Below are 111,557 nucleotides of genomic sequence, written 5' to 3' on the forward strand. Positions count from 1 at the left end.
ACAGAGTGAGACCCTCGTCTCTACAAAAAAATTGAGAATTAGTCGGGCATGGTAGGGCACACCTGTAATCTGGCTACTCAGGAGGCTGAAGCAGGAATATTTCTTGAGTCTAGGAGGTTGAGGCTGCAGTGAGCCATGATCACACCACTGCACTCCAGCCTGGGCAACAGAGCGAGACCCTGTTTCTATAAAACAAAACCAGAAAACTTCCCTGAAATAGCCCAGGGACAGGTGGCCAACTTAATTCTATCTTGGATCAACCACAGGATCGTCCCAGATTACTTCAAATGAGCAGAGGGGTTGTCATGGTTTGGGTCCCCCAATACAGACCCCAAGATGAGGATTGAAGGGCACTTACGTTACCAGTGACCCCAGGAACTTGCCATGGAGCAGTAGGGAAGTGAGACAAGAAGGGAAAGAGCAGTCCCACCCCAGGGAGAGGGCGTTGGGCATTGCAGCATGCCCAGTCGCATTTGGATTTTCTGGGTCAAATGCTTACAGATCCTCAGGATTATTACACCTTTAGGGTGTGCAAGAATATACCCGAGACTTTTATAAACTAACACAGGGGCCAGGCGTGGTGGCTCACACCTGTAATTCCAGCACTTTGGGAGGCCAAGGCTGGCAGACCATGAGGTCAGGAGTTCGAGACCAGCCTGGCCAATATGGTGAAACCCCATCTCTACTAAAAATATAGAAAAATTTGGCCGGGCGCGGTGGCTCACACCTGTAATCCCAGCACTTTGGGAGGCTGAGGCGGGTGGATCACGAGGTCAGGAGATCGAGACCATCTTGGCTAACATAGTGAAACCCCGTTTCTACTAAAAATACCAAAAATTAGCTGGGCGTGGTGGCGGGCGCCTGTAGTCCCAGCTACTCGGGAGGCTGAGGCAGGAGAATGGCGTGAACCCGGGAGGCGGAGGTTGCAGTGAGCCGAGATTGCGCCACTGCACTCCAGCCTGGGCGACGGAGCGAGACTACGTCTCAAAAATAAATAAATAAATAAAAATATAGAAAAATTAGCTGGGCATGGTGGTGAGCGCCTGTAGTCCCAGCTACTTGGAGGCTGAGGCAGAAGAATCACTTGAACCTGGGAGGCGGAGATTGTAGTGAGCCGAGATCGTGCCACTGCACTCCAGCCTGGGCGACAGAGCAGCACTCTGTCTCAATAAACAAAAAACAAACAAACAATAACAACAACAAAACTAACACTGATGGTGTTCAATCAGTGTGGAAAAAATCAGAACTTGCAGCTAAGCAAATTGACAAAGCAAAAATTAAATCACACCTTTTCAGACACAACTAACATTTTGAAAAACTTTCCAGCCTTATTTGCATGGTGTAAATATATATGCATTTTTTTAAAAAGGACTATGTTACATAAGCTACTGCAACCTGCCTTTTTATTTTTCATGGAACGCACTTTTATTTTCTAAGCATGGGATCAAACTGTACCTATTTTTTAAAAAACAACTTTTATTTTTAAATTTAACAACTATTGTGGACATCCTTTCCAAAATAGGGTTAACATCTACGAGCTCTTTTTGGATCGTTATGGAAAATATTCCCTGCTGTTTCCTGCAGTGAATAGCATTATACAATACATCTTTCCTACTGGATTTTTTTGTTTTTTTTGTGTTTTTTCGTTTGTTTGTTTTGTTTCGTTTTTTGAGATGGAGTCACACTCTGTCTGTCACCCAGGCTGGAGAACAGTGGTGCGATCTTGACTCACTGCAACCTCTGCCTCCCCAGTTCAAGCGATTCTCCTGCCTCAGCCTCCTGAGTAACGGATTACAGGCACATGCCACCACACCTGGTGAATTTTTGTATTTTTAGTAGAGACGGGGTTTCACCGTGTTGGCCAGGCTGGTCTTGAACTCCTGACTACAAGTGATCCACCCGCCTTGGCTCCCAAAGTGCTGGGATTACAGGCGTGAGCCACTGCACCTGGCTTCCTACTGGATTTTAAAATTTCAGTTGGGTAAATTGAGACAGGTGGGATTGCTGGATTAACCGGGATGTGCACTTCAAGTTTCAGTAGAGGCCACTATATTTCTTTTTCTTTTTGAATCCTAACTATTCATCATCTATTGGCCAGAGTGAATTATCCATGTTTAGTAAACAGTCCCTTCCGTGAAATATTTTTTTTTCTTTGAGGCAGAGTCTCACTCTGTCGCCCAGGCTGGAGTGTAGTGGCATGATCTCGGCTCACTGCAACCTCCGCGCCCACCCTGGGTTCAAACAATTCTCCTGTCTCAGCCTCCCCAGTAGCTGGGATTACAGACGCCTGCCACAATGCCCAGCTAGTTTTTGTACTTTTAGTAGAAACAGGGTTTCACCATGTTGGCCAGGCTGGTCTCAAACTCCCGACCTCAGGTGGTTCTCCTGCTTCGGCCTCCCAAAATGCTGGGATTATAGGCATGAGCCACCGCACCCGGCCCCTTCTATGAAACATTTTTTTTCTCATGTTTTGCAGGGAAGTTTCTAAATCTTATTTAACCCAGTGAGTCTCAACCAGGAGTAATTTTGTTCTTCAGGGGACATTTGGCAATGCCCCCTTAACATCCTACAATGCTAACACCATCCTACATTGTACATCCTATGCGGTGGGAGGATGCAGCTAAATATCCTACAATGGACAGGACGCCTCACCATACAGAATGTTCCCGTCCAGAATGTTCATAGTGCTGAGACTAAGAATTCCTATACCCGGTCAGGTATGGTGGCTCGTGTTTGTAATCCCAGCACTTTGGGAGGTTGGGGCAGGCAGATCACTTGACCCCAGGAGTTTGAGACCAGCCTGGGCAAAACCCTGTCTCTACAAAAAAATAGAAACACTTAGCCATGTGTGTTGTCACATGTCTGTGCCCCCAGCCTCAGGAGGCTGAAATGGGAGGATTGCTGGAGCCTAGGAGGTTGAGGCTACAGTGAGCAGTGATTGTACCACTGCACTCCAGCCTGGGCTACAGAGGGAGACCCTGTCTCGAAAAAATAAAAATAAAAATAAAAAAAGAATCCCTGTACCCAATTCCTTTCAGCCTCTTGGGGACATGAGTCCTTAGAAAGGTCTTCTCTGTGGCACAAAGTGAAGCTTCCTTTACTATGAAATTTATCTGAATAAAGCATAGATTCACAGGCTCTGCTCACAGACTAAAGGATTAGAACTTGGAGGTAGCTGGGTGCAGTGGCTCACACCTGTAATCCCAGCAATTTGGGAGGCCGAGGCGGGAGGATCACCTGAGGTCTGGAGTTCGAGACCAGCCTGACCAACATGGCAAAACCCTGTCTCTACTAAAAATACAAAAAAATTAGCTGGGCGTGGTGGCGCGTGCCTGTAATCCCAGCTACTTAGGAGGCCGGGACAGGAGAATCGCTTGAACTGGGGAGGCAGAGGTTGCAGTGAGCCGAGATCGCACCATTGCACTCCAGCCTGGGCAACAAAGAGCAAAACTCCATCTTAAAAAAAAAAAAAAAAACAACTTGGAGGTGGTGCCTGGGAATTGAATTTGATTTTGAAGGCCCCCATACAGTTAGGTAACTCTGGTGTTGCGTTTGACCTCTGCACCTTCAGGAGAACCTCATCCTTCCTTCTGGAACTTTCTAAATACGCACACACACAATGTATACTTTTCTTGTCTTTGTAAAAATTTTATTATTACTATTTTCTGAGATAGAGTTTCGTTCTGTTGCCTAGGCTGGAGTCCAATGGTGTAATCACGGTTCACTGCAGCCTCAACCTCCCAGGCTCAAGTGATCTTCCCTCAGCCTCCTAAGTAGCCAGGACTACAGACATGAGCCACTATGCCCAGCTAATTTTTTATTTTTTGTAGAGATGACGGTCTTGCTATGTTGCCCATCCTGGTCTCAAGCTCCTGGGCTCCAGCAATCCTCCCCGCTCAGCTTATCAAAATGCTGGAATTACAGGCATGAGCCACTGCACCTGGCACCTTTATTTTATGAATGCTGTTTTTAATTATAAAGTGATTCTTATTCATGGGGACACCCTTCAGTTGGTCTATTAGCTATTAGTTCCCTATTGCTACTCTAACACATTTCCACAAACTTAGTCGCTTAAAACAACATCAGTGTATTCTTGTATGGTTTTGAAGGCCAGAATTCTGAAATCGGTTTCACTGGGCTAATGTCAAATCAAGCTGAGACTGGGTGCGGTTGCTCACACCTGTAATCCCAGCACTTTGGAAGGCCGAGGTGGGTGGATCACTTGAGGTCAGCAGTTCGAGACCAGCCTGGCCATCTCTACTAAAAATATAAAAATTAGCTGGGCATGGTGGCAAACACCTGTGATCTCAGCTACTTGGGAGGATGAGGCAGGAGAATCGAGGAGAACCTGGGAGGCGGAGGTTGCAGTGAGCTGAGATCGGGGCCATTGTACTCCAGCCTGGGCAACAGAGCAAGACTCTGTCTCAAAAAAAAAAAAAAAAAAATCAAGCTGGGTGCAATGGCACACACCTGTAATCCCAGCTACTCTGTAATCCCAGCTACTTGGGAGGCCGAGGCAGGAGAATCGTTTGAGCCTAGGAGTTCAAGATCAGCCTGGGTAACATAGTGAGACTCCCATCTCTAAAAATAAATAAGTAAAAATAAATTCAAGTCAGCAGGGTTGGTTTCTTCTGGAGGATCTAGGGGGGAATCCTTCTCTTTGTCTTTTCTGGCTTCTGAAACCCACTGGCATCTTTTTTTTTATTTTTTTGAGACTGAGTCCAGCTCTGTCACCCAGGCTGGAGTGCAGTGGCACGATCTCAGCTGACTGCAACCTCTGCTTCCCAGGTTAAAGTGATTGTCATGCCTCAGCCTCCTGAGTAGCTGGGATTACAGGCGCCCACCACCATGCCTGGCTAATTTTTGTATTTTTAGTAGGGAGGGGGTTTCACCATTTTGGCCAGGCCGGTCTTGAACTCCTGACCTCAGGTGATCTTCCCGCCTTGGCCTCCCAAAGTGCTGGGATTACAGCATGAACCACCATGCCCCATCCCCACTGGCATCTTTTTTTTTTATGCTTTAAACAATTTTTTTTTTAGAATTCAAAAGCAAACTCTGGATCCTGAGCTTAACTGTAATGGAATAGATTACGTTTCATTTATTTTTGTAAATTATTTTATTTTTTCATTGATGATTTAGAGGGACTATCTTCAAACCAGTAAAGATATTTCATAGATAATACCTGGCCAATTTTTAACCAATTGAGTAATTTGTTGTGTAATAAGCTACCTCAAGTCTTTCAGCAAGAAATACATTAAATTTGAATAGTGAAGACATTACACAATGAATTAGGACACAATTAAAATTTGCTTTAAATGTTTCTTTGGTGGAGAGAACACCACACTTCTACTCAATGAAGAGAAACATTTTCTTTTTTTTTTTTTTCTTTTTTTTTTTTTTTTTTGAGACGGAGTCTTGCTCTATCACCCAGGCTGGAGTGCAGTGGCCCGATCTCGGCTCACTGCAAGCTCTGCCTCCCGGGTTCACGCCATTCTCCTGCCTCAGCCTCTCTGAGTAGCTGGGACTACAGGCGTCCGCCACCACGCCCGGCTAATTTTTTTGTATTTTTAGTAGAGACGGGGTTTCACTGTGGTCTCGATCTCCTGACCTCGTGATCCGCCCGCCTCGGCCTCCCAAAGTGCTGGGATTACAAGCGTGAGCCACCGCGCCTGGCCTAATGAAGAGAAACATTTTCATAGTCCAGAGGCATTTTATTTTTTTGAGACGGGAGTCTCGCTGTGTTGTCTAGGCTGGAGTGCAGTGGCGCGATCTCGGCTCACTGCAACCTCTGCCTCCCGGGTTCAAGCAATGCTTCTGCCTCAGCCTACCGAGTAGCTGAGACTACAGGCACCTGCCACCATGCCGGGCTCATTTCTGTACTTTCAGTAGAGACAGGGTGTCACCATATTGGTCAGGCTGGTCTCAAACTCCTGACCTTGTGATCTGCCTGCCTCGGCCTCCCAAAGTGCTGAGATTACAGACGTGAGCCACTCCCCCTGGCCTTTTAATTTTTTGTTAACACCTATTATGTCATGAATTCATAGAGAAGAGTTTCCAGCAGCTCAGGCTCCTTCCTATTGGTTCTCACACAGTGTGCTTCTCTGGGTGGAGCAGGCTGGCGCTTCAGTTGAACCCAGGCACCTTTCTCTTTGGCTTCTTTCTTTTTCTGATCATTTTCCTTCATGCATTTCAGGAAGCTATCTCGGTTCTTAGAGTGCTTAATATGCTCAATACACACATTAATTCTCTTGGCAAGAATCTTGCCCTTAACTTGTTTGCTTATAACAATGCCAACAGTATGCAGGGGAACACTGTAGACCCTTCCAGTTTTGTCATGGTAACACTTGTGGGGCATTTCTTTTTGAACAGTACCTTTTCTCTTGATGTCTACAATATCACCTTTCTTATAGATTCACACCTACGTGGCCAAAGGAACAACTTCATGTTTTCTAAAAAGCCTAGAGAACATATATTGGGTGCCTCTCCTCTTTCCCTTTGTGTTTGTCATCTTGGCAAATTACTGGAAGATGGCGGTTCTGGCCAAAAAGCCCCACTGGTATCCTTTGCTTGTGGTCCCTTCTCGTGTCACTCCAAGTCACTCCAATCCCTTCAATGCTATGTATTCACCTAACCTTCTTGCCTCCGTCTTCTAAGGACACTTATGATTACATTTAGAGCCCATTCAGATGATCCAGGATAATCTCGCCATAATCTCAAAATCCTTGACTTAATCATATCTGCAGGGCTGGGCATGGTGGCACGTGCCTGTAGTCCCAGCTATGAGAGAGGCTGTGGTGGGCAGTAGGATTGCTTGAGCCGAGGAGTTTGAGGCCGCAGTGAGCTATGATTGCACCACTGCACTCCAGCCTGGGCAGCAGGGCAAGATCCTGCCAAAAAAAAAGAGAAAAATACATCTGCATCTACAAAGTTCCTTTTGCCATTTAAAGTAACATCCATAGGGCCAGGCACAGTGGCTCACGCCTGTAATCCCAGCACTTTGGGAGGCTGAGGTGGGTGGAACACCTGAGGTCAGGAGTTCAAGACCAGCCTGGCCAACATGGTAAAACCCCATCTCTACTAAAAATATAAAAACTAGCTGGGCATGGTGGCAGGCGCCTATAATCCCAGCTACTTAGGAGGCCGAGGCAGGAGAATCGCTTGCACCCAGGAGGCGGAGGTTGCAGTAAGCTGAGATCGCGCCATTGCACTCCAGCCTGGGCAACAAGAGTGAAACTCCGCCTCAAATAAATAAATAAATAAAGTAACATCCATAGGTTCTGAACAACAGATGTGGATATCTCTGGGGGGACATTATTTATCCTACTGCTACAGTATCCTTTGGAGGGGCTGACATTGTGTCTTGCTCTATGGATGCGTCAGTCATATGATACATAGTTATGTATCATAGTACAGTGTATCAGTTATGGATCAAGGTGGGAAAACAGAAATCACTTGAGGTCTTTTAACAGAAAGGGGTTTCATACAGGAAATTGACAATGACTCAATGCTGCCATTGCAGCCTGAAAAACAACCACAGGCAACACATAAATGAATGAGCTTGGCTGTGTGCCAGTAAAACTTTATTTGCAAAAACGAGTGTGGAGTCAGATTTGGTCCAGGGGCTGAGGTTTGCCATCTCTGGGTACAAAGGATAAGGACTGAGTCTGGTCCTACAGAGATGACCTTGAAGAAGTGGCTTTCCAAAGCTCCCCAAGGTTGTCACTGAACAAGGGAATGCTAAAACCTCAACTGTTTCCACATCTGGCTGCTGGCAGAGTGAAGGGGAAGGAAAACCAAGACGACTCCAGTCCCTTTTGTTTTCCAGACTCCCAGAGGTGCCTCTGGCAGGTGAACTTGGGCAGACACCCTGAGTGTGCCCAGCCACAGGGAGATCTGCTTGTGTAGCTGGGGCTTTGGAATGGGGTGGGACAGGCGCGGATGCTGATGTCAACCTGCCATGGATGGTTTATTAGCATATGTTACAATGATGATAGGGACGACAGTGTAACTGTAGGATGCGTAATCATAGTCACCATTACATGTAATTGCAGCATTTGGAGCAGAGTAATTATCATGCAATGTAATCAATTATATAATGAAATGTAATCTCAGACAGATCATCAACGACATAATTGTGTTACGTCCTCCAGGAAATGGAATATGCCTCTTTTTGAAGTTCCCGGGTGGTTCTGCCAGGTTGGCTGGTGGTGGGAGAAGAAGGCAAGAGCAGAATGGGGTTAGGATGAGAGAGACAGTGATTGGGGTGGGGTGTTTCAGGTGATAGTGGGAGGATAGTGATGGGCGTGAGAATAGTGTGAGAGTTTAGTCTGAGGTTGAGAGAAGTGAGGATATGCAGGCGAATAAGTTGAAGAACAATGAGGTCAGGTCAGGGATTAGTAAACTGTGGATAAGGGCCAAATCTGACATCTGACTTTTTTTTTTTTTTTTTTTTTTGAGACGGAGTTTCACTCTTGTTGCCCAGGCTGGAGTGCAATGGCGCGATCTTGGCTCACTGCAAACTCTGCCTCCCGCATTCAAGCAATTCTTCTGCCTAGCCTCTGGAGTAGCTGGGATTACAGGCGTGTGCCACCATGTCCGGCTGATTTTTGTATTTTTAGTAAAGATGGGGTTTCACCATGTTGGCCAGGCTGGTCTCAAACTCCTGACCTCAGGTAATCCACCTGCCTCGGCCACCCCAAAGTAGTGGGATTACAGGCGTAAGCCACATCGCCCAGACTTTTTTTTTTTTTTTTTGAGATGGAGTCTTTCTCTGTCACCCAAGCTGGAGGGCAGTGGTGCAATCTCAACTCACCACAACCTCTGCCTCCCGGGTTCAAGCCATTCTTGCACTTCAGCCTCCCAAGTAGCTGGGATTACAGGCATGCTGCCATCATGCCCGGCTATATTTTTTGTATTTTTAGCAGAGATGGGGTTTCATCATGTTGGCCAGGCTGGTCTTGATCTCCTGACCTCAGGTGATCCACCCGACTCAGCCTCTCAAAGTGCTGGGATTACGGGCGTGAGCCACCACTCCTGGCCTCAAATCTGACTTGTTTTAAAAAAAAATGTGGTGGGGCTGGACACGGTGGCTCATGCCTCTAATCCCAGCACTTTGGGAATCACTTGAGGTCAGGAGTTCGAGACCAGCCTGACCAACATGGTGAAACCCTGCCTCTAATAAAAATACAAAAATTAGTCGGGCGTGGTGGCACACATCTGTAATTGCAGGTACTCAAGAGGGTGAGGCAGGAGAATCACTTGAACCCAGGAGGTGGAGGTTGTGGTGAGCAGAGATCATGCCACTGTGCTCCAGCCTGGGCGATAGAGCGAGTCTCCCTCTCAAAACAAGCAAACAAATAAAACAAACAAAACCCCAAAAATTATTTGGCTGAACACAGAATCTGGAAAAAAAATTTTTTTAATTGAGGTGAGAATCAGACAACATAAAATTAATCATATTAAAATGTCCAATTTGGTGGAATTCAGCACATTCGCAATGTTGCATGACCATCACCTTTATCAAGTTCCAGAACATTTTCATCCCCCTAAAAGGAGATCTCATTTCTATCAGCAGTCACTCTCCACTTCCTCTCCCCTAGCCCCTGGCACCACCAATCTGCTTCCTGTCTCTATGTGTTCCCAGAAAGGGGTCCCAATCAAGACCCCAAGAGAAGGGTTCTTGGATCTCGTGCAAGAAAGAAGTCAGGGAGGCCGGGCGCGGTGGCTCATGCCTGTAATTCCAGCACTTTGGGAGGCCGAGGCGGGTGGATCACAAGGTCAGGAGACTGAGACCTTCCTGGCTAACACGGTGAAACCCTGTCTCTACTAAAAATACAAAAAATTAGCCAGGCGTGGTGGCGAGCGCCTGTATTCCCAGCTACTCGGGAGGCTGAGGCAGGAGAATGGCGTGAACCAGGTGTCAGGCCTCTGAGCCCAAGCTAAGACATCATATCCCCTGTGACCTGCACGTACACATCCAGATGGCCAGTTCCTGCCTTCGCTGATGACATTCCACCACAAAAGAAGTGAAAATGGCCTGTTCCTGCCTTAACTGATGACATTGTCTTGTGAAATTCCTTCTCCTGGCTCATCCTGGCTCAAAAGCTTCCCTACTGAGCACCTTGTGACCCCCACTCTGCCTGCCAGGGAACAACCCCCCTTTGACTGTAATTTTCCTTTATCTACCCAAAAGGAAACGGCCTCACCCTTATCTCCCTTCGCTGACTCTCTTTTTGGACTCAGCCCACCTGCACCCAGGTGATTAAAAGATTTATTGCTCACATAAAGCCTGTTTGGTGGTCTCTTCACATGGACGCACATGAAATTTGGTGCCGTGACTCAGATCGGGGGACCTCCCTTGGGAGATCAATCCCCTGTCCTCCCGTTCTTTGTTCCATGAGAAAGATCCACCTACAACCTCAGGTCCTCAGACCAACCAGCCCAAGAAACATCTCACCAATTTCAAATCCGGTAAGCGGCCTCTTTTTACTCTCTTCTCCAGCCTCCCTCACTATCCCTCAACCTCTTTCTCCTTTCAATCTTGGCGCCACACTTCAGTCTCTCCCTTCTCTTAATTTCAATTCCTTTCATTTTCTGGTAGAGACAAAGGAGACACGTTTTATCCGTGGACCCAAAACTCCGGCACCAGTTATGGACTAGGAAGGCAGCCTTCTCTTAGTGTTTAATCATTGCAAGGACGCCTCTCTGATTACTCACCCACGTTTCAGAGGTGTCAGACCACGCAGGGACGCCTGCCTTGGTCCTTCACCCTTAGTGGCAAGTCCTGCTTTTCTGGGGGAGGGGCAAGTACCCCAACCTTTCTCCATGTGTCTACCCCTTCTCTGCTTTTCTGGGGGAGGGGCAAAAACCCCTCAACCCCTTCTTCACCGTTAGCGGCAAGTCCCACTTTTCTAAGGGGTAAGAATCCCCAATCCCTTATTTCCGTGCCCCAACCTCTTATCTCTGTGCCCCAATACCTTATTTCTGTGCCCTAACCTCTTATCTCTGTGCCCCAACCCCTTATTTCCGTGCCCTGACCTCTTATCTCTGTGCCCCAATACCTTATTTCTGTGCCCTAACCTCTTATCTCTGTGCCCCAACCCCTTATTTCCATGCCCCGACCCCTTTCCTGCTTTTCTGGAGGGTAAGAACCCCCGAACCCCTTCCCTCCATGTCTCTACTCTCTCTTTTTTCTGGGCTTGCCTCCTTCACTATGGGCAACCTTCCACCCTCCATTCCTCCTTCTCCCTTAGCCTGTGTTCTCAAGAACTTAAAACCTCTTCAACTCACACCTGACCTAAAACCTAAATGCCTTATTTTCTTCTGCAACACCGCTTGGCCCCAGTACAAACTCAACAGTGGTTCCAAATAGCCAGAAAACGGCACTTTCAATTTTTCCGTCCTGCAAGATCTAAATAATTCTTGTCGTAAAATAGGCAAACGGTCTGAGGTGCCTGACGTCCGGGCATTCTTTCACACATCGGTCCCTCCCTAGTCTCTGTGCCCAGTGCAACTCGTCCCAAATCTTCCTTCTTTCCCTCTCTCCTGTCCCCTCAGTCCCAACCCCAAGCATCACTGAGTCTTTCTAATCTTCCTTTTCTACGGACCCATCTGACCTCTCCCCTCCTCCCCAGGCCTCTCCTCACCAGGCCAAGCTAGGTCCCAATTCTTCCTCAGCCTCCGCTCCTCCACCCTATAATCCTTTTATCACCTCTCCTCCTCACACCTGGTCTGGTTTAGAGTTTCATTCCGTGACTAGCCCTCCCCCACCTGCCCAGCAATTTCCTCTTAAAAAGGTGGCTGAAGCTAAAGGCATAGTCAAAGTTAATGCTCCTTTTTCTTTATCTGACCTCTCCTAAATCAGTTAGCATTTAGACTCTTTCATCAAATATGAAAAACCCAGCCCAGTTCATGGCTTGTTCTGCAGCAACTCTGAGACGCTTTACAGCCCTAGACCCTAAAAGGTCAAAAGGCCGTCTTATTCTCAATATACATTTTTATTACCCAATCCGCTCCTGACATTAAATAAAACTCCAAAAATTAAATTCCGGCCCTCAAACCCCACAACAGGACTTAATTAACCTCACCTTCAAGGTGTACAATAATAACGTAGAGGCAGCCAAGTAGCAATGTATTTCTGAGTTGCAATTCCTTGCCTCCACTGTGAGACAAACCCCAGCCACATCTCCAGCACGCAAGAACTTCCAAATGCCTGACCCACAGCTGCCAGGGTTTCCTCCAGAACCTCCTCCCCCAGGAGCTTGCTACAAGTGCTGGAAATCTGGCCACTGGGCCAAGGAATGCCCACAGCCCAGGATTCCTCCTAAGCCGTATTCCATCTGTGCGGGACCCCACTGAAAATCGGAGTGTTCAACTCACCTGGCAGCCACTCCCAGAGCCCCTGGAACTCTGGCCCAAGGCTCTCTGACTCCTTCCCAGATCTTCTCAGCTTAGTGGCTGAAGACTGACACTGCCCGACCGCCTCGGAAGTCCCCTAGACCATCACAGACGCCGAGCTTTAAGTAACTCTCACAGTGGAAAGTAAGTCCGTCCCCTTCTTAATCAATACGGAGGCCATCCATTCCACGTTACCTTCTTTTCAAGGGCCTGTTTCCCTTGCCTCCATAACTGTTGTAGGTATTGACGGCCAGGCTCCTAAACCTCTTAAAACTCCCCAATTCTGGTGCCAACTTAAGACAATACTCTTGCCAGGCGCGGTGGCTTACGCTTGTAATCCCAGCACTTTGGGAGGCTGAGGCGGGCAGATCACGAGGTCAGGAGATGGAGACCATGGTGAAACCCCATCTCTACTAAAAATACAAAAAAAAAAAAAAATTAGCCGGGCGTGGTGGCGGGCGCCTGTAGTCCCAGCTACTCGGAGAGGCTGAGGCAGGAGAATGGCGTGAACCCGGGAGGTGGAGCTCGCAGTGAGCCGAGATTGCGCCACTGTACTCCAGCCTGGGAGACAGAGCGAGACTCCATCTCAAAAAAAAAAAAAAAAAAAAAAAAAGACAATACTCTTTTAAGCACTCCGTTTTAGTTATCCCCACCTGCCCAGTTCCCTTATTAGGCTGAGACACTTTAACTAAATTATCTGCTTCCCTGACTATTCCTAGGCTACAGCCACACCTCATTGCCACCTTTTCCCCCAGTTTGAAGCTTGCTTCATATCCTCCCCTTGTATCTCCCCACCTTAACCCACAAGTATAAGACACCTCTACTCCCTCCTTAGCGACCGACCATGCACCCCTTACCGTCTCATTAAAACCTAATCACTCTTACCCCTCTCAATGCCAATATCCCATCCCACAGCATGCTTTGAAAGGATTAAAGCCTGTTATCACTCGCCTGTTACAGCATGGCCTTTTATATCCTATAAACTTTCCTTACCATTCCCCCATTTTACCTGTCCTAAAACCAGACAAGGCTTATAGGTTAGTTCAGGATCTGCGCCTTATCAACCAAATTGTTTTGCCTATCCACCCCGTGGTGCCAATCCCATATACTCTCCTATCCTCAATACCTCCCTCTACAACCCATTATTCTGTTCTGGATCTCAAACATGCTTTCTTTACTATTCCTTTGCACCCTTAATCCCAGCCTGTCTTCGCTTTCACTTAGACTGACCCTGACACCCATTAGGCTTAGCAAATTACCTAGGCTGTACTGCCACAAGCCTTCACAGACAACCCCCATTACTTCAGTCAAGCCCAAATTTCATCCTCATGTGTTACCTATCTCAGCATCATTCTCATAAAAACACACGTGCTCTCCCTGCTGATCGTGTCCGATTAATCTCCCAAACCTCAATCCCTTACAAAACAACAACTCCTTTCCTTCCTAGGCATGGTTAGTGCGGTCAGAATTCTTACACAAGAGCCAGGACTGCACCCTGTAGCCTTTCTGTCCAAACAACTTGACCTCACTGTTTTAGCCTAGCCCTCATGTCTGCATGCAGCGGCTGCCCCTGCTTTAATACTTTTAGAGGCCCTAAAAATCACAAACTATGCTCAACTCACTCTCCACATTTCTCATAACTTCCAAAATCTATTTGCTTCCTCATACCTGACGCATATACTTTCTGCTCCCCGGCTCCTTCAGCTGTACTCACTCTTTGTTAAGTCCCACAATTACCATTGTTCCTGGCCCGGCCTTCAATCTGGCCTCCCACATTATTCCTGATACTGCACCTGACCTCCATGACTGTATCTCTCTGATCCACCTGACATTCGCCCCATTTCCCCATATTTCCTTCTTTCCTGTTCCTCACCCTGATCATGCTTGATTTATTGATGGCAGTTCCACCAGGCCTAATCGCCACACACCAGCAAAGGCAGGCTATGCTATAGTACAAGCCACTAGCCCGCCTCTTAGAACCTCTCATTTCCTTTCCATCCTGGAAATCTATCCTCAAGGAAATAACTTCTCAGTGTTCCATCTGCTATTCTACTACTCCTCAGGCATATTCAGGCCCCCTCCCTTCCCTACACATCAAGCTTGAGGATTTGCCCCAACCCAGGACTGGCAAATCAGCTTTACTCAACATGCCCCGAGTCAGACAACTAAAATACCTCTTAGTCTAGGTAGACACTTTCACTGGATAGGTAGAGGCCTTTCCTACAGGGTCTGAGAAGGCCACTGCAGTCATTTCTTCCCTTCTGTCAGACATAATTCCTCAGTTTAGCCTTCCCACCTCTATACAGTCTGATAACAGACCAGCCTTTATTAGTCAAATCAGCCAAGCAGTTTTTCAGGCTCTTAGTATTCAGTGAATCCTTTATATCCTTTAGGGTCCTCCGTCTTCAGGAAAAGTAGAACGGACTAAAGGTCTTTTAAAAACACAGCTCACCAAGCTCAGCCACCAACTTAAAAAGGACTGGACAATACTTTTACCACTTCCCCTTCTCAGAAGTCAGACCTGTCCTCAGAATGCTACAGGGTACAGCCCATTTGAGCTCCTGTATAGATGCTTCTTTTTCTTCACACGGACGCGCATGAAACCCGGGAGGCGGAGCTTGCAGTGAGCCGAGATCGCGCCACTGCACTCCAGCCTGGGTGACAGAGTGAGACTCCATCTCAAAAAAAAAAAAAAAAAGAATGGCTACTCCATAGACAGAGCAGCCCCGAGGGCTGCCAGTTGCCCATTGTTATGGTTATTTCTTGATGATATGCTAAACGAAGTGTAGATTATTCATGCCTCCCCTTTTTAGACCAAACAGGGTAACTTCCTGACGTTGCCATGGTATTTGTAAACTGTCATGGTGATGGGGGAGTGTAGCAGTGAGGATGACCAGCGGTCACTCTTGTCACCATCTTGGTTTTGGTGGGTTTGGGCCAGCTTCTTTTTTGTTGTTGTTGAGACGGAGTCTCGCTCTGTCACCCAGGCTGGAGTGCAGTGGCGCGATCTCAGCTCACTGCAAGCTCTGCCTCCCAGGTTCATGCCATTCTCCTGCCTCAGCCTCCCAAGTAGCTGGGACTACAGGCGCCCACCACCATGCCTGGCTAATTTTTTGTATTTTTAGTAGAGACGGGGTCTCCTTCCTTTTTTTTTTTTGTTTTTGAGACAGAGTTTCGCTCTTGTCACCCAGGCTGGAGTGCAATGGCAGGATCTCGGCTCACTGTAACCTCTGCCTCCCAGGTTCAAATGATTCTCCAGCCTCAGCCTCCCGAGTAGCTGGGATTACAGGCACCCGCCAGCATGCCCGGCTAATTTTGTATTTTTAGTACAGACAGGGTTTCACCATGTTGGCCAGGCTGGTGTCGAACTCCTGACCTCAGGTGATCCGCTCACCTTGGCCTCCCAAAGCGTTAGGATTACAGGCATGAGCCACGGCACCCGGCCGCTTCCTTCCTTTTTATGGCTGAATCATATTCATTGTGTGAATACACCACACGTTGTGTTTATCCATTCATTTGTTGGTGGACACTTAAGTTGTTTCCACCTTTTGGCTATTGTGAATAGCACTATTCTGAACACGTCCAAGGGTTTGTTTGAATATATCCGCTTGATTTTCTAAATAAAGTTTTATTGGCATGCAGTCACGCCCATCATTTGCACGTTGTCACGGCTACAATGGCCGAGTTGGTTGCAAGAGAGACAGCATGGCACACACAGCAAATCTATTTACTAGCTCGCCCTTTACAGAAAATTTTGTCGACCCCTGTATTGATCATGACCAAAATGAGTCTGGGAATTGGGTTGGGTTGCAGACACTTTACATTAGGCCTGGATGACCATTCTCCTCTCCTTCTAGCTATCCAGAACAAAGGGGTTACATTTCCCAGCAAGCAGTCCTGAGCCTCAGTCCCTAAACCCCATGGGTAACATGATGGGTCCCACACACTGAAGGACAAGATCAAAGACTTGAGACCCTTTTGTAGCGAGGGGCAAATAGATCCACATCAGTCACAGTGCATAGCCTATGCACTTGGGTACAGAAACAGCTAATGAGCAGGGGCACTCAAGGACCTGCAGGCTGCCTCTGCAGACATCATGCAGACAGCTGCGGTTTGTCCCCTTTTCCCAGCTATATGCTATTCTTTGAGAAGATACCACACCCCCACGTGCAAGTTTCTCAAAGGAGAAAAGTCCCCCAGGAGCGGGATTGCTGCGTGCTGGATAATTCCTGGTGTAAGCCACTTTTCTGGCCCCACTTTTAGTCCTGTTGGTTGTTACTTGCAACCAAAAGCAGTCACTGAACCCACTCCTGGTGGTGGATCCCGCAGCCCCCGTCCTGTCCGCTAAAATGTAGAAATAACCCCAGATATAAGGAGGGGAATTTCGGAATTTACCGAGGAAACTGGGCTGAATGAGATTCCATTTCTGCTTCCTCGTGGGATGGAGACGCAAAACAGAAATTAAATTCAGCTGTTGGAAAACGCAGTTTCATTCCTCGCACATCTGAGTTTATGAAATGAGATTCGCAGCTGCTACTTTTTTTTTTTTTTTTTTTTTTTTTTTTTTTTGAGATGGAGTCTCACTCCGTCGCCCAGGCTGGAGTGCAGTGGCGCGATCTTGGCTCATTGCAAGCTCCACCTCCCCGGTTCACACCATTCTCCTGCCTCAGCCTCCCGAGTAGCTGGGACTACAGGTGCACGCCACTGCGCCCGGCTAATTTTTGGTATTTTTAGTAGAGACGGGGTTTCACCGTGTTAGCCAGGATGGTCTCAATCTCCTGACCTCGTGATCCGCCCGCCTCGGCCTCCCAAAGTGCTGGGCTTACAGGCGTGAGCCACTGTGCCTGGCCCCAGCTGCTACATTTAAAACAGACATGGCCAGGCGCGGTGGCTCACGCCTGTAATCCCAGCACTTTGGAGGGCTGAGGCGAGAGGATCGCCTAAAGTGAGGCGTTCGAGACCAGTCTGGGCAACATGGCGACATCCTGTCTCTACAAAAAATACAAAAATTAGCCAGGTGTGGTGGTGCACACTACTCAGGAGGCTGAGGTGGGAGGGTCGCTTGAGCCTGGGAGGTTGAGGATGCAGCGAGTTGAGATTGTGACACTGAACTCCATCCTGGGTGACAGAGCAAGACCCGGTCTCAAAAACAAACAGACAAACAAGAAGATCCCAAAAACCCCAACAAAACCAAACAAGCATGGGGGTGTGGGTTGAATTAAGGGCATGTATTCCTAGTATTTGTATCTTAACTTCCTTGAGTTAAGGGCAACAGATAGCCGGGTGCGGTGGCTCACGCCTGTAATCCCAGCACTTTGGGAGGCCGAGGGAGTGGATCACCTGAAGTCAGGGGTTTGAGATCAGCCTGGCCAACATGGTGAAATCCTGTCTCTACTAAAAATACAAAAATTAGCCAGGCAAGGTGGCGGGCGCCTGTGATCCCAGCTACTCAAAAGGCTGAGGCAGGAGAATCGCTTGAATCTGGGAGGCAGAGATTGCAGTGAGCTGAGATCGCACCACTGCACTCCAGCCTGGGCAACAGAGACTTCATCTCAAAAAAAAAAAAAAAAAAAAGAGCAATGGTTGCAAATGTCCTGGGTTCAAATCCCAGCTCCGTCTCTTCCTGGCAATGTGATCCGAGCAAGATCTTGTCTCTCTGTACTTCAGTTTCCTTCTCTGTAAAATGGGGATGACTCCAGTTGTGGATGAGCCGCGTTCATGGGCAAGCAGTGTGTTCTACCACTGAGTCTGCACCTACCTAGCAGGTGCTAATCCTACATGAGGTTTTTTTCTTTTTTTTGCTGCTAAAGGAATGTAAAGAGGAGGCAACCACGTGTCCGATGCTGTGTGTGGTTTTTCTTTTTTTAATGTCTGCTGTTAATAAAATATTTTTACAGAGACCAAAAAGTCAGAATAGTGCAAAACATCTCAACACCATGCATTCATGACCACTTCTCGTTTGTGTTAAACATTTGTTCCAAGTCACATATTTACAGAGAAATGAAGGCGTCTGTGCAGACACCGGACCGACGGGGTGGAGTCAAAACAAAACAAAAAACAAACAACGTTTTGATTTCACATCTGCAATCACATGCTAAGAGAAGTTGTGTGGAGGGGAAGCCTCCCCGGACTGCTTGGCCGGTTTGCGGGGGTCTGAGGGAGCACGAGACAGGGGTGGACAGGGGTCAAGTCCCCCTGGCTGTGTGGTTGGGAATGATCAGGGGACCCTCCGCCTGTGACCTGTGTCTCCAGAGAGCCACTATGGCTGGACGGGGGTAAGGGGTGGGGTGTTACTTGACACAGTCAACTTGATTTTTCTCTAAAACAATAAAAGGCAAAGAGAAAAGCAACGTGTCAGCAAAGACAACTTTGGTCCTCAACGATTCTTAGGAAAGGATTCTGGGGAGCAGATGGGGTTGTGATCCGGGACCAAGGCCCTCCCCCAACTTCCCCAGGGTGGCAGAGTACCGGGAGGCCCCAGGTTGTCCCCATCTGCAAAATCGACAGCACATGGGGTAGGGGTGGGGGATAGAAAGGCTCTGAGATCCCAGCCGAGAGAGGTCCCAAGGATTTCTAGTTGGGTGTTTAGTTTTTTGCATCTCTGATGGGGGCATGGTGAGGTCTCAGGCTCGGGCCTGAGAGAGGAATTGGGGGCGTGGACAGGCACCTCCTCATTTTATGCAAATCACTCGAGGACAGACTGGTGACAGTGAACAGATCCTTCTTTCTTCAGGACACCCTCTTTACTTCCCCCGACACCCCCTGCCCTGGTCTCTGCATTTATCTTTCTCTGTATATTTCCACCTCTATGTATGTCTCTCTCCATCTCCGTCTCTCTCCGTCCTCATGGAGGCGTGATCTCACCCTCTGTCTCTGTGTTTTCTACTCTTTCTCTATTCCTCTTGGTCAGGGGACTTTGACTCTGAGGCATCCCTCAATGTCACCACTTTAACCCCTGCCCTGCCACAGGCCAACCCTCTTGTGCTGTTTCCCTGATTCATGGAAATCTGGGGCCAGCTCCTTGCATAAAGCGAGGTCCAGGGTTCAGAACCCTGGAGGTGTCATCCAAGGCTGGGCTCTGCGTCCACTTGCTGGGTGGCGTTGGGGAAAGCCCTGCTCCTCTCTGGGCTTTGTTCCGCCAATACAGGAACTTCCTGATTTCAAAAGGCTTTCAGCCCCCTGGACTCCTTGTCTTTTCTCTGTCCGTGTCTCAGCCATGTCCACTCTCTGTCCCATGTGTCAGGCTCAGACACCTCCTATGTGCCCGGGTCCATGTGGAAGGGGAAGGTTGGTACAGACAGACATGGACAGACATGCATGCGGATGTGTATTCTCGCACTGACCCTGCCCCAACACATAATTCCACTAGGTGTAGACTCCCTGCCACCCACTTGTGCCCAGCCTGTGCTAGGTTAAGTTGGGGGTCCTGAGAGGCCTCAGACCCCAGTCTGGGAGAAACAGAGCTGGACAGAGAAACCCCCAGTCCCATGGCATCAGGCTGGACTGGAGGAGAGACGGTGGCTGGGAAAGTCCTGAGGGGAAGGAAGGAGGGTTTTCTCCAAGAGGGGTTTTCGTGATGGGTTTTGAAGGATGAATAGGAGTTCTCTAGGGGGAAAGAAAAGAGGGTGGAAATTGCAAAAACAGTTCTAGCCTGGGAGTCAGGAAAACTCATTCAACAAATATTCCCTGAAGCTTGTTTCCTTCACATGCCTGGGCCATTGCTGGGGAACCCTAAACACACACACACACACACACACACACACACACGGTGGTCTTGACCAGAAAGACTCCTAAGGAATCTTTTGGGAAATATCTTGGCTCTCTCAGGCAGCTCAACTTCCCCATTTCTTTCCAGCCATCCAAAAATCTTCTAGATCACCCTCACCCCAGGTCACAGATCACTTTCCCTTTGGGCTCTAAGGGTTACAACCCTGAATCATCCATCCACCCGACCCCCACCCTCAGCCATGTCATGGTCCGAAATTCACATTTGCTCCTCAGTCCATATAACAGTCACATAAGCTTATCCCTGGCTACAACTTCCCAATCCTGTATGAGAATTTGCATTTTAACCTTTGGTTCAGAACCTCCAGCTACCTGCACCTGTCTGAATTTAAGGGACACGCAACACCTTCAAGCAAATTAGAAAGTGGCGCCACTCCTTCCAGACACTTGGGCCATTCACATGTCGGGAAACCAACGTCATAAACATACAACACTCAATATCTAGAATTTGCACATGGCCTTCTTAGCGATGCCAAACCCTTGGGCAGTGTGCAACTAGGACAACTGTACTCAGCAGCCCTGGAGCTCATCTAAGGGCAAGATTTTTTTTTGGGGGGCGGGGGTAGAGGGGAGGGAATGAAGTATTGTTCTGTTGCCCAGGCTGGAGTGCAGTGTGTGATCTCGAGTCACTGCAACCTCTGCCTCCAGGGTTCAAGCAATTCTCCTGCCTCAGTCTCCTGAGTAGCTGGGACTACAGGCACGCTCCACCGCACCTGGCTCATTTTTGTATTTTTAGCAGAGATGGGGTTTCGCCATATTGGCCAGGCTGGTCTCAAACTCCTGACCTTAAGTGATCTGCCAGCCTCGGCCTCCCAAAATGCTGGGATTATAGCCGTGTCCACAGCTATAGGTGTCTTTTCAATACAGCCTTCAGAATCTTTCCAAGAATCCATTTCAGTGTCCCCAAAGCACCTCCACCTCTCCTCACTGGTTTTGGTCTTCACAAAACAGATTTTGCAGGCTGGAATCCAGTCTCTCCCCAGCTTAAACAGCTCGTGGAGCTCCCCAACTGTCTTAGAATAAAAGTGAAACTCCTCAAGACTGCGTACGAGGCCCTGCCTGGTCTGATGCTTCTGCAGATCTCCCCAGCCCCAAGGCTCCTCACGATCCCCCTTGCTGGCTCAGCTCCAGCCGTGCCACCTTTCTCGTTGTTTCAACAGTTCTCCTCTCCTGGCCTTCGCACGTGCTGTTCCCCAGGCCTGGAACTCTTTTCTCTCTAGTAAGTGGTTCCCTCTCATTCTTCACCTCGGAAAGCCTCCCCATCTGATGTTCTATCCTCCAGGAACCCAGCTACTCATCTCACCCCGTTTTCATTTCTCCCTAGCACAGCAAAATCTTGTCCTTCCCAATCCAGCAGAAAAAGGCGTGCCATACACACATGTGGAAAAGCAGATCCCAGAGCAAACACAGTCCACGCTGAACATTCCCCTAAGGTCCTATGTGCACGAGGTAACTCCAGCCAGGTCACTGTAACTTTGCTCATTGGAGAAAGAGCTTCCAGCAGGCAAGAGGGCCATCTGAGGTATCCTGTGGCTTGGGTGTTTGAATCAATGAATAGGATATCGGAGACTAAGCTCTCACTGTGTCACTGTGTTTGTGTTTCTCTGTCTCTTCTCTCTCCTCTCTCTCTCTCTCATTCTCTTTCTCCCCCCTAGAGTTCCTGGTCTTTTTCTGTTCTTTCCTATTTGGAAAATTCTGGAAAAGGAAGAAGGGGTGGAGAAACCTGGGACCAGGGGATCCCAAATTGTCTCTTTTGTTGTGGGAGGCCCTCATGGCATCCCCCATGGAGTCCCAGGAGAAAGGGCTGAGGGCAGAGGTCTTGCTTGGCAGCTGGAGAAGGAAAGGCGAAGTAGGGGTCTTGGCCTGGAACTCCCACCCCTTGGAGGAGGCCCCCGAGGGGTAATTAGCAGCAATAGGGAGCTGTGTCAGGTCATCCCGATCTCAGCCCACCCTTCCACGGGGCACACAGGCCTAAGGGAGGGGAATAAAGGGTACGGCACTTGGAACCTCGGCCAAGTCTCAAGCAGCTCTTTAAGCCTCAGTTTTGCCATCTGTCAAATGGGTGTGTTGAACTCTATGATATGAGGACTGGGTTTGTTGGGGGAGAGGGAGAGGCAAACTCCCAAAGGGAAGTAGGGGCAGCGTGGGTTCCCCAGAGCCGTCCCCTCGGCCCCCAGGGTTTGGGCGCCCAAGGGCGCATGTGCTTTTGAAATCCCATCCTCCCCCCCCCCCATTTATTTTTTGCACAAACATCTAAAGGGACTCCGGTATTCCGGGTCCCTCCAACCAGCATCCTGGTCCCTCCAGTCCCCAGGCCACCTAGAGGGGCGCTCCAGAGAGCCCTACTCCTTGCCCAGGGCCCCCCCACGAGGGAGCTGAGATTTCCATACTTGGCAATTGGTCTGGGGTCCCAGGGGTCTGGGTCCCGTCTTATGGCTTTTCCAGGGGACAGGAGGTGGTGCCTCCCGGTACCAGAGCCCCGGGATGTGGCCTCCTCCATAGGGACGAGGTTTCCCCCATCCCAGCTCAAAATGCCCCCTAGATGCTGGGGGCGTGGCCTCAAGTTGGGGATGTGGCTTCTTCCTTCGTCGCGCCCTTGGGCGTGGCCTCCAGAGAGGGCGGGGCATCCTCCATTCCTAATTCCCCAAAAGGGAAAGCTGAGTCAAGGGCGTAGGCGCAGCCCACCCTCGGCAGGGAGCCCCCCGAGCCCAGCTCCCGGGGAGGTCCCACCAAAGCGCAAGCCCCGTCCCTCCCAGCCCAGCGCCCTCCGCGCAGGCGCAGTGCCGCTCGGCCGACCGCCCCGCGCTAAGGCGCAGGCGCGGCACCGCCCTCCTCTGCGGAGCGCGTGTCCGACTTGAGCTTGACGAACTCCTTGGCCACCTCGTCGTTGCTGCGCTGCGAGAGGATTCGCAGCACCGTGAGACCGGTGTCGTCCATGTGGATGCGGCGGCCGAGCGGCAGCCAGCAGGCGGCGCTCCCGCGCTGGGCCAGCTCGCGCAGCTGCAGCACGGCCAGCCCCACCGTGCGGTCCTCGCGCGCGAAGCAATAGTCCTTGACGCACACCTGCAGCTCGTAGCACTCGGGGCCCGCGTCGGCGCTCAGCGTGCTGCGGGGGGCGGGGCGGAACGTGAGACAGGCCACACCCACTGTGATGTCCCGCCCACTGCCCCGCCCCACCGCGTTTGCGGGCCACGCCCACACCGGGGTACCCACACCTGTCACCTCCCCCACTACGCTAGCCCCGCCCCTGCCCCGTTACTTGACCTACAACCCTGTGCTTGGCCGCGCCCACAGCAGCTGACCCCGAGCTGGGCCTCGCCTACGCCTGTTTGTCCCATTTTTCCACCCACCGAAAAATGACCGCATCGTTTTACATCCAGCTCCCCCCCCTCTAAATAACCCTTTCCTCAGACACCGCCCCACAAGGCCATGCTCCCACCCTGAGATACCCGCGCCTGTGCCCTCTGCCGGTTGAACTGCTGCCCGCACGGCCCTGCCCCTAATGTTCCACCCAGAAGCTCTTTAACCAAGCTCTCCTCTAGACCCACGACGTGGCCCTTTCCCCAGCCCCCCACACCCCCAGCCCACCCCTCTTACTTCCAAGATCAGACATGAGACTGCCCTGGTGCCTCACCATGGGTGACACCGCCTCCCGCATGCCCCTCACCTGTGCTCCTGCCCCTAAGCAGTCCCAGTGACCTGCCCTGACGCCAGCTGCATAAGAGCCCCTCCTACAGGGCCACGCCCAGCTGCTCCCGCTTGTCCTTCTCCCGGGTTGCACCTCTATCCCTGAAGTACTCCGGCCCACCCTGGCTGACATCTGACCTCCCACTAGACCATGCTTCTCCTCCTGAGTATCCCCTAAAGGGGCCAATCGCCCCAAAACCTTCTGACCAAGAGCCCTGTGCTGACGCGACATGGAACTGGCTTCAATCTTGTCCCATAAGAGCTCACAGCCCCCCTAGATGATACCAGCTAAACAGCTCTGATTTACCCTTACCCCTGTACATTTTCATTTATTTTTATTTATTTTTATTTTTTGAGTGGGCATCTCCCTCTGTCACCCAGGCTGGAGTGCAGTGGCACAATCTTGGCTCACTGCAACCTCTGCCTCCCGGGTTCAAACAATTCTTCTGCCGCAGCCTCCCTAGTAGCTGGGATTACAGGCATGCACCACCACACCGGGCTGATTTTTTGTATTTTTAGTAGAGATGGGGGGGGGGGGTCTCACCATGTTGGACAGGCTGGTCTCGAACTCCTAACCTCAGGTGATCCACTGCCTTGGCCTCCCAAAGTGTTGGGATTACAAGCGTCAGCCACCGCGCCTGGCCCATAGTTTTTTGTTTTTTTGAAGACAGGGTCTCGCTATGTCGGTCACCCAGGCTGGAGTGCAGTGGCACAATCATAGCTCACTGCAGCCTTAAACTCCTGAGCTCAAGCGATCTTCCTGCCCCAGCCTCCCAGGTAGCTAGGACTACTTTCTTCTGCACTTCTGTCCCCTAAGAACATCCAACAACATTGCCCTGCCCCAGTGCTCTGTGAGGCTGACACTCGACCCAAGATCTACCCTGGATGACCCCAACTCTACCCCTGCTAACCACCACCATCCATCATCTACCCCCGTGAACAGACTTTTTTTTTTTTTTTTTGAGACAGAGTCTTGCTCTGTCGCCCAGGCTGGAGTGCCGTGGTACAGTCATGGCTCACTGCAACCTGTGCCTCCTGGGTTCAAGCGATTCTCGTATCCCTCACCCTCTGGAGTAGCTGGGATTACAAGCGCCTGCCACCACACCCAGCTAATTTCTGTATTTTTTATTTTTTTGAGTCTCGCTCTGCAGCCCAGGCTGGAGTGCAGTAGCGCCATCTTGGGTCATTGCAGCCTCCGCCTCCTGGATTCAAGCGATTCTCCTGTCTCAGCCTTCCGAGTAGCTGGAATTACAGGCGCCCGCCACAACACCCAGCTATTATTTTTTATATATATTATATTATATATTATATGATATATTATGTACTATATATTATATAATATATAATATATACATTTATATATAATATATAATATGTATAATTTTATTTATAATATATAATATATAATACAAATATATTTATATTTATAATATAAATATATTTATATATTTATAATATAATATATAACATAATACAAATATATTTATATTATTATATATTTATATATAATATAAATAAATATATATTTATATATAATACAACATAAATAAATATATATTTATATGATATATTTATATATTTATATATAAAATATATAATAAAATCTAAATATATATTTTACATATAATATATAATATATATTTCTTTTAGATGGAGTCTTGCTCTGTCTCCCAGGCTGGAGTGCAGTGGCGCGATCTCGGCTCACTGCAAGCTCTGCCTCCCGGGTTCACGCCATTCTCCCGCCTCAGCCTCCCAAGTAGCTGGGACTACAGGCGCCCGCCACAACCCCTGGCTAGGTTTTGTATTTTTAGTAGAGACGGGGTTTCACCGTGTTAGCCAGGATGGTCTTGATCTCCTGACCTCGTGATCTGCCCACCTCGGCCTCCCAAAGTGCTGGGATTACAGGTGTGAGCCACTGCACCCGGCCATATTTTATATTTTTAATAGAGATGGAGTTTCACCATGTTGGCCAGGCTGGTCTCGAACTCGTGGTCTCAAGTGATCTGCCCACCTTGGCCTCCCAAAGTGTTGAGCTTACAGGCATGAGCCACCATGCTTGGCCAGAGCAGACTTTTTTTTTTTTTTTTTTTGAGATGGAGTTTCGCTTTTGTCGCCCAGGCTGGAGTGCAATGGCTCGATCTTGGCTCACTGCACCCTCCGCCTCCTGGATTCAAGCGATTCTTCTGCCTTGGCATCCCAAGTAGCTGGGATCACAGGCGTGCGCCACCACACCTGACTAATTTTTTTTTTTTTTTGTATTTTTAGTAGAGATGGGGTTTCACCGTGTTGTCCAGGCTGGTCTTGAACTCCTGACCTCAGGTGATCTGTCTGCCTCGGCCTCCCAGAGTGCTGGGATGACAGGTGTGAGCCACCACACCCGGCCAGAGCAGACATTTTTATGCTGTCCACATCACCAGCATTCTCTAGACCCTATCCCGATACCTGCAGCCTAGGCCCACTCCCAACTCCAAGAACCTCCATCCAATGTGACCCCACCTCCACCCCACGTGACACCCACCCCCATGCCTGGGATCCATCCACATTCTACTCCTGTCCCCAGAGCCGACTCCTCCAGATGGGCTGCCCCAATGGTCCTGACAAGGCTCAGTGTCGACTCCAGTAGTCCCCACCCCCATGCGACCTCAGTCCTGTCCCCAGGTCCCTCAGCCCCCCACTCATAAGCCTCATCACTGCCACCCTCATTCCTTCACCAGAGTCTCCAGCCCCAGCAATGGCCCTGCCCACCATGCACTTCCTGCCCAGACTTTCCCTCCACTCCGCAAGTCTTCATCATGAAGTTACCCCACTCTACTCATTGCCTCTCCTGGGATCTGCCGGCCCCCAAAGGTGACCTCCATCCTCGTGTCCCCTCCCTGATGTCATTCCTGCACTACTAAGGGGTCTCCCTTTCCAGCACCCCCACCTAGAATGTGGCCCCTCCCATTCCTGGGCCCAGATTCCAGATCCCTCCTGCCTAGCTGGCTTTGGGGTTCACCTGGCGGATGCCCCCTCCCTTGCCCCCATGCTCTTCAAAAGCATCCCAAACTCACAACTGGAAGCTCTCATTGTACTTGGGAGCCCAGCTATTGTTCTTGGATTTGGTCGCAAACTTGCGTTTCTTGTCGCTGAGCTGGGGCCCAATGATGTTGACCTCGATGAACGGCCGGAAGATGCCAGAAGTCTGCCACTTGAGGTCATTGGCAGCCACCACTGTTGGGGGAAGTAGAGGGTAAGACAGGTCAGGTTCTCCCAGTTGGAAAAAGTAGATGTTTGTGGCTCTCAAAACCTGCCCAAGGCTGGGCACAGTGGCTCACGCTTGTAATCCCAGCACTTCGGGAGGCCAAGGCGGGTGGATCACCTGAGTCCAGGAGTGGATCACCTGAGTCCAGGAGTTTGAGACCAGCCTGGGCAACATGGTGAAACCCTGTCTCTACGAAAAATACAAAAATTAGCTGGGCGTTGTGGCACGCGCCTGTGGTCCCACATACTTGTGGGGCTAAAGCAGGAGGATTGCTTGAGCCTGGGAGGCGGCAGTTGCAGTGAGCTGAGATTGTGCCACTGCACTCCAGCCTGTGTGACAAAGCAAGATCCTGTCTAAAAAAAAATAAAAAATAACTCCCCCCCCCGCCTGCTGCCAAAAACCCTGTCTGAAATAAAGACTACATTTCCCAGCATTCTCATGAAGCGAAGTGTGGTCATATGACTATATTTTGGCCAATGAGATGAGAGAAAAAATCACGTGTACTACTTCTCCACTGTGGCTTAAAAGGCAGGGAGTGAACCCTAAACTTTCTCCTTCCTCTAGCCGCAGTCTGCAATGCTTGTGGGGGCTGAGCTCTTTGTGACCCTATAGTGGAGAAAAAACATTTGGGTCCAGGTGTGGTGGCTCACGTCTGCAATCCCAGCACTTTTGGAGGCCCAGGTGGGAGGATTGCTTGAGGCCAGGAGTTTTGAGACCAGCCTGGATACCATAGTGAGACCCCATCTCTGCAAAAATATAATTTAAAAAGTAGCCAGGTGTGATGCTGCATGCCTGCAATCCCAGCGACTCTGGAAGCTGAGGCAGGAGGCTTGCTAGAGCCCAGGAGTTTGAGGCTGCAGTGTGCTATGATTGCACCACAGCGCTCCAACCTGGGCAACAGAGTGAGACTCTGGCCTCTAAAACAAACAAACAACAACAACACATTAGGGATGAAAATGCAACAAAAGATGGCAGCAGCACAGATCACCAACACTGCGAAGCCTCCATATCAGCTCGAGGCTGGTTGCTACTTAAACTGTTACCCCAGAGAAAAACCAATTCTATCATTTTTGTTTGTTTACATGGAGTCTCACTGTGTCCCCCAGGCTGGAGTGCAGTGGTGCAATCTCAGCTCACTGCAAACTCCACCTCCCAGGTTCAAGCGATCCTCGCACCTCAGCCTCCTGAGTAGCTGGGATTACAAGCGCACACCACCACACCCAGCTAATTTTTGAATTTTTAGTAGAAACAGGATTTCACCATTTTGGCCAGGCTGGTCTCGAACTCCTGGCCTGATGTGATCCGCCAGCTTCGGCCTCCCAAAGTGCTGGGATTACAGGCGTGAGCCACCGCACCTGGCCTAATTCTGTCTTATTTAAGCCATGTCAAAAACAGCCCAATCTGTGTTCTAGTCAAAAAAAGCCAAGAAAAGGAAAGCAGGGCTGAGAGATGGAGAAAGTGGGATTCAGTCTTATAAAACTGTTTACTCTGCTGGATCCAGCCATGCCTGAAGGTGGTGACCTCTGGACATTTCCGTTTCATGGACCATTAAACAACAACAACAACAAAAGGGTGTTGCTTAAGCCAGTTTGAGTTTGGTTTCTGTTTTAGAACCTAGCAAATCTCTCCCACCTCAGACCACTCACCTTTCACTGTGACCTTGTGTTCCCCAGTTCCTGGATGAGTGAACAGCTCAACATGGACAGAGACTTCACCCACAGGGTCTTCTACACCCAAGCCTGGGCAGGGCAGGGGAGGATGGTCAGCGTGAGCTCTGTTCTTTCCCACCCACCAGGAGGGACCTTGACGGCCTCCCACCCACCCGTGCTGGCGGCACCAGGTCATCAGCCCTGATCGGGAGGCACTGATGGGGGGCCAGGAGGGGAGGTGCTCTTGGGAAGCCAAGAATCCTGGGTTCTGGCCTTTTATTGCCTTGCTGTGTGATTTTGGGTAGATTGCTTAACCTCTCTGAGCCTAATGCAATTCTTCTCTGTTTTTTCTTATTCCATTGACTGCCATGTTGTCAAAATTCAGTCTTCATGTTACATTACATCTTGGCAGCGTCTGTCATGCTGGCCTCCTGTGGCCGTTTGTCCTCTTGGCTGCAACAATGTCACCAACTCCAGATTCTCATCCTGCATAGTTGTCACTCCTTCCAACCCCCTTTTGTCATTTTCTCCTCTGTGGGTCCTCAAACTGACCCTGCACCTCAATCTTTGACTCTCTTCTTTGTCTTCACTTCCTCCCTAGGTGCCCATAAACTGGAAAATCCTGCCAGCTCTACCTTCAAAATACATCCAGAAGCAGAGCCATGTCTTTTACCTGTATCCTACACCTGCCCCCAGCATCCCATGCCTGGACTATTGCAGTAGCCTCCTTACTGGTTTCCCTCCTTCCACTCTTTCATCTACTCTCAATATACTAGCCAGAAAAATCCTATTAAGTCAGATCATGTCGGCAGGGTGCGGTGGCTCACAGCTGTAATCCCAGCATTTTGGGAGGGTGAGGCAAACTCACTTGAGCCCAGGAGTTTGAGACTAGCCTGGGCAACATGGCAAAACCCCATCTCTACAATAAATACAAAAATTAGTGGCCATGGTGGTGCGTGCTTGTAGCCCCAGCTACTCTGGTGGCTGAGGTGGGAGGAACACTTGAGCTCAGAAGGGTCCAGGCTGCAGTGAGACGAGATCGCATCACTGCACTTCAACCTAGGTGACAGAGCAAGACCCTGTCTCAGAAAATTAAAAAATAAATAAATAAAATTTAAAAGTCAGATCATGTCCCTCCTCTGCTCAAAACTCTTCCATGGGTCGGGCAGTGGTGGCTCATGCCTGTAACCCCAGTACTTTGGGAGGCTCAGGCTTGTAATCCCAGCATTTTGGGAGGCTGAGGTGGGCAGATAACTTGAGGTCGAGAGTTCGAGCCCAGCCTGGCCAACATGGCGAAACCGTGTCTCTACTAAAAATACAAAAATTAGCCGGGCGTGGTAGTGCACGCCTGTAATCCCAGCTACTTGGGAAGCTGAGACAGGAGAATCACTTGAACCTGGGAGGCAGAGGTTGCAGTGAGCCGAGATTGCACCACTGCACTCCAGCCTGGGGGACAGAGAGAGAACCAGTCTCAAAAAAAAAAAAAAAAAAAAAAGAAAGAAAGAAAAGAAAATTAGCCAGGCGTGGTGATGCCTGCACCTGTAGTCCCAGCTATCTGGGAGGCTGAGGCAGGAGGATCGCTTAATCCCAGCTGGTTGAGGCTGCAGTGAGCTATGATCCTGCCACTGCACTTCAGCCTGGGTGACAGAGCAAGACTCTCAAAAAACAAAACAAAACAAAGCAAAACCAAACTCTTCCATGGCTCCCACCTCACTCTGAAATAATCAAAGTGGTTTTTGTGACCTGCAACACCCCTTCCAATAGTGGCCCTTTCCAATAGGTTACTATTACCTCTCCCCACTCACCCCATTCTTGCCTTGTTAACTCTGACCCAGCCCCACAGGTCACCTCATTGCATCACCTGGCCCAGAATCCTCATCCTTCCTGATGTGACAGCTCACAGGGGCATCTTTTATTTTCCTTACCCCTATTTCCCTTCTAGTGCAGAATCTTAAGTTTCTTTTCTTTTTTTTCTTTTTTTTGAGATGGAGTCCTGCTCTGTCGCCCAGGCTGGAGTGCAATGGCGCAATCTCGGCTCACTGTAACCTCCGCCTCCCAGATTCAAGCGATTCTCCTGCCTCAGGCTCCTGAGTAGCGGGGACTACAGGCGCACGCCACCACGCCCGGCTAATTTTTGTAGTTTTAATAGAGGCGGGGTTTCACCGTGTTGGCCAAGATGGTCTCGATCTCTTGACCTGGTGATCTGCCTGCCTCGGCCTCCCAAAGTGCTGGGATTACAGGCGTGAGCCACCACACCCGGCCTTCTTTTTTGTTTTTGAGATGGAGTCTTGCTCTGTCGCCAGGCTGGAGTGTAGTGGCACAATCTCGGCTCACTGCAACCTCCGCCTTCCAGGTTAAAGCGATTCTCCTGCCTCAGCCTCCTGAGTAGCTGGGATTACAGGCATCCACCAACACGCCTGGCTAATTTTTGTGTTTTTAGTAGAGATGGGGTTTCACCATGTTGGCCAGGCTGGTCTCAAACTCCTGACTTCAAGTGATCCGCCCAACTTGGCCTCCCAAAGTGCTGGGATTACAGGCATGAGCCACCGCGCCAGGCCTCAACCCCTAATTTTTCCATTCTGGAGTCAAAAAGTTCCCTTGTCTGCTTGATTCATGGTGTGGTGTGCTTCTGTTTGGGGCCACCACACGTGTCCTCCATGGTGCCAATGGGGATCATTGATGGGGCAGCTTAAAAGAATCTCTCCCAGTCCCGCCTTCTGTGACTCGAAAGGGCATCCTGTGGGCCTGTGGGGCCTGTGGACCTGTGACCGCCAGCACCTCCACCAGCCCCTCCCCACCTCCGACCAGGCAGCTCCCCACTCCTGGACCACCCCATGCACGGGGAGAAGAAGGGGAAAGTCAGAGGTGAGGGTGGGAGGTTGGGTCAGTCAAAGGCTGATTGGGTTACCTCACGCTGGACAGGAAGTGACTGAGGGTTGGGGAGCACAGGGGCCTGGAGACTCCCATCACCCCAGTACTGGGGTATGTGGCCCCGGTCTTTGCTGCCCACCCCAGGCCACCTTCCTTGTTGCCTCAGGCTCCCATTCCACCCCCGCCCCCCACCACCAGTCACATGCTCAGCCGCCCCGCCCTCCCCCAGGCCGATGCTTCATAGCAAGCTCAATCCGGGCCAGACTGGGGTGCCGGGGGTGCCAGGGGGAATTGGACAGTAGTGGGTCAGGTGAGGGGTCAGACCAAGGCCAAAGCTAGTAAGAAGAGGGGAGGGAGGCAGTGCTGGGTGCCCCCATCCCGTGCTTTGCTGGCTCCGCGGGGAAGGGTCTTTCCTGGGCCTCTCGGTGCTTCTTCCAACCCCACTCCCCACTCCCCAAGTCCTCGGACCCCTGCAGGGGAAGGTTCCTCGGACAAGTGGTTGAATCTCCTTTGGCTCTCAGCATCTCATCTGTGGAATGATGTACCCCTCGTGGGGCAGTTAAAGAAATCTGTTTCAGATTCCCCAAGAAGGCTAGGCATGGAGGCTCATGCCTGTAATCCCAGCACTTTGGGAGGCTGAGGTGGGAGGATCATTTGAGGCCAGGAGTTTGAGACCAGCCTGGGCAACATAGCCCAGGAGGTGGAGGCTGCAGTGAGTTGAGATTTCGCCACTGCACTCCAGCCTGGGTGACAGCACCTGCCTCAAATTAAAAACAAAATGGCCAGGTGCTAGGATTACACCTGTCATCCTAGCACTTTGGAAGGCTGAGGCCAAGGTGGGTGGACCACTTGAGACCAGGAGTTCAAGACCAGCCTGGCCAACATGGCAAAACCCCATCTCTACTAAAAACACGAAAATTAGCCAGGCGTGGTGGTGTGGGCCTGTAATCCCAGCTACTCAGGAGGCTGAGGCACAAGAATCACTTGAAACCAGGAGGCGGACAGAGGTTGCAGTGAGGGGAGATTTCGCCACTGCATTCCAGCCTGGGCGACAGAGTGAGACTCTGCCTCAAACAACAACAACAACAAAACCAAACACAGATTCTTCAAGAAATGCCTGGCACGAGGTCCTGCTCAGCCTTAGAGCCTGATAAGTGTTCACTGAGATCAGCCCGGGCAACAAAGTGAGGCCCCCTCTCTACAAAAAAAATTAAAAATTAGCTAGCCATGGTGACGTGTGCCTGTAGTCCCAGCTCCTCGGGAGGCTGGGGCAGGAGGATCACTTGAGCACAGGAGGGAGGCTGCAGTGAGCAGTGATCGCACCACTGCATTCCAGCCTAGGTGACAGAAGGACACCTTGTCTCTAAATCATAATAATATCAATAACAATAATCCTATGAAGTAGGGTCCTTGACTGTCCCCATCTTACAGATGAGAAAACTGAGGCTCAGGGAGACAGATTCTTGCCCAAGGTGCCTACTCGTGGAGTGGCTGGGCTGGAATCAGAGCCCAGCTCTTAATCTGACAGGTGCCTGTCCCGGGGTCCCAGGATCTGGCTTAAAAAATGTGTCATCTCAGGAGAAATGGATTCTGGGATTCCCACTGGAATCGCTTCTTCCCCATATAGAACCAGCAAATCGTCCTTCCCCCTCACCGGCCTGGGCCCTCCAAGCCGCTCAGGCCTGGGCGGCGGCCCTGCAGGCCCTTGAGGCAGAAGGATGATCCTTTTACTAGCCGGGGCCAGGAGGGGCGCAGGCACCGGGCACCAGGCGCGGGCGGCGGGCGGGCGGCGGAGGCACGTACCCTTCTCAGGATAAATGTCTTCACTAAGGGTAAACCTAGTACCTTTTCCACCATGGACTAATTGGGGGGGTGGAAGGGGGAGAGAGGTGGGAAGCATGGGGAGCGGGGAGAGACGAGCCAGTGAGAGGTGAGGATGGAGGAGTGTGTGTGGAGGGGCAGGGGAGGCGCGGAGAGGGGACAGCGAGTGAGAGGGAGGAAAAACAAGAGAGAGAGAAACGTCAGCTGCAGACAGACGGAGAGACAGACAGACAGCCTCCTGCTCCAGGGACACCAGGGACACTAAAAGCAGCCAGGACTAGAAGGGAAGCTGAGCTCAGAGACCCAGCGCCCACGGAGGGCCCTGGGCTGGCTGGATCGGCGGAGAAGGGGGCCGTTGGAGGCCACAAGGCTTTGCTCCCCTCGCCCCAGGCTGGGTGTCAATGGCGATTCTCCCTCCCCCTCCTGAGGTCAAGCCGCCAAACTTCTTCCCCTTGTCGGGACCAATTTTGAAAAGGGGGGTCCCCAGGGAATCCTGCCCTCCATCCAGCCCCAGCTGCTGTGTGTGTGCGCTCAGAGAGGGGCAGGAGACCGAAGCAAAAGACAGAGAGAAAGAGAGAGTTTGAGAAATGGGAACTCCCTCTCCGTCCACCCTCCCCCACCAAGTCGAGGTTCCTCCCGCCCTCGGAGCTGTCAATCATTCCTTAGCCCCATGACATCACATAGGTCCCTCCTCAGGGGAGTTCAACCACTCTCTGGGACCATGACGTCAAAGGTCCCACCCATGGACCTGCCAATCATTCCTTGACCCCTTGACATCAGAGGTCCTGCCCGTCCTGAGCTGTCAATCACTTCGGAAGTCTCCCAGAGCTGTCAACCATTCCCTGGACCCATGATTGTCCAGGTCCCTCAGGAGCTGACAATCATTCATTGGCCCTGGGACACCATAGATTTTCCCAGGAGATGACAATCACCTTGTGACCCTACGACGTCACAGGTTCCACACCTAAGAGTCATCAGTCCTGCCCTGGTCCTTGATGTAAAAGACATTCCATCCCAGAGCTGTTAATCATTGTCTGGCCCCAGGACATCACAGATTTTCCCAGGAGTTGACGATCACCTCCCGGCCTGTGACGTCAGAGGCCCCGCCCCCATGAACCTTTGATCACTCATTGGTCCCTGGACTTGGTGCAGAGATGTCAATTCCGCCCCATCCATGACGTCACAGGGGAGTGTGCCAATGGCAGCCGCTCAGGCTTGGGGAGGGGCTGTCTCCGCGGAGCGGGAAAGGGTGACGGGGTCTGGGCACCCTTACCCTGGGCCGATTGCGTCTGTACAAAGGTCTTGATTAGCAGGTCAGTGGCCTGCGTGTAGAGCGACAGGGCATAGCGCAAGGATTGCAGGTCCGGGCTCTTCTCCAGGAAGGTCTTCTTGAGGCCCACGCCACCCGCGTGGAAATATTGCTGGGGAGGACAGGGTGGGGAGAGGTGAGGATGGTGGGACCCTCTACCCACTCATAGGGCTGGGTAGCCCTGCTGTCACCACTCCCAATTCTTCCTGCTACTACTTTCTCACCTCTTCCTTTGCTTTGCCTAGTGAACTCCTATGCATTCCTCAGAACCCACCTCTCACATGCCCTTTTCCAGGAAGCCTTAGCTTCTCCCACCTTGGGCTTGCCCAGCCTCTATCCTTCCCTCTACCCTTCTACACCTCAAGAAATGCCTGGCACAAGGTCCTTTACATTCTTCCCTCTACACCTTCTCACTCTTTGGGCTCCCCCAGCCCACATCCTTCCCTCTACCCCAAGCCTAATTCTACAAGGCTGAGAATGTCTGTATCCAGCAGACTTCCCCGACCTGGGGCTCCTTAAGGCTCCCGCATTAGCCAGTCCAGCTCTGGCACAGACAGGGGAACGGGAGTGTTCATAAATTGAATGAATTAATGTGGGTCTGAGGTGAACCTAGGTCCATGACCACAGCAGCCACACCCTCTACATCCCCCACCTGGGATGGGGAGGGGTAGGGCCTCTCACCTTGATGGTGTCCAGGGCCAACTCAACAACCGCGCACTGCTTTGGGGTCAAGCTCTTTGCTTCTTCTCGTACCATGTGGTCCTGGATGGATGGGGAGAGGGACCACGTGGGTGGAGTGGGCTCCGCCTTCGGAATCTGTGTCTATGGGTCTCATCCCTGTTAAACTTGGAGGAGCTGGGCTGAGGGTCTATGTTTTCATCATCCCAGTACCCAATATGTGACTGGTACACAGCAGGTGCTCAAAAAATATTGGTTGAATAAATGACTTGCCCTCTTGATCAAGCTGTACCTGAAGCTGAACCATTCACATCTTTCCGACACACTAGGGAGCAAATATCTTGTGCTTCAGTGAGTAGAGTTTCTGTCCTTTGAGCCTGTAATGCATGTCATCATCCTGGGACCCCTCCCTCAGGATGGTGGCAACCTGGAAGCCACATGAGTTTGGGGGGCAGTCCCTCACCCCATAATCTATCCCCACTCCTCACCTTGAGTTTGGACAGCTGACCCAGCTCCTTGGCTGCATTGAAGATCATCTGGGTTCCCTGCGGGTAACAACAGACAGCTGGGTGAGGGCAGGGGCGCTACAGCTGACACTCCAGCCCCAGAGACCATCTTGGTTCTTGCCCAAAGGCTCTGGGCAGGGCAATAATTGTGTCCCAGGGACAGAGGTCTGGAATTCCCCAGGAAGAACTGATGAGGATGTGGTGACCTTGTCCCTGAAAATCCCAGTCCCGTGAGGATAGTACCCACCCTCTGAGGCCCACCCAGGCTTGTGTAACAGGAGAAACAGACAGGGACCAGACTGTGAGGGGCAGTGGGTTGGGGGAGCCTCAGACGGTGGTGTTTGTGGGTGTGGGCAGGGCTTTCCAGGGAAAGGGAGCTTTGGGAACACAATAGGCCAGGCTGGGGTTTCAGAAAATGGCTCCGGTGAAACACCTCCTCCTCCTCAAGGGAGCAGCCCCTCTGCAGGGAAATTTCACCTGTAATCTGGGAGGACTTTCAGTCTGATTTTTTTTTTTTTTTTGAGACAGAGTCTCCCTCTGTTGCCCAGGCTGGAGTGCAGTGGCGTGATCATAGCTCATTGCAGCCTCAAACTCCTGGGCTCAAGCAATCCTCCTGCCTCCCCAGTAGCTGGGACTACACGTGTGAGCCACCACATCCAGCTAATTTTTGAAATTTTTTTCATAGAGATGGGGTCTTGCTGTGTTGTCCAGGCTGGTCTTGAATTCCTGGGCTCAACTGATCCTCCTACCTCAGCCTCCCAAAGTGCTGGGATTACAGGTGTGAGCCACGTTGCCAGCCAGTCTGACCTTTTAAAGGAAAAATCCTCCCTCTATACAAACACTTCCATATCCATCCTCCACCCCACCCCCAAACAGACACTAGCAAGATGGTGATGTGGTGATGGCTCTGACAAGCCAGATGGGCCTGGGTTCAAATTGCAGTCCTGCTGTGTGGCCCTGAGCAAGTCACTTAACCTCTCTGAGCCTCAGTTTTCCCATCTAGATGAGGAAAATTATATCCACTTTGTGGCTTAGTCTGGACCAACCATGTCTTTGCTCAGTGTTCACTAATTATCACTTGGTCTCAAAGTCATGGGCAATGCTAAGGGAGACGGGGTCCCAGCCTGGAAGGCATGTGTCTAGCCTCCTCTGTCACTGCTGGATGGCCCCAGGCTTGTCCCTGAACCCTCTGAGCCTCAATTCCCACCCTGGCTAACAGGGATACCCATGGTAACTTGGGGGACAGGGTGGGGCTGAGTATTGAGGTAACAAGTCTTGTATTACTGGGTCCTGGGGTGGTCTGGGGGTCCTGGGTGAGGCTAGGTGGGGAGGGGGCCCATTTACAGTGGAGATATTTGGAATTATGTTCATAGTCTACCAGCTGGCCACCTGGTCATTCCTACTGGTACTATTATTATCATCTTGGCTGTTACTATTCTTATTTCTTGTCTGTGATCCTGAGGTTCTTACAAGGCACAGTTACTCAGGGGTCCAGCGAACTGGGCCTCAGTTTCCCCTGCTGCACCCACCTGTAGTCTGGCAGGGCTCAGGGGCCTTCCTGGGTACCCTCTGCCCTACCCACCAACCCCCCACCCACCACCCCCCACGAGCAAGCCAGACAGACAAAGGAAGAAGAGACCAACAGACAGGTTCACAGTACGCCCTCGGACGGCACGAACCACAGAGGTGGAAGGGGGCACAGGGGTGGGGTGGGGGGGAGTGGGGTGGGAGCCAGACAGACAGTGAGAGGCCGGTCTTACGTCTGAGTGGCTTGGCAATTTCACCCTGCCCTGTGGAGAGAATCAGGTGGAGGTCAGAGTTCTGGTGACTGCTGGGAGGATACTCAGTGGGACTTCCCTGCCCCCTCAAAGCACAGTCTCACTTCCCAGCCCAGGAGCTCCTCCCCAGGTCCTGGGTCTAATGGTGGGCCCCCTCCCCAGCTAGCACCTCCTCTTGTCCCCTAGCAGGGGTTTAGGGGTCAGACTCCTTGACTGCCAGCACACTCTCGGGGTGCCCAGGAGGCTGGAAGCAGCCTCATCCCCCAGTCAGCCTACCTCAGGATGGGGCACCTGGGGAGGTGGGGAGATGAGACAGGGCTAGGAATCTCTCTCCTCCTCCATTCCCTAAGGGGCTGCCCCTATATCCCAGCACCCGAGTCTACAAAAAACATACTAACATATACTGTAAGTTCACTCAATGCTGAAGAACCCATACACTAAACTACATACGTGCACTCCTAAACACTTGCAGGCATGTGCACAATTATATCACACACAAAAACCCACACACCCTTGACCCCACATGGATTCACATCCACATATAGGGTGCCTAGGACACTGAATGTGCCCCGCAAAGGGCTGGCAGAGAGAGTACGGAACCCCTGTGACCCACATTCACAAAGCTGACTCCATTTATATGCACAAAGGTACAACGATATCTTCTGCACAAGTGCACAGCAAGACAGCTGCTTGCGTGTTGCTGTAGCTCCCATCTCCTTCACAACAAACACCCATTAGCACAGCAACACAAAAAAAATCTACATAAAAAACAACACCTCTCAATCCAGGGTGGTGATCTAGCGCGTAGGCTCCTCAAGAAGCCACAGAATTTCAGCTGAGCCCAGGGCTGGGATGAGCCCTGTGGATATTGCTGTGGGAGGATGGGAGCTGTTTGTGCACACACATTAGTTCACATGTGCACACACACTGCTCGTTCTGTCCCTGGAGAATCACTTCATCTCTGACTTCTGGTTTTGCGGGACTTGGTTAGAACAGCTATCTCCTACCCACGACCCCCAGCTGCCCTTCCTGCCCAGGTGCACAGACGCACACACATGCACACGCATGCCCAGACACCGGAGCTCAGGGCCTCAGTGAGACGAGGCCCTCATTACCTTTTCTAATCCCTTGCCATGTTTTCTCAAGAGGTTCCCCTGCAGAGACAATGTCACAGGGTGATCAACCTGGCAAGTCGTGCAGGGTGGGAACCTGGGATGCTCACAGGAATATTCATGGGAATGGGGGAATCCACACTGCACAGGGTACTGGTGACTGGGTTGCATGGGGATAGTGTGTTTGTGTGTGTGTCTGTGTGTGTGTGCACACGTGTGCACGCTTTAATGACTCACTCTTAAATGGTGTGAGAGTCAGAGACAGGAAAGAGAGAGAGAGAAAGATACAGATACAGAGCTAGAGAAAGTCAGAAAGAAGGGAAAAAAAGTCACTGCCAAAATATAATCCATTTACATTTACTGTACACATGAGACTCTTGGTTCTTGGGTTAACAGGAAAGCAAATGGGCTGCATATTCAGACAGATCTGAATTTGAATCCTGATTCTGGCATATATTTACTATATGACCTTGAACAAGTGACTCCTCTCTGAGCCTCAGCTTTCCTCATCTGCAAAATGGGGATAATAATATCCACCTCACTCAAAGGGTTATCATGAAGCTGAGCTGAAACAGGAGCTATGAGAAAGTCTGGCATATGGGGAGTCATTAAATGTGAATTCCTTTATTCTCCCTGCCTACAAATGCATTGCCTGTGGTTGGGTATGCTGCCACCAAGTGGTTATAGCCAAAGACCCAGGCTGCAGCTGCCAGGAAGTAAGAAGAGCACTTGTAAACTTTTGACAAAGTGAAATCTTGTAACAGCCTTGTCTTGCCCACAAAGGGAAAATCTGAAGTTGTTTTGTCTTTGCTCTTATACATGTCTGCATATCACCACCACCACCACCGCCACCACCATTAGCTCTGCCTCTGGGCCAGTCACTGAGAGTGCAGTGGCGCGATCTTGGCTCACTGCAACCTCTGCTTCCTGGGTTCAGGCAATACTGAGATGAGTATTTTAATGCATCATGCCATTTGGTTCTTAGAACTACCCTCAGGGAGGTGATGCAATGAGCCCCATTTTCCAGACAAGGAAACAGAGGCTGGGAGGTCAAGTGACTTCCCAAGGTCACAGAGAGAGACAGTGGCTGGGCTAGGATTTGACCCCAAGTCTACCTGACATCAAAGCCATGACAAAAGTCTCCCACTTGGGCACCTGGCTGTATGTCGGGGATTGGTGTGTGTCGGTGTGGATGGTGGGAGTTGGGTAGACAGGTTGGTGGGGTACCGAGGAATGGTCTGGAGCATGGAATCAGAAGTAGAGACCCTCATGGTGAGGATCTGCATTCTGGGAAGCTGCTGACAGTTCAGAGCCCAAAGAGGGGGTCAGAGGAATCCTGGGGTTGATCCTCTTTCTAGCTTCAGGGCGTCTGGTGACATCTGGGCACGGGAGCAAGGTTGGATTCTACCCTTAGATGGCAGGTCCGCTGCGAAGGAGGAGCTGGGCTTGGGGTTTGGGAGTGGGTAGCGGGGCTCCTCTGGACTTCAATGGGACAGGGAGGGTGGGCGTGGTCTCCCTCCCTCCCAGCCCCGCCCCCTCCTCATGCCCCGCCCCAGACAGACACAGGCACATCTAGGCGGGAGGGAGGATGGTGGGTGAGGAGGGGGCGCTGGGTGGGTGGGGAGAGGGGTGCAGCGACGCAGTGGGCCAAGTCCAGACACAGAGCGGACGGACAGACAGACGGACAGACGGGCCTCTACTTACGATCATCTGTCATCCGTGATTGGGGCAGGGCGGTGGGGGAGGGGGGAATAAGGTACCGTGAGTCTCCCGGGAAGGCCAGGGAGGGGGCAGAGATGGCAGCACGGAGGGGCAAGACCCCTGCCCCAGCCCAGCCCAGAGGAGGTGGAAGGATGGGAAGTCCGAGCCTCCCCCACCATCGTCGCCCATCTATGGCCCCCGCGCACCCTCCCCAAGCCTCCGTGGTCCACCTGGGAAAGACCTCCCCACTCCTTGATGTGCCCACAGCCCACATGCCATTGCTGTCCTCAGGTTCTTGACGCCTCCTGGAGGGACCCACGCCCAGCTACATCCCTCTACAGATGTTTGGGTCCCCTTGGTCCCTGGAGATTATGGCCACTGGTCTATAGGTCCTGGTCTCTGGATGGCCAATGACCTCTGCTTGACCTCTCTGACCTTGGATGCCCTCCATGACCTCTGGCTGACTTCCAGAGCCCCCTGGTCTATTGATCTCTGATCTTTGAAGTCCACCGTGTCTCCCCTCTTTGGCTTTTGAATGAGCTCCAAAGCCCTTAGAAAAACCCATTGATGTCTATGCCTTCTTTTTTTTTTTTTTTTTGAGACAGGGTCTCATTCTGTTGCCCAGGCTGGAGTGCAGTGGCACCATCTCAGCTCACTGCAGCCTCTACCTCCTAGGTTCAAACAATTTTCGTGCCTCAGTTTCCCAAGAAGCCAGGATCACAGGCATGTGCCACCACACCCAGCTAATTTTTGTATTTTTAGTAGAGACGAGATTTCACCGTGTTTCCCAGGCTGGTCTCGAACTCCTGACCTCAAGCAATCTGCCCGCCTTGAGCCTCCCAAAGTGCTGGGATTGCAGGCGTGAGCCACGGTGCCTGGCCAATGTCTATGCTTTCCATGGCTCAAGGATAACCTCGATCTCGAAGCTGCCTGTTTTCTATGAAAACCTTTGAATGCTATTTTGACCTACATGTGACCTCTATGACTTTAGTGGTCTCTTGATTCTACCTGATCTCTTTGACCCTGGAGAAAATACAGTGGACTCTGAAGGATCTCTTTAACTCTTCGATGATCTTTAACCCCTGTGTGACCTCTCTGACCTCTGAATGGCCCCCCCACTGACCTCTGGTGGCTTCCATGACCCTTGGATGGCCCTTGAGCCTGGATGACCTCTCTGAGACTGGATGCCTTTGTTCTCACACCCCAGCCTCTAGGCACCAAGTTTTCTGGGCTCTCGCTAAGGAGGTGGCCTAAATGTCCCCTTGGGCCCCCTGCAGGTCTCACCGTCTGGTCGGTGAGGGGCGGCAGGACGATGGTTTTCTCCATAGTGTTCATAACCAGCTTCCACAGCTCCTTCAGCACGCGCTTCAGCACAGTCTTCTCACAGATTTTGGCAAAGAGGGTCAGGCTGGGGACGAGGGGTAGGTCTGAGAGAGGGCCCAGCTGGCCCCAACCCACAGATCACCTTCCCTTAACAGGAGGGCAAGGCATTCCACAGATAGGAAAGAGGGCCCACAGCCTGTACAGGCACCCCTGGGAGGTTTGATGGAGCTATGATATCTGATGCATGAAGAGAAGAGTGAGTGGTGGTTGGACTAGTCAGCAGGGACCAGACAGGAAGGGGCCCCAATGTCTGGGAGGAAGGCTTGGGCCTTACCAGGATGGGGGTAGCGGGGAGCCATGGAGTGTTCAAGAGGGAGACACAGCCAGACTTTCATGTTTGAAAGAACAGTGTGGGGGATGAACCGAAACAGGAAGGATGGAGATCAGGGACTATGAGGGAGAATGCCAAGCCCAAGAGGAACAGGAGGGGAATGGTCAGAGGAGGGCAGACTTGAAAGGGAAAACAGCAAAGAAATTGTGGTTGGATGGATAGGGGTTGAAGGAGACAGGCAGTCCACCAAGATCCATCCACCAACTGATCCAGTCACCCACCAATCCATCCCTCCTCCAGTGGTCCTTAATTCTCTATTTCTTTTTCTATCCATCCATCCGTCCATCTGTTCATCCATCCATCCTTCCATGCATCCTTCTACCCATCCATCCACTTATCCATTTATTTATCCATCCACCCGTCCATTAATCCATCTATGCATCAAAACATTTATTCATCCATCCAAATATTTCTCACCTATTAATCCATCCATCCATCGACCCACTCATCCACCCACCCACCCATCTGTCCATCCATTTATGCATCAAAACATGTATTTATCCGTCCAAATATTTATCCACCTATATCTATCCACCATCCTTCCATCTACCCACCCACCCATCCAACCATCCATTTACTCATCCATCCACCCATCTGTCCATCCATTTATGCATCAAAACATTTATTCAATGATCTAAATATCTATTGACCTATCCATCCATCCATCCAGCCAGCCAGCCATCTATGCATCAATCCATCTATACATCAAAACATTTATGCATTCATCCAAATATTTATCCACCTATCTATCCATCCATCCATCCATCTACCCACCCATCCATTTATTCATCCATCCATCCATCTGTCCATCCATTTATGCATCAAAACATTTATTCATCCATCCAAATATTTATCCACCTATCCAACCATTTATCCATCCATCCATCCATCCATCCATCCATCCATCCATCCATCCATCCAACCATCCATCAAGCCAGCCTGCCAGACATCCATCCATCTAAGCATCAATCCATCTGTGCATCAAAACATTTATTAATCCATCCAAATATTTACCGAACTATCCACCCATCCATCTTTTTAAAACATCTATCCTCCATCAAGCCTTCTAAACATTTATCTTTTAATCCATGTGTCCACCCACCTACCCATCCCTCAGGTCACCTATTCATCCACCATCATTCATCCACACAAATATTTACTCACCAATCCTTCCAATTATTTACCCACCCAACTTTCCATCCCCTTTATGCCACCATCTACTCAGCCATCCAACTATCCAGTGACCACCCAGCAAACATTCCCTGCACATCCTCTCCAGCCAGTCCCTGGGTCTCTATGGCCCTTCCCCAGCCCTTCCCTGGCCAGCCCAGTCCACCTGGCCCGGCTCACTTGCTGTCCAGCAGGTCCATGATGGGCTGCAACACATTGTCAGCGTCCTGGGCCACGCTGCTGCAGGCACTGGCTGGCACATTGCCTGTGCCCTTAACCTGGCTAAGGATGTCACCCATTTGTTTGACACACTCTTCAATGTGCGGCTGGAAGCTGGGGACACAGAAGGGAAGGGCTCAGATCACAGGAAGAGCTGGATGAGGACACAGATGCTGATCTGTGGTCCTTGAGGTCATATCATTAGCATCGCAGCACATAACCGAGCAAGAATGGAGAACAGACCAGATGAGGTGGCTCACGCCTTTAATCCAAGCACTTTGGGAGGCCAAGGCGGGCGGATCACGAGGTCAAGAGATCGAGACCAGCCTGGCCAACATGGTGAAACCCTGTCTCTACTAAAAATACAAAAATTAGCTGGGTGTGGTGGCATGCACCTGTACTCCCAGCTACTTGAACCCAGGAAGCAGAGGGTGCAGTGAGCCAAGATCGCACCACTGCACTCCAGCCTGGCGACAGAACGAGACTTCGTTTCAAAAAAAAAAAAAAAAAAAAGAGTGGAAAATAGTAACAGCAGAACCAGGCAAAGGGATAAGACATTTGCCTGCATTGTTCATTTCATTCTCAAAATCCTACCCAGGTACTATTATTGTCATCACCCCAACTTTACAGAGGAATAAAAAAAATATAAGGCTCAGAGAGGTTAAGTGACTCACCCAAGGCCACACAGCTAGTAAGCAGTAAAGCCAAGATTTGAACTCAGCCTTGTCTAACTCTGAGCCTGCAATCTTCACCTCTATATCTGCTGAGCCTCCAGACGCCCCAGGCTCAGAGGGCTGAAGGCTGTTCCCTCCCCACTGCCCCCAGCCCTGGAGATGCTCCCACCTGGTAGCAAACACCCGGCTGAGCTCATCCAAGACGTTATTGAGTTTCACCTGAAGCTCCTTCAAGATGTCACTGGCTTCGGCATCCAGCTAAGGAGGGAGAAGGGACACCAGGCCAGGTTCAGTAAGTATCCACATGTACTGGGCATTTTCTCATCTGACCCAGGGAAAGGGATCCCAAGGGGCGGGAGGGGAAACTGAGGCACAGACAGTTATGCTGCAAGCCTGGGTTTAAGAGCATGGCTGAGCTGGAATTCATCCCCAGGCCTGGTGGCATATGAGCTTGGGGGCCTGCAGGGACACAGTGGTGGGGGTGTCCCCATCCCTTCTCCAGCCCTGCCACGGCCCTGCCTCACCTCCTTTCCTCCCATGGCTTCGAACATCTTCTCCAGCTGAACTCGCAGCTGTTGAGTGTTATTCATGAGGATGCAGGGCTGCGGGTGGGAACAGAGAGGGGAGTCAAGCCTCAGGACCTCTCCCCAGAGCCTCCCCTACCCACCGCCAGGGACCTCGGGATGGTTTCAGGGTCTGGGTTTGGAGGAAGTTGGGGTCCCACGGGGTCACCTGCAAATGGAAGGGAGCGTTTGGGTTCAGGTTCCTGGGCGTGTTTTTGCGGGGCGGGGGGGCATCTTTGGGGATTGGTGGGGGCAAGAAGGACTCAAGTAATCCCACAACCCCGGGCCTGGTGGGTCCATGAGAGGGGCTGGGAACTCTGGGGGTAGCAGAGATTCCTGCAAGAGCCCAAAGCTTTGCAGCTCACACCCTGAAGGCTTCATTTGCAACAGCCAGACAGTGACACACTGAAGGCGTGTGCCCTCACCCCAAGATATACACACGAGACTCCCCCACAGATACACACACTCAGACATGCACAGCCAGACACAGCCATAGACACACACTCACACCATGCACATTCAACACTGCCATACCAAACCTGGTGAGACACACCCACCCAGACATGCACACACACACACACACACACACACACTCACACTATATGCAGTTAACTCAGCCAGACAAAACATGGTCACACACACCCAGACATGCACAGCTGGAGACACACACAAGCATACACACACTCACACTATAACCAGTTAAAACAGCTAGATAAAATATGAGACACACACCTAGATGTGTTGTACAGTTGAACACACATATTCACACATACATACACTCACACTATACCCAGTTAGCACAAATGAAACATGGCTAGACACCCACATTCAGATATGTACAGACGCATACAGACAGACACACACACTCACGTTATACCCAGTTAACACAGCCAGACGAAACACAATCACACATGCACACTCAGATGTGCACAGTCGGACTCACGCACACATTCATGCCATACCCAGTTAACAAAGCCAGACAAAACATGATCAGATACGCACACTCAGATGTGCACAGACTCACACACACACACACACACACACACACGAGTATACCAGTCAACATAGACAATACACAATCAGACACATGCACTTAGTTTCCATATACTCAGACACACACAACTATATACACTCTGATCACACACATTCAAACAAGCATCTCTAAACACACAGACAATCCAGTCAGATCACACACAGGTGGACATACATAGCCCCAGGTGTCAGGGCCCTGGGGAGAAGGGAGTCCTGGGGATGCTGAATGGGGCTGAGGAGGGGGATAGGTCAGGGGCCCCCTCAGGTCACCACTTTCTCCTTCTCCTTGGAGCAGTAGGAGGCAAAGTCCTTGGAGATGATGTCTGCATACTGGAGGAGCACATTACTGATGGTCTGGGGAAGACACAGAGTGTGGGTGAGAGGAGAGGCTGGGACCAAGGCAGGCCCCAGTCGTCCCATCAAGCCCACTAGTGAGATCAGTGATGAACCCAAACCCTATTAGCACCTAAGATGGGCCCTTGGGCTAGGCAAATTCTCCACCCAAGATGACCATCAAGACCTAGAGGAGATACTGCTCGATGAAGACGATCATTTTATGTAGACCCAGTTCTTTCTCAGAGCAACCAAGCAGCATATTAACCCAGCTTCAACCACAAGATGACCTGATCTCAAATCAAAAGCCAATTCCTACTTGTAATTCCCAAGGTCAACACAGCCTAATGCCAATCAATCAAACCTCAACCCCAATGATCCCAACCCTCAAACTCATCCCAAGACTCACTCGAATTCTGCATCAATCTCAGCACTCACTCCAACCTCAATTCCAAATCAAGACCCAACCCAGCCTCAAACTCCAACCAAACAGCATTGCCAACTCGCACTAATGACCTCAATTCCAACCCTGATCTCAACCCACACCTCAGCTCCAACCTTACCCTACACCTTAACTCCAACCCCAATCTCAACTCCAATCTCAATTTAAACCCTAATCTCAACTCCAACCTCCATCCAAACCTCAACTCCAACCTCATCTCAACCTCAACCTCAACCCAAACCTCAACTACAACCTCAACCCAAACTCCAACTTCAATCCCAACCTCAATGACATCACCAACCCCAACCTCAACCTCAACTTTAGCCCATCTCCAACTCGGGCTTCAATTCCCTAACCCTGACCCCATCTCCTAGCCCCAACCCTACCCACTCTCCCACACCTTGGCAAAGCGCCTCATGTAGTGCCCCACAATCTGAGGGTCAGGACACTCGAGTTTCTTGATGATTTCAAAGCTCTGGTTGAGTTGGGAGAAGACGTCCACCACGGAGCAGGAGAATAGGGCATGCTCTGAGGTCTGCTGGAACTGCAGGGGGAAGGAGGCCAAGAGGAAGGAGGAGATCAGCACCAGAGAAGCCCCAGAGCCCAACTCTCCCACTCTCCATGGGGAGAGCCAGAGACCAATTTCCCCGGGGTGAGATGGACAGAGGGCGAGGTTGACTTAGAGTCAACTCTAGAGGTGGACGCAGAAGCCATGGGGTGCCTGGAGGTGTCTGGCTTGATGGAACTCACATTTCATCGTTGATGAATGAACAAAAGATTTTAAAAATCATGAGCAAGGCAAAGATGGCGGACACCTACCAGAGACTGGCCTCATCCCAAGGGCAAATTTCCCCGAAATTGAACCCCAATGGGAAGACTAGGAACTTGGTTGTAGGTTGGCCTTCTTACCCCATCCTTCTTGTCTCGCTCCAGGGCACCATGCAGGAAATCCCGGGACACCTCCTCATTCTCATCCAGCCACTGGATGACGAAGGGTTCAAACCATCTGGAATGAAGAGCCGGGATCGGGCTCTGCCACCTCTTGTTCTCCTCAACCTCTGCACTGCCTGGTTCTGACCCACTAATGAGTGGAGCTATGGCTGCTCCTACTCTGCCTGGGGCTCTCCCTGCAGCCTTGAGTGGCTGCTCCTCTGCTCGCCTCCTGCACTGAACCTTAGTTACTTTGCTCATGAAATAGATTGAGTGGCCCCTTTTACAGCAGGGCCCAGGCCTGTGGGAATCCTAGTTCAGATAAGCTGCCCATGGAAAGTGGGTTTATTCTCTGAGTCCTCTCTGAGCCCTCCGTCCATCCTTCCCTCCCTCCCTCCCTCCCTCCCTTCCTTCCTTCCTTCTTCAGATAAACTGCCCATGGCAAGTGGGTTTATTCTCTGAGCTCTTGTTTCCTCCCTCCCTCCCTCCCTCCCTCCCTCCCTCCCTCCCTCCCTCCCTCCCTCCCTCCCTCCCTTCCTTCCTGCCTTCCTGCCTGCCTTCCTTCCTTCCTTCCTTCCTTCCTTCCTTCCTTCCTTCCTGGGTCTTGCTCTGTTACCCAGGCTAAAGTGCAGTGGTGCGATCATAGCTCACTGCAGCCTTGACTTCCTGGGTTCAAGCAATCCTCCCACCTCAGCTTCCCAAGTAGCTGGCACTACAGGCACGTGCCACCATGCCCAGCTAATGTTTTTTTTGTCTTCTTTGTAGAGATAGGATTTCCCTATGTTGCCCAGGCAGGTCTTGAACTCCTGGCCTCAAGTGATCCTCCCACCTCGGCCTCCCAAAATGTTGGGATTACAGGCATGAGCCACCATACCCAGCCAGAGCGTTCATTTCTTGTACAACAGAAGACTATCCTCCTGTGCTGCTGGGAGCAGTGAACGACACAGCACAATTCTCAGGAACTGGCGGCACCGTACTATCCTCCAACATACAGCCCAGGAGTCAGATGTCTCGAGTTTAAATCTCGGGTCTGTCATGTACTGGGAGTCACCGTGGGCAAGGAATGTGGCATTTATTCACTCATTCATTTTATTTTTATATTTATTTATTTTTTGAGATGGAGTCTCACTCTGTCGCCCAGGCTGGAGTGCAGTGACATGATTTCCGCTTACTGCAACCTCTGCCTCCTGAGTTCAAACGATCCTCCTGCTTCAGCCTCCCGAGTAGCTGGGACTACAGGCGTGTGCCATCACACCCGGATAATTTTTTTTTTTTTTTTTTGAGACGGAGTCTCACTTTGTTGCCCCAGCTGGAGTCCAGTGGCGCAATCTTGGCTCACTGCAACCTCCGCCTCCTGGGTTCAAGCAATTCTCATGCCTCAGCCTCCCAAGTCGCTGGGATTACGGGCACCTGCCACCACACCCGGCTAATTTTTGTATTTTTAGTAGAGACAGGGTCTCACCATGTTGGCCAGGCTGGTCTCAAACGCCTGACCTCTGGTGATCCACCCACCTTGGCCTCCCAAAGTGCTGAGATTACAGGCGTGAGCCACTGCGCCCAGCCAATTTTTGTATTTTTGTAGAGCTGGGGTTTCACCCTATTGGCTAGGCTGGTCTCGAACTCCTGACCTCAGGTGATCTGCCCGCCTCGGCCTCCCAAAGTCCTGACATTACAGGCACAAGTCACTGTGCCTGACCTATTCATTCATTTTATAGATGGGATCTGACTGTCTTGTCCAGGCTGGTCTCGAACTCCTGGGCTCAAGCAAGTCCTGCCTCAGCCTCCCAAATTGCCGGGACTACAGGCATGTGCCACTGTGCCTGGCCATTTGGCATCTTTAACTCTCCAATTTCTCCTCCGCAAAATAGGAATAAAAATAATCCCACCTTAACTCATAGAATTGTCAAAAGGATAAAATGAGAAAGTCACATGGTTCCTGTTGCTGTTATGACTATGAATTTTCTGGGCTATAAGAGTCAATTGCTCAATGGCTGGGAGTGGGGAACACTGGATTCAAGCCCCACCCGTGACCCTGATGCCCAGGTAACCCTGAGTAGGTCAGTCCTCCCCTCTGGCTTTCCTTCTAGCTGTCAGTGCTACAGTTCTGGCTTGGGTTGGGCCTGGGGCAGGGGACTTACGCAGGGTACTCAGGCACACGGTCCTTGAAGGCCGGAAGTTCTGTCACATACTCATTGTAGAGCCATTTCACCTTGAAGTGGAGGTTCATGTAGTCGGCACTCTTGCATAGACGATGCTTGTCGTGCTCTGGCCAGGGACAAAGAGGATGGCACAGCTGGAAGGGTCTGCCACCCTCTGTCTCGGCAGAGAGGCTGCCTACTCTGGCCATCACTGATGTCCAACTCAGGCATGAGGGTATAGGGTGCTCACAGCCTTGGAAGGGACACAGTAGAGCCACCTGGTGTGGCCAGGTTGGGGAACACTGGGGTGGGAAACTCACCCTCCATGGCATACTTCATGTCTTGGGCAAACAGATTCCACATCACTTCAGCGCTGATTTTACCCACATTCAGCTCCTGGGGAAACCTGGCAAAGTTGTGGAAGTATAAAACTTTGGCAGGCAGAAGGCAGATGGATGGGCTGCTTTGCCCTTCCCTGCCCCACGGGGGAGTGTAGGGTAGGGTAGAGGGATTTGGGTTCAGGTTCCCTCACAGCCACTGCTGACTGATTCTGCACTAAGGCTTTGCTTCTCTTTGAGCCTCCACCCACTCATCGATTTGTCCCTCCATTCATTCATTCATTCATTCATTCATTCATTCATTCATCCATTCATGCAACTATCCACCCATACACTCAACAACTCATTTATCTATTCTTCCATCCATCCATTCATCCATCCTTCCATCCATTCATTCACCCACTCATGCAACTATCCATCCATCCATGTACCCATCTATCTATTCATCCATCCACCCATTATCCACCCATCCAACCATCCCTTCATCAGTTCATTCACCCACTCATGCAACTATCTATCCATCCACCTACCCATCTATCTATTCATCCATCCACCCATCCACCCATCCATCCCTCTTTCCATTCATTCACCTAATTATGCAACTATCCATCCATCTGTTCACCTATCCTTCTATCTATTCATCCATCCATCCATCCATCCATCCATCCATCCATCCATCCATCCCTCCATCCATTCATTCGCTCATTCATCCAACTATTCATCCATCCACTCAACCACCCATCTATCTGTTCATCCATCTATCCCTCCACCCATTCATCCAACGATCCATCCATCCACCTACCCATCTATCTGTTCATCCATCCATCCATCCATCCTTCCATCATGCACCTATTTATCCATCCCTCTATCCATTTACCCACTCATACAACTATCCACCCATCCATTAAATGACCTATCTATCTATTCATCAATCCACCTATCCGTCCATCCCTCTATCCATTTATTTACTCACTTATCCAGCTATCCACCCATCCATTTACCCATCCATCTGTCCATCCATCCATCCATTCCTTTTTTTTTTTAGAGATAGAGTCTCACTCTGTTACTCAGGCTGGAGTGCAGTGGTGCGATTTTAGCTCACTGCAACCTCCACCTCCTAGGTTCAAATGATTCCCGTGTCTCAGCCTCTCAAGTAGCTGGGACTACAGGCGCGAGCCACCATGCCCAGCTAATTTTTTGTATTTTTAGTAGAGACGGGGTTTTGCCATGTTGGCTAGGCTGGTCTCAAACTCCTGACCTTAAGTGATCCTCCTGCCTCGGCCTCCCAAAGTGCTAGGATTAAAAGCATGAGCCGCCACACTCGGCCCATCCATTCCTTTATCCACACAGTCATTCTTCTACCAATCTGTCTGTCCATCTGTTATTTATTTATTTATTTATTTATTTATTTAGAGATGGAGTCTCACTCTGTCACCCCAGGCTGGAGTGCAGTGGTGCAACCTCGACTCACTGCAACCTCCACCTCCAGGGTTCAAGCAATTCTCCTGCCCCAGCCTCCCAGTAGCTGGGATTACAGGCATGTACCACCACGCCTAGTTAATTTTTGTATTTTTAGTAAAGACAGGGTTTCGCCATGTTGGCCAGGCTGGTCTCGAACTCCTGATCTCAAATGATCCACCCGCCTTGGCTTCCCAAAGCACTGAGATAACAGGCGTGAGCCACCATGCCCAACCCCATCTGTTTATTAATCCATCCATTCATCCACCCACCATTTAATCCATCCAAATCCCTGATCTTAATTCCCTAACCAGGATATGTTAACGCCCCAAAGCTAGAGTCCTTTCTAGCACTCATCTGGCAGAGAAATAGAACACAGTAGCTCATTCAGCTAACACAGATGAGAATTCTACAGACATATAAATCCACAAATGAAAACTGTGCACATATTCACACACAATACACAATATTGTATATTGTACAATATTGTATGTTGAAGTGCATTCAACAATTTTACACATAATATAAATTAAACCCAAAACCCATTGATCACAACAATATACAAAATTACTTACATCCATACATGTAAGATATAATGCAATTTAAATGTACGATATGTATTAAGGTAGGACATAGTAATACTTGAGCAACATTACTATTAATTAACCTACACACACATACAAAATTATACACATATATACACACTGTTATTCACGCAAACGAATACATACAAAATACATGTCTGATTATACCAGTGATTGTGAACATACACACGATTTTATGTTTATGTTTGCAAATTATACCCATATTTGAATTTCGCACAGGCACAATCAGACCCACAATTACTCCCAGGTGCACATTTGTGTGATTAGACAAAATCATCTTGACACACAAGACACAATGTTGTATACGTACACGCGATGACACCCAGATAATTAACTGCACAGATACAAAACTCACTGGTTGAGGCAGGGAGTGTAGGAATTCTTGTCTTCCTCAATGATGGACACTATGAGGGTAATCAGCTTGGACCAGAAGTCAAGGTTCTTGATGCTGGGCCCCTGTTCCTCTGGGGGAACCTCCCCCTTCTTGGCCTGAAATGGACAGTGGAGACCTCGGTTATAGGGGGTCCAGAGGTTGGTGCCTCGGTCAGTTTATTATTGAAGAACAAGAGGTTTTTGAGGAATGCGTCCCATTATCATGTATATGGTTCAGGTAAGAAGTCTATAAAGAGAGGAATTGAACTCATAAACTGGCCCAAACAGAGCTCATGTCAATGCAGCTTGATAAAGCTTAAGATTTTTAGACTCCACTCTAAAACTGAATGGAAATAAATGAAACCAAATTTAGCTGAACAAACCCAGCTCCACTAAACCAAATGGAAATGAAATGAATGCAAATTAAGCCCACTTAGCTTAACGGAAGTAAGTTTTTCCTCAGAGTTAAATCAATGGAATTGAACTTGGGCCAATTACACTGAATGGAGTGCAATTCAACCTAACTGGATTGAATTAAACTCAAATGAACTCCATTGGATTGAACCTAATCAACTCGTCCAAGATCAACATCAACCCAAATCAAAATAATGGAAATAAATCGACTAGAACTCAACTCCACCCAAGTCAACCCAATCCAAGTCTACCTATCTAAAGCCAACCTAACATACTCAGGGCAATTCAACCCAACTTTTGTTAATCAATGGAAATGAGTGTAATCAGCTGAAATTAGCCCAGTTCAACCCAATTCAACTGAAATCAATTGCATCTAATCCAACAACCCAGTTCATCCTAACTCAAGACAATTTAACCCAGTTGAGAACAACTTGACTTGAATGTAAATGAACTAAATGGAAATGAAGGAATTTGTACTCAATAAAACTCAATGCAATCAACCAACTTGTTCTGCTCACAATTTTTTTTTTTCTTTCCAGAGACAGGGTCTCATTCTGTGACCCAGGCTGGAGGGCAGTGGTGCAATCATGGCTTACCATAGACTCGAACTCCTGGGCTCAAGTGATCCTCCCACCTCAACCTCCAAAGTAGCCAGGACTACAGGTGTGCCACCACACCTGGCTAATTTTTGTACATTTTGCAAAGATAGGGTCTCACTATGTTGCCCAAACTGGTCTAGAGCTCCTGGCCTCAAGGGATCCTCCTGCCTCAGCCTCCTAAAGTGCTGACATTACAGGTGTGAGCCACTGAACACAGCCTGGCTCATTAATTTGTCAAGAACAATTTTTTTTTTTTTTTTTTTTTTTTTGAGACGGAGTCTCGCTCTGTCGCCCAGGCTGGAGTGCAGTGATGCGATCTCGGCTCACTGCAAGCTCTGCCTCCCAGGTTCACACCATTCTCCTGCCTCAGCCTCCCGAGTAGCTGGGACTACAGGCGCCCGTCACCACGCCCGGCTAATTTTTTTGTATTTTTAGTAGAGACGGGGTTTCACTGTGTTAGCCAGGATGGTCTCGATCTCCTGACCTCGTGATCCGCCCACCTCGGCCTCTCAAAGTGCTGGGATTACAGGCGTGAGCCACTGCACCCAGCCGTCCAGAACAATTTTAACTTAAGTCAATCAAACAGAAATAAATATAACTAAACTGATTATGGTTGAACTAAACAATCTAATTTAATCCAGTTCACCTCAACTCAATTCAAATGAGAGCGAGACTGACTCCAACTCTAGTCAACTGAATGTAAAGGAACAGAATGAAATCAAATTGAACTGAACACAGCTTATGTGTTATATCCTATCAGAACCTGGGTAGGGGCTGCCTCTAGCTCCCACAGCCTCCTGAGATACCACTATCTCAATACTAACCATCCCTGTTTGTAAATTTCCAGTTTGTACATCTTTCCCTCATAATAGGCTATAAGTTACAGGTGGCTCATGCCTGTAATCCCAGCACTTTGGGACGCTGAGGCAGGAGGATCACTTGAGCCCAGGAGATCAGCCTGGGCAACATAGTGAGATGCCATCTCTACAAAAATACAAAAACTAGCCTGCCATGGTGGTGCGTGCCTATAGTCCCAGCTACTTGGGAGGCTGAGGTGGGAGGATCACTTGAGCCTGGGAGGTCGAGGCTGCAGTGAGCCATGATTGCATCACTGCACTCCAGCCTGGGCAACAGAGTGAGACCCCATCTCAAAATAAATAAATAAATAAATACAATTTAACTCAACATTTACTGAACAGTGACTGTATGCCAGACATAAATTTTTATGCCAGGCTGGGCGTGGTGGCTCACGCCTATAATCTTAGTACTTTGGGAGGCCGAGGCAGGTGTATCACCTGAGGTCAAGGAGTTCGAGATCAGCCTGGCCAACATGGTGAAACCCCGTTTTTACTAAAAATACAAAAAATTAGGCGTGGTGGTGGGCACCTGTAATCCCAGCTACTCGGGAGTCTGAGGCAAGAGAATTGTTTAAACCTGGGAGGCGGAGGTTGCAGTGAGCTGAGATCATATCACTGCACTCCAGCCTGGGTAGCAAGAGTGAAACTTCATCTCAAAAAAAAAAAAAAATTTTTTTTATGCCAAACTCAACTACACAACCAAGTGTACTGAGTGCTGACTATATTTTACCTAAACTTAGAGCTCATGAACTCTTCTCCCTAATCCTGAGATGTGGATTAATGACCCCATTTTATAGAAGAAGATACTGAGGTTCAGAAGAGTTAAATCCCTCGGGAAGGGGCAGTGCTGGCACTTAAGCCTGTGTCTAGTTGGTATCACCGTTCCCTTCTGACCCATCTGGAGTCTCACCGGGTCTGTCTGGTACTCCCGGCTGTAGAGTTCATGGCAGTTGTTGAAGATATATTCATAGGTAGAATTAAGGCAGGCTTTCACACAGTCCTTTACCACCTGGCTGGCTCGGGGCGGGCTCTGGAGTTCTTGTACCTGAAGGGAGGGAGAGAGGCATAGGCGGCCACAGCTGCGACAGGAGGTCCCCAGGAAGTGACTGCGAGTCATTTTAGGTTTAAGGAAATGAAGTGGTATGAAGGGAGAAGGTTACTGAGAAAGGCTGCCACTCTCCAGGAGAATGTCACTTGTCCTGGGAGCTGGGAATCCTAGAAAACCCTCCTTGGAGAGCAAAGGCAACTGGATCCTTTCCTACCTTCATCCGAAAGAAGGTGATGCTGGTGAGAAGGTCCACAGTGGATTTAAGGTCCTGGAGTCTCTCCGGGCTGCTGGCTGGGAAGTTATTCTGTTGGGAGCAGGAAGAGAAGTAGGGTTATGGAAGGCTTGGGGAGGATGGGAGGCTGCTTTTCAGGGGGACACAAAGGCTCCCCGGTTTCAGGCTGGGGGTCGATTAGAGCACCTCGAAGCAACTGGGTATCTGCTTGGATGCACCAAACACATTATGGCAGGTAGTGCCCGTGCAGGTGCACATACGCCAGAGGAACACATCGTACATGCGAAGATGGGTCCTCCCATGCACACACCTGCTGGTAGCTTTCCCCTCCAGGCACACACACATGCACGGGGTGAGCAAATCCTCATGCGCGCACTTCCTACCCGGTACATGGAAAGGTCGATCCGCAGAGAGTTATGCAGCTGGTCCAGGAGTTTCACGAAGCGCTCTTTCTGAGGAGGAAGGGGAGGAGGGAGGATGGATGGAGGCAGGGCATGGCCACCATACTAGCTGAGCGCCTACTGTACAGTAAGTATACCTCATCCACAACCCTTATAATGTCCATTTCCATTCTATAGCTTTTTTTTTTTTTTGAGACAGAGTCTTGCTCTGTTGCCTAGGCTGGAGTGTAATGGCGCTGTCTCAGCTCACTGCAACCTCCGACTCCCAGGCTCAAACAATTCTCCTGCCTCAGCCTCCCACGTAGCTGGGACTACAGGCACAGGCCACCACACCCGGCTAATTTTCTTTTGGATTTTTAGTAGAGAAGGGTTTTCACCATGTTGGCCAGGCTGGTCTCGAACTCCTGGCCTCAAGTGATTCTCCAGGCCTTGGCCTCCCAAAGTGCTGGGATTACAGGCATGAGCCACTGCACCTGGCCTCCATTCTACAGCATTCTACAGAGGAATAAATGGAGGCTCAGAGACGGGAAGTGACTGGTGGAAAGTCACGCAGCAGTCTGGTCTAGATTGGGGACCCAGGAGTCACATCAGATCTGACCGGCATAAAGTTGGGCTCTCCCTCATTCTCCAGCCCCGGTCCCCAGGACTGACCCCAAAGTTGGAGGCGGCGAAGCGGTCGGAGGCAGACACGTTGGTGGAGGCGGTGGTGTGCGCGTAGTAGGCATTGATGTTGGCGAGCAGGGTGCTCATGACGGCGGGCACCCCCGGGCACATATACTTGGAGGAGAGGCAGGCAAAGTGGCTGGAGAGAGGGAGCAGGAGGCACTGGGCCAGGGGTCCAGCCGGGATGAACCAAGATCCCCCCAGAACGCCTCCATCTGTGAGTGGGTCTCCGTCACCTCCCAAACCATCCCCTGCCTGATTCTGTCCTTTGGGTCTCTGCATCTCCTCCCCCCTCCATCTTTATATCCATTTGAGTTGCTCTAACTCTGCTTCTTGTTTTTTTTTTTTTGAGATGGAGTCTCACTCTGTCACCCAGGCTGGAGTTCAGTGGTGCAATCTTGGCTCACTGCAACCTCTGCTCCCCGGGTTCAAGCGATTCTCCCACCCTAACCTCCCAAGTAGCTGGGATTACAGGCGCACACCACCACACCTGGATAACTTTTGTATTTTTAGTAGAGACGGAGTTTCACTATGTTGGCCAAGCTGGTCTTGAACTCCTGGATCTGGAGTGATCCGCCCACCTCGGCCTCCTAAAGTGCTGGGATTACAGGCTTGAGCCACTGTGCCCAGCCTCTGTCTCTGCTTCTAAGTCTTCCCTCTCTTCCATCTCACTCCAGGTGTCAATCACAGTGCTCTCCTGATCTCCAGGGGAATTACGGAACCCCCCACCACCACGTCCACTTCCTCTCTGGGTCGTCCCCCTGAGAATCCCTCCCACCCCAGACCTGCCAGTGCCCACTTGGTGACCTCCCTCTTGTTTCCTGCACCCCAGCCTGCAGCCTCACGTCATGGCTTGGTAGATGGACTCGACGCCGTAGCGCATGGCAAACTCGTCCACAATCTCCTGGGCTGTCTCATCGTAGTAAACCTTCCAGGCATCATCACCCTTGGCATCCGGGATCTTCACGACCCCATTGTTCTGCACGTCGGTCACAAAGTGGAACAGGTTCTGCCACCATGGGAGAGAAAGTGTCATGCAGAGTGCAAGGGGTCGCCGGGGGTCAGAGGTCCCAGGGTCTGGGGCAGCTTACATCATCCATCTGCCTGTTTATTCATTAATTCATTCATCTACTCTTTTATCCATCCACACACCCACCCATCTAACTACCCCAAATTTCACCCATTCACTCTTCCAAATTTTCAGTAATTCAACCACGCATCCATCCATCCATCCATCCATCCATCCATCCATCCATCCATCCATCCCATACATTGATCTACAACTTAATCCACCTATCCAATCATTCATTCTTTCATACAACCAACCATCCATCCACCCATCAATTTATCCGACCATCCATCTATTTTTCATCTGTCCACCAACTACTCACAACCATCCATCTAAATATTCAGAAATTATGAATCCACTTATCAATACTTGCAATAGTTCAACTACACATCCTTCCATTCATCCACCCACCCATTCATCCATTTGTCCATCTGCCTATACATCCATCCATCCATCCATCCATCTACCTATCTACCCATCTGACTATCAACAAATTCACCTATCTACTCAATCTTCCTTCTAATAACTCAACCACACTTCCATCCATCCCATCCAATACAACTTAATCTGCTCATCCAACATCTCATCTATCCACCCAGTCAATCATCTATCCAGCAATCCATCTATCCACTCATCAAGTTATCCATCCATCATCCATCTATACTCATCCATCATCTAACAATTACCCCCTGGCTGGGTGCGGTGGCTCACGCTTGTAATCCCAGCACTTTGGGAGGCCGAGGCGGGCGGATCACAAGGTCAGGAGATCGAGACCACGGTGAAACCCTGTCTCTACTAAAAATACAAAAAATTAGCCGGGCGTGGTGGCGGGCGCCTGTAGTCCCAGCTACTCGGAGAGGCTGAGGCAGGAGAATGGCGTGAACCCGGGAGGCGGAGCTTGCAGTGAGCCGAGATTGCGCCACTGCACTCCAGGCTGGGTGACAGAGCGAGACTCTGTCTCAAAAAAAAAAAAAAAAAAAAAAAAAAAACAATTACCCCCAAACTCACCCACCCATATATCTATACTTTCAATAGTTCAATCATGTATCCATCCATCTGTCCATCCATCCATCATCCATCTAGCCACGAATCTATCCACCAACTCATCCATCTATCCATCCAGGTACTCACCCATCTCTCCATCCATCCTTTTATCTATTCATCACTCATTCATCTATTCAATCATTCATTCATTCATTCACCAGCATTCATTCAACAAACTAGTTCCTGGGGATAGAGTTCTTTCCAGGAACCCCAGGCAGTTGGAAGAGACATATCCAGACACAAACAGCCCAATACTGAGTGGTTAGGGCTGGAATAGAAGGAAGAACCTGATGGTGAGTAGTGAGAGTCAACCTGGAGGCCAAGGTGGGCTTCCCAGAGGAGGCAACCTGAATCTGGACTTTGATGGATAGGGAGGAGTTTTCTACATAAAGGGAATGGCATGGCGCGCAGTCTCAGAGGGCCAGGAGAGTGTGGATAGTGTGGCCAGAAAGAGGAAGAGCTGGGCAGGCACGAATGGTGAGTGGAAGTGGCATGGGAGGGGCAGAGCAATGATGCTCACCTCATGCAAACAGGTGTACTGGACATGGTAGGGGGCCACCTTCTCCTCGCCTTTGATCTCCACACTGATGTGGAGCCGGATGGCACCCGACACAGCAGATTTGTCAGTTCGCTTGTCTGCAGGGCAGAAAAAGATGAGAGTGTCAGAACTTCCCACTATAGCAGTGGGCAATTTTTTTTTCTTCTCTTTTTTCTTTTTTCTTTTTTTTTTTTTGAGATGGAGTCTTGCTCTTGTCACCCAGGCTGGAGTGCAGTGGCACGATCTCAGCTCACTGCAACTTCCACCTCCTGGATTCAAGCGATTCTCCTGTCTCAGCCTCCCAACTAGCTGGAATTACAGGTGCCTGCCACCGTGCCCAGCTAATTTTTTTGTACTTTTAGTAGAGACGGGGTTTCACCATGTTGGCCAGGCTGGTCTCGAACTCCTTACCTCAGGTGATCCACCTGCCTCAGCCTCCCAAAGTGCTGGGATTACAGGCGTGAGTCACTGCGCCCGGCCAGTGGTGGGCAAATTTTTTTTTTTTTTTGAGATCTGTCATCCAGGTTGGAGTGCAGTGGTGCAATCTTGGCTCACTACAATCTCCACCTCCTGCGTTCAAGCAATTGTCTTGCCTCAGCCTCCCAAGTAGCTGGGACTACAGGCGCGTGCCATCACACCCACCTAATTTTTTATTTTTAGTAGAGACGAGGTTTCACCATGTTGGCCAGGCTGGTCTCAAACTCCTGACCTCAGGTGATTCGCCCGCCTCGGCCTCCCAAGGCAATTTTTAATAGATGCACGATTCGGTAGTCCTCCCAGACTTCCTGAAACTAAGGCTTTGGAGTCTCTCTTCTGATTGGCTCCCTAGTCTTGAGTCTCCCTGCCTAGGATAGAATTCCTTAAGCCCTGTCTCTTCCGTCAAACAAGGATCCCAGACCTTGCTTCTTCACTCAGATTAAGCTCCTGGCTATGTGTCTCCCTCCTTAGACTAGCAGCCCTAGGCCCCGCTTCTTTCCCAGTCTGAGCTCCCAGGTCCTGCCTCCCCCATCAGATCATGCTCCCCGGAGACTACACATCTTAGACACAGTTCCTGCGTCTGTGCCTCTCTCCTTAGACTAGGACCCCCTGGTCTTGTCTCCCACCTCCCCCATCAGAATGGGATATCTAGATGTCCTCCAATCTAAGAGGTTTCCAGGCTCTGCTCACCTCTCTCAAGCTGGGTCCTTTCTACCCCCTCAGATTAGGCTCATACACCCTGCTTCCTCCATTAGATTGGACTCCCCAGATTCTACTCAACTTGTTTACACAGGGGTCTTTGATCTGTAGCAGCCCTCTCAGATTAGGATTCCCAAACAATACTTCCCTCTTTAGACTGGATTCTTTTCTTGTGGTGGGGGGTCGGGGGCACACAGAGTCTCGCTCTGCCGCCCAGGCTGGAGTGCAGTGGCATGATCATAGCTCACTGCAGCTTCAACCTCCCAGGCACAAATGATGCTCAGCCTCCCAAGTGGCTGGGACTACAGGCACGCATCACCACACCCAGCTATTTTTTTTTTTTTTTTTTTTTTTTATGGAGACAAAGGCCTTGCTATGTTGCCCAGGCTGGTCTCGAACTCCTGGGCTCAAGTGATACTCCCAGCTCAGCCACCCAACCAATATGTCGGGATAACAGGTGGGAGCCACCATGCCCAGCCTGGATTCCATGTTTTTTTCTTTTTCTTTCTTTTTTTTTTTGAGACGGAGTCTCCCTTTGTTGCCCAGGCTGGAGTGCAGTGGCTTGATCTCGTCATGTTGGACAATCTGGTCTCAGACTCCTGACCTCAAGTGATCTGCCTGCCTCAGCTGTCCCAAACTGTTGGGATCATAGGCGTGAGACACTGCATCCGGCCATGTTTGTTTTTTGAGAAAGGGTCTCACTCTGTTCCCTGGGCTGGAGTGCAGCAGTGTGATCACAGCTCACTGCAGCCTTTACCTCTCAGGCTCAGGTGATCCTCCCACCTTAGCCTCCAGAGTAGGTGGGACCACAGGTAAGTGTCACCCTGCCTAGCTAATTTTTGTATCTTTTATAGAGATGGGGTTTCACTATGTTGCCCAGGCTGGTCTTGAACTCCTGGACTCAAGTGATTGGCCTGCCTCAGCCTCCCAAAGTGATAGGATTACAGATGTGAGCCACTGCCCGGTGCCCCCAGCCTGGATTCTTTTTTTTTTTTTGAGTGGGAGTTTTGCTCTTGTTGCCCAGGCTGGAGTGCAGTGGCGCAGTCTCAGCTCACTGCATCCTCAGCTTCTTGGGTTCAAGTGATTCCCCTGCCTCAGCCTCCCAAGTAGCTGGGACTACAGGCACCCACCACCACGCCTGGCTAATTTTTGTATTTTTAGTGGAGACGGGGTTTCACCATGTTAGCCAGGCTGGTCTTGAACTCCTGACCTCATGTGATCTGCCTGCCTCAGCCTCCCAAAGTGCTGGGATTACAGGCGTGAGCCACCATACCTGGCCCCAGCCTGGATTCTTAAAGCTCAATCTTCTTTCTTAGATTTAGTTCCTAGGTCTCTGTCTCTCCCCTCAGACCAGGATTCCCAGTTCTTGCTTCTTGTCTCCCCCATTCGACTGGAACATGGAGATTCTGTCCCCACCCTCCCTCCTAAGCTGAACTAAGAGGTTCCTGGGCTCTGCTCACCCTCCTGGCCTGGGTGCTTCCTGCTCCCATCAAACTGGGCTCCTAGACCCTGCCTCCTCCATCAGATTATGCTCCTCGACCAAAATCCTTCTGAGAACACCTCTCTGCTCTTCATGGGCTCCATCCTCTGGCTGGATCCCTGGGGCCCGTCCCCACCCCCTTCAGAACCCAGCTTCTCTCACCCAGGTTGTACCACACGTCCATCTCGCCGCTGAGCGTCCGCACCTCAATGATCGTCTGCCCCAGGAAATCGTCAGATTCCCTCTTGAACCTCTGTTTCACGCGGGATTTGATGTCATCATCCTCATCCCAGACGCGCACCTTGATGCGGTCGGAGGAATTGTGACATTCACTGTGGCGGGAGGAGGAGGCAGAGGCAATGGTCAGGCAGCCAGTGTGAGTCCTGTCCTTGGAGCCCTCTTTTGGCTGCCCCAGCAGGGTGCCCCACACGGGGCCAGGGACCCAGCCAGGCACTTACAAGTGGAAATTCTCCTCCCACACCGGGTTGAGGTTCCCATAGATGGTTTTTGTCCGTTTCTTGGTCTTCCCGACCTGGACGGTGACATAGGGGTCACTGGATCCCGTCTTGTCCTTTGCCTGCAAGCCCTGGGCGCAGACCACTGGAAGACAGAGAGGGCATACACAGGTGTGCACTCAGGAAGCAAGGCATGCTGGAGACAGTCACTGCCACACGCTGCAGGCTGATAATTGGGACACCTGCAGCATGGCTGGAGAGCAATGGCAGGGCACGCTGGCCTTGCCAGAGACGTTGTTTGTTTGTCTGTTTTTGAGACAGTTTTGCTCATTGCCCAGGCTGGAGTGCAACCTCCGCCTCTCGGGTTCAAGCAATTCTCCTGCCTCAGCCTCCCAAGCAGCTGGGATTACCGGCACATGCCACCCCATCCAGCTAATTGTTTTGCATTTTTAGTAGAGATGGGGTTTCACCATGTTGGCCAGGTCGGTCTCGAATTCCTGACCTCAGGTGATCCGCCTGCCTCAGCCTCAGCCTCCCAAAGTGCTGGGAAGCAGCCCCCAAATCATGAAGGATGGGAAGGTGCCCCAGCTGCCTTGCGCATGGGTGGGACCTCTTTCAGGTGTGAACTCCCTGAGGTCAGACACAAGAACCCATTGCCCCCGAGATCTCCTGCTCTTTGGCGCCCCCTGCAGGGTGCCTTCCCTCCCTGACTCACCACCCCAGCTCCGGTCTGGGGTCACTTCCTGGATAACCCACATAACCTGAAATCTTCATCCTCAGGTCTGTTTATGGGGAAACCCACATGAGGCTGGGTGTGGAGAAATGCCAGCATCCTCGCCCCTGAGTGGGGCCACACTGAGCTGCATCCTCGACGTTGTCCCCAATAGCCCCAGGACGGGCTGAGCCCGTTTCTCACAGCGTTGTCTGCTCAACGGCATCTCCTTCAGGACTCCTTCCATCCCTGTCTCAAGTCCTTGCCCCTCACCAGGACTTTCTGGGGTCACTTTCCAGATAAACCATGCACCCTCAATTCCTCTTCTTGGAGTCTCATTCTGGAGGACACCATCCAAGACGCACCCAGATACAGTGCCATGAACAGGCGTTTGGAGGCATGCATATCCCCCCATATGCGTGCACACACGGAGATGAGATGGAATGCACGAGACCGAGTGCACGCTGCAAAGGAGAGGGACCCGGCCATGGGACAGGGCATGAGACAGGTCTCAGAGGGTGGAGAAGGAGGGGCCTTGTGGCGGCCCACGCCCCCTCACCGGTGATGCTGATCTTGGCGGACCACTTGGACGTGCCGTCCAGCACACTCTGCTTGACCGCCTTCATCTGCTGCGTGTGCGCCGTCTTGGTCACCGCGAAGATCTCCTGGATGAGCTCGAAGATCTCGGGCTTGTTGCGCTCCCGGATCTTCATGCGGTCCTTGAGCACCATGATGATGTTCTGCGTCCGGTCCTCCGCCCCGTGCTTGGAGCTCTTCTCCGCAGCCCCTGAGGACGCCCGAGGCAGGCCCTGACCCCAGCGCGCCCTGCCTAGTGGCCCCTCATCAAGGCGAGAGCCCCGCCCCCACTCATCAACCACGGGGACTCAGGTGTCACCCCCTGAAGCTGGTTTCCTACCTGCTCTCTATACCCCACCCAGCCCCTTCACCCTTCCACCTCCTCTCGGAGCCATGCTCCTCTGAGTCCCCATGTCCCTGCATCGTGCCCTTCTCTGGACCCCACCCCTTGGAGTCCCCACAGGTTTTTGGAGCCCCACCCCTCTAAGGCCTCTTCCCTAAGCCCCACCCCTCTGAGTCCCCGCCCTCCTGCATCCCACCCCTCTGAGTCCCCGCCCCCCCTCTGCGTCCCACCCCTCTGAGTCCCCGCCCCCCCTCTGCGTCCCACCCCTCTGAGTCCCCGCCCCCCTGCATCCCACCCCTCTGGGTCCCCGCCCCCTCTCTGCATCCCACCCCTCTGAGTCCCCGCCCCCCTCTGCGTCCCACCCCTCTGAGTACCCGCCCCCCCTCTGCATCCCACCCCTCTGAGTCCCCGCCCCCCCCCTGCGTCCCACCCCTCTGAGTACCCGCCCCTTCTCTGAGCATCACTCCTCCGGGTCACCGCCCCTTCTCTAAGCCCCACCCCTTTGAGTCCCTGCCCCCTCTCTGAGCCCCACCCCTCTGAGTCCCAGTCCCCTCTGAGTCCCACCCCTCTGAGTCCCGCTGCCTCTCTGAGCTCCACTCCTCTGAATGCCCTCCCCGTCTCTGATCTCCACCCCTGCGAGTCCCCTCCACATTCCTGAGCCCCTTCCTTCTCTCAGACCCCTCCCTTTCTCTTGGTCCCACCTCCTCTGAGTCCCCTCCCCCTTCCAAGCCCCCTTCTCCACAGTCCTCTCGCAGTCTGAACCCCTTCCCTCTCTGAGCCCCTCTTCCTCTCAGAGCTACCCCTAGCTAACCCATTTTATCCAGGGGAGCTGCCTCTTCTCACTAAGCCTGTCCTTTGCACAACCTAGCTAGTCCCTGAGCCCTGTCCCACCCGTCTCTGACACCCTCGCAGCTTCTTTCCCCATCCCTCGACCCCCTAGCCCTTCCCCCAGGGAGTCCTGCCCCTTTAACCCCACCCCTCCCTTTCAGCGAGTCCCTCCCCTGCCTCACGACGCCCCGCCCCTTTCCCCGCCCCATGGTGCCACACCCATCGCCTTGCCCTTCAGCCTTTCCCCAGAAACAAGCCCCGGGGCTCCCCACGCCAACCCGTGGCCCTGCGCTCACGCTGCAGGCAGTCGGCGTTGAGCAGGTCCTGGCACTTCTCATGGCACTTGACACCGCATTCGGTGCAGCGCATGCCCTGCCTCGCGATGCCCCACAGCAGCCCCTCGCACTCGTAGCAGTAGGTGGGCGTGGTGGCCGTCCACACTTCGAAGTTGTGTGGCGTCGTGCACGAGATGGGGTAGATTAAGGCTTGCAGGGTCTTCTTGTAAACGTGGTTTTTCTGCAGGGAGGGATGGGGTGCGGTTTGGGGGGGCCTAACCTGGCGCTGTCCCTGTCCTGCCCCACTCCGCCCCAGCACTGAGCGCCGTAAAGTCTCAGGCCCTCCCCTGCCTCCACGCTGTCGGAATCCACGCTGCCTTCTGCCAGTCTGTGTCACACACACACCCTTCCTCTTCCCGGGGACCCACAGAGGCTTGGACAATTCCAGAAGCTCCTAGCCCAGTCCATCCCTGACCCAGGGAAAAAGAGGTGCCCCACGCACCAGCTCCTCGTTGTTCAACGTGCTGGAGGCCAAGGCCGAGGTGATGCCCGCTTTCCTGGACTGGACCAGGGACTAGGGAGGTCACAGAAGAGGGAGTCGGGGGGTTGATATCCATGAGATCACCAAGAGGAGAGTTCACAGCCACAGATGGGGCCAGCAGCCACATTTTGGAGCCACAACCGCAAATTGGAAACAGGTCACCGACAGCATCCGGGCCAGACCCAACAAAGAATTAGGAGGTGACAGAGGCTTTGAGTTAGAAGGGACCCTGGAAAGTGAGCAGCCCCACACCCCTGACTCACAGCATCCAACACAGTGGGACGTGGCAAGGTTTCCCCAGAATCCATGAATTGGGGGCCTGTTAGAAGATCCCAGTGGGGGAGTTTGGGGAGAAGATCCCAAGGGGCCCATGTCACCATCACTCACCATGGCCTGAAGTGTCCACGCAGCACGTGGGGGTAGAAATCAGACTACATTAGTCTCAGAGAATGCCTAGCTGGCCCCCAACCCCAGGTTGACCATGGGCAGTTCCACAGGTTGTGCACTGCTTATAGCAGGCCTGCTCTGCTCAGGAAGTAAAGGGCGAGGGTGCTTACCAGGTCGCTCACGAGTGGGATAGGTTTCCTCTTGCGGATGTCTGGCATGCTGTCGATGATGATAAGACCGCCCCCTGGGCTGAAAGACACAGAGGGATATTGAGGGCCCAGATGTCCCTATTCCTCACATAGAGCCCTGGGGAGAACATTCAACCTCCCCAGGTGTTAAGCGGTTGAATTGGGTCCCGCAAAAAAAGATATGTTGATACCCTAACCCCCACTACCTCAGAAGGTGACCTTATTTGGAAATGGGGTTGTCACAGATGTAATTAGTTAAGATAAGGTCATACTGGAGTAGGGTAGACACTTAATCTAATATGATTGGTGTCCTTAGAGGAAGAGATACATGGGGAGAGAGTGGCTCTGTGACAGCAGAGGCAGAGAGTGACTATCTACAAACCAATACTTGGGGGCCAAGGAATTCAAGCAAACTAGGAGCTAGAAGAGGCAGGGGAGGAATTCTCTTCCACAGATTTCAGAGGGAGCGTGGCCCTACCAATGCCTTGATTTCAGACTTCTGGCCTCCAGAACTGTGAGAGAATACATTGCTGTGGTTTTAAGCCACCCGTCTGTGGTACTTTGTGATAGCAGTCCTAAGAAATGGAGACACCAGGCCTCAACCTCCTCATCTGAAAAATGGGGAGATGATGTAGTTGCCCACCTTGAATGAAAACGTGAATTAAGGCAAATCTAAACAATATACTAAAATATAAATGTGCGGGGAGTGGTGGCTCACGCCTGTAATCCCAACACTTTGGGAGGCCGAGGTGGGCGGATCACTTGAGGTTAGGAGTTTGAGACCGGCCTGACCAACATGGCAAAACCCCGTCTCTACTAAAAATAAAAAAATTAGCCAGGTGTGGTGGTGCATGCCTGTAGTCCCAGCTACTCAGGAGACTAAGGCAGGAGAATTGCTTGAACCCGGGAGGTAGAGGTTGTAGAGTCGAGATCGTGCCACTGCAATCCAGCCTGGGTGACAAAGCGAGACTCTGTATCAAAAATAAAATAAAAAATACTAATAAAATAAAAATGAAACTTTTCTTGGCTCACTGCAACCTCCGCCTCCCAGGTTTAAGCGATTCTCCTGCCTCAGCTCCCCAAGTAGCTGGGATTACAGGTGCCCACCACCACCACGCCTGGCTAATTTTTGTATGTTTTTTTTTTTTTTGAGACGGAGTCTTTCTCTGTCCCCCAGGCTGGAGTGCAGTGGCGCGATCTCGGCTCACTGCAAGCTCCGCCTCCCGGGTTCAAGCCATTCTCCTGCCTCAGCCTCCTGAGTAGCTGGGACTACAGGCGCCCGCCAACATGCCCGGCTAATTTTTTGTATTTTTAGTAGAGACGGGGTTTCACCGTGTTACCCAGGATGGTCTCGATCTCCTGACCTCGTGATCCGCCCGCCTTGGCCTCCCAAAGTGCTGAGATTACAGGCTTGAGCCACCGCGCCCGTCCAATTTTTGTATGTTTAGTAGAAACAAGGTTTCACCATGTTGGCCAGGCTGGTCTCGAACTCCTGACCTCAGGCGATCTGCCCACCTTGGCCTCCCAAAGTGCTGAGATTACAGGCATGAGCAACCATGCCCAGCCTTCTTTTGAGACAAGATCTCACTCTGTCACCCAGGCTGGAGTGCAGTGGCACACTCACAGCTCACTGTAGCCTCCACCTCCTGGGCTACAGCAATCCTCCCACCTCAGCCTCCTGAGTAGCTGGGACCACAGGTGTACGCCACCACACCCAGCTAATTTTTTTGTTTTGTTTTGTTTTGTTTTTGTTTTTGAGATGGAGTTTCGCTCTGTCGCCCAGGCTGGAATGCAATGGCATAATCTTTTTTTTTTTTGAGACGGAATCTCGCTCTGTCACCCAGGCTGGAGTGCAGTGGCGCTATCTCAGCTCACTGCAAGCTCCGCCTCCCAGGTTCATGCCATTCTCCTGCCTCAGCCTCTCCGAGTAGCTGGGACTACAGGCGCCCACCACCAGCCCGGCTAATTTTTTTGTATTTTTAGTAGAGACGGGGTTTCACCATGGTCTTGATCTCCTGACCTCGTGATCCGCCCGCCTGGGCCTCCCAAAGTGCTGGGATTACAAGCTTGAGCCACCACGCCCGGCCAGCAATGGCATGATCTTGGCTCACTGCAACCTCTGCCTCCTGGGTTCAAGCAATTCTCCTATCTCAGCCTCCCAAGTAGCTGGGATTACAGGTGCCCACCACCACACCTGGCTAATTTTCTGTACTTTTTGTAGAGTTGGGGTTTCACCATGTTGGCCAGGCTGGTCTCAAACTCCTGACCTCAGGTGATCCACCCGCCTTGGCCTCCCAAAGTGCTGGGATTACAGGCATGAGCCACACATAGCTAATTTAAAAAAATTTTTGTAGAGATGGAGGTCTCGCTATGTTGCCCAGGCTGGTCTTGAACTCCTAGCCTCAAGTGATTCTCCCGCCTCAGCCTCCCAAATAGCTGGGATTACAAGCATGCACCACCACACCTGGCTAATTTTTGTATTTTTTAGTAGAGACGGGATTTTGCCATGTTGGTCAGGCTGGTCTTGAACTCCTGACATCAGGCGATCCACCTGCTTCAGCCTCCCAAAGTGTTGGGATTACAGGTGTGAGCCACCAAGCCTGGCCCCAAAAGGTTTTCATTGGCCAGTGAGATAGGTGCCTGCAGCCAATGACTCCAGACAAGCGCTGCAGGGCTATTCAACCTACAAAGCTTTCTGCAGGAGCCAACTGAGGCTTAGAGACTTCTAAACCACATCTTTTCTCGGCAGCCTCCCCTTGTCTGACAGGTTTCTCCTGAGAGCACATCCTTCATAAATCACGTGCACAGGAATCCCCATTTCAGGCCCCACATCCAAGGCTCTCTAGCTAGGGCATCTGCTCATTTATTTAGGAGTCCCAGCTGCTGTCTCCCTGCCTGTTTGCCAAGGACGTACAAGGAAGGTCACTACCGTGCTGCTATTTTAAAACCCGAGCATATTTTTAAAATATCTTGTGCATCCTCTAACCTGAAAATCCATAACATAAGAGGTTAGATGTGACCACATGCTCTACTGAAGACTGAACAACTATCTTTAATTAAAGAGCCCACAACTGTAGCAATAATCGAAGAGGTTTAAAAATAGAATAAAAGCAAAAAAAATTTAGCTCCGGAATTACAAATATATAGTGTATATTTCCCAATAATGTCTAGTTCCTAATAGTGTCTGCTTTATCTTACATTTATTTATTTATTTGTTTGTTTATTTTTGAGACAGTGTCCCGCTCTGTTGCCCAGGCTGGAGTGCAGTGGTGCAATCTCGGCTCACTGCAACCTCTGCCTCTCGGGTTCAAGTAATCCTCTTGCCTCAGCATCCCGAGTAGCTGGGATTACAGGTGTCTGCCACCACACCCGGCTAATTTTTGTATTTTTGGTAGAGACAGGGTTTCACCATGTTGGCCAGGCTGGTTTCGAACTCCTGACCTCAAATGATCCTCCTGCCTCGGCCTCCCAAAGTGCTAGGATTACAGGCATGAGCCACCGCACCTGGCCGTATCTTCAAAGATTACTGTCTTTTGTGTCTGCGTATGATTGTGTGCCTCATGAAAGTGATGTATTTTGCCCAAGCTCAATCTATCCCCTGTCTAAATGGGACCTCTCCCCATCCTCTCTGGGCTGAGGCTCAGGAGCAAACCAGCCTTGGGCTTGGGGTTCAAATCTTCCTCCCACCGCTCACAGTTTCATTACCTACCCGCCTTTGAACCATAGGGATTTAGACATCTCTCCTTCTCCCCGGGCCTGCAGGACAGACAGACAGATATGGTCAGTGTGGCTGTCCCTCCCCTCCCCAGAGCAGGCTCCACACCCACTTCTGACTCCCCTCTGGGCTGGGAGTCAGATGGCCTGGGTCCTAGTCCTGGCTGAGTGATTTTAGGAATCTCCCTGGCTATCTCTGGGCCTTAGTTTGTCCATCTGTAAGATGGTCTGGTGGAGAAAGAAGCTCCTCTCTTTCAGTCACGTCAATGGACCTCAGTCTCTTCATTGCTTATTCCCTAAACCCCCTATAGTCTCACTTGTTCATCTGTTCTCTTGCCTCGGGATCTTTCCAGGAGTTGTGACTTCAGCTTGTACCTCTTCCCACCTTCTGCAGCCAACCAGCCTCTATTTATCATTCAGGTCTCAGCATAGACCCGGGGTCCACAGCCCCTACCTTCCCTCCATCTTGAAACTAAAGGGTTAACATGGGGGGGTCCTATGAGGAAGACAGGCAGCACTCTTCTGTTCTGAAATATTGAGGGGGTGTTTGGTTTTTTTAAAGACAGGGTCTTGCTATATTGCCCAGACTGGTCTTAAACTCCTGGCCTCATATGATCTTCCTGCTTCAGCCTCCTGAGTAGCTGGGACCACACACACAAGCCACCACACTCGGCTCCTGAAATATATATATATATATATATATATATTTTTTTTTTTTTTTTTTGAGACGGAGTTTCCCTTTTGTTGCCCAGGCTGGAGTGCAATGGCGCAATCTCAGCTCACTGCAACCTCCACCTCCCAGGTTCAAGCGATTCTCCTGCCTCAGCCTCCCTAGTAGCTAGGATTACAGGTGCCCACCACCACACCCAGTTAATTTTATATATATATATGTATTTTTTTTTTTTTTTTTTGAGACGGAGTCTTGCTCTGTCGCCCAGGCTGGAGTGCAGTGGTGCAATCTTGGCTCACTGCAAGCTCCGCCTCCCGGGTTCACGCCATTCTCCTGCCTCAGCCTCTCCGAGTAGCTGGGACTACAGGTGCCCACCACCACGCCCGGCTAATATTTTGTATTTTTAGTAGAGACGGGGTTTCACCGTAGTCTCGATCTCCTGGCCTCGTGATCTGCCCACCTCGGCCTCCCAAAGTGCTGGGATTACAAGTGTGAGCCACCAAGCCCAGCCTAATTTTTTATATTCTTAGTAGAGATGGGGTTTCACTATGTTGGCCAGGCTGGTCTCAAACTCCTGACTTCAGGTGATCCACCCACCTCTGCCTCCCAAAGTGCTGAGATTACAGGTGTGAGCCACCGTGCCCAGCTCTGAAATATTTTTTATGTTTTTCTTTTAGAGATGAGATCTCACTACGTTGCCCAGGCTGGTCTCAAACTCCTGAGGGCAAGTGATCCTCCCGCCTCGACCTCCCAAATTGCTGGGATTACAGGTGTGAGGTCCTGAAATATTGTTGAAATATTTTGGATATCACTTCTCCTTTTTTTTTTTGAAACAGAGTCTCGCTCTGTCGCCCGGGCTGGAGTGCAGTGGCACGATCTCGGCTCACTGCCAGCTCCACTTCCCGGGTTCACGCCATTCTCCTGCCTCAGCCTCCCGAGTAGCTAGGACTACAGGTGCCTGCCACCACACCTGGCTAATTTTTTTGTACTTTTAGTAGAAACGGGGTTTCACCGTGTTAGCCAGGATGGTCTCGATCTCCTGACCTCGTGATCCACCCGCCTCGGCCTCCCAAAGTGCTGGGATTACAGGCTTGAGCCACCGTGCCCGGCCATCACTTCTCCTTAAGTGTCATTTCCTCCAGGTAGTTTTCCTGATTGCCTTGGATTAGTTTTATGCTTTTCCTATGAAACCCAGAGAGCCCTCCATGTGTCTTTTTCTTGTCATATTACTAGTTCCATAGCTTGTTTTTCTTGTACATCACATAGTTCCAATAGTAGCTATTTTTTCAATTTAATTTCTTAACCTAGTGAAAGTTATCCAACAGCCTTTTCACTGTGTACTCATCTACCTATCTAATTTAGAACCATATGTATGTACTGCTGAGTCAAAAAATAGATTTCTATTTTAAAACTGTTAAGAAATTTCGTTTGGTAATTTTGTGGCTCTGATATTTGATGGTCTAAACCTCTGGGAGTCTGTCTGGAATCTCCTCCTGCCAATCCCACTGCAGTTTGGAGGGTAACCCTGAAGAGCAACAGGGTGTGTTGAATGAAGGAATAAATGAATGGCCTCAACCCTGCTGCCCATCTAAACAGTCACCTTGACCCTGATGCTAATTCCTTCCCTTGATTCCTACTCCCCTACTGACCCGACCCCAGACCTTTCCCTAACCCTGACAATGACCTCCAATTTGGCCCTAAGCACTGACCCCTTTGCCTAACACCAATTCTAACCCTGACCTTTGATCTTTGATGGCTGAACTAACGCTGACCTTGATCCCTAACCATGACTTCAGCCGGATTTCAGCCCTAGTTTTCTCTCCTCCCTCTTGACCTAGAAACCCCAGGCTGACATTGGGCAGGAGGCTGGGCTGGGGATATGTGGGGCCAGACTTGGTGTGTGGTTTGGGAGTGAGCACAGCCAGGCTGGTGTGGATGGGCCATGGGGACACCCTGGGCTGTGTGTGTATGTGGCTAAGGAAGGGTCAGGGTGGGTGGGGCATCGGTGACACTGGGTGAGGCCAGGCTGAGTGAGGGTAGGGCCAGGGAAGGGCTCAAGTGGCTGGGGCATGGGCACAGTGTGGGCACTGCACTGGGCATGCCCAGGCTCTGCTTGGGTACAGGTGGGGTGTTGGGAGTGGCCAATATAGGTGTGGGTGTGGCCAAACCATGTGTGGGCGTGGCATTAGGCGTGGCCTGGCTAAGCGTGGCAGGGGCATGGCTGGGTGTGTCACTCACCTCCTGCAGCTGCATCCGCACCTTGTTGAAGGCACGCAGCCAGTTGGCCTTGGCCCTGGACATGGAGTCCTGCCCCTCCTGGCCTTCCTCATCCTCTCTTGGCCTGAAACTGAGGCAGAGAACGCTATGAAGCTCTGGGCTGGCTCTCCGTGACCCCTGACCTTCCCTTGACCCTCCAGTTGTGCAAGTGATGCACAGCTCCCCATGGTAACTCTGATCCCTCAGAGACATTGGGACCCACATGTGTCCCCTGGCCCACCTCGGTGCCCCTCACCCCTTCCCACACACACAATGCTTCTCTGACACTTCACTGTTCCCCCGCTTCCTTTTCACCAGCCCAGCCCCTCTGGCCCCCCATTTGCCCAGGTTCTTGACCTCTCCGACCCCAGCAACCACTAAGATCACAAACTCTAATACTCCTTCATGGCCCCCTGAACCCTCTTTGACCTCCTTACTCTGCCCTGTCATCTCTGATCCCTTTAAGAAACCAAAGAGCCTGTGACAACTTCAGCCCCAGCAACTTCCCAGGTCCACGCTGACCCCATCATAGCCCTGCTGACCCTGTGACCTTGTGGCAGCCCCTCTGGCCCCTTGGCCCCATCCTGTTACCTCTCCTCGTCTTTGGGTGGCTCAGCCTCAGGGATCTGCTCAGCTGCAGGCACCTCGTCAGGTGTGGCTGGCTTGGGGGCCACCTTGGCCATGTCGGGGGCCTCGGTGGGTGCCACTGGGGCCTTGTCCTCTTTCCCCGGGGCAGCTGGCGGGAAGCTGATGCGTTTGAAGTCTTTGGGTTCAGCCACAGCCACCTCTTCACGCTGGGCATAGCTGCCCAAATCATCAGGCACCTCCTCCTCCTCCTCCAGCTCCTCCTCATCTTCAGGCAGCTCTTCCTCCTCCAGGAAGTCCTCCAGGTCCTCCTCCAGCTCCTCCTCATCCTGGTCCCAGCGAGGCGAGTCTTTGTGGTAGCTAACTGAGCTGTGGCAGGAGTGGTAGGAGTCCCGGTCCCGCTCGTCCTCCATCTCGGAGCCCTGCAGGCTGTGCTCGTCGGGGTCGAAGTCCTCGCTCAGCTGAGAGCTTCCCTGGCTCAGCTCCCCCGAAGAGGCATAGCGGCTGCTACCTGTGGGGCTGTGGGGATGGAACAGGGTTCGGGGCTGGGGTACCGAGTCACTGCCCACCTGAGCCCCAGTCATACAGGCATTGACTCATCACCGACTGAACACCTACTATGTGCCAGGTCCTGCTCTAGGGGCTGGAAAACACAGCCATGATCAGAAAAGATAAAAATCCCCACTTTTGGCCAGGTGCGGTGGCTCACGCCTGTAATCCCAGCACTTTGGGAGGCTGAGGTGGACAGATCACCTGAGGTCAGGAGTTCAAGACCAGCCTGGCCAACATGGTGAAACCCTGTCTCTACTAAAAATACAAAAATTAGCTGGGCGTGGTGGCGTATGCCTGTAATCCCAGCTACTCGGGAGACTGAGGTAGAAGAATCACTTGCACCCGGGAGGTGGAGGTTGCAGTGAGCTGGGATCATGCCATTGCACTCCAGCCTGGGCAACAAGAGTGAAATTCCATCTCAAAAAAAAAAAAAAAAAATTCCCGTTTTTGTGGCATTTGTGGTCTGTGGGGAACAGGCAGTTGACTGTGCTGGGGACTCAGGGTCAGCACCATCACCACAGCCCCGCAGCAGGTCTCCTGGCCTCCACCTCGAAAAAGTAGGGGAAATGCATCCACTTCCCTGTACCCTGGGGCCCACCCCAGGCCAGCCTCTGCTGTCTCTACCAGATGCTGTCCCCACAGTTCTTGCTTCCCTTGGAAACCACAGGGAATCGTAAATCCAATCACCTCCCTCCCCTGCTCTAAATCCCACCATGGCTCACTAGTGCCTTGGAATAAAATCTGTGCTAGCCCTATGTGGTCCATACCCTCCAAACTCCCCCTGCATACCTCCCCCCACTTCTCCCCACCTCCTCCATTCCAGCCACACTGGCCACCTCATTGTCTCTCCAACACCATAAACCTGTGCACTTGTTGTGGTCTCTTCCTTGTCTGCTTTATCTAGCAAACTCCTACCCACCCTCTGGTACCCACTGAAACATCACTTACTTGTGCAAATGCCCCCCACTCTCTGGCCAGGTCAGGCCCTCTGTTATATGCTGCTTATGTGAACCCAGGATCATGCTCAACGTCAACAGGAATATCTGTCTCTGTCTAAGTGCAGGCAGGGGGACATAGGGGCCACCACTCAGCCCTCTTCTAACCATTCACTTAGTCACTCAACAAACCATATCATTTCCTGATTAGATACCTCCTCCAATCTTAGTGCCTGAGACCCTCTTCCCTGGCCAGCCTCGGGGATGCTATAGGAACAAAAAGGGGGTCAAGACTAGCCCGGGCAATGGAGCAAGACCCCCATCTCTACAAAAAATAAAAATAAATTAGCTTGGCGTGGCGGCCTGTGCCTGTAATTCCAGCTACTGGGGAGGCTGAGGTGGGAGGATCGCTTGAGCCCAGGAGCTCAAGGCTGCGGTGAGTCATGTTGGTGCCACTGCACTCCAGCCTGGGCAACAGAACAAGATCTTGTCTCCAAAAAAAAAAAAAAAAAGGGGGGGGCTCACTCTGTCACCCAGGCTGCAGCACGATGGTGCTATCTTGGCTCACTGCAGCCTCGATCTCCCAGGCTCAAGTGATCATCCTACTTCAGCCTCATGAGTAGCTGGAACCACAGGTACACGCCACCATGCCTGGCTAATTTTTGTATTTTTTATAGAGACGGAAGGTCTCACTTTGTTGCCCAGGCTGGTCTCAAACTCCTGAACTCAAGCTATCCTCCCGCCTCAGCCTCTTAAAGTGCTGGGATTACAGGAATGAGCCACCACACCAGGCTGCTTGTAGAATTTTCTTTTTTTCTTTCTTTCTTTTTTTGAGATGGAGTCTCGCACATCTGTAGCCAGGCTGGAGTACGGTGGTGCAGTGATGCGATCTCAGCTCACTGCAACCTCCACCTCCGAGATTCAAGCTATTCTCCTGCTTCAGCCTCCTAACTGGGATTACAGATGCCCGCCACCACGCTCGGCTAATTTTTGTATTTTTAGTAGAGACGGGGTTTCACCATTTTGGTCAGGTTGGTCTCAAACTCTTGACCTGGTGATCCGCCTGCCTTGGCCTCCCAAAGTGCTGGGATTACAAGGGTGAGCCACCATGCCCGGCTGTGTAGAATTTTCTTGCAAGCTTTTGGGTAAAGAAAGAGGCTGGGCGCGGTGGCTCAATCCTGTAATCCCAGCACTTTGGGAGGCCGAGGCAGGCAGATCACCCGAGGTCAGGAGTTTGAAACTAGCCTGACCAACATGGTGAAACCCTGTCTCTACTAAAAATACAAAAATTAGCCGGGCCTGGTGGTGGCATGCACCTGTAATCCCAGCTACTCAGGAGGCTGAGGTAGGAGAATCGCTCGAGTCTGGGTGGCGGCAGTTGCAGTGAGCCAAGATGGTGCCACTGCACTCCAGCCTGGGTGACAGAGCAAGACTCCGTCTAAAGAAAAAAAGAAAAAAGAAAAGAAAAGAAAAGAAAAAAATGGCTAATTCACACAAGAAAATGTGAATTCTGCCCTCCTGGATGGGTGAATTCTGCCCTCCTGGATAGGTGAATTCTGCCCTTCTGGAACTCCACCTCCAGCTTCATCCAGCCCCCCACTCCTCTCTCCACTCCAGGAGACACAGCAGGACCCTCATGCACATGCATGCTGCACTCCGCAGCACCTACCTGAGGGCTTGTGGCTCAGAGAACTCCTCGTAACTGTGCATGGAGTCACTGTAGGATTCCCGGGAGCCCAGGGGTGGTGGGCGAACAGAATACTGGTGGACCGAGGCGTTGGGTTGCGACGTAGTATAATAGGGTGGCGGGATGCTGTTGCTCGTTTCACTGCGGTAGTCACTGTCACGATCATCCACTGCACTGTCGGGGTCATCGTCTGGAAGAGAGAGGAGGTATGGGAAGAGGGTGAGGAAGAGAGAGTGCACATGATGGGGGCCAATACAATTTCCCAGACTTAGGGTGCTGCTACCAAAGAAGAGAATTTTTTACTAGTATGGATAAAGAATTGTGGATCATGTTAATAGAGATATAGGCTTCAGAACAAGGGAGGTGAAAACCCTGCTTTGCTTTATGTGGGTCAAATTGGACCTAAAGTCTAGGGGCTAGGGTAAGTCCTACAATGTGAAGAAAACAGGGACGAAGTAGAGGGCATCCTTCAGCTCAAATGTGAGGAACAACTTTGCTGAAGATCAGGATCTCTGAAAATGAGATGGGATTTTTTCCACTGGGCAGTTAGTTTCCCATAACAGGAGTCACACAAACAGTCAGGGAGAAGTTGGAAGAAGATCGGGAGTTCAAGGTGGAGGGAATGCCCTTTAACCCTTAGAGATTTCCTGGTATCTGAGGGTGAGGGCCCCAGACCTGAACTTACATGTACAAGAACCAAGAAGATGCTGAGACATGGTTCTGTCTTTTTCAAAAAGGATTAGATTCTTAGCTTGGCAAAGCCACCACACACTTGGAATCTATCGCTAAAATGGAATGTGGTAGAGTTGCCAAACTTCATGTTTAATAAGAACTAAAAGATATTTTAGTTTAGTTTGGTTTCCTTAGAAAAAAGAACAGTTTGTTTTCTAAATCCTAAAAAAAATTCCAGTTCTCAAAGCAACATATCTGGGTGCTGGCATAATTGGGGATTGTACATTTTCTTCTTTATTCTTTTCTGCACCTTCTGAAAAAAAAAAGGTTTCAATAATTCAATCTTTTCAATTTTTTAATTAAAAAGAATGATAAAGTTATCTTTATTTTAAAAGTAAAGCAAAGGCCGGGCACAGTGGCTCACACCTGTAATCCCAGCACTTTGGGAGGCCGAGGCGGGCAGATTACTTGAGGCCAGGAGTTCAAGACCAGCCTGGGCAACATACCAAGGCCCTGTCTCTACTAAAAATACAAAAATTAGCCAGGTGTGGTGGCATGTGCCTGTAATCCCAGCTCCTTGGGAGGCTGAGGCAGGAGAATCTCTTGAACCCAGGAGGTGGAGATTGCTGTGAGCCAAGATCACACCTCTGCACTCCAGGGGCTGGGTGACACAAGACCCTGTCTCCAAAAAATAAAATAAAATAAAAGTAAAGTAAAATGTAGTCCATGAGCCAGGCAAAGTGGCTCACGCCTGTAGTCCCAGCACTTTGGGAGGCCAAGGCAGGAGGATCACTTGAGCCCAGGAGTTCAAGATCAGCCTGGGCAACATAGTAAGGCTCTTAAAAAAATTTAAAAATTAGCTGGGTGTGGTGATGGGTGCCTGTAGTCCCAGCTATTTGGGAGGCTATGGCAGGAGCATTGCTTGAGCCCAGGAGGTCGAGGTAGCAGTGAGCTATGATTACGCCACTGCACTGCAGTCTGGGCGTCAGAATGAGATCCTGAATCCAAAAAAAAAAAAAAGTAGTCCATGAAGAAAACATGAGAAGTACTGGTAAGGGGAAGAGGATGTAAAAAAATGAAAAAAACCCCAGACCCCAAAATCTCAGAGCAATGAGTGAAACCTTCAGACTTTTGCTGTATTCATCCATTCATTTAGACAGGGTCTCTCTCACTTGGGCTGGAGTGCAGTGGCGCGATCATAACTCACTGAAACCTCGACCTCCTCGGCTCAAGAGATCCTCCCATCTCAGCCTCCACAGTAGCTGGGATCACAGGCACACACCACCACGCCCAGCTAATCTTATTTATTTATTATTTTGTAGAGATGGGATCTCCCTATATTGCCCAGGCTGATCTTGAATTCCTGGGCTCAAGCGATCCTCCCGCCTCAGCTTCCCAAAGTGCTGGGATTAGCCATGAGCCACCTCAGCCGGCCAGCATTCTTTCTACCGAATTGTCCTTGACCGGGCTGAGATGTTTCCAGCCAAATTGCATGAGGCTGTGCACATGTTCACCCAGGTTTTTTTTTCCTGACAAATTATCTGCTTATGAAGGGTAAATTATTTTGAGGTGGATTCTTTTCGCTTTTGCCCAGGCTCTGCTTTCTACTAAGTAGCTCTTGACTAAATTACCTGCTTCTGGCTATTTTCAACCACTTTTGTTTTAACCGAACGGTCTGTTTTCGGCTCAATTGTCTTTCCTTTTTGACCCAATTATCTATCAGCTTTAGCTGCATTGGTGTTTTGTTTTGTTTGTTTGTTGGTTTTTGGTTTTTTCTTTGAGACAGAGTCTCACTCTGTCACCCAGGCTGGAGTGCAATGGTGTGATCTCAGCTCACTGCAGCCTCCACCTCCCAGGTTCAAATGATTCTCCTGCCTCAGCCTCCCAAGTAGCTGGGATTACAGGCACGCACCACCATGCCTGGCTAATTTTTGTATTTTTAGTAGAGACGGGGTTTCGTCACGTTGGCCAGGCTGGTCTCGAACTCCTGACCTCAAGTGATCTGCCTACCTTGGCCTCCCAAAGTGCTGGGATTACAGCGTAAACTGCCGCGCCCGGCCTATCTTTGCTTTTGACCGTATTGTTCGTTTGTGGCAAGTTGGTTGTTATCGAGCTTGCCCTGTCTGCCAAGCATTCTTTTTGGCAAAATTGATTTTATTTACTTATTTATTTATTTTAATCTATTTATTTTTTAGAGACAGGGTCTCACACTGCTGCCCAGGCTGAAGTGTAGCACAATCATGGCTCACTGCAGTCCCGACCTCCCGGGCTCAAGCAATCCTCCCGCCTCAGCCTCCCGAATAGCTGGGACTACAGGGGTGCGCAACCACACCTGGCATTTTTTTTTTGTAGAGATGGGGTCTTGCTCTGTTGCCCAGGCTGATTTCAGACTTTGAAGCTCAAGCGTCCCTCCCGCCTCAGCCTCCCAAAGTGTTGGAATTACAGGTGTGAGCCAGTGTGGCTGGCCTAAATTGATTTTTAACCAACTTGTTTTTGATAAATTGTGGTGGACCAAAGTGTTTGTCAACAGTTTCACTGGTCCTGGAGTTAGGTTTGTCAACCAGGATATGAGGAAGGAGTGAAGGACTCCCCAGTTGGTGAAGGGGAGAGGAGGCAGATTTATCCTCAGAATAGAGGACTGGCCAGACATGGTAGCTCACACCTGTAATCCTAGCACTTTGGGAGGCCGAGGTGGGAGGATTGCTTGAGGTCAGGAGTTCAAGACCAGCCTGACCAACATAGTGAAACCCTGTCTCTACTAAAAATACAAAAATTAGCCAGACATAGTGGCATGCACCTGTAATCCCAGCTACTCGGGAGGCTGAGGCAAGAGAAACGCTTGAACCTGGGAGGTGGAGGTTGCAGTATGCAGTGATTGCACCACTGTACCCCAGTCTGGGTGACAGAGCAAGACTCCATCTCAAAAAAAAGAAAAAAGAAAGAAGGAAAGAAAGAATAGAGGACTGGATTTCTCTAGAAGAGGCAGGGTATGGGAGAAAGGGAGCAACTCTTTAGGGCATGGATCTGGTCTGTGGCCTGTTAGGAGCTGGGGCGCACAGCCAGGAGGTGGGCGGCGGTTGAGTGAGCGAGTGAAGTTTCATCTGTATTTACAGTTGCTCCCCATCACTCACATTACCGCCTGAGTTCCGCCTCCTGTCAGATCAGCAGCAGCATTAAATTCTCATAGGAGACCGGGCGCAGTGGCTCAAACTTGTAATCCCAGCCCTTTGGGAGGCCAAGGCAGGTGGATCACCTGAAGTCAGGAGTTCACAACCAGCCTGGCCAACATGGTGAAACCTCGTCTTTACTAAAAATACAAAAAATTAGCTGGACGTGGTGGCGTGTGCCTGTAATCCCAGCTACTTGGGAGGCTGAGGTACAAGAATCACTTGAACCTGGGAGGCAGAGGTTGCAGTGAGGTGAGATCGCACCACTGCACTCCATCCAGCCCGGGCAACAGAGCGAGACTCTGTTTCAAAAAAAAAAAAAAGATTCTCACAGAAGCGTGAACCCTATTGTGAACTGTGCATGTGCGGGATCTACGTTGCGCGCTCCTTATGAGAATCTAATGCCTGATGATCTGTCACTGTCCCCCATCACCCCCAGATGGGACTGTCTAGTTGCAGGAAAACAAGCTCAGGGCTCCCACTGCTTCTACATGATGATGAGTTGTATCATTGTTTCATTACATACTATAATGTAATAATAATAAAAATAAAGTGCACAATGAATGCAGTGAGCTTGATTCATCCAGAAACCATCCCCCAATCCCAGTCCATAAAAAAATTGTCTTCCATGAAACTGGTCCCTCATGTCAAAAAGGTTGGGAAAAGCTGTTAGGTAGAAAAATGGACATTTAATTAGGGCCGGGCGCCGTGGCTCACTCCTGTAATCCCAGCACTTTGGGAGGCCGAGGCAGGCGGATCACGAGGTCAGGAGATGGAGACCCTCCTGGCTAACATGGTGAAACCCCGTCTCTACTAAAAATACAAAAAATTAGCCGGGCGTGGTGGCGGGTGCCCGTAGTCCCAGCTACTCAGGAGGCTGAGGCAGGAGAATGGCGTGAACCCTGGAGGCAGAGCTTGCAGTGAGCCGAGATCATGCCACTGCCCTCTAGCCTGGGCAATAGAGCGAGACTCCGTCTCAAAAAAAGGAAAAGTAAAAGGGACATTCAATTTAGGGAGGGGGTGGCTTGCCTTCTTCCCTGGGAGAGCAAATAAAGATGGAAGGTGAGGTGTGAGTGTGGGTGGACCTGGAGGGGGTGCTGAGGTCCCTGTGTGCATCTCCCTGAGGTCCCTGGCCCGCCCTTCTGTTGGAGACCCCGCCCACCTATTACCCTCTGAGTGACACTGTACTCATTTCCAAGTGGAGAAGGAAGATAGGAAGACCAAAAGGCAGGGGCTACAGGAGAGGAGGTGAGGTTATACGGGGGAGTGGGGTGCAGGGGTCACAGTGCCCAGCTGGAGGCAGGCAGGTTGTTGGTCTAAATGTCCACTCCTCCAGGCTAAACCCCCCCACCCCACCCCAATGACGGTGCCCACTCCCCAGCAGATGGCAGGCCTCCCAAGACAGGCACTAACGAAGAGGGTACAGGAAAGCTTGAAAGGGGTCTTGCCAAGCCCTCTGGCCCCCACGTGCTCATCACAGGCTCCCTGCTTCCCTGTGTGGTAGTGGGGAGGGGCCTTGGGATAACCAAGGTGCCCACCTTCCCATGCGCCTCCCAGAACATCAATCAGGCTGAGTACTTACTGTGCTGCTCACCCCAGCCAAAATAATTCCAGTTGCCTACAAAGAGAAGGGGCAGAAATAATAAAAGGGAGCAGACAGAGGGATGGGTGTAGGAAGGGGGCTCCCCTGCTGTCCTCCTCACTCTCCTCAACTGCTCCCCCCACCCCAAGAGCCCCTCTTGTCCTGAGTACCTTCCCTGAGTATCACTTTCATTGCTGACACTTGCTGTGTCTCTGCTCTCCACCTTGGGAGGAAGGTGGGATATCCCTGTTTGTTTATTTTTTTATTTTCTTTAATTTTTTTTTTTTTGAAACAGGGTCTCACTCTGTCGTCCAGCCTGGAGTGGAGTGGTGCAATCACAGCTCACTGCAGCCTCCAATTTCCAAGCTCAAGTGATCCTCCCACCTCAGCCTCCCAAGTAGCTGGGATTACAGGCATGCACCACCATGTTCAGCTAATGTTTTGGTTCTTGGTGGTTTTTCTTTTTGTTTTTTTTTTGTGTGTAGTGATGGAGTCTTGCTATGTTGGTCAGGCTGGTCTCAAACACGTGGTCTCAAGTGAGACCGAGTAGCTGGGATTTACAGGCATGAGCCACTGTGCCTGGCTCAGTTTTCAATGGGAGGACAGGCTCAGTCAGGAAGTATCAAAGTGGGTATTTGGGCCTAGGGTTTTCTGCCTATGAAGTCTGAGGTTAGCAGTCTCCCAGTCTCCACCTTTTTCCTCTCCCAGCTCTTGGATAAGGAAAGACACACTAAATTGGAAACCCTAAGGTTTGAAACACCCCTGTTGGGTGGATTTTATCATTCTATTCATTTTACGGGTGAAACTATGGGGCTCAGAGAGATGGAGTGAGCAGCCCAAAGTCACACAGCCTCTGAGCATCAGGGCCAGGGCGAGAACCACCTCTGACCATTGGCTGCTTTCTCTGCGAAACAGGGGTGACAAAATACTCCAAGGGAGGACTTGTGGGTAAATATTGAGTGGTGGTCTCCACTTCCCAAAATGAACCTGCCCCTGGCTCTAGTCCATCTGCCCAGGGGCTCTCTGACATTGCCTTCCTGCCTCCACTCTGCCTGGCCCCGCCCCCACTGCAACCTCTCAACGACCCCATTCACTGAGCGGGGGTTTGTAATTCCTTCCAGGCAGTGATGACCCCTCCCTGGCCAGGAAAGCCAAGGAACTTTCTCAATATCACTCCCCAAGTTAGTGTAGAAACAGGGTACCCCAGCTGGAGTTTCCCAAGCCCTCCTCAACCCCGGCTCCATTACCACCCTCCTGGACACATGGTGAGGGAGACACAGATACAGGGAAAGCTGTGAGAGGGGAGAAAAGGAAGATGGAAAAGCAAATGGAAAAGGTGCCAGGCATGGTGGCTCACACCTGTAATCCCAGCACTTTGGGAAGCTGAGGTGGGTGGATCACATGAGGTAAAAAATTTGAGACCAGCCTGGCCAACATGGCAAAATCCCATCTCTACTAAAAATACAAAAATTAGCTGGGCATGGTGGCATGTGCCCGTAATCCCCACTGCTCAAGAGGCTGAGGCACAAGAATTGCTCAACCCAGGAGGTGGAGGCTGCAGTGAGCCAAGATAGTACCATTGTAGTCCAGTCTGGGTGACAGAGCGAGACTCTATCTCCAAAGAAAAAAAAGAAGAAGAAGAAAAGAAAGTAAATGGGAAAGGGGAAGGAGGCTAAAGAGTGAAGTGGGGTTTGGTGTCAGCAGGTGGGAGCTCTGCCCTGAGGCTATATGATTTGCTACTTCCCCTCCACCACAGAGCAATGGGAAGTCATTTTAAGGAGGGAGACAGCTCCTCCATCCATGAAAAGACCTGGTCTGGATGCATCTGAGTGTCCACAGGGCCCAGGAAGATAAAAAATCTTGACAACTGCAGCCTTGATGGAAATAGGAAGAGGAACGTGATCATCATCATCAATAGACAAGGAGCAGTGGAAAGGGAAGCAAAGTTGGAGTCCCTCAGACCTGGGTTCAAATCCTGGCTCTGCCAGTTGCCGGGTGTGTGGCCTTGGGTAAATCACATCTCCTCTTGGGCCTCAGTTTCTCCATCTAAGAAAATGGGTTAGTGAAACAGCCTTCATCTGTTGTATGTGCGCCTGTTGCACATGTGCTGGCAGGATCTTCTGTCCGTGTCTGTCTGCACCATCTGACGTGGGCTGCTCGGGGTTTGTGCTAACCCAGTGAATAGTTTGTGGAATAAGTTATACGCCCTCATCCAGCATCTGATGAATGGAAGTGAAGCATCTACGAAGTGTTTTTCATGTCTCTAGATGTCCTGGATTCTTCCAACAGCCCTCAGAGTGAGGGGGCTGTCAGATGCGCTATTTCAAAGAGAGGGCCCCTAAATATCGAAGAGGGACACTGGCCTGCCCATGACCACATAGCAAGGTGGGAATCAAGCCCAAGTCTCAGAACTCTCCTTCCTTCCTTCCTTCCTTTCTTCCTTTCTTCCTTCTTGTCTTTCTGTGTTTCATCAAGCCCAAGTGTCAGAACTCTTCTCTTTCCTTTCCTTTCCTTCCTTTCCTTCCTTCCTTCCATCCTTCCTTCCTTCCTTCCTTCCTTTCTCTCTCTCTCTCTTTCTTTCTCTTTCTTTTTTTTTTTTTTTTTGAGACGGAGTCTCACTCTGTCGCCCAGGCTGGAGTGCAGTGGCACGATCTCGGCTCACTGCAAGCTCCACCTCCTGGGTTCACGCCATTCTCCTGCCTCAGCCTTCCGAGTAGCTGGGACTACAGGCGCCCGCCACCACGTCCGGCTAATTTTTTTTTTGTATTTTTCTTTTTTTAGTAGAGACAGGGTTTCACCGTGGTCTCGATCTCCTGACCTCGTGATCAGCCCGCCTCGGCCTCCCAAAGTGCTGGGATTACAAGCGTGAGCCACCGCGCCCGGCCTCTCTCTCTCTTTCTTTCTTTCTTTCTTTCTTTCTTTCTTTCTTTCTTTCTTTCTTTCCTTCCTTCTTCTTTCTCTCTCTCTCTCTCTTTCTCTTTCTTTCCTTCCTTCTTTTTTTGAGTCAGAGTCTCGCTCTGTCACCCAGGCTGGAGTGCAGTGGCATGATCTTGGCCCACTGCACACTCTGCCTCCTGGGTTCAAGCAATTCTCCTGCCTCAGCCTCCTGTGTAGCTGGGATTACAGGCACCCACCACCACGCCTGTTCAATTTTTTTGTATTTATAGTAGAGATGGAGTTTTGCCCTGTTGGCCAGGCTGGTCTCGTACTCCTGACCTCGGCCTCCCAAAGTGCTGGGATTACAGTGGTGAGCCACCATGCCCAGCCTCAGAACACTAATTTCTAATCCACTGTAAGTGGACACTGCACTCTCAGGACTTGTGTCTCCAGACTGGAGGAGCCTTTAGACAGGACGGTCATGGGGTAGGGGAGGGATGAGGGTTTCAGCTGATGCCTAAGGAAGAATCAAGAAGTACTTACAGCACTGGTTGCTGGGGACAGGCAGAGGCTTGTCTTGCTCATCTTGGAACGAATACTGAAGGGGTGGGGGAAGGAGAAAGGGCTTATCTCAGAGGGGCCAAAGGCCAGGGGACCAGGATAGTCCTCTGTTCTGTCCCATCCCGACTTCCCTCTACCTCCCAAATTCTCTCCTTCTCTATGAGAAGGATACAGGGAGTAAGAGAGAAAAGGAGAGAAAGACACACACACACACACACACACACACGAAAGAGAGAGAGAGAGAGACAGAGAAAAAGTGAGAAATGGAGATAGAAAAAAGACTAGGGACCAGGTGCAGTGGCTCACACCTGTAATCCCAGCACTTTGGGAGGCCGAGGTGGGCAGATCACTTGAGGTCAGGAGTTTGAGACCAGCCTGGCCAACATGGTAAAACCCTGTCTCTATTAAAAATACAAAAAATTAGCTGGGCGTGGTGGCATGCGCCTGTAATCCCAGCTACTTGTGAGGCTGAGGTACGAGATTCACTTGAACCTGGGAGGCAGAGGTTGCAGTGAGCCGAGATTGTGCCATTGCACTCCAGCTTGGACAACAGAGGGAGGCTCCGTCTCGAAAAAACAAACAAACAAACAACTAGGTATATACCTAAAGGAAAAGAAATTATCCTACAAAAAGACACATGCACATGTATGTTCATGGCAGCGCTATTCACAATAGCAAAGACATGGAATCAACTTAGGTGCCCATCAATGGTGGATTGGATTTTTTTTTTTTTTTTTTTTTTTTGAGACGGGGTCTCACTCTGTCTCCCTGGCTGGAGTGCAGTGGCATAATCTCAGCTCACTGCAACCTCCTCCTGAGTAACTGGGATTATAGGTGCATGCCGCCATGCCCAGCTAATTTTTCTATTTTTAGTAGAGACGGTTTCACCATGTTGGCCAGGCTGGTCTTGAACTCCTGACCTCAGGTGATCCTTCCGCCTTGGCCTCCCAAAGTGCTGGGATTACAGGCGTGAGCCACCACGCCCGGCTTGGATTTTTTTTTTTTTTTTTAATGTGGTACCTATACACCATGGAGAACTACACAACCATAAAAATGAATTAAATCATGTCCTTTGCACAAATATGCATGTGGCTGGGGGCCAGTATCCTAAGCAAACCCATCCAAAAACGGAAAACCAAATCCCACATGTTATCGCTTATAAGTGCAATCTAAACATTGGGTGCTCATGGACATAAAGATGGAAACAGTAGGCTGGGTGCCGTGGCTCGCATCTGCAATCCTTGCACTTTGGAAGGCCGAGGCGGGCAGATCACGAGGTCAAGAGATCAAGACCATCCTGGCTAAACGGTGAAACCCCATCTCTACTAAAAATACAAAAATTAGCCAGGTGTGGTGGCACACACCTGTAGTCTCAGCTACTCGGGAGGCCGAGGCAGGAGAATCACTTGAACCTGGGAGGTGGAGGTTGCAGTGAGCCGAGATCCCGCCACTGCACTCCAGCCTGGTGACAGAGCGAGACTCCGTCTCAAAAAAGAAAAAAAAAAAAAGATGGGAACAGTAGATATTGGGGACTCCAGAAGGGAGGAAGGAGGGAGCAGGACAAGGGTGAAAAAACTACCTGTTGGGTACTGTGTTTACAATTTGAGTAATGCCATGGAATTCCAAACCTTAGCATCATGCAATACATTCATGTACCCCCCAAATGAAATATAAATTTTTTTATTTTATTATTATTATCAATATTATTATTTTGAGACAGAGCCTTGTTCTGTCGCCCAGGCAGGCGTGATCTCGGCTCACTGCAACCTCTGCCTCCCAGATTCAAGTGATTCTCCCACCTCAGCCTCCCAAGGAGCTGGAATGACAGGAGCCCACCACCATGCCTATCTAATTTTTTATATTTTTAGTAGAGACGGGGTTTCACCATGTTGGCCAGGCTGGTCTCGAACTCCTGGTCTCGAACTCCAATGATCTGCCCGCCACGGCCTCCCAAATTGCTGGGATTACAGGTGTGAGCCACTGAGCCTGGCTAATTTTTTTTTTTTTTTTGTATTTTTAGTAGAGACAGGGTTTCACTATGTTGGCCAGGCTGCTCTTGAACTCCTGACCTCAGGTGATCTGCCCACCTTCGCCTCTCAAAGTGCTGGGATTCCAGGCGTGAGCCACTGCACGTGGCCTCTGCATGTTTCTTGACCCCAACATTGTCTAGAGACTGGACCACATGGGTCATGGATGCAGTCAGGTTACAAAGAGTTAGAAACAGAGATGCAGGGAAAGACAAGCTCAGAGAGAAACAGCATCTGTAAGTGAAAATCGTGGGGAGACAGAGACAGAAACAAGGAAGAAAACAGCCCCCTCCCACCCCAACACTCACTTCATCCTGGTCCCGCATAGCATTGAGCTGCTCCAGCTTCTTGGCCCAGTAGCGAGCCTCCTCTTCAGGAATGTCTGTAAGCAGAGCCCTGTCCATGAGCCTGGAAGCCCCTCCCTGCCCTTCAGCCTCCATCCTCCAGGCCTACTGAGCTCCAGCCGGGCCCTGGCTTCTAGGGTCTTTGGCAAAGCCTCGGAAGTAGGGGTGGGCTGGTCTGTGATCTCGGGAGGGTGGATGGAGATGAAGGGGAGGTACCGTGGTGCCTCTGATGCCCCTCTTCCCAGAGCTGGATGGAGAATAGTTGGCGGATGAGAGGAGAGAGCCTTTACGAGGGTGGGGAAGCCATTGTTTTTATTTAATTTTTTAATTTTTTAATTGTTTCTTGAGATGGAATCTCACTCTGTTGCCCAGGCTGGAGTGAAGTGGTACGATCTCAGCTCACTGCAACCTCTGCCTCCTGGGTTCAAGCGATTCTCCTGCCTCAGCCTCCCAAGTAGCTGGGATTACAGGCGTGTGCCACCAGGCCCAGCTAATTTTTTTGTATTTTGAGTAGAGATAGGGTTTCTCCATGTTGGCCGGGCTGGTCTCAAATTCCTGACGTCAGGTGATCCATTCGCCTCGGCCTCTCAAAGTGCTGGGATTACAGGCGTGAGCCACCACGCCCAGCCCATCGTTTTTATTTTTATTTTTTTTAGAGACAGGGTCTCGTTCTGTCACCCAGGCTGGAGTGCAGTGGCACAATCACAGCTCACTGAAGCCTCAAACTCCTGGGCTTGAGCCATCCTCTTGCCTCAGCCTCCCAGATAGTTGGGACTACAGAAACGCAGCACCATGCCTGGTGAATTTTTAACTTTTTCAAAGAGATGGGATCTCACTAGATGGCCCAGGCTAGTCTCAAACCCCTGGCCTCAAATGATCCTCCCCCCTCGGCCTCCCAAAGTGCTGGGATTACAGAGATGAGAAGCTATGCCTGGCCAGCCATGGGTTCTTACAAGAATGAGGTAGAGAGACTCAAGGTGCTTCCAGGAAACGAAGAGGGGACTATCTGTTCTCAGCCTCTGTCTACATGTCTCTCTCTGTCTCTCTTTGTCTCTCCGTCTCTCTGTCTCTGTCTGTCTCTCTTCCTATCCCCAGCTCACTGTTGCAGTCTCAGGCATCACCAAGGAACAGCCAGGATAGCTCAACCCTGAACGCCCTGGATCGTGAAGCATTTGCAGCTCACTGGGAAGCTACGGGGCCCAGGTCATGGCCCGCACGCAGCAGGTTCACATCCCTGTTCTCTGCAACCCAAGAAACTCTCTTCTGGCGCGAAGGACCCTCATTCTCAGCCTGAAGGGTCAGCTAGACCTACCCAGGCCTGTTCACTCTCCTGGAATAGCTGAGTGAGTCTACAAGTGGGGCTGGGGCTGGGTGAAGGTCCTGGGCCCCTGTACTCACCTAAGGGTAGCTCAAAGCGCGTGTCCAGGAGGATGCGGTGGAAGGTGGGGTCCTTGGTGCCGCAGATCTCGCTGTCCGCCATGATGACCTGGGAGTCCAGCGTCAGCCACTCTCCAGGGCCCTCCTGGGGGTTGAGGGAGGAGGTGTGTGGGTCAGGAATCTGCTGGTCACTAGTCCCCAGGGCCCCTACTCTCACGTGAGACATCCCCCTCACCCCTACCCCAAAACAAAAGTCATGTCTCCTCTCTCTCTTTCCTTCCTTCCTTCCCTCCCTGCTTCCTTCCTTCCTTTCTTTCCCTTCCTCCCTTTCTTCCTTTCTTTTCCTTCCTTCCTTCCTTTCTTTTCCTTCCTTCCTTTCTCTCTCTTTTCTCTTTTCTTTTTTTTTTTTTTTTTGAGACAGAGTCTCGCTCTGTCGCCCAGGCTGGATGGAGTGCAGTGGCGCGATCTCGGCGCACTGCAAGCTCCGCCTCCTGGGTTCACGCCATTCTCCTGCCTCAGCCTCCCGAGTAGCTGGGACTACCGGCGCCTACCACCACGCCCGGTTAACTTTTTGTATTTTTAGTAGAGGCGGGGTTTCATCGTGTTAACCAGGGTGATCTCGATCTCCTGACCTCATGATCCACCCACCTCGGCCTCCAAAACTGCTGGGATTACAGGTGTGAGCCACCACACCCGGCCCCTTTTTTTTTTTTTTGAGATGGAGCTTCACTGTTGTTGCCCAGGCTGGAGTGCAATGGTGTGATCTTGGCTCACTGCAACCTCTGTCTCCAAGGTGCAAGTGATTCTTTCCTTCCTTCCTCCCTCCCTCTTTTCTTTTTTCTTTCTTCTTCTTTCTTTCTTTCTTTTTCTTTCCTTCTTTCTTCTCCTTCCCTCCCTCCCTCTCTTTCTTCTTTTCTTTCCCTTCCTTCCTTCCTTCCTTCCTTCCTTCCTTCCTTCCTTCCTTCCTTCTCTTCCTCTCTTTCTCTCTCTTTCTTTCTTTCTTTTTAGAGATGGGGTGTCACTATGTTGCCCAAGCTCATCTCGAACTCCTGGCCTCAAATGATCCTCCTGCCTCAGCTTCCAGTAGCTGGGACTACAGGCACATGCCACAGTGCCTGGCTGTGTCCCCATGTTACACATGAGGAAACTGAGACTCAGAGAAGGGAAGGTCTCAGTCCAGGGCCACATGGTGAGTCAGGGGAACCCAGAGCAAAGGACCCAGAGGGGGAGCCCCTAGGGGTTATGTAGGGGCAGTCCCAGCCCGACATGGTCATTCCCCACCCTTGATAAGAGGTTATGAGACTCTGACTTCGGATAAAAGCCCTGGAACCTCCCATCGTCCACGGAGAAAGTCCCCCAGGAGAGCGAGCCCATTTCCCCTCGTTCAGGAACGTGAGCCTTTGAGCAAGTGGGGTCCACCCTGAACCTCAGTCTGTTCATTATTCAAATGGGAATGATCTTCGGTAGAATCCACTTTCTGCCGCCCCAGGTGACCCGGCCTCCCTCACACTTGAAGGGCCATTGAGGGAATTTTGGGTCTTCCTCAAGGCTTCCTTTTATATATTTTAATTTTAATTTAATTTTTTTTTTTTTTTTGAGACGGAGTCTTGCTCTGTTGCCCAGGCTGGAGTGCAGTGGTGGGATCTCAGCTCACTGCAAGCTCCGCCTCCCAGGTTCACGCCATTCTCCTGCGTTCACGCCATTCTCCTGCCTCAGCCTCCCAAGTAGCTGGGACTGCAGGTGCCCGCCACCACGCCTGGCTAATTTTTTTGTATTTTTAGAGAGATGGGGTTTCACCGTGTTTGCCAGGATGTTCTCGATCTCCTGACCTTGTGATCTACCCGCCTAGGCCTCCCAAAGTGCTGGGATTACAGGCATGAGCCACCGAGCCTGGCCTAATTTAATTTTTTTGAGACAGGTCTCACTCTATCACCCAGGCTGGAGTGCTGTGGTGTGATCTCGGCTCACTGGAACCTCCGCTTCCCAGGTTCAAGTGATTCTCCTAACTCAGCCTCCTGAGCTGCTGGGATTACAGGTACGTGCCAGCACACCCGGCTAATTTTTTGTATTTTTTAGTAGAGACTGGGTTTCACCATGTTGCCCAGGCTGGTCTACTGAGCTCAGGCAGTCCACCTGCCTCGGCCTCCCAAAGTGCTGGGATTAGAGGTGTGAGCCACCGTGCCCGGCCAAGGCTTCCTTTTAGACTCACTTACCTAGATTGTTGCAACGATTTCATCCCTCTGCATTCATTCATTCAAAAACAAACACTGGCCAGGTGTGGTGACTCACATCTGTAATCCCAGCACTTTTCGAGGCCAAGGTGGGCAGATCAGTTGAGGTCAGGAGTTCAAGACCAGCCTGGCCAACATGGTGAAACCCCATCTCTACTAAAAATGCAAAAATTAGCTGGGTGTGGTGGCGGGAGCCTGTAATCCCAGCACTTTGGGAGGCCGAGGTGGGCGGATCACTTGACATCAGGAGTTCAAGACCAGCCTGGCCAACATGGTGAAACCCTATCTCTACTAAAAATGTAAAAATTAGCTGGGTGTGGTGGCAGACACCTGTAATCCCAGCTACTCAGGAGGCTGAGGCAGGAGAATCACTAGAGCCAGCGAGGCGGAGGTTGCAGTGAGCCAAAATCATGCCATTGCACTCCAGCCTGGGTGACAGAGCAAGACTCTGTCTCAAAGTAAAATAAAATAAAATGACAAAAACGAACAAACAAAAAACAGTCTCCAGTCCCTCCTCTATGCCTGGTTCATACTGGGTGATGCCAGGGTCCCCAAGAGGCCCCAGCCATCATCACCCTGGCCCCTGAGGAGCCCATAGCCCTGGGAAACAGGGCAGGACACAGGCACCCCCAGCCCCATGAGGTCATAGCTAGCCCAGAGGGAGGAAGGAGGGCTAAAGGATCCAGAGGGAAGTCAGAGAGGGCTTCCTGGAGGAGGGTACATGGGAATTTAGAAGGTGATGGAAAAGAGGACACTTGAAGCTCAGGGAACACACTATACAAAGGTTCAGAGGGTGGAATCTGGGAAGAGTGGAGGTTGGAGTGGGGGGAGAGATGAGACTAGTGGGCAGGTGCCATCTGAAGGGCCTCCCAAGGCAGATGGACAGGGGAGGACAGATCAGAGCTCCAGCTAATAAGACCTTCCTGGGGTCAGCATGGAGGGGTTGAGACTTAAGGTCAGGGCCAGGGATTGGGCTGTGGGACAGATAAATAGACATGACCACGGCCTGGCGTGGTGGCTTGCACCTGTAATACCAGCACTTTGGGAGGCTAAGGTGGGCGGATTGCTTGAGCCCAGGAGTTCGAAACCAGCCTGGGCAACATGGCAAAACACTGTCTCTATTAAAAATACAAAAAAAATGAGGGGGGCGTGGTGGCATGCACCTGCAGTCCCAGCTACTCAGGAGGCTGAGGTGGGAGGATCACTTGAGCCTGGGAAGTCGAGGCTGCAGTGGGCCGTGATCATGCCACTGCACTCCAGCCTGGGCAACAGAGTGAGACCCTGTCTCAAAAATAAATAATTAAAAAAAAAATAGACATCACTACTACCTGCTGACCATGATGCACAGGCTGAGGGGCCAGGGTTGTTACCTAGCACCTTCTTATGAGCTGGTGTAACCTTCCTGCTGCTGCCCATCTGGGACACAAAGTGCCAATTGCCTACATTATCCCTTTTCTCCTTCCAAGGTAATACATTTTTAGTTGTGCCTAGGGTTGCACAGCCTAGAACTACATTTTCCAGCCTAGGACTACATTTCCCAGAATCCCTCGCAGCAAGGTGTTGGCCACATGTCTAAGTTCTGGCCAATGAGATGTGCATGAACCACCCCCATCCCCCACAACCAGCACCTTTCCGTGGTTGGAATGAAGATGCAATGGTGAGCCTAAAGCAGCCATTTGGGGCCACAAGGTGGAAGCCACATGGAGAGACAGGCAGAGCAAGATGGAAGGTGTATAGGCCCTAGTGACTTTGGAAGGTCCGTGGCAATCCCAAGTGTCCACATTGATGTTGTCAGGGGATAGGAGATAAATGCCCATCTTATTTAGCCCACTGGTCACTGGGCTTCTGCAAGGCACTCCTCCTTCCTCACCCTCAGGCCACCCACCACTCACCTCATTGGACTGGCGGATGGTCCTCAGTGGGATCCACACAGTGCCCACCATTGTGTCCCAGATGAGACCCTTGTTCCACACCTCCACTGTCAGTCCCAAATCCAGACGGTTAATCTCACTGTGGAAAAAGGAGAGGGGGCATCGAGGGAGCAGGAGGGAGGAAACGGGGGCCCAGAGAGGTTAGTTCATTTGCCTGAGAACACAAGCATACTGCAATTCAAACCTAGGTTTGGGAGTGTCCTAGGTGGTAGGGTAACATGGTGGTTCTCATTTTATAGAGGGAAACTGAGGCCAGTGGGGGAAGTTAAGAGCTCAGTGTATCACAAAAGAACCAGGATTCAAAGCCAGAAAGGACGGCGTGGGGATAGATGTTACACATTGCCTGTACCTTCATCTTTCTGAGCCCTTCCTTGGGCCCGCCAACCCTGACCATGCTGGGTAAGTGAGGAAGAGGCTCAAATACCCTCCATAGCTCCCTTTACCCCCAGGATAAGGACATTCGGGGCACCTCTGTCCTTCCCAGTGTGATCTCCATCTAATGATATGAGGACACGATCCCACCTCAAAGCACTTTCCCTGCAGGCCTCGCCCTAGACATATGTGGATTCGGGGGAGCAGGAAACTTGGTGAAATGTGAGATTCACTGAATTTACAGTTTACCAAAGATTTATCTTAAGGAATGTATTTTTAAAATATGGCCGACTGCGGTGGCTCATGCCTGTAATCCCAGCACTTTGGGAGGCCGAGATGGGCGGATCACCTGAGGTTGGGAGTTTGAGACTAGCCTGACCAACATGGAGAAACCTCGTCTCCACTAAAAATATAACATTAGCTGGGCGTGATGGTGCATGTCTGTAATCCCAGATACTCGGGAGGCTGAGGCAGGAGAATCACTTGAACCCGGGAGGCGGAGGTTGCGGTGAGCCAAGATCACGCCATTGCACTCCAGCTTGGGCAACAAAAGCAAAACTCAGTCTCAAAAAAAAAAAAAAGTATATATATATCGTTGGCTGGGTGTGGTGGCTCACGGCTCACGCCTGTAATCCCAGCACTTTGGAAGGCCGAGGTGGGTGGATCATCCGAGGTTAAAAGTTCAAGACCAGCCTGGCCAACATGGTGAAACCCGGTCTCTACTAAATACACAAAAATTAGCCGGGCATAGTGGCACGCACACGTAGTCCCAGCTACTCGGGAGGCTAAGGCAGGAAAATAGCTTGAACCCAGGAGGCAGAGGTTGCAGTGAGCCAAGATTGCACCACTGCGCTCCAGCCTGGGCCACAGAGTGAGGCTCCGTCTCAAAATAAAAAAAATAAAAAAAATTTTAAAAAAGGAAAAAAAATCCATTGGCCAGGTGCAGTGGCTCACGTCTATAATCCCAGCACTTTGGGAGGCTGAGGTGAGCGGATCACCTGAGTCCAGGAGTTTGAGACTAGCCTGGCCACCATAGTGAAACACCATCTCTACTTAAAACACAAAAATTAACTGGGTGTGGTGGCACATGCTTGTAATCCCAACTAGTTGGGAGGCTGAGGCAGGAGGATCACTTGAACCTGGGAGGTGGAGGTTGAAGTGAGCCGAGATTACGCCACTGTACTCCAGCCTGGGCAACAGAGTGAGGCTCTGCCTCAAAACAAGCAAACAAACAAACAAACAAACAAAATTGGTGGCAAGGCCTGGGAAGGCATGATGCCCTGAAATTGTAGCTTGGAGGTGGTGGTCAGGGAGGGCTTCACTGAGGAGGTGACACAAGCTGAGACCTGAAGGAGAAGAGCCAGCTGGGGACAGGAGAGCAAGTGCAAGGGCCCTGGGGCAAGAACAAGCTGGGAAGTGCTGGAGAAAGGGGCAGAGGTGGGTGTGGCTGGGGTAGGTGAGGGAGATAGAGCGAGAACCTGGTGGGAACCAGGGGGAAGGCTGTGGATTTTATTGTGAGGTCGATGAGCCACGGACAAGTTTGGAACATGGGAGTCACAGGATGTGATTTGCAGTTTTAAAAATATCCCCCGGCTGCCTGGAGGAGAACAGATTGTAGGAGGTGGATGGCACAGGAGGCCAGGGCGGAGGCTGGCGGACAGCAGGGACTTGGCTGGTGGCCGCGGAGACCAAGGGAAGTGATTGGATTGGGGATGTGTTTTGGAGGCGAAGGTGATAAGGTGGACACAGGAAGAGGGAGGACAGAGGGGAGTCACCCGGGATTCCCCGGTGTCCAGCTCTGCCCTGAGGGGCCAGTGAGGTGCTGGACTATGCCAGGAGCTGAGGTCATGCCAGATGCCGCAGACTCACAACATGAAATCCTGCTCCCAGCTGGGCTGGCTGCCCCGCACCGCGATAGTCGTGCTCTTGACATTCTGCACTTTCAGGGTCACGTACGTGTTGAATTTCTCTGTGGCAGTGAGAGTAGGGGTCAGCGCTGGGGCTCAGGGACTCTCCAATGCCCCTTCCCAAGCTCTAGACCATCTGCTGTGATCCCCTCAGGAATTTCTGGGCCACTTACCCCCTAACCCATAACCCCACCCTTAGGGCACAAGGGAGGGGCCTCAGTGTGGGGAAACATGGAATTTTGGGATATTTCGTCCAGCTGCTTCGAAATGACCATGTCATTGGTTTTCGGCTAAAAAGACTGAAGTCCCAGAAAAGGGGAACAAAATTGACTGTAAGAAACCTCCTTTGCAGGCTGGGCGTGGTGGCCTGTAATCCCAGCACTTTGGGAGGTCAAGGCAGGAGGATTGCTTGAGCCCAGGAGTTCAAGACCAGCCTGGGCAACTTGGCAAAACCCTATCTCTACTAAAAATACAAAAAATAATTAGCTGGGTGCAGTGGCGCACGCCTGTGGTGCCAGCTACTTGGGAGGCTGAGGTGGGAGGATTGCTTGAGCCTGGGAGGTTGAGGCTGTAGTAAGGCATTATTGCACCACTGCACTCCAGCCTCAAAAAATAAAAATTAAAAAAAAAAAAAAAAAAGGCAGGGCACGGTAGCTCACGCCTGTAATCCCAGCACTTTGGGAGGCTGAGGCGGATCATTTAAAGTCAGAAGTTTGAGACCAGCCTGGCCAACATGGCGAAACCCCATCTCTACTAAAAATAAAAAAATTAGCTGGGCGTGGTAGAGGGTGCCTGTAATCCCAGCTCATTGGGAGGCTGAGGCAGGAGAATCTCTTGAACCCGGAGGCAGATGTTGCAGTGAGCTGAGATCATGCCACTGCACTCCAGCCTGGGCAACAGAAGGAGACTGTGTCAAAAAAAAAAAAAAAAAAAGAAAGAAAGAAAGAAAAGAAAAAAAAAGAAGAAGAAAAGAAAGAAACTCCTTTTGTCTCTCTGAGCCTCATTTTTCCCACCTGTAGCCCCATCTAAGATTCTCCATTCTGCCTCTTAGGACCCTGGGAAGAGCCACTGGCTCAGGGCAAGCCCCGCCCCTTACAGACTCTCCAAGGATGGCTGGGGAGACCCAGGGACCTCCATACAAACTGCAGGGACCCCCAGGCCAAGGGCTGCCCCTCCCCCTATTTAATCCTCTGACCCCTCTCCTGATGCTCAGAAGACATAAAGCCCAACTCTAAGTCTGGGCTGGGACCCCCTCCCCAGTCTCTCCAAGAGACAGACAGACAGACAGACAGACAACACGGGACAGGACAGCAAGAGAAGCCACTTACCTTGGGCACCATCAAACTTGGCTTTTTTGACTGTGGAGAGAGACAGAGATAGGGAAGGGAGATGGGGAGAGATGTGGGGAGGAGAGAGGCAGAGATACAGAGAGATTCAGAGACACACCAAAATAGAGACATAAGGAGAAAGACACAGAGGAGAGACAGGCAAAGACAAAAAGCAAAAGAGACAGATGTTAAAAAAGATAAAGATAGAAGCAATGTCAGAGACAGAGACAAGGGGAGGAGGAGAGGTAGGAAAGAGGAGGCAGGGATGAGAGGGAGAGAGAGAAGCCATCAGACAGATGAGCACAGGCAACCCTAGAATGGAAGGAAATTTGGACCCTAAGAGCATTCCCTACCCCTCCCTCTCCCTCCATCCCCTGTCCCCATCAAACTCCCCAAGCTCCCAACTAGCTGTGCCTTTACCCACAATTGAACAAGATTAGAAGAAAAAGCTGGGCAGATGGTGGGAGACGCCTCCTACAGGAAGCCCTCTAGGATTGCCCCAGAAGAAGAGGGGAAGTTGAGGAGGTGGAGAAAAGGAAGGCGAAGATAAAGACAATCTCTGATGACTCCACCAGCCCCGACAGGTCAGCAAGACCTCTCCGTCGATTGTCCAGCTCAGTCTGCGATGTCAAATGCTCCCAGGGTTTGGGGAAGCCTCAAAGAAGGCTGGGTGAGGTGAGACAAAGCAACCCAGAGAGCTGGCTCTCAAAATGCATGTGGAGGGCGAGGCTCGGTGGCTCACACCTATAACCCCAGCACTTTAGGAGGCTGAAGCAGGTGGATCACCTGAGGTCAGGAGTTCCAGACCAGCCTGGCCAACATGGTGAAACCCTGTCTCTACTAAAAATACAAAAATTTGCCAGGTGTGGCGGCGGGCGCGTATAGTCTCAGCTACTCAGGAGGCTGAGGCGGCAGAATCACTTGAACCCAAGAGGCAGAGGTTGCAGTGAGCCAAGATCATGCCACTGCACTCCAGCCTGGGCAGCAGAGTGAGACTCTTGTCTCAACAACAACCAAAAGTAATGTACGGGGAGACACTTGGGTCCTGGCTGGAGGGTTGACAGAGATTGTCCAGCACCACTTGCTTGTGGGAGGTGTAACCTGAATATATGTCAGGCACCCCACTGAGGTCCAGTCTTCTCACATTTCACGCATAATCCCACAGCCCCAAGAGATTCAAAGCCATGTCGCCCCCTCCCGGCTTTTCTCAACAGGTATTCAGTTTCCATTGCCAACACCTCTCACACCTTGCTTTTGTCCCCCACATCTTTTTCCTCCATTAATTCTCTACTCCCATCCCCAATCTTCTCCCACACTGAGCTCTTCCCTCCCTTTCCTTTCTTTTTTTCTTTTTTTTTTTTTTTTGAGGGACAGAGTCTTGCTCTATTGCCCAGGCTGGAGTGCAGTGGTGCCATCTCAGCTCACTGCAACTTCTACCTCCCAGGTTCAAGCAATTCTCCTGTCTCAGCTTCCCAAGTAGCTTGGACTACAGGCGTGCACCACCATGCCCAGCTAATTTTTGTATTTTTTAGTAGAGACGGGGTTTCACTATATGTCGGCCAGGCTGGTCTCAAACTCCTGACCTCAGGTGATCCGTCCGCCTTGGCCTCCCAAAGTGCTGGGATGCCAGGTGTGAGCCACCGCACCGGCCCCTTTTCTTTCCTCCCTCTTTTCTTCTCCCCTTTTCCTTTTCAAATTAGTGTCTTTGTTTGTGTAGGCAATGCATGCACATGTTGTAAAATCCGAAACAACCAAAAGATGAGACACTGAGAATAAAGCTCTTTCCATCCCAGCCCTTCGTCTCCCTCGCAAACGCAATCAACGTTGGCAGTTCCTTGTACCACTGGAGATGATCCATGCGTCGGCAACCATACCCACGTTCATTTTGCTTGATTTCCAAGACAAATGGTAGCATTTGACACCCACTGTTCTAATCCTTCATGTTTTTTCAGTATGTCTTGAAGAGCGTGTACTAGCGAGTTGAAGGATAAATTCCTAGAAACAGAATTGTGTTTCTATGGGCAGATGTCACAGCCTCCCATCCCGGGTTTGTATCTCTGTCCTCATTGCTTGAGTTTCTGTCTCACAAAAGGCACCTGAGTGGAGCCAGTGAAGAGAGAATTCCCATAAAGGGCGGGGGAAGTGCGATGGCCCTAAACACATGTCAGTAAAGACTGTCTGTTCCTGGCCAGGTGCGGTGACTCATGCCTGTAAACCCAGCACTTTGGGGGGCCGAGGCAGGTGGATCACTTGATGTCAGGAGTTCGAGACCAGCCTGAACAACATGGGGAAACCTCGTCTCTCCTAAAAATACAAAAATTAGCTGGGCGTGGTGGCACACACCTGTAATCCCAGCTACTCGGGAGGCTGAGGCAGGAGAATCGCTTGAACCTGGAAGGCAGAGGTTGCAGTGAGCCGAGATTGTGCCACTGTACTGCAGCCCTTGGCTAGGCCTTGAGAGAGGTGAGTGCTGGTTTGAGCCAGGTTCAGATTCCAGAGCTGTGTGACCCTGGGCAAGTGAACCCCTCTCTCTGGGCCTTCATCTCTGGTTCCATCTCTGTCTTTTTTTTTTTTTTTTTCTACGTCTGGTTTTTTCTCTCACATCCTCAGCCCCACCCAGCCCCCAGGGAGGGCACCCACCCAGCACCTCACCCCTGGGACTGAAAGAGGCTCAGGAACACTCAGGAATGTGCCCAGCAGGAGCTTTGGGCCTGGCTCTTGGAGGAGGTCCAGCCTGCAGGCGTGGGGACTCTCTGTGAAGGGGGTAGGCAGGGGAAGGGGCAAGAGGTAGAATGTGACGGGATCAGGGGTGGAGGGCACGCTGACAGAGGCTGAGAAAGGCACCCACAGCTGGAGGGACTCATAGGGGGAGAGGAAGGGAGATAAGAGAGGAAGAAATGATGGGCATGAAAGCAAGAGAGGACAGTCTGGACAGATGGAGAGAAATAGACAGAGACACAAGGAGACAGGGAGAGTGCCAGGCATAGAGGCACATGCCTGTAATCCCAGCTACTAGGGAGGCTAAGGCGGGAGGATCCCTTGAGCCCAGGAGTTCAAGACCAGCCTGGCCAATGTAGTAAGATCCCATGTCTAAAAATAATAATTTAAAAGGGAGAGAGAGGCCGGGCACGGTAGCCCACACCTGTAATCCCAGCACTTTGAGGCCAAGGTGGGTGGATCACATGAGGCCAGGAGTTCGAGACCAGCCTGGGCAACATGGTAAAACCCCGTCTCTATTAAAAATACAAAAATTAGCCAGGCGTGGTGCTGCATGCCTGTAGTCCCAGCTACTCGGGAGGCTGAGGCAGAAGAATTGCTTGAACCCAGGAGGCGGAGGTTGCAGTGAGCCAAGATCGTGCCATTGCACTCCAGCCTGGGCGACAGAGCAAGACGCCGTCTCAAAAAATATATATTATAATAATCATAATCATAATGAAAGAGAGAGAGGGAAAGATTTCCATTAGGCAGGGCAGGCGGGTGGAGGAGACGCTGGGGAGAGGAGAGGCAGTTGGGGGAGAAAAGTAGGGATGCACATGGGGGTGGGAAAGTGACAGGCTCTGGGGGGTGATACAAGGAGCTCACTGGGGTCTAGCCTGGGCTGGGCTCACGTGAAGCTCCTCCAACTGTGCCCCGTTTTATAAACCATGGATTTAGGCTCAGAGGGGAGCCCAGTAGCTCCTTGATCTGTTCTGTCTCTCTGTCTCTCTCTCTCTCTTTCCCAATCCCTGTCTCTCATCTCCCTCCTCCCTGTTCTATTTCTCTCCACACTGGTCGTCTTATTTTGGTCTCTGTTCTCTCCTTCTCTCTCTCACTGTCTCTGCCCTTCTTGTGCCCCTCCCTTGGTCAATCCGGCTCCTCTTCCCTAAGCTTCAGCTCCTTCCCGCAGCCTCTCTTGGCTGGAGGGGAATGGTCTCCGTTGGGGTCCTCAGGCAGTGGGGGACCGGTTGGAGGGCTGTACCCTCTGACAGCTGAAGCCAGGCTCCTGCCCTTAGCCCCCTGCCGAGGTCCAGGGTGAGGTAAACCACGATTTTTCATCACTGGGGCTCCGAGTGGGAGAGGGGTCTCAGAAGGAAAAGGGGACAGGAAAGGGGGCTGAGAGTGGGGAGGGGGTTCTCAGGAGGGAAGGGGGTTCGCGGTGAGGGAGGGGATTCGGGAAGGGGGATGGGCGCAGAGGGTAGGGTTGTCTCAGGACGAGGAGCTTGGAGGAGGAAGGGGGCTCAGAGAAGGAACCGAGTCTCTCTCCCTGTCTTCCCCGGTCAGTAAATGGTCCCTGAGTCACCGTCTTCGTCGTCACATCCCGCCACCTCCCCGTCTGCGCCGGGTTGCTGTATCAGGGTCAGCGGGGCGGAAGCGCCACCCTTCCCCGGCGGGCTTCGGGTCACACGCGTGAGGCTATTTATAGCGTGGGCGCGCGGAGGGCGTGGGCGGCGCGCCGGCAGGCAGGGGGGCGGGGATGAGGGGGGTGCCCCTGCTGTCCCCAGCGACGAGCGGGTGAAGACACCGCGTCATGCGGCCTCAAAGGTCTTTGGGGCCCCCCAGCAGCGCTGACTGATGAATGAAGTGGCTGAACCCGGGGAGGCTGAGGCAGGAGTTCAGGCTGCGGGACATCCCTGCAGCCTGGCTTCACGCCTCAGTTTCTGCATCATGGAAAATGGGGAGACGGAGTGTCTGATCTCCCTTCCCTCTCCTTTCTCCTCCTCTTCTTCCCTCCTCTTCCTCCCTCACCCCTTCTGCAGAATGATGATTATAGTGTCATTTATATATTATTATTATTACTGGTATCATTACTGTTTTTATTATTTGGTTGTGTTGTAAATGTGTCCCTGGCCTGGATTCTAGGATTTGAATACCCTGGATTCTTTTCTTTTTCTTTCTTTTCTCTTCTTCTTCTTCTTTTTTTTTTTTGACAGGGTCTCTCTCTGTTGCCCAGGCTCCAGGCTGGAGGGCAGTGGTGTCATCATGGCTCACTGCAGCCTTGACCTCCCAGGTTTAAGTGATCCTCCCCACTCAGCCTCCCGAGTAGCTGAGACTGCAGGTGCTCATCACCATGGTTGGCTATTTTTTTTTTCTTTTGTAGAGATGGGGTCATACTATGTTGCCATGGCTGGTTTCAAAGCTCAAGCGACCCCCTCGGCCTCCCAAAGTGTTGGAATTATAGGCATGAACCACATGGCTGACTGACCCTGGATTCTAATTAAGGGAGACTCCAGTCTTGGGGCACTCGCTTCCTGACCTGCCACGTGGGATGGGGTGGGGAGACAGGAGGTGGAGATCCAGCCGTCTAGGGCTTCTGAAAGCCCACCCGCCCCAGGATTAGCTTGGGGGAGGGGAGGAAGCATAGGGAATCCAGAAATAGATTATAGGAGATTTGATCGTTTTGTGTGTGATGTTGGTGGAGGGCATTTCAGCGGGAGATGGATGGGCTTTAGGATAAAAGACCTCAGCTCTGCTGGTTTCGCATCTGGGAGAGACTAAATGAGAACCCTTATCCTCCGTTGACACAAATAGACCAGAGCCAGACTGAGCCTTCAGTGTAAAAAACACCAAGAACCTGGAGTTCCAGAGAGTTTCAGGAATCAGGGATTTCTATGGGTGTTGTTTACCATGTACCACTTAGAACTAGGCCTAGCCTATAGTAGGTGCTCATTAAATAGTAATTCATGGAAGGAATGACGTCACCTCCTCCAGCAGCCCTGGGTGGTTGAGCTAAGAGCGGTCCCCAAGGCGCGGGCAGGCGCTGTCCACGGTGCTGAATGCTCGGTCCCCGCCCTTGTACCCTCAATGAACTCGGCTCCCTCCTGCGAGTGGGCCTGGGGACCCTTCCTGGAGCGCTCCTCAGGCCTCAGAATGCAGTGGACTCTCGGAAATGTCCTACACTCAGAACCGCCTTCCAGAAAGCTTTTAGTCTCCATCATCATTAATTTTTTTTTTTTTTTTGACGGAGTCTCACTCTGTAGCCCAAGCTGGAGTGCAGTGGCGCGATCTCGGCTCACTGCACCCTCCGTCTTCGGGGCTTAAGCGTCTTCAGGGCTTAAGCGATTCTCGTGCCTCAGCCCCCTGAGTAGGTGGGACTACAGGCGCGCGCCACCATACCCAGCTAATTTTTTTGTATTTTAGTAAAGACGGGGTTTCACCATTTTGCCCAGGGAGGTCTTGAACTCCTGAGCTCAGGTGATCTGCCCGCCTTGGCCTCCCAAAGTGCTGGGATTACAGGAGTGAGCCACTGCGCCCGGCCCATCATTGATTTTTCATGTCTTTTGCTCACGATTATTGGGCCTTCCCATAAGCCAGGAGTCATGCCAAGGGCTCTGCAAGCCTCATTAGAGAGTTCTGGCAAACGTAGATGGTGGATGCTACTCCTGTGCCCATTCCACAGATGAGCACACCAAGGAATGCAGAGGATATAGGACTTGCCAGGAAGTGGTAGACTTAGGAATTCACACTCAGGCCTGCTGGACCCAGGATGCCCTTATTGGCACCTTGCAGAAGAGGTCCATTGTATGTGGAAGAAAAGTGAGGCCAGGTTAGGGAAAGGGTTAGGCTGCAGCCCTGAAGATGCAACTCTGGAAGGCATCCCATGAGGACGGTAGGAGCTAAGACCTAGATGCAGCTCCTCCTAGCTGGAGGGTATCAGGGACTGAGTAGCCAGGAACAGAGGGATGTGTGAAGGCTTCTTAGGCAAGTGGCAGGGGAATAGCCCTGATGAATGGAGAGATTGTGACATGTCTGTTTACTAGATGCATGAAAGAAGAAAGCAATCCTGGCTGGGCACGGTGGCTCATGCCTGTAATCCCAGCACTTTGGGAGGCCAAAGCAGGTAGATCACTTGGCGGTCAGGAGTTCGAGGCTAGCCTGGCTAGCATGGTGAAACCCCGTCTCCGCTAAAAATACAAAAAATTGCCGGGCGCGGTGGCTCACGCTTGTAATCCCAGCACTTTGGGAGGCCGAGGCGGGCGGATCACGAGGTCAGGAGATCGAGACCACGGTGAAACCCCGTCTCTACTAAAAATACAAAAAAATTAGCCGGGCGTGGTGGCGGGCGCCTGTAGTCCCAGCTACTCGGAGAGGCTGAGGCGGGAGAATGGCGTGAACCCAGGAGGCGGAGCTTGCAGTGAGCCAAGACTGCACCACTGCACTCCAGCCTGGATGACAGAGCGAGACTCCGTCTCAAAAAAAAAAAAAAAAAAAAAAAAAATACAAAAAATTAGCTGGGCATGATGGTGTGCATCTGTAATCCCAGCTACTCAGGAGGCTGAGGCAGGAGAATTGCTTGAACCTGGGAGGCGGAGGTTACAGTGAACTGAAATTGTGCCACTGCACTCCAGCTTGGGCAACAGAGCCAGACTCTGTCTCAAAGAAATAAATAAATAGAAAGAAGAAGGCAATCCCAGGGCAGATCCTCACTCCACAGAAGGGATTTGGCTGTCTCCGAGGTCCTGGGGGCTGAGAGAAGGCTCAAACTTCTCCTGCCAACCTCAGTAGGCTATGGAGTCAGTCAGCTCCACCTCTGGCTCTGTTACACCAGGCAAGTTGCTAAAGCTCCCTGAGTCTCAGTTTTCCTCATCTGTACAATGGGGCTACTGTGAGAGTTAAAGAGGGCATGAGCATAAAAATCCTTAACATCGTGCCTATGAAATGCTGGGCTGGGCACGGTGGCTCGAGCCTGTAATCTCAGCACATTGGGAGGCCAAGGCAGGAGGATCACTTGAAGTCAGGAGTTCGAGACCAGCCTGGCCACTAGAGATGTATTTGTATTTTTAGTAGAAATGAGAAACCCCATCTCTACTAAAAATATAAAAATTAGCCAGGCGTGATAGCACATGCCTATAATCCCAGCTACTCGGGAGGCTGAGGCAGGAGAATTGCTTGAACCCGGAAGGTGGAGGTTTCAGTGAGCCGAGATCACACCACTGCACTCCAGCCTGGGTGACAGAGAGAGACCGTGTCTCAAACAAACAAACAAACAAACAAACAAAAAAGCTGGATAAATGGGGTTTGTTGTTGATATTATTGTAAGTTGTGAAGCAAACCCACCCTCACCTAAATTCACTGATTTGTTCATGTCATTTATTCATAAAATGTTTTTTTTTTTTTTTTTTTTTTTTTTGAGACGGAGTCTCGCTCTGTCGCCCAGGCTGGAGTGCAGTGGCGCAATCTCGGCTCACTGCAAGCTCCGCCTCCCGGGTTCACGCCATTCTTCTGCCTCAGCCTCTCCGAGTAGCTGGGACTACAGGCGCCCGCCACCACGCCCGGCTAATTTTTTGTATTTTTTAGTAGAGACAGGGTTTCACTGTGGTCTCGATCTCCTGACCTCGTGATCCGCCCGCCTCGGCCTCCCAAAGTGCTGGGATTACAAGCGTGAGCCACCGCGCCCAGCCATAAAATGTTTATAGAGCCTTTAAAACATCAGTTGGGCGTGGTGGCTCACACCTGTAATCCTAGCACTTTGGGAGGCTGAGGAGGGTGAATCACTTGAGCCCAGGAGTTCAAGACCAGCCCGGGCAACAGGGCAAAACCCTGTTTCTGCAAAAAAAAAAAAAAAAAAAAAAAAAAAAGTCAGCCGGGTGTGGTGGTGCATGCCTATAGTCCTAGCTACTTGGGAGGCTGAGGCAGGAGGATCACTTGAGCCCTGGAGGTCAAGGCTGCAGCAAGCTGAGATCATGCCACTGCACTGCAGCCTGAGTAACAGGCTTTGAGTGAGACTCTGTCTCAAAACAAAACAAAACATCAAGTGGCCTGTGCAAAATGCTGTGAGGCACATAGGAAGATGTGGAACTGACCCTTCACACCACCATGCTTTTGCTCATGCTGTTCCCTCCACCCAGAGCATCATCTCCCTCCTGCTCATCTCCCCCTCATCGCATCTTCTGAGACTCAAGTAAATGGTGGTGGTGGAATCAGGGTAGGCTTCCCAGAGGAAGAGAGCCCTGGATACCCCACTCCTCATCTCCCTTAGCCCTCCCTCATCTCTTTCATTCTAACCCCATGGGAGGTGCAGGGGTGGTGGCTAGGAATAGGGCTGGGTCCCCAGAGCCAGGAATAGTGCCTGGTATACAGTAGGTGCTCAGTTAATGCTTGTTGAGTAAATAAAATGAGTGACTTCATGAAGGAACCAGGTGGCATTTGCCATCCACAGCCTCAGGACCCTGCCAAGACCTAGTGAGTGGATTAAGATGTTGGGGAGCAGCGGGGCTCCACATCAATAAATAAATGAAGGGGGGCAGAGATAAGGCCCATACACCATACAGGGTGGTCTGCTATGTGTTGGTGCTGGGTGTATACACAAAAGCTCGCATTTGCCTGTACTTGCTTGGGTATTTGCAGCAGTAGTTGGCTCATCTTACCAGGGCAGGCAGGTGCCTGCCTGTACATGGATGTAAGTGTGCATGTGTGCATGTGTGCAGAGTATGTGCACCATTTAAGTGCAGGTGGAAGTCTGCACATGTGTGTCTAGGAGTGGGGTGTCACTACATCAGAGACACACTGGTGTGTGTGAGCTTGTGGGTGATATGTTAGGTGGAAAACACACATATTGACATTTGCATGTGTACATGGATGCAATTCTGTGGCAGCTGTATTTGTTTATCTGCATACATGTATGCACTTGTGTGCAATGAAATACTCAAATGTGTATTTACTTGCATGCGTCATCATCCACTTGTTGAAAGGGGCTGCTTTGAATGTCCAGGCAAGTGTTGTCATGTGTGTATACACATGGCTTTGACATGTGCTTATATGAATATATGTGTGCTTCATGGGGTTGGGGACCTTAACAGATATGTATGGGTACATGTCTGAGTGTTAGGACATGAGTGTTTTTTTTTTTTTTGAGACAGAGTCTCATTCTGTTGCCCAGGCTGGAGTACAGTGGCAGGATCTCAGCTCACTGCAACCTCCACCTCCCATATTCAAGTGATTCTCCTTCCTCAGCCTCCCGAGTAGCTGAGGCTACAGGTGCGCGCCACCACGCCTGGCTAATTTTTTGTATTTTTTTAGCAGTGACAGAGTTTCACCATGTTGGCCAGGCTGGTCTTGAACTCCTGACCTCAAGTGATCTGCCCACCTTGGCCTCCCCAAGTCAAAGTGATGAGATTACAGGCCTGAGCCACCGTGCTCGGCTGGACATGGGTGGATCTTTATGTGACATGTATATTGTGAACATTCATCAGACACATGGCTATATCTATATGCGTGCTGGCAGACACACTCACACGTGTGTTGCCGGGACTATATCTGTAGTGGCAGACTGTGTCCTATATACACGTGTATGCTTGTGTTCACACAGGCGTTTGAGTACACACGTGTGCCTATGGAATGTGCCTTCCCAAGCACATGGTCTGTGTAGAGCCTTCATGCATCCTAAGCATTTGTGTCCACACAGGAACAAGTCTGGGTATGAATGTGTGTAGGGATTGGCAAACTCCTGTGGGTCCCTGGTGGAGGGGAGGGGGGGCAGGTATTTCCTCAGCTGAGCTCAGGCAACACGGCAACCCATCTCAGCCTAGCTTCACTCCTGCCAAGCCCACCCCAACTTCTCTCGTACTCAGCCATCCCAGCCCCTCCCCTCTCTGGGCACCATCCCACCTCTCCCTGGGAGACTGGCCTCACCCAGCACTTCTCCCTCTCCCCACCCCTCCCTGCCTCCTACTCCTCCTCACTCCAACCTCACACCTCCCTTTACACCTCAGGGCCTTACCTCCCACCCCTGTCAACCTCTTCCCCAGCCTTGCCCCTCCCAGCGATTCCTCTCCACTCAGCCGGGCCCCTCCCTATAAAGTCCACGGAATCCAGCACAGTCCTCCCCCAACGTCTCTGTTTCTGGAAGCCTCATCCCTCTTGCCTCCTGCTGCCCCCCCTTAATGCCACCCCCGCAGCCGAGCCTCCTGTTTGCGTCAGCATTAAGGGTGAGATCCCCGCCCCCCCACTCCACTAGGCAAACCTTCCAGAGAAGCCCAAGTTGGAGGATGTGAGGCGGGGTGGGGCGGGATGTTGGGGGAAGAAGAGAGAGGATAGAGGAGTCAGCCAGGAACACCCACGTCGGAACCTCCTCCAGTGCCACCTTTAAGAGCCCGGCTACTTAGAGCAGGGGGAGAGGTCAGTAGGGGGTCTGGACATTCAAGTTCTCCTCCCATTCCGTCCTCAGGCCTAGGCGGTGGGGGCCGCCTAGGGGTCTCCTTCACTTCCCTACTCCCCTAACTTCATAGGCCTGGAGGCTAGGGGATGGAGGAGTTGCCCTTTGACCCTAGGGACCCTTCTTCCACCACCCCCAGCCCCGTCCAGCAGAAACGAGCTTAGAGAAAGTAAGCCCCTGTCCCTTTAAGAACACCCGCGTCCACGCCGGCCCAGCCCGGCCTGATTTGCACTCGGAAGCTGCCGCGGCGGGGAGCTGGCGGGCGGGGCAGGGTTTGTGAATGAAGCGGCCGAGGGGGAGGGGAGGGAGGAGGAGGGGCGGCGGGGGCGGTTCCCGGCTCCCCGGCCTGCCCACCCTGTGTCCAGGCAGCAGGAGTTCAGCACACACACGCTTCCTGTCGCCCGAGGTCTCCCTCCCGAATCCTGCCGTCTCAGGCTTGGCAGACACACCCCTTCCCCCACCCCAGCCTTCTTGAAATGGGTGGGAGTGATGAGGGGACCCCAGTCCTTAAGAACCAGGGGTTCAGAGCTCTGTAGGCGTGGAACGGCGGTCCACCTCCACCCCTGACGCCCAAGGTCTCCCAGAGCTTGAGTTCTCAAATGGGAGTGCCCAGAACGCCTGGGTTCGGTTGGGCTGGCTTCCCCACAACCCCAGAGCCATAAAGGTGTGGGGTGGGGGGTCATGCCCCTCCCACGTCTCCCTCCCTCCTCCAACCCCAACGCAGAGCGTGGGCTTGGGCGTGGGCCTCTGTGCAGATGGCGTTCTGGCCCCAAAATAGCTCTCCCCCCCCACCTCACGTCTCCCTCCCTCCCTCTCTCCAGCGCAAAGTGGGTGAGGTGAGGATGGGCCAGGAGGGGGACCAGGGGACATTGCTCTTCCAAGAAGTAGGCTCCCTGCCGAGAAGGCCCTGAAACGTGTTTGGGAGAATCGGAGGGGGCAGGGGGCGGGAAGACCTTCTGGCCATTCCTCCAACCCCCTCACTCGGGAGGCCAAAGAGTTAACTGGAAAAGCGCCCCCAGACCTCCAGTCACAGCCCTCTCTGGACGTTGAGAGGGGTCTCCTGTCTCCACACTCCCCCCACCCCAGTCCTCTTTACACCCAGGGCTGGGAGAGTCCTAGAACTCGTGGATGTCCTGATGGCCAAGCCCCTCTACCTATATCTTACATTCCCACAGCTTGGAGAACCCTCCCACCGCACTCTCCTTCGAATTTCCAGCCGGGTGCGCGTCCATGAGGACCCGCAACCCAGCCCACAACACCAGACCCCTTCCAAGTACCCCTGCAGGCTTCAATCAAACTACTCAGCCCAGACTCTTCCGCACTGACCCTCTAAAAGCCCGGTCTACACAGACGCCCCAGTCTAGATCGTTTCCGGGTAGAACCTCGGATACCCGTCCACGTCCACACGGGCCTCCGCGTTCAGCCGCGTCCACTTGCGTCCACACGACCCCTCCAGCAGCGGCCACCAGGACCCCCGAGAGCCCTGCCGCGTCTACACGGATCACCCCCTCAGGGGGCCCAGTTGCGTCGACAAGGGCTACCCCTCTCAAAAGCCCAGCCGCCTGGACTCGGGTCACCCCCGAGGATCCCCCTAGGAGCCGCATCCACGCGGACCCCGAGTCCAGCCCGCGTCCACACGGGTCCCCCGACCCCCAGCCTTGCCTCCTACCTCCAACGCAAAGCAGAGACATGTCTCCGGACTCGCAGGCGGGCCGGAGGCGGCCGGGCCGGCTCTGTCGGGTCGGGCTCAGCGGCCGCTGGGCTGGGGCATCTCCCGGCTGCAGCCCGCGCTTGGCTCACGCCGGGGCCCGGCCGCCACCGGCCATCTTGGTTCAGCACCGGGGGCGCGGACAGCGCCTGACGTGGTGCTGACGCGGGGCGGGCAGGCGGAGCCCCGGGACGCCTGATGGGGCGGGGGCGCTGCGGGCTGGGGGGGGCGTTAAAGGGCCTGGCTCCGGGAAGGGGCGCCCCGCCCCACACCTCCTCGTTGCAGGGGGACAAGGGGCGACGGCGGCCCCCCAAGCAGGTTTCCTCCTGTGCAGATCCCCACCTGCACTGAAATGGTGCACGTGCCCCCGCCACCCATGCATGGACATTCCTGCCCTGGTAACCTGGGCAAACGCCTCCCTGCAATACTCAAGCAAGTACAGGCAAATGCAAGCTCTTGTGTGTATGCCCGGCACCAGCACCGGGCAGATGGTCCTATTCTCTGAGTATCTCTCTTCGTCTGTCTCTACGTCCCTGTCTCTCTGACTGCTGCCTGTTCTCTTTCTCTCCCAGGGTCTCTGTTCCTCTGACTCTGTCCACTGCTCTCTCTCAGTCATGTGTCTCTTAGCCTCTCTCTGTAAAGTCTTTTTGCAGCTCTACTGCATCCTGTCTAGGTCTCTCTCTATGTCTCTAAGCCATCCAGCCCATGGGTCCTTGCCCACACTCTGAACTCCTTTTCATCCGTCAATGTCTTGTCTGAATATCCTCTCCTCCAGGAAGGCTTACCTGACGCCCCAAGCTGAGCCTTTGTTTCTCTTCTGTGGACTCCCCCAGGCCCTATCCCTTCCTCTGATTGGGCCCTGACCCCAACGAAACTCTGCCATTCCTCCCCACATTTTTTTTTTTTTTAGATGGAGTCTCCCTCTGTAGCCCAGGCTGGAATGCAGTGACGCAATCTTGGCTCACTGCAACGTCTGCATCCTGGGATCAAGTGATTCTCCTGCTGCCTCAGCCTCCCCGAGTAGCTGGGACTACAGGCACATGCCACTACGCCCACCTTTTTTTTTTTTTTTTTTTTTTTTTTTTTGTATTTTTAGTAGAGACGAGGTTTCACCATGTTGGCCAGCCTGGTCTTGAACACTTGACCTCAGGGGGATCCGCTCACCTAGGCCTCCCAAAGTGCTGGGATTCAGACCTGAGCCACTACTCCTTGCCCCCTCCCCACATATCTAACTGGGCAGTTCCATGTGGGCCCCTTGCCCCGCAACCTGCTCGCTGTATCACCAGCACCTAAACTAGCACGAAAGGCTGAGCCCCACAGGGTCTCCTGCCCCCAGCCCACATGAAAGAGCTTCATAAATGCAGAATGTGCATGGAGTTGAGTGAGGCCATTGTTTTGAACAACTCTGCCTCTCATCACAAGCATGGCCTTGGGCAGGTCTTGTGACCTCCTTGTGCCTCAGTTTCCACACCGGTAGAATGAATATGATAACAAGTCCTGCCTCACAAGGTTGCTGGAGGTATTACATGAGTTAACATGTGAAACTAGTTGTAATTTTTTTTTTTTTTTGGAGGTGGAGTCTCAACCTGTAGCCC

At 51.4% G+C, this 111,557-nt stretch overlaps 1 protein-coding gene across 6 annotated transcripts; it reads right to left on the bottom strand.

Moving 5' to 3' along the window:
• Positions 1–18,237: 18,237 nt before the first annotated feature.
• Positions 18,238–110,111, bottom strand: UNC13A (unc-13 homolog A). 6 transcript variants are annotated; one of them, XM_055239266.2, is made up of 45 exons: positions 109,924–110,110; positions 97,124–97,153; positions 95,758–95,857; positions 93,478–93,595; positions 89,376–89,499; positions 87,942–88,015; positions 85,589–85,643; positions 82,169–82,204; positions 76,730–76,937; positions 73,580–74,092; positions 72,971–73,079; positions 70,058–70,104; positions 66,331–66,409; positions 66,161–66,166; positions 65,735–65,806; positions 65,254–65,473; positions 63,770–63,997; positions 62,502–62,643; positions 62,206–62,375; positions 59,370–59,485; positions 57,582–57,745; positions 56,725–56,875; positions 56,056–56,124; positions 55,655–55,744; positions 55,303–55,437; positions 52,506–52,639; positions 50,070–50,155; positions 49,750–49,876; positions 47,591–47,687; positions 47,082–47,225; positions 46,177–46,260; positions 44,836–44,913; positions 44,481–44,569; positions 43,599–43,751; positions 41,819–41,942; positions 40,538–40,543; positions 38,837–38,875; positions 37,704–37,733; positions 35,926–35,982; positions 35,441–35,521; positions 34,724–34,871; positions 33,433–33,489; positions 28,756–28,848; positions 26,919–27,078; positions 18,238–23,287 (listed from the first exon to the last, which is right to left on the bottom strand). In XM_055239266.2, exons 1-45 carry the CDS (start codon positions 109,943–109,945, stop codon positions 22,987–22,989), a joined length of 5,166 nt encoding a protein of 1,721 aa, XP_055095241.1. In that variant the 5' UTR covers positions 109,946–110,110; the 3' UTR covers positions 18,238–22,986. The 6 variants fall into 6 exon arrangements, with proteins under 6 accessions (XP_055095241.1, XP_055095242.1, XP_055095244.1 ...); XM_055239267.2 differs by lacking the exon at positions 33,433–33,489; XM_055239269.2 differs by lacking the exons at positions 33,433–33,489; positions 40,538–40,543; positions 66,161–66,166 and having other exon boundaries at positions 46,180–46,260.
• Between the last annotated feature and the right edge of the window lie 1,446 nt (positions 110,112–111,557).

The sequence above is a fragment of the Symphalangus syndactylus genome, chromosome 13, assembly GCF_028878055.3.
Source record: "Symphalangus syndactylus isolate Jambi chromosome 13, NHGRI_mSymSyn1-v2.1_pri, whole genome shotgun sequence".
Classification (NCBI taxonomy): domain Eukaryota; kingdom Metazoa; phylum Chordata; class Mammalia; order Primates; family Hylobatidae; genus Symphalangus; species Symphalangus syndactylus.

Coding starts and splice junctions, on each gene's coding strand:
- UNC13A (XM_055239266.2), bottom strand. CDS start 109,945: ATGTCTCTGCTTTGCGTTGGAG. Junction 93,596..95,757: donor TGGGAGCAGGATTTCATGTT/GTGAGTCTGCGG, acceptor CTTTTTCCACAG/TGAGATTAACCGTCTGGATT. Junction 28,849..33,432: donor AGACATTTATCCTGAGAAGG/GTACGTGCCTCC, acceptor TGCCCTGCCCAG/GCTTGGGTGTAGAAGACCCT.